Here is a 144,179-nt window from a genome sequence, read left to right as displayed (position 1 = left end):
GATTTTTTAACCAAAATGCCGGCCCATACTGAGAATTTTCAGAGCAAGTTTTCGAAAGCAAACTGGCTATTTCTTCTTCAATTTCCTTAATGAATTTGTCAAAAAATTGCATGAACGAAGAGTGTGCCCTTTTAAATTTTTCTTCCTCGCTAAACATGACAATGTCATCATTACCTCAACTGGGTGGATCAACATCGCTTTCAGAATTGATGGTGTCTTTAATTTGGTTGTCATTGTCACAGTTGTTTAATGAATTAATTCTCCTTGTTATTCCTTGTTTTGCCTCGGTAACAAGATTGGTCTCTACAGGGGGATTTAGCACAATGATGATTTCACGTAGTACTGTCAGAAAACTATCCCACATTCTAGCATTTAACAGTATGAAAAGATGAACATACCACTTTGTTTGTGCTTTGAGTAGACATCTAGACAATGTTTCTTGATGTCTTTCATTATATGTGCTGTACATGAATGTACAACAGTGTTACATAAGTCACCCGGACTAGCCTTACCAGTTACAATCCCTAAAACACCTATTCAAATATTGGGTGTAGTCTTCCATTCATGGAAGCTAAGATGAATGCCCATGCCCTGTCCGAGTTGATTTGTTTGGGGATACAAAGCTTTTTGGAACCGCTTACCTTGATAAAATCGTAACTGATTAAAAAAGTTAAGAATGGTCGGTAAACATTGATCTCCGGAAATCATGGAAGCAATGGGTAATGGTGATTTTCCAGAGATAGGGTTTCTTATCGTTAGTTCATATTAAATTATTCTCTTCTGTGTAAGAGTTGATCGGGTGACGGATCCAGTTGCGTCAACAAATAAAGTGTGTTTTGGACTGAGATCATGAAAAACGCGAACAGCACCTCGTGTGAAGGTTATCGCATAAAATGGATAAATTGAAACCTGTCGAATGAACCATATACCCCTGAATTTTCACTGCTGTCCCCATAATCCGGTCAGTTGCTAAGCTTCGTTAGGCTGTCTAATTCTTTTCTAGCTTTCCTGTTTTGGAGATAAGATTCACTAGATATTTTTTGGAGCACGCTGGGGAAGGCTCCCACACCGGTTCCGTTTCCTGAAATAAAAGTTACGTCATTCTGCTCTCGCAAGAGTTGTCCATACTTTTTAGTGGTTTTATACCTAAGGAGAATTCTGAACACAATTGTTCCCTCAGGGACCCAGTAATCTTCCTTGCTCTCCTCTCTTTGATATTATGTTTAATACTGCCAAAACATCTTACCGAACAAGTATAACACTGGGGCATTTTAACGTCAAACGAAAATGCACAATCCGTGAATGTGCATTCTCCCCTGCATGTAAAATAACTTGTAGATGTGGATACATAATGATCGTTTAACTTCAAGACACGGTATTTATTGTGTTGGACAATTTCACTCATAACATAGTCTCGCCATTCAGGATTAGTAAATCTTTTCCCCCTTTGTGAAGCTTTGAATTTGTTCCACTTTCTAATGTCAAAATCAAAGTTAAAAGAGCTCGGTCCCTCCATTTCAAAAAAGTGACCTTGAAGGTGTTGAGTGACACAACTTCCCACCAAATCATCTATTCTTTCATCTGACAACAAAAATCTTCATTCTCTGTACCTGCATTGTTCATAATTGTGTGTGGAACCACAGAAACCTGTCGTTTGTTTTGCCAGCACTTCCTCCTGTGATATATCCAATAATGAAGAGTTTGATTGATGAGTTAGATTTTGACTTAGAGTAGGTGTAGGAAATAGGTGAGAGGCAGTGTTAGGAGAATGGTAGGAACAGGGGGAGGGGCAGTGTGAGGGACAATGGTAGAAGTGGGAGGGGCAATGTGAGTCACAATGGTAGGAAAAGGGGGAGGGGCAGTGTGAGGGACAATGGTAGAAGTGGGAGGGGCAATGTGAGTCACAATGGTAGGAAAAGGGGGAGGGGCAGTGTGAGGGACAGTGGTAGAAGAATTGGGAGGGGCAGCGTGAGGGATAGTGGTAGAAGAAGCGGGAGGGGCAGTGTGAGGGACAGTGGATGAAGAAGTGGGAGGGGCAGTGTGAGGAACAATGGTAGAAGAAGTGGGAGGGGCAGTGTGAGTGACAATGGTACTTCTACCATTGTCACTCACACTGTAGGGGTTAGGTTATTGCTTACATTGTGCTTTTGCTCTTTTTTCGTGTTAATTTTTTTTTCCTCATTGCAGTTTCTTTCTCACAGTGTTTCTTTGCCCCTTTTGTCACTGTTCTCCGCTCTTTTTCATTTCTGCTTTTTGAATTCGACATTCTTTCCTGTCTTTTAAGTTTTGGGAATACCTACACAATGATAGTGATACCATTTTTTTGCACATCATGCATTCGATATACTGAAATGAGGAATCGTACGGTGTTCTGCATGCACAATGCAGTGGACTGTCAGTTTTGTCGCTGCGTTTTGCTGCATTAATTTGGGTATGTTCATACTCTGCGAACTTGTCTTTAATTTTTCTGCGATTATCATTCTAAACTGTTTTCAAAACTTTGGAACGTTTTCCAACTGTCCTACGAGAATACATGTACTTCATTTTTTTGGCAACAAGTATCCAAAAATCGCTAATATTGAAGTATTCTTTGCTCTTCCCGCCCATGGCACTGTGCATTGCTTTCACCATATTGTTGATATCAAACGTTTGTTTTTTCGTTTTTTGTTACGTTTTTGTTACTTTCCTCAAAGCTCTTTGTCCCTCCCTTCAAACAAGCACCGCTGTGGCTGTCCTTTGTGGGATTGATGTCCATGGTCCCGGTCTCTTGTTTGGTTCCATCTTGCTCATCAGGTAGTGAAGTCATCTTACCAAATTTAAGAAGATGATAGAATATTAAACACGATCTTGCATACGGTGTATACATCAATCGTAAAACACACACCTACAAGTAATCGTACAAAGTTTGTGATCTCACATTATGATTTCGTTTTGACAAGGTTTATGTATGCAGGAAGATCTGTATCATTTAGATATCAAAGGGCACATTCAGAAATTACTGAGTTATGCTCGAAGAATTTAAGCATAAAGAATTGAATCTCATTTTTTGCAGACACTCCTAATAAATAAAGATTTTGTCTATTGGGGAATTTACTACGTCCTTTTTTCACTTGTGTGACATCTACATGTGATATAAAATTCACCACCCTAAAAATGTATGAATTACTAAGGGCAATATAAAGAAACGATTAAGTTGTTATGCATTTCTGACAAAAACAAAACAACTCATGAAATGTGGATTTATGCAAAAAGGAGCAGCTCTGGAATCCTCTTACACGTTCTTGAGATCTAGGAGCCCGGGGAGGTGTACCTCCCTGAACAGCCTGACCATACTAACGAGGTGGGAAAAACTCCTGCAAGTGCAGCACCGCCAAGTTTGGGGGTGGGGTGATATGCACACTTGCAACTATCAAGAAACGAATAAAAAAAGCATGCACTTACTTTGACATGCAGTTCTGACTTCATTGAAGGCGTATAGGGCACGCATTGCGACCACTTTGATCCTTGTGGTTTGTATTCTTTCTCTGTCTTGTCTTTCTTTTTGTTTCATTACATAGCTTTGTCTGAGGGAACTTGTCAAAACATAGAGATATAAATATGAATGTTACATAAAATATGTATATAAGTATATGCTGCAACTTTATATGGCATGTATAGACATGCAAGATTCTGTGAAAAAGAATTTCATTTTGATTTTAAAAGTGTTATTTTAGACGTAATTTCTTGCCCTTATAAGCAGTGGAAAAGGCTGATTATATATCTGAATAGTTTGATTATGATGCAATGCGAAGCTGGTATTCAAAACATTCCCTTTTCATTGATAACTTTTTCCTCTAGTCATTCCTTATGGTCCAAAATGAAGTGTGTTCTATCATGTGGAGACAAGTGGAAGTGTTTTACAAGGGGACATTCAAAATGTTTTTAATCCCTCCTCTTTTTCACTTACTCGTCTTCGTCGCAACGGCGTAAATCCGTACTGAGGAGTGGGGGGGGGGGGGGATGATCGGCGATAGTCACCATCACCACGATTACAAGCCCAATACTGGACCGGCGCAGCCTTGGGAGGGGTGGGGTGGAGAAGCTTGGTGCCCCCACACCCCCCCCCCCCAACACGCACACACACACACACACACACACGCACACACACACGCACACACACAGTGGCGTACCATGGGTCAAGACATTAGGGGGGCACATCGTGGAAAAGTAATTTTGAGGGTGTGTATGCTTATGCGTGCTTGCGTGTGTATGTGTGTGTGTGCGTGCGCTGTCATCGTCTGCAAACTTAACTTAATGGGGACTACAGTACATATCGATATGTCATACATTCCACAGCGCAGTCACTAAGCAACATTTGTAAGTTTTTTAGAATGTCGGCGTGAAACAACAAATTACTTGGAACAACATCAGGAGAATTGCATAAAAATTGAATGCGAGCGAGCGTTGAAAATTTTGACATTTCACAGTAGAAAAACTGCCGTTTGTAGCTATATTTTTTCGCTTTCGAAAGGGGTTGCGCACCGGGCTCAACTGCTGGCAATTACCGGCAGCAACATCAGGAGATTGGCATAACGATTAAATGCGAGCGAGCAAAGCAATTAAGGGGGGCGCAACGAGCGTAACTGCTGCCAGTTACTGGCAGCAACATCAGGAGAATAGCATAACGATTAAATGCGAGCGAAGCGAACGAGCTTGAAAATTTGGACATTCTAAAACCACAAAACTGCCGTTTGTAGCTATACTTATTCGCTTTGGAAAGTAAAGGGGGCGCACCGGTCCCAACTGCTGGCGATTACTGGCAGCAACATCAGGAGAATAGCATAGCGATTAAATGAGAGCGAGCTTGAAAATTTTGACATTTTACAGTCCCAAAACTGCCGTTTGCAGCTATATTTTTTATCGCTTTGGATATTAAGGGGGGGGGCGCACCGGGCGCAACTGCTGGCAATTACTGGCATCAACATCAGGAGAATAGCATAACGATTAAATGCGAGCGAGCGAAGCGAGCGATCTTGAAAATTTTGACATTTTACAGTCGCAAAACTACCGTTTGTAGCTTTATTTTTTCGCCTTGGAAATTAAAGGGGGGCGCACCGGGCGCAACTGCTGGCAGTTACTGGCAGCAACATCAGGAGAATGGCATAACGATTAAATGCGAGCGAGCAAAGCGAGCGAGCTTGAAAATTATTAGACAAAAGTCCAAAAACTACCGTTTGTAGCTATACATTTTCGCTTTGGAAATCAAGGGGGCGCACCGGGTGCAACTGTGGGCAAAAACTTTCAGCAACATCGGGAGAATAGCATTGCGATTAAATGCGAGCGAGCGAGCTTGGAAATTTTGACATTTTACGGTCCAAAAACACCTTTTGTAGCTATTTTTCGCTTTGGAAATTAAGAGGGGCGCAACGGGCGCAACTGCTGGCATTTACTGGCAGCAACATCAGGTTTTGTTTGTTTTTTTTTGGGGGGGGGGGGGAACACCCTCCGTTGGTATCTATAGATCCATGATATCTCCACCCACGGAACTTTTGCATTTTTTTCTAAACTGAAGTAACAGACCTGGTACACACTTTAGATGAAACATTTTAAAATATGTTAATCTAAAGTGTATTAAGTAGAAAGGACTGAACAGGGAGGGTGTAGGAGGCATGGGGTAGGCCTAACCCCTCTTACACGAGGGAGATTTTGTATTATTTTGTAGAATTGAAATTCAGCCATCTTTTGATGAAATATTTAGACAGTTTCTATCAAAAAAGTAAGAACATTTTCACATCTCGGGAGTTACGAGGAACAAAATGATATGTTTGTCCCCAATACTTTTATGGGGTACCATTCCCCCCCCCCCCCCATCGACGCCTCTGCATATGAGGGAGCTTTTGTAAGTGAAAGATCTGCTGCACGCTCTTTGATAAAATACTAGGAAATACGTCAATCTCAAAAGTGTTCAAAATCTATCGAAAGGGATCCAGTAGCGGAGCTTTTGCATGCTTATGATTGCAATTCAACGAAATCTGGTGCATAGTTCTGGCGGTATTTGGACAATTTTCCACAAAGAAAGTTCGAGATTTGTCCTTATCTCGGGAATTGCTTGGGGGACAAATGACTTTTCTGCCCCAACACTTCCGCAGGGGTGGGGCAAATGCCTCTTTGCCTCCCCCCTCCCCGAGATAGATTCGACGCCCCTGATCATCCCTGGGTATGTCCATAGATGTATCAGAGTCGTCATCGTTTCAGGAATAATTCAGGAAATGGAGGGGGTTCAATTATGGCGGTATGGTTTTAGTTATTGTTTGTTTGTTTGTTTTCGTACATAATTTGCAGATGGTCCCGAGTTGCTCGCGTCATAGCATGTTTACATGTAAGCCTGTGCTATTTGACGTTGTCAACGTCTGGACCATAAAATGTCGATAATACATTCTTCGCGAGCGAGCGAAGCGAGCGAGCGCTTGAGAAAATTATGAATACATTATCCTACAAGATGGAATACTGTTCAGCTCTGTTACCTCTCTGAAGGCGGGCCTTTCAATAAAAAACATGTCAATATTGATAAAAGCACATTTCTGCTTCCTCCATTTTTTCCTCAAATTTCAGGGGGGATGATTGTACAGGCCACCCCCCTCCTCCATTTCAGGGGGGGATATATCCCCCCATCCCCCCCCCCCCCCCCCCCCGGGATTTACGCCCATGTGTGTAGGCCTATGTGAGGAGTTCACATGGCCTGTGGTGTGTGTGCATGTTTGGTAGAGTCTCTGTGTTGGTGGTGGTGGCTGGTGGTGGTTCTCTCTCTTTATCCCTCTCTCTCTCTCTCTCTGCATGTCTATGCGCGTGTATATTTACGTATGTATGTATGTTAATATGTAGGCCTATCTGTATGTGTATATGCATGCATGTATGTATGTGTGTATATGTATGTTTGTGCGTCTTTTTGTTTGTGTCTGTTTGGTGTTTTTGTGTTTGTTTTTTTTTTTTTAGCCCACCGGACATGAGGGGAGAGAAAGGGATCACTTGCGACGTCAGTGTCTGTCCTACAAAACTTGAATATCTCTGTACCCAGGGCTTCAATCTCAATCAAACTTGGAGGGAAGGGCGGTTATACAAAGTTTCTCATTTTACCAAACATTGAGGTCACCTCAAGGTCAAAGGTCACAGCCAGGGGTCAATGTTAAGTTTCTTATGGCCCATTTCTATTATGATTCATAACACCATACACACACAGACTTACACACATTCACATACAGACATCCCTCACGCACACACATGCACGCGAGCTCCCCCCACACACACCCATTTCTCTTACACTCACCCATCATCCACCCACTCCACACCCACACACACACACATTCACACCCATCCCCCAAACCTATATTCCAGCAAGAGTTGCTATATCAACTTTTTATGAAATGGGGCCTTGATGGAACATAATACCACAGGATAACCAATGGGGTTATAACCCTTCGATAAAAGACAACTTAATTAACATTGTTGATGTTGCAGTGCTCCACTTTTTGGTAAACAAAATCACTAATGACTGAAAAAGTGGAGTGAATATTTGTAACGCCAGAAATAGGGAGATCTACAAGAGTGACTGTGTTGTGTACACTAGGATGAAAAGTCTAGCCTATTGAAGTGAAGTACAAATGTATGTATTTTGACATGAGCTTCAATGTTCATCCCACAATGTCAGCAGAGCACTCGCACAGGAGACCCGTTCGAGCACATGACATTGTATCCCTCGAACCCGTATGTAATGGTGTCTAGTATACAAATAATGACTGCTATGAGGGGCACAGTTAAAATTATGGGCCCAAAAAGGTGATGTGAAAACCATAACTATGCCCGAAGCGAAGCTGAGGGCATAGTTATGGCAGGGCTCCACACTAACTTTTATTTTTGGTGGCCCAAAGGCAAACATCTGACCTTTTTTGGTGGCCCGATCAGGCCACCAAATTCCTCATTTCTGAAATTTTGGTGGCCCGACGTGCGTTTTTGGTGGCCCCGGGCCACCGGGCCACCGTTAGTGTCGAGCCCTGGTTATGGTTTTCACATCACCGAGGGCCTACATAATTTTGACTGTGCCCCGAATATCAAGCTGTCATTTGTTTTATATACCGAAAATATAGATTCCGAAATACAGATGCCGTAGCATTCGTAATCAACGCTGATCGACAGCGCGGCGGTCGTATCATTGTTGGTGCGTATGAGTGATCTATGTGTACGGGGTTAAACGGTTGCGACTGTCTCCAAACGCACAGTTAATCAACTGTGCCCCGGGCACAGTAAATAATGACGTCATTTTGATCAACAATGGGGCACAGGTATTTTCATGACTCCCCTTTTAACCAATCAGGGCCCCGTTGCTAGAAACTTTGCGTTTAAACGCAACTTGCAACTGATTGTCACTGGCCAATCAAAATCATTGTTGCATGCATGTCTTCTTAATAGGGCAGACCCTGAGCCAATCAGAATGGTCAGTGACAATCAGTTGCAAGTTGCGTTTAAACGCAAAGTTTCTAGCAACGGGGCCCAGATGAGAGGATTCTATATATGAGGTATGTTGCGACAAGGATTGTCGCACCGTCAAAGATTGTCGTCTGGCGACAATCTGTGACGCTTGTGCAGTTTCCAATTTTTGACCTTGATGGCGACAATCTATGATGGTAAAAAAAATTGTTGCGACAAAGATTGTCGCCCCCGGCTCGGGGTGGTTGCTCCGGTGTTATGCTTTGGTGGGATGGGTACGACTGGAAAGTTATGCGTATGTGTGTGTGTGTGTGTGTGTGTGTGTGTGTGTTTGTTGGGAGCCGCATGGTATGTGCTGTGTATGATTTGTAGGTGCATACAATAAGTGACTTGTGTATGAGTTTCCGTATAGGTGTGCGTGTGTGTATGTGTGTGTGTGTGTGTTTAGAGTATAATAATACAATATGTAGAAACTGTGCATGTGTGGTGATTGTATAGTGGTAGTGGTTTGTTTGTCTGTGTGTATGTGTGTGCCTGTATGCGTACGTGTGTCTGTTTGTGTTTTGATGTTTGTGCGAACAAACTTTTTTGAGCAGCAGGCACTACTGTGGCAATGAAAATGCCTTCAACGTGTATGAGCACGTATTTATAGAGTTCACAGCAGCGTTGATTTCAAAATAGTATGGGTGTGTCAATTTCATCGGTGAGGCGGGCTAGGAGAGAGAGACCGAGAGAAAAGGCATACGAGGGAGGTACCCTCCCTAAATGTAAATATCTGTCTTTGTTCATATTTCACTGTAGTCATATTCTTCCATCAGTCTTAACTATAACTTCCATATCACTATTCTTTGTCATAATATGCACACCGCCAATACATACGTATTGTAAACAAACACCAACAAACACTCAAATCCTCATAATGCAAATAAGCCACCTCAACATTTTTTTCCTTGATATTAATTAATTTCATTCAAATCATTCATAAATCGACCCATTCTGGGTGTAACATGAACAAAAACGTTACAAATGGCAATTCGAATCACAAACAAATCCATTTGTCAATTATACTACAAATAATCTCACTTCAACATAGATAACTCGATTATATAGACTAACCCTACTAACAATTTCTTCACAAGAAAGTTCTGACATGTAGGGCCCTACCAAACCTATATCCCTTGAATATTTTGGTTTGGATCATGTAACACCTTCTTACTTACAAGGGCATATACATAAAAGAACACAAATACCTTATGCAAATCTAAAATGAAATCAGTCATAAAAAACCCCGACCACCCCCTCCCCCAACCGAAACAAATCTACAGGTACATCTATCCTAAATATTAAATCCTACCGAAATCTGTCATACCATTTATAACTATCCTTCTTCAAATCAAATCCCCAACCCACCAACCCCCGATTAACCAAAACCTAGATCATCCCACACCCACATTCACCAACCCACATACATACACACACCTACACACACACACACACGGGTGCTATTCGTTATTCCGAAGGTTCGTTTTTCCAATGGTTCATTATATATCCGAAACACACAATTCCCTATACTAAGACGTTCAATAATCCGAAAATGAAAAGGGGTTCGTTAATCCGAACATTTGTGGCGTTATTCCGAAGGTTCGTTTATCCGAAAATGAAATTCGGAATAACGAACCTTCGGAATAACGAACCTTTGGACTAAAGAACCTTCAGAATTACGAACCTTCGCAATAACGAAATGTAACCCCCCCCCCCCCCGACACACAAACCCGAACCGATACCACCTTCCTTCCTGATGAAACGACTTCCCAATGTTGATACGTAAGACATAATGGACCGTATGCATAAAAGCAGCATCCGCCCTAGTCTAGCGGGCGACGTATTTTTAGCCTAAATCAGTGATTGGCAGTCAATAGAGGGCGCGACGATGTGGAAGTCAAGTTGACTAAAAATACGTCTAGTAAGAAACCTCCGAATAGAGGCGTGGAACCGGGTGTGGCATGACAGTTGTCAGTCGTCAACTCTCGAAGTTTTATTGGCTGAGCATCGGATGTCAATCAAAACACGTCGCAGAGCCCGAAGAAATGCTAGTCTACTCTCCTAGGTATACTACAGATAATCTTTCAATAAAAATACAGTTTGCCTGTCTCTTTCAGCTTACTACAGTATTTTTTCACTCTTCTCCATTCTTTTTATGGTGTATTACATTTTACCTTACTTCAAATAGAAAAGAATGATGGTAATCAGTGCAACTGACTTCAGTTGTAAATCTATGAGGGTTTTGCACGTGGAAACTACGCCCAAATTACTGCCGAATGCAAACCTTCAATTATTGGAGTAAAGTCTACTTGATATATACTTTAATTGTACGTTTCGGAAATATATCTGATATCATTACTCCCCTCTATCACTTTTAACCTTGAGTTACCATATATTTTTGTATCAAACTTTGTAAGATATTTGCTTAACATCAATAAAGCTGCCGTCAAGACATCAATCTCTATATCGGAGCACCGTAGACTTTAAACAGGCATTTTCTGTCGTGTTCACGCGTGATCACACTGTCACGGAAGAACTCGTCCGCGGTACATGGGCGTCCATGGGGAAAACAAAGAGGAGCTGCGACACAAAAAGATTCCTGCAAAGCCAAAGGCACAGGTGAACTATGGTGCATCCTTTGCAATCATAAAATTACGAGATGCCTTCTACGTGGTGCTGGCAATAAGTAAGGAGGAACCGATTCAATCTTATTCACATTTCTTTACAAATGCAAATTAGGACATCTTTCTGACCATTCCGAATGCATGCCAATGCAGAAAATTAAGCTCACCAATGTGGCTGATGCATACACACACACGCAAAGGAGAAAAAAAAAACACGACCTACTTACGAAACTGAAGCATAACACGCACGATATGTGACCATGGCCAAAGCGCCGGAAAAGACAAGTGATGGCCATTTTTTATCCAATTTCCCTGTTGTCAAATCAAACATCGACGAATGTATACATGCTTATATAGTTGGTAGCTCATGGTAATTCCTATACCTCATTTTCCTGGTTTTCATATCTTAGAAATTGCTTCGAGGGACGTTATACATTGGTTGAAAAGTTAAAGTTATATTTCCAGGTGTACAGCAGGTCAACGTGGCATCATAAAATATAGACATTAGGCAAATGTTTGGAAATGCGCGAGCACCAGCAGTATTTTTTATATTTTTCTCGAAAGTGTGAAATATTACTAGGAAGTATAGGCGTAAATGGGTAAAGCATACTCTTTGAATATGGATGCACCTCGAGTGAGCATGAGGACATCTGAATTGGAATTTACAAAATTGTTGCTCTGAATGCAGTGACGAACGATTTCAGATAGAAGCTTCGCTTGCATGTGGAGATTCACCATTCTCACTCCGTAGAAGATGTTAAACACGATACCGCTTTTCCGCTTCGTGAAAGACCCTGTTTTCTCTTTTATCAGCACACTATTATAGTTTTCTTATCAAGCTTTATCAACCATGATTTTCTGCATCTATTTAACCAAATATCTGTATAAATAACTTGCGTTAGTGGTCAGCGCACGAAAGCCAGAATTTTCATTGCTTTGATATACGTTTGCCTGAAAAAAGACACTTATTTTCACAATGTCCAATTCAGCTGACAAATAAAGTGACTCTGTTCGAATGGCGAAACATGGAAACATGGAAACATGGAAATGCGATCTTCTATAAAGCTGTAGATTCTGTCCAGCGGCACATACATCACCAGTCATGATGGAAGTGCCTAAATAGAGTAATAATTTATCGAGTAATAGATATGAAGTGAAACCTTGCATTCTATATGTGTGCAAATAGGCCGACAAATTACTTATCTCAACAACTACTGTAAAACATGCTATCATAAAACGCCAAGAGTCGTTTAATAACTATGGAGATATAGCATGGACGATTTATAATTATGATCATGGTGAAAATGACCTAAATCTATGATGATTATTATAACATATCAATTTGGGAGATAAATATATTTGTAATTTATGGATAAATGATGGAAATTTGTGACAGATGCGCTGAAACGCTTTCTGTATTGCCCTTCTTTTGAGAAAATAAGGTTGCCTGGCTTTTCCACCATAACGTGCAAGACGAACGGGTCAGCATAATAATAATAATATGACTACAGTTTAATCATCCATACAACACATATTTTATCTCAAATGGCCATTATATAGTCGAGATAGCATTTATATTAGAAAGCAAAGGGGATTAAAGTTATGTTGGCTTTGAGAAAAGCAATAAGATTGTTCAATCTTGCTATTTTTGCCCATATTTTCTAAACTGGAAATTTTACAAGAAGACCAATTAAACACGGTTTTTATTATAGATGCGAGCGAACCCTGACGATAAGAGCAGATCATTTAAAAGGAATCCTAGAAACTATAAAAAAAAATGTTATTGAAATGCTGTGTAGGCCTATCCAACACAAAGAGATGGATACTATTTATTAGTAGCAGTAAAAAACATGTAACTAGGCAATGCAGATCATTAAAGGCATTGTTTACCATTGGGAGTAGTGATTTAAAAATGTTCGAATTATCATGTCAATTTTGATGCATTTGTGTAGGTCAGTTGTATAAAAAAGCCCCAACCAATAAAGCCTTACTCGATAAACTAAAACTTAATATGGTTTAGTCTAGCTACATGTTTTATTATAACTATTGTACCCAATTTGTAAATCAACAATACATAGTACTTAATTTTTACATTTGTCGTTTCTATCCCTAATCCAAATTTTAGAAATATTTTGAAACACTTAAGCTGGACTTTTGTTTCATCTGGACTTGGTAGATAATGCATTTAATTCAGTAAAGTATCTTGAACTTGATCTACTCCCGTATCTAATCATTATCACTGTCACTATTCCCTTCTTGTGCATCAGCATACTCGTTCATAGGCCAAACATATCTGAGCCATCTTCAGACGTGAGATCATCAAGTTCAATGTTCTCTCTTTATGAAAGCTCAGTTTCACTTCTTCCCAGACAAGTGTAATAAAGTGTCCTTGTATACTTCAGTATATCAGCACATGAAAAGTAATACCTCCTGAGAAATCCATTCTTGGTCATAATTATGTACATTGCATTCAGTGATAATTTTGTTTATGGTGGCCTGGGGCAAGTATGAGGATTTGTCGTCAGTACTCATACTTGGCATTTGTCACCATTGAGCCTCATTCCCCTGTCGGATGCCCATTTTTTTTTTTTTTTTTCAGTTGAAATAAATCTTGCAACTTGAGATAATCACGCTAAGACTTGACTTATTATTATTTTTTTTTTCAATTGGCAGTCATCTACCAAAAGGCGTAATGAGTCGGGACTTGAGAGTATTTGGTAGGTCGTTTATTCAGAACAAAAATAGTAACCGCCTGAGAACCGTTCGGTAACGTATCGAAAGCTTTGGAGACATACAAAAAGATGGTGTCAGTCTGGACCTTCTTGCCATGGGCAAGAAAAAGATCATACATTGTTCTGAGGAGCTGGGCAATTGTTCAATCAGTAGTCTAAAATCGTGATTAAAGGGCGACGGGATGTTGTGATTCTCCAAATGTTGCAAGAAGGCTTACATATCATCTGCTCATGTTTTTAACACATCACGGATGTCAGGGAGACAGGTCTGTAATTGCCTGGTTGATGTGTATCATGCGTGTCCTCCAAATCCAAAGCATTTGTAATTTTGAGAAAACTTTTTAATATACATAGCGATTTAATGTATTATTCAAGCATATTGTTGGTTGAATCGATCTTGTCACTGTTGCCTCTCATTTTCGTCACCCTATATGTACAACTGTCTCATGTATTTAAAGGACAAGTTCACCTTCATAGACATGTGTGTTAAGTGAATGCAGCAATATTAGCAGAACACATTAGTGATAATTTAATGGAAATCGGACAATCCGTTCAAAGGTTATAAATTTTTGAAGTTTCTGCTTAGTCATGGCTAGATGACAAGACTACTATGGCTTGTGATGTCACATGTGTACAACAATATAAAAAAGTACATTTTATAAAGACAATCAAACATGTTTCCACTTTTCTCGCATAAAAAAAGAGCAATCGACTTCTCTATTTCAGAAGGCGAGGAGGGGGGGGGGTAATGTTTCTTTAAATATAACGTAGGTCAGTAACAAGTCCAGGAAATATGCACTTTCTTCAAAAAGCGAAGTTTTTCTCTTATCATTTTCCTCATATGGTCTATGCATATGACATCATAGTCTTCTCATAAAGCAGTGATTGTGCATATAATTTACAAATTCATAACTTTTAAACGGATTGTCAAGTTTTCCTCAAACTTTCACTGATGTGTTCTACTAAACATTGTTGCATTCACTTAACCCTCATGTCTATGAAGGTGAACTTGTCCTTTAAGTACATGAGACAGTTGTACATGTTGTACATATAGGGTGACGAAAATGAGAGAGTCAACATGACAAAAACGATTCAGCCAACAATATGCATTCACTCAATCCACGTGTCTAGTCAGGTGAACTTGTCCTTGAAGAACTCGAATGCAAAGCATATATCTCTGCGACAAAAAATATTTTGAAATAGATCATTGAGAAGCCTGTACGTCTAAACAAATTGGTTTAACGATTTGATGTAATATTTTAGCATATTGTTGGTTTAATCCATTTCGTCACCGCTGTTGCCCTTTTTCATCACCCTTTATTCACTTTGTCATCATTTATTTGAGCCTATAATCTAGAACACTTGTCTCTGGGAGAAAACATATTGACGTAGAGCATTTGGAAGCCTGCAACTCTCAGCAAAGTGGTATTACGAGTTGACGCATTACCTAAACACATCGGGGCTTGATTAAATTTCGTCACCGTTAGTGCCGTTTTTTGGTCATCCTTCCTGGTTCTGGATGTAGTACGGTGCAGGACCTTGCGGTATAAGGCACCGGGTGAGAGAGGGCACATTGGGAGCGTTGGTAGTCAAAGTGAAGAAGACTTTGCTCAATCTTTGCTTTGAAAACCTCCTTAATATACTGTTAACGACTTCAGCTGGAAGTTAATTCCAAACCAGGATCGGTTTCACAAAAAAGAGGGAAACTCGGTCGGTATACTGATGTGTTACAGTGCCTTAGTGTGTAACATTTGGTTTGATTTGTAACGTAATTTCAACATTTTTTTTTTTTGTTACGTTACATTCTTTATATTTCTTTGCTGTAATATTTCGCTTGGGTCTTACTTTAGTGAAAACAATTCCAGAATGTAGGGCTGGGACCAACCCCTCTACCTCTTTGAAGAATGATTTTAATCTCCGGACCTGGCATCCCAAGGTAAGAGTTGGCAAGTTCAGTTTCTCCCTCATGCACGTGGTACAGTCTGGATCGCGGATAATGTAGTAACTGCATATGAACCGTACAGCTCTTCGTTGTGGGGTTTTCCCCTGTTTGTCAACTCTTTGATGTACTTGAGCCATATACTATTCCAAAACATTTTTTCTCTTTGATATAACGTCATGATATAGCACGTTGAGAAGTAAACAAGTCTCAGTTAAGCGATATAACGAGTTGATGTACTAGTAATAAAGAATATTGTTGGCTGATTCGATTCCGTCACCGCTGCTGCCTGTTTTCGTCACCCGTCATTTACGACTATCTGATGCGTTTGAGCCCTCTAATCCAAGCCCACATAAAATGTCTTCATAAAGCACAATAAGAAGCACACAGCTCTTAGTAAAGTGATATGACGAGTTGATTTATTACTTGAGCAAAATGTGGGCTGATTCGATTCCGTCACCACTGTTGCCTGTTTTTGTCATCCTTTATCTACAAATGACTGATGCATTTGAGCCCTCTAATCTAAAGGACACATCTCTTGGATATAACACCTTGACAAAGCACATTGAAAAGCATGCATATCTCAGTAAAGTGATATGACGAATTGATTTATTGCTTAAGCAACATGTTGGCTGATTCGATTTCGTCACTGTTGCTGCCTGTTTTTGTCACTATTTATTTACAACTGTCTGATGCATTTAAGCCCTCTAATCTAAAGCATACGTCTCTTGGATAAAACGTATTGATTTAGCAAACTCAGAACCATGCAACTCCCAAAAAAGTGGCGTGACGAGTTGATATATCACGTAACAACATTTTGATCTGATTTGATTTCGTCATAGCTGGTGAATTTTTCGTCAACCTTTACGTACAACTTTCTGATGCATTTTAGTTGTCTAATCCAAAGCTCATGCCACTTGAAAAAAATACTGATAAGGTACATTGTGATATACGACTGTAAAACTTGTATAACAATTTGATGTATTAGCTAATCATATCCTGGACTAAATCGATTTCGTCACCGTTGTCGCCTTTTTCGTCACCCTTCGTGTAAGACGGCATCATGTATTTAAGACCTCGAATGCAAAGAGCATGTCTCTGGGAGAAAATGTCTTGATGTAACACATTGAGAAGCATGGAACACTAACTAATTTGATATAACAATTTGAAGCATAATTTAGACACATTGTTTGCTTCCGTCACCCTGATTGCCTTTTTCGTCACCCTTTATTTACAACCTCATCATGTATTTTCGACCCCTCTAATATAAACACATGTCTCTTTTATAAATTTCTTGATATAGCACATTGAGAAGCATGCAGCCCTCAAATCCAAAGTACACGCTTCTTGGATAAAAACGCCTTGATAAAGCACAATGCGAACCATTCGGCTCTCTGTAGAAAGGTATAAAGAGTGGAGTAGTACTTGAATAAATTTTAGTCCAAATCGATTTCGTCACCGTTGCTGTCTGTTTTCGTCACTCTTTATTTACCTCTCCCTGATACAAGTGAGCCCTTTAATCTAAAGCACAATATGCCCCTTGGAGAAAACGTCTTGCTGTAGCACAATGAGAACCATGCAACTCTCAGCAAAGTGGTATGACGAGTTGATATATTGCCTAACCACATTTAGGATTAGTAAAATTTCCTCACAGTTGCTGACAATCAGCTGCATTTATCTTCATCCTTTATGTACGACTTTCTTATGTATTTGAGTCCCCATAGCAAAAGCTCATTGGGATACATGCAACTCTGAACAAAATGAACAATTCGACGTGTTAGCTAATCATATCGTGGACTGAATCGATTTAGACACCGTTGCTGCCTTATTTCACCACCCTTCATGTACAATTAGTTTCATGTATTTGAGCCCTAGAATGCAAAGCACACGTCACAGGGGGAAAATCTATTGATGCACTGTAAAGCACACTGAGAAGCATGCAACTCCGATCATAGTAGTCAAACGATTTGATGTATTATTCAAGCGTTTTGTTGCCTGAATCGATTTCGTCAGCGTTCTCCTTTCTTCTTTTATTCGCCCTTTATTTACATCTCATCATGTATATTAGCCCTCTAATCTAAATCACATGTGTCCTGGAAAAAAAGAAACTTTTTGATATAGTACATTGAGAGGCATGTAACCCTTAGCAAAGTGGTATGATGTTGCTTTACCATAGCACATTGTAAGTTGATTCGATTTTGTCACCGTTGCTGCCTTTTTTCGTCACACTTTCTGTACATTGGTCTGATGCATTTCAGCCCTCTCATTCAAAGCTCATGCCACTTGGAGAGAAATTATTGATATAGCATATTGAGAAGCATGCAATTCTAATCAAAGCGGCAGAATGATTTTATGTCTTCGCTAAGCATATTTTTGGCTGAATCGATTTTGTCACCCTGCTGCCTTATTTCGTCATCCTGTATTTACAACGTCATCAAGTATTTGAGCCTCTAATCCAAAGGGCACGTCTCTTGGATAAGATGTCTTGATTTGGCTCGTTGAGAAGCATGCAACTCTCAGCAATGTTGAATTACGAGTTGATGGATTATTTAAGAATATTGTGGCTGAATCGATTTCGATACGGTTGCCGCCTTCTTTCGTCACCCCTTATTTACAACTGTCTGAGGTATTTGACTCCTGCAATCCAAAGCAAGTGTGTCTTGGACAAACCGTCTTGATAAAGCACATTCAGAAGCTTGCTACTCTAAGCAAAGTGGAAAATAAGTTGAGGCATTAGATAAGCACATTGTGGGCTGATTTAATTTCGTCACCGTTGCTGCCTTTTTCTGTCATCCTTGGTTTACATCTGCATGTCTGATGCATTTGAGTTATGAGAGTTGGAAGGGGCTGATCTATGATTTGGGCCGTATTTCAAAGGGGATTATCAGCACATACACGAGTGCTTTATCTTTGACCTTTTCAGTTTGTGTATGTTTGTCATTATACTTGTCTTTGTGTGTGTCAATGCGTGTGTGTGCACGTGTGTAGGCATGAATACGTGTGCGTGTTTTCGTTCAATTTTTAATGCATAATATTCAACCTTTTATCATTGGTGTCACATCAACGTATTTTGTAACTAAAGGAAGAATATTTCGTTTTCGGAATAACGAACCTGATTTTATTATCAGATTAACGATCCTTGAAATGATGCATCCCAGAAAGGACACGAAGGAACACAATCATTTCTGAAATCTTGTCAGAAAATACGAGTATAATTTATTTCTGACAGGTCAAATCATGTTAATGTTATGTTAACAACCACGCCTTACCTCTAAACGAGATCTTCCAGGCGAAAATCGTACAAGACTCTTTAGCAGGGCCATACGTGTCACTTCTAGCGATTTTGACATGGACACAAATTTTGCGTGTTGTGCCTCAGTTGCGTAATACGTCTTGTGCGTGCGTGTGTGTGTGTGTGTGTGTGTGTGTGTGTGTGTGTGTGTGTGTGTGTGTGTGCGTGCGTGTTTGTATGTGTATTTTACCACAGTTGTTAGCTTGTTGATGATACTCAATTTAGCAATACATAATATGCATACAGAATGGCCACAAAGATGTCCTCATATGCATTGTAATAAAATGTGAATCAGATTGAATCGGTTTATCATTACTTGTTGCCAGCACCACGTAGATGGCATCTCGTAATTTTATGATTGCAAAGGATGCACCATAGTTCACCTGTGCCTTTGGCTTTGCAGGAATCTTTTTGTGTCGCAGCTCCTCTTTGTTTTCCCCTTGGACGCCCATGTACCGCGGACGTGTTCTTCCGTGACAGTATGATCACGCGTGAACACGACAGAAAATGCCTGTTTAAAGTCTACGGTGCTCCGATATAGAGATTGATGTCTTGACGGCAGCTTTATTGATGTTAAGCAAATATCTTACAAAGTTTGATACAAAAATATATGGTAACTCAAGGTTAAAAGTGATAGAGGGGAGTAATGATATCAGATACATTTCCGAAACGTACAATTAAAGTATATATCAAGTAGACTTTACTCCAATAATTGAAGGTTTGCATTCGGCAGTAATTTGGGCGTAGTTTCCACGTGCGAAACCCTCATAGATTTACAACTGAAGTCAGTTGCACTGATTACCACCATTCTTTTCTATTTGAAGTAAGGTAAAATGTAATACACCTTAAAAAGAATGGAGAAGAGTGAAAAAATACTGTAGTAAGCTGAAAGAGACAGGCAAACTGTATTTTTATTGAAAGATTATCTGTAGTATACCTAGGAGAGTAGACTAGCATTTCTTCGGGCTCTGCGACGTGTTTTGATTGACATCCGATGCTCAGCCAATAAAACTTCGAGAGTTGACGACTGACAACTGTCTTGCCACACCCGGTTGCGCGGTTCCACGCCTCTATTCGAAGGTTTCTTACTAGACGTATTTTTAGTCAACTTGACTTCCACATCGTCGCGCCCTCTATTGACTGCCAATCACTGATTTAGGCTAAAAATACGTCGCCCGCTAGACTACATCCGCCCGCACGCAAGCACCACTCCGAATTCATATACAAATCCGTCAAACAAACTCATCAAAGTCAAAGCTGCTATTTTAATCAATATAACGTTTATGCCAGCAACAGCTTACTAGGTATCCCTCCCCACGCACAGCCAAAACACATACGCTGACATAACAAAAACATTCTTCCATCATACACTAACACACACACACACAAACGGACACTAAATTATCATGTGCGCACACATACACACTTCCTTGAAACCTCACCATGATTTTTTACATGGCATGTTGGCATGAATGTAGCCATGTAATGTGTTGGTATTTCAATGACTATGTCAAGAACGACATCGTTCCGCTACAACAAAAGGATCCAAAAGTCGGACGAGGACAATTTTCTGAAAATGGCATGACATTATTACCTTCCTCTTTTACTATAATTTCATATATAGCACAACTCATAAAAGCATTCGGTTGCGGAGATATCGATGATTTTATTAGCGCATGTCAAGTGGTTGGCGAAATTAGAATTTCGAGAAAAACGCCTTCAAAGTTTTCCTTCCGACGCTATCATGGGTCAAGGGGAGGCGAGGCAGTTTCCACCGCTTGACAATAGGCATGCCCCGAGCGACCTCCGCGATGTTCATTCAAGCTTAGCCGCCAGCGGGCTACGCATGACCAATCAGTAATCAGGATGCCACGCCCTGACCAATAAGATCACTCCCTCGTTGCTAAGGGCGGAGTGTAGCTGTGGCGCTAAATCCAAATCTTCGGACACCTTTCAGTTACGTTGAAAGTTTGAAAATCATGGCCCAGAAAAACACTGATTTCTTGCCTTTCCTTTCATCATTTAGCTTCGAAATTTCGGCAGATGATAGACAAAACATTAGACTACAAAATGCCAAAAACAGAAATCCGACTGTTTTGACCAATTTTGATGATGTGACTTCAAACTCGATTTTCTCGGCTCATCCGTCAGCGATTTTAGGATCCTTTTGTTGCAGCGGGTCACAATATTACCCAGCAAAATGTGCTTCGAGGGCGGGCGACAATCCTTGCCGCCAGCCCTCGTCACAGATTGTCGCCGACAATCTTTGACGGGGCGACAATCCTTGACGCCAACTCCGTCAAGGATTGTTGCCCCCGAGCCGGGGGCGACAATCCTTGTCGGGGGACAATCCTTGTCGCAACAGAGGTATATAAACTATAATATGTTTACATACCAAATTTGGAGAAAAAAAAAATCATTCAAGAAACACAGCCAGGAACATACACACAAGCAGACCCTGAAATATTCACCGCTTTGTGTATAAAGACGGAACAAGCGAGGGCGCCACCAACGAAAACAACAGGCATCTTCATTTCACTATAATTCACCTTTTTGCCTAATTTAAAGAAAATCTGATAAGAAATGTGGCTGATACAATGCACACAAGAAATGTGACATGGCATTCAAGTCGGAACACTGAGGGCGCCCGTCATAAACTGTTGTGTCCTTCATGTAGAATGACCACCCATACACCCCCTTAGCAACAAGGAAAAGTAGAAATTACGCGGTGCGTAATATATGTCCCCGCCGGAAGTAGCATTTTGTAGCAAAATGTACAATATAGGTAAAAAATCAAGGTCAAAGGTCAAAGAAGTCAAAGGTCAAAATTCTGTGTAGCAGTTTTGAAGCGCTCACCTAGTGCCATCACATAAAGCAAACGGAATCGAAATCGGGTTAGAAATGGCGAAGGAGTAGCATTTTGTAGCAAAATGTACAACAAAATGTAGGTCAAAAATTAAGGTCAAAGGTCAAAGAAGTCAAAGGTCAAAATTCTGTGTAGAAGTTTTGAAGCCCTCACCTAGTGCCATCACATAAATCAAACAGAATCGAAATCGGGTAAGAAATGGCGAAGGAGTAGCATTTTGTAACCAATGTACAATATGGGTCAAAAATCAAGGTCAAAGGTCAGAGGTCAAAATTCTGTGTAGAAGTTTTGAAGCCCTCACCTAGTGCCATCACATAAAGCAAACGGAATCGAAATCAGGTTAGAAATGGCGGAGTAGCATTTTGTAGCAAAATGTACAATACAGGTCAAAAATCAAGGTCAAAGGTCAAAGAAGTCAAAGGTCAAAATTCTGTGTAGAAGTTTTGAAGCCCTCACCTAGTGCCATCACATAAAGCAAACAGAATCGAAATCGGGTTAGAAATGGCGAAGGAGTAGCATTTTGTAGCCAATGTACAATATGGGTCAAAAATCAAGGTCAAAGGTCAAAGAAGTCAAAGGTCAAAATTCTGTGTAGAAGTTTTGAAGCCCTACCTAGTGCCATCATATAAAGCAAACGGAATCGAAATCGGGTAAGAAATGGCGAAGGAGTAGCATTTTGTAGCAAAATGTACAATACAGGTCAAAAATCAAGGTCAAAGGTCAAAGAAGTCAAAGGTCAAAATTCTGTGTACAAGTTTTGAAGCCCTCACCTAGTGCCATCACATAAAGCAAACGGAATCGAAATCGGGTTAGAAATGGTGAAGGAGTAGCATTTTGTAGCAAAATGTACAATATAGGTCAAAGGTCAAGGTCAAAGGTCACGACTGAAATTCTGTGTAGAAGTTTGAAAGCTCCCATGTAGTGCTATCATATAAAGCAAACAGAATCAAAATTGGCTCATAAATGACAGAGAAGTAGCAAATTGAAGATTTTGATCACACACGGACGCACACACGTACGGAGCCCGTTTCATAGTCCCCTGCTCGAACTCGTTCGGCGGGGACAATTATGAGTAAAATCCAGTGAGTAACAATCAAGTTATTGCATAAGTAAGCATTTTTGCAAATTTTGTCCTGATCAGGGTGACCTTTGACGCTGTAAAAGGTGGAACAGTGGGGGCAGCAGTATCAATATGTAAAGGTGTCTAGACTATAATATGTTCACATACCAAATTTGAAAAAAAAAAAAAAAAAAAAGTCAAGAAACACAGCCAGGATCGTACACACAAGCAGACCCTGAAATATTTACCACTTTGTGTATAAAGACGGAACAAGCAAGGGCGCCACCACCAAAAACAAAAGGCATCTTCATTTCACTATAATGCACCTTTTTGCCTAATTTAAAGAAAATCTGACAAAAAATGTGGCTGATACCTAATTAACTGTCAGTGCAGCACCTGCATAATAAGTATGTACTAAGTTTCATGATGATACCTTATGCCACTTCCAAGATATGGAGGAAGAAGTTAAATTTAGCCATTTCACTTGACCTTTGACCTTAATGGTCCAAAACTTTCTCTGGAGAATCTTTATGGGTAATACATGTCTACAGTAAGTTTCAAGAAAATTCCTTCAGGCATTGCATAGATATGGGGGAAATAGTAAAATTTTGAGCATTTGACCATGACCTTTGACCTTAGGCATGTGCATCCAAAAGTTGACGGGCCCAACTTCGTCTATTTACACATACACATGCCAAGTTTCATTTGAATACCTCAAATGGTTCTTAGTTCCGTTGTCCACAAAACAGATGACGGATTGAAGGACGAACGGGAAGACAACCCACAAACATAATGCCTCAGGCGACACTTCATGGTGGAGGCATAAAAAGCAATTCATATCAGTCACATATAAATCACACCGCTGACAGGAGTACAATTGCAAACATCTTCACAGAGGTTTTATACATCTAAAGTAGTTCTACAAAACAAAACAGGCAGAGTCCAATCTTTTGAAAAATCAGATTTTTATTAGAAATTGCAGTAATTTGCAACGGTAATGAAGTGAAAGTTACAATTTGTTTGAAAGAGTCTGCAATCCTTTATCAGCTTGCAAAGGGAATATACATTTCTTGTGCTCTGGAAAGCATTTGAGCGTAGATATTACATATACAAAATGTGAAGTAAAGTTATATGTTAAGGTTTATTGAGAAAATAGTGATATATCCATATATCTTAGGCTTTATTGGTAAATTTTAACACTGTATATGGCAGGATGTTTTGTGATACAAGTGACCTACACATATACATCAACTGTGATAACTCGAGCATACAGGATTATCATGAAGAATTGCCATTAAGGTGTTTTGCACATCTCCCTTTGATTAATTAGCAGGCAGACATGCCAATCTTGAGTCAATTGCTCAAAAACTTGAGGGAGTACACAAGTTTCTGCAATGGAGTGATCGATGGACCGTCATGGCCGTCCGACCTCAGAGTGACTCCTATACTCCAAAGCACTCACAATATGAGTGGGTGGGGGTATAATTACAACTCGAGTAGAAGTAACAGCCTTGACTAGTTGTGACCTTACCTTTGACTTTGACCCTTCTTCAATATAAAATCATGTACATAATTTTGTGCATAAATTTGTCTTTTGAAATTCTAGTCAGTCAGTCTATACCTCACGTTGTACACTTGGCCAGATACCATGGAACATGATACTATCAATCATCCTTTTTTTTTAACAATCATGAGAGCATCATCTAGGATGGACAGACATGGACAACCTGAAACATAATGCCTCCAGCTTTAGGTTGGTGGCATATAAATCTGATACCCTAAAGAAGTCTAACATTCTTTGAAATATGGCCATTATTACAATTTGTTCTGAAGTTGGTAAAAATCTGAGTTATCACACCATCACTATATGTAAGCCACTATTATGAGAATACAGTTTATGAAACATGGCGTCTAGTTTGAAGGCAATGTAATTCCTGAAGTATATACAATGAAAACAAAGTCTACACACAATATACTCTAAAAACTGACACTGAAATATAAATGACTACTTTTCTATGGAGCTTTATGATACACTTCCAACACGGCAAAGGAATGTAATTACACTGGAGTTGGCCTTTAGAAGCACTATGAAAATAACTTCATCCAAAAAAGTCATTTGATAATTTGAATAATTTGAATTGATCCTCTAAAAATTTACGTTATCTCTCAGAATCAGATACAGCCAAACTGAGATATGGAATAAAATTCCCCTTGTATATGTTTTGCCATTGCTAACTCTCTTTTTCTTCCACCTTATTTTCAGGTGCAAGCATTAACCTTGAATTTAATATCTCATTACAAATGAGGCCAAGACATGTACATAACTATTTTCCCTACAGAAATATGAATACATGTCACTAAGATACAGTGTATAATTTCTTCTGTGAACTGTAAAAGTGGACATTTTCACAGGGGTTGAAATTTTTGTGCATTTCGCGCAACCAGAAGCTAGTGTGAAAAAAACAAACAGACATGTGAATAGTTATGCTTGGCATATATTCTCGTTGTTGATGTCTTGATTCCGCGGAATCTTACTGGGCATAGCGTGAAAAATTACTGTTTTAAAAATGTCACTTTTACAGTACTCCTCAGTACATAATCATATTTTATTTCTGTGCTCCCTGTTGATTATTTTTGACAGTTGACTTTTGCTGCATATTGACAAAAATGAGAGCAGCAGTTGCAGTTTAGCTTCATTGAATTAACAGTCAAATAATTTTTTTTTCTTTTACAAGAAAAATGATAGTGAAGAATGGACTGAATGAGAAAAAGTGGCAGTGTTTTCATGAATCACATGTCTTTTCTGGTTTACCAACATTTTTTTACATTAAATAAATGAGGTAATTGAAACTCAAGAAGTGTATTTCTTTGGTCCAGAAACTTACATGAATAATCAAAATGGTACACATTACTGTATATGGCATATACATGTAGTTCAATAAGAAGTTTACCTGGTAGTTCAATAAGAAGTTTAGCTGGTGTAAATGTCTTCTTCAATCAGTAATTGGTATGCATCCTTCACTTAATATCCGGCTGCTACCAGCAGCATGCAATATTACCATGTACAGGAAACACAAACATGATTTCACTACATTAATTCTTATTCATAGCAAACTCTTAGATGTGTGCCCCACACAACAGTCGAATATATCTTGTACGTCTTTTGCGTAAATTCTACATCCCCTACACTTAAGGATGAATCCTGATAAATCAGATTACAATGTAGCTTGAAAAAGTAATGCCTATAAAGGCTTTACTTCAACATCAACTGGACTATCCATGGGACTGCATTGAAACCATTTCCCCATACATATATATCTATGGACAGTACCACAAGAGTGTGTTACTTCAGCTAAAGAAAAGTCTACCACAAACATATTTATCCTGTGTAATATTCAAGCAAATTTGTTTTTGAAAACACCTATGAATGATCCTTTTAAGTCTGATATTCTCTACTGGGAAGATCATCTACATGTGACACCATTTGTGACCCTGGAAAAAAAAAATACCAGACATTGACTGTTAGTTATGAACATATTTTGAAAGAGCACAAACTAAGCTTTGAAATAATGTCTTGCTTAACAGAAAATGGGCTTTCCTAACCTATCTAAATAATGGAAGGAAAGTGCACATCCTGGAAAAGTGTCTACTGAAAAAAAGGAGCTTTAAAGTTCAGGGTTCAGGGTCCATTCAAGTGCTTATCTCACCAAGCTGTAATCCTGTGCAATTAATGGGACAAAAACATGATGTTAAACTCCATAGCAACTGCAATGAAGGGATTACCAGATCTTACTAATATTTTGTACACTCTATAAACACATCATATTTATGACTAATGCAAACTTTCAAAGCAGTAGAATCATCCTATTGACAGTAATTAGAGTTGAAATTCGAGTGTGTATAGGGTTTTTCAGAAATGAAAAGAGTTCTCTACGACATACTTGATCACACTATTTTACAAAATAAGGCATTCTAGACAAAACTGCACAATCAGAATTTTCCATTCACTGTATGACCCCAAACTTCAGAATTATGAAGATTTGCTCTGCCACAAAATATGAAAAAAGTAAATATTGACTTGAAAATACTAGGTTCATCCCTTGGGGTCCCAACAAAGTAGTGTAGCTAAGGTGCCTAATCAGGCTACTATTGCCACTGTCATGAAAAATTTACCTAAAAAATTATCGAAATGCAATTCCACTTTGTTGAAATACTTCTTATCTGGACGAGACCTTCACTAAAATAGCAAAAAAAAAAAAAAAGAAAAAAGAAACAAACAAACAAACAAAACAAAGGGTGGTATTCTGAAAATCTTTCTTAGTTTCTTCCTAAGTCAGAAACTTAGAAAGTGCCTAAGAAAGAAAAAATTGGTATTCTGAAATTTCTTCCTAGAACTTCTTAATGCAAATCAGGCCATCCTTATCCCCGCCCACGTCCTTTCTTCAGCCTATACGAAATGCAGTATCATAAGGAACCAACCCACGAAAATCACACATTTCTGATGACGTAGGGGTAAATACATGTGCACGCGGCATACTCCCTTTCTCATGCCCAATTCGCGCATCAAAGTACATGTTGCGCGCAGTGAATGACATGCGCCTATCACGATGTTTGCAGCTTGCTATATCTTAACAACATACTTAGGGCAGTGGTTGAGCTTTCCTAAATATCTTCCTACAATTCTTCCCTTTTTAGAATACTAACTTCTTCCTAAGTCAGAAATTTGCATACTCCCGCCCCCTTCTTATAAAGTTTCTTCGTTTCGTAAGTTTAGGAAAAAACTTCGGAACAGACTTAAAAAGATTTTCAGAATACCACTTAGGAAAACACCCTGACTTAGAAAGACATTTCTTCCTACGACGGATTTCAGAATACCACCCCAAAACAGCAACTTTGGCCCACACCCTGGACCTCGATAAAGGCCATCTGAAATACTTGAACAACTTTGCAAGGTACACAGCTTTGAAATAAAACTGATAATAAAGACAACAAATTTTGCCTTCTTCACAAAAGCGACACATTAGTCCTGTACTCTTCAGTGAAGATGTGACATGCCGTTATTGCATAGTTCACAGATCATGTGATGCAGATTATGAATATTGACTAGTATAATTGTAGTCATATCCTCATAAAGGATAGCTCTTTCATGCAGCACCATACCTTTCAGAGGCACATGTTCTCAGTTTCAAAACACACAACCCTAGTGTTTTGGAGGCTATGTATAGTGATTGCTTTCACAATAACTGCATTTTCCATTTCATAACAAAAAACTTGAGTTCATCCTGATGCTTCTTTGTATACACATGTATACATAGAAAATGATCTGATGAAATAGCTATTACTCTGTGTGATCAAAAATACAATTGTGTGACAATGTGGTTGCATTTAAAAAACCTATTATCATTATTCCTAAGAGAAAAGCCATGAGGTAGTGTCATAATGACATTGCATATTTTCCATAAATATTTTTACATTCATAATTCATTTCTTTGAATGCTATTTTTTTTTACTTCACTACTTTTGTCAATACCTGATTGCCGCTATTAAATTTGATACAAAGTACAACACTGAGAAGATGAATGTCACAATAACACTCTCATTTATATATCTGCCAATGCAGATATATAATAAACACCACAATCTCATGCTGAGCAAGCTATTGAAATAAATTGGAACTTGATTATCACTTTTTGAAACTACTCATAACAACAAAGGTAGGTGAATATCAAATAGAAGGATATTTTCTAAATCAGCTTTGGTTGTGTCTTGAGTAGTATCGTGGTGTGGCATAACCTGGAGAAAAGTGATTTCATAAAAACATTAAAACACGCACACATACACACAGACAAAATAGACCTTTAACTTTCATTTACTTACTCTGCATACAGATGTGCTGAATATGATTGTAACTGTGTCTAATTGTTCTCATACATTGTATAGCAGGTAACTGACTAAATGGTCTCAAAATACTTCACATTGAGAAACAAGAAACCTGGGGGTCACACGCTCATCTAAGTATCGCAAGTTTATCTTCCATGCATTCTTGCAGACTAATACCACAAAACATTGCAAACTTAGGAGTGGGGGCAGCTTTGAGGGCTTCTATTGGGGCATGGTACCATTTGCATTTTCCATCGCACTGCTAAAAATAGCTGCCAAGTACACTGTACATATAAAGGTTATACATATACTTTTGATATTTTCAAATTTACATCAGAAAAAGCATAAAGAATGTACTTTCCCCATGATTTTTGACCTGGGCATGTACATTGTGACAAATTAGTGACAAGGCAAGTGCCATAATGTGTCTCGCCCGTTCGCGTACAAGAAATTGTACGCGAATGGGATATAACAGATAAAAAAAGAGATATGACAGACAAAAAGAGATATAAAAGGGTAAAAATTTATGGCAAAAAAGAAATGTGCCATAAAAACTTAACATTGGGCCCTTAAAGTTCGTTGACCCCTGCTTGTGACCTTTGACCTTGTGGTGACCATCCACTCCCCAAGGGACATCTACCATCCAAGTTTGTTCACAAACGGACCTATGGATCAAAAGTTATGACCAATAATAGAAACACGCCATAAAAACTTAACATTGGGCTCTAAAAGTTTGTTGACCCATGCTTGTGACCATTGACCTTGTGGTGACCATCCACTCTTCAAGGGGCATCTATCATCCAAGTTTAGTCACAAATGGAGTTATGGATCAAAAGTTATGACCCATAATAGAAACGCGCCATAAAAACTGAACATTGGGCTCTACGGATGGACGGACGGACGGACGACGGACGGACAGACGCCGTAGGCAATCCCTTAGTCTCCTCGCACCTCCGGTGGGCTCAACAAAAACTGTGAACATCCAAGTACAGCAGTTTCCATATAATCAGGTTGTAGTGGCAAAGCATTTCTTTCCCAAATAAGTGGTGTACTTGAATAAATAGAGAGCGTGATTCATACATACACAGATACCACACACTTAAGAACTTGTATGTAATTTAGGAACTAAGCTGTACAAACAAAAATGGACAGGGTACTTCTCTTGCAGAAAAGAGCGATACGTTTGATATGCAATACCGGTTATAGATCACACACTGATGTCTTGTTTAAAGAAAACCGTATTCTTAAGATTACTGATTTATATCGTCTTCAGCTGGGTTGTTTTATGTACAATGTAGAAATTAACGCTACCCCTGCTGTATTTAAGGAAATGTTTCGAAAAAAATAATGTCATACATAATTACTCAACAAGGTATGCGAATGATTATCATCTTCCTAAAAATAGAACTAGTTTTGGTAACAAAAATTTCATGTTTACTGGTCCTAAGCTTTGGAATTCCTTTGATCGTTCACTAAAACAAGCTCAGAGCTTGAATAGCTTTAAGTATAAGCTCAAAAATTTGTTTCTTAATAAGTATTAATAAACAGTTTTATGGTAATAAAACGTATGTATATTTCAATCAATGTTTTCTAGAAGTACTTTCATTAAGTATACTCGGAAGGTTATCTTCTGTTTCATTCATTATTCAAATGGTATATAATGTACACTGTAAACACTTTATACATAAACCTGTGCTTTATAACATATACATGACTTGTTGTATCCATAGTACGATTCATAATTGTGCCCTTGTAAATAGTGTATATAATGGTGTTTTTGTTATTCCACTCAGCCTTATCTTTGATATTATTTTGTCTATAATCTGTAGGGGGACTACATTTAACAAGCAGTGCTTCTAAGTAGTCCCCTCCACATTTGTACATGGTGTAATTTTATCTCAGAATATCACGATATTTTGTATGTACATGTAATATACTCTGTATAGTTTTGATATAATGTCCTCTATGTGTTATACCCTGTATATTTTATCATATAATGTTCACTATGTGGAATATGAATAAATTTCATTTAATTTCATTTCATTTCATTTCAACTTGTGTATTTGGTTAATATAAACATTAATTGTGACCGCCTTGAGCACCTTTGAATGGATAAGTCCCCACCTTAAAAATGTCTGTATTATTATCATTATTATTATTTACACTAATTATGTCCCTATCTGTATCAGAAGCACAGCACAGGTATGCCATTTACAGACACAGCCCATCTAAGTCATTTAACAGTTTTCACAGAAACCTTCATTTTTCAAATAATGCTTTCAAAGGTAAATGACATATAAACCGAATGAACTTTTATGTTTTGATAGTCTGCCCTGCTGATGACTAATTGTACAGGATCACTTTAAAACCATGTTCAGGTCCTGCTAGCATGATTCAAGCTCGCTGTTTATGAATGTACAATGTACTTTAGGCAAGTCACATGACCATGAAATAACCATGGCATTGCAAACCACAATATATCAGTATGACATTCACAATGGGGGTGCATTTACCAAATGTCCCACAGAAAAAATAAACAACAACCAAAACCAAAAAGGAACTGAATTGATTTTCATTTCCTTTGACTTGTACCTGATTGTAACTGCCATGCAGCAGGGACATAATACTGTAGTCATATGACTAGTCAAACCTGACTTCTCTATAAAATCTTTTGCTATCCCGTCTTTTTCTCTTTAATGTTCCATGTGTAAGAGGAATTGTATGCACCATATATTTAACAAGATTTATATTTTTGCAAATTTTGCAAGTCTGGTGATAGTCGTGAATATAAAAACACACAAAAAACATCAACTTTGATCCTGACATGAAAACGATGTGCATGCAAAGATTTTTCCCTTCATTACTACACTCCAAGATCATGAATATAACCACTTGCGAAATTGTGGAGAAGTCTCAATTTGTGAAAAATTAGACTCACTAAATAAACTTTATCTGGCTTAGGTATATGTTTCCTCAGCATAACTTTGCCAATAATCTGCATGTAGCTCCAACATCATGTAAACAAAGCCCTAATCAAGCTCCACATGTGCACTACTAAACATAGGTCATTTGCTCCTATGCTCGGCATGCAGCCATGTGCTGCAGCAAGTTCTGCAGCTGTCCCCATAGCTTCAATGGCAACCATTAATGACATCCTGCTTACTGCCATTACAATGCACAAACACATATTACACAATTTCATTAGAATATAAGTGGTGTATTGAACACAGTGTTTCTCACTGCAGTGTTCCCCTACTCCCCTATGTTCTCTATTGAGTCTGTCTCACTTATTTGAATATCACTGTGGTTGATAAGGGCGGTAAGCATACGTTCCATGCGGTCATTCTGAGACATAACCTGCTTCAGGCGGTACTTGAGGTTTATGACCGTGTCTGACATAGTCTCCTGATTGGCTCGAATCTCTGCCAGCTCTCCCTGGATAGGCAAAGATGGGAAAGAAAAATGTATCAAACATTATCTAAAGCTAAACTGCAGGAGGCAAGCTCTAATTTGCACACTGATACACTCCTTATGAGCTAACAAGAGACCCGGGGGTCACACGCTCACCGGAGTATCGTAAGTTCACCTTCCATGCATTCTTGCAGTCTCTTACATGAGAACATTGGAAAATTGTGGTGGGGGTAGCTTTGAGAGCTGGGGACTTGGTGTCCATTTGCGTATTCTATCACACTGGTAAAAATACCTGCTAAGGACACTGTAATTCATAGAATGTTGGACTATGCAGTTTGGCTTTAAAAAAAAAAAAAAAAGATTTAAAGGACAAGTTCACCTTCATTAACATAAGGATTGAGAGAATGTAGCAATATTAGTAGAACACATCATTGAAAGTTTGAGGAAAATCAGACAATCCGTTCAAAAGTTATGAATTTTTGAAGTTTTTGTGCAGTCACTGCTGGATGAGAAGACTACTGCAGTGTGTATGATGTCACATGCGTACAACAATATGAGGAAAATATAAAGAAAATTTCACAAAATTTCATCTTTTGAAAAAAGTACACATTCCCTTGACTGTTACTGACATATGTTATGGGTAATATTATTCCCATTGCCTTTAGAAAGAGGCAAGTCAAGTGCTCTTTTATCATGCGAAAAAAGTGAAAATATGTAAATAATGAAAATAATTTTCTTTACATTTTCTTTATACTGTTGTACTCATATGACATCACGAGCCTTAGTAGTCTCCTCATCCAGCGGTTCCAACACAAAAGTTTTAAAAATTCATAACTTTTGCATCGATTGTCCAATTTTCCTCAAATTTTCACTATTAAATGTGTTCTACTAATATTGCTGCATTCTCTTAATCCTTATGTTAATGAAGGTGAGCCTTTGGCTAAGGTGAGCTAAAAAGAGGAGTAAAGTGGTGTGCAAGAAAACCGTCTGGCTATAAGTAATCATCAAAGTGAACCTCAAAGGATGACTGAGACTTCAAACCTGTGAAATGAGAATCTGAATAAGATCCCCTTAACTTAACTACTCTTAAAAAGGGGTTGTTATTCATCACTGTATGGCTTTATTACATTTAACATGTAAAAGAAAAAAAGAAAAAGAAAGACACATTTACTTACTTGTGAGCCAGGGTCTTCGACTCTACAATGTGAATTTTTAACTGATTGTACAAACAATGTTACTCTTTATGGCTTTTAACTGAAAGTAAACTTTAAATCTTGATAGGGGCCACTTTGGCTTTTGCCATAATAGCTGTCTGGATAGCTTTTCTAGGCAACATCCTTCTTGATGCCCATTAAATATAAAAACAGTATAGTTTGGCTACATGTGTGCCAAATTTGGTAGTCTTGTAAGAATTTGAACCAAACAGTCCCTTGCCTTCTACTTTGTTGGCTGGCAGCATTTAAAGATATGGGGCTGGGGGTTCTGGGTGGCCATAGACAAGTCAGAAAAGCTTTCATCCCTTTCTCGATGGAGGGCAGCATTAAAACAATTTTTTTTTTTTCTTTCACAAGAGAGCTGCCTCGTGGTTGGGTGACAATTTGCCTAGTTTTGTTTCATGTAGTTATTAGTTATCTTTTTATGAAAGACCACTATTACAACAATTCAATTTGGTATTTGTCTTAAAAGTCACAATATAATATTATTACTGTATTTCAATTTACAGCATTTTCCATAATTAGAATGTTGCACCAGGGAGGTGCTAGAGAAGGAGAGACAACTACTGCTCTCCTTTGAAGTCATGCGCGGCACCGCCGAGAAGTTATGCGTTCAACTACAGGTATTACCCATGTGCTTTGACAAAAGAGAGCATCAATAATCAGGACTAGCGCTCTCACATCTAGAAATACTTGCCCCTACTGCAATTCGCTCTCTCTTTCAATGTGATGGCAACAATGAATTTGTGTAACTTGAATTGAAGCAGCGAACCAAAATGCAGTGTAAAACTAACAATTTTAACAGCAAATAGTTTAAAAGCACGCTGGAATACGCTTTAGCAGAGTACTGTATTTGAAAGATCAAAATATCCCAGATTAAAGGATAAAAAAAATAACATGCACAATTATGCGCATTATAGAAAAATATTAGGTTTTTAAGAGGGCCTAATTTTCATTTCATTTTGATTTGCGCATTACGAAGAAACTAGAAATACATGTTTATAATATTGAATTCTTTCCTAAACTATTCTAAATCAATTCGAGTATTTCATTCAGAATCTTACGGTGAAATAAAACTTGCAATTCAACAAAAGGTGAAATGCGTTCTTCGTCTCCGAACTTCGTCTTGCAAACCAGAGCGGCGCCGAGCATGACTTCAAAGCGTAATGGAACGCTAGACATCCCATTGTAACGCCTTGAACCCAAACATGTGTTTGCATGAATTACGAAGAGTTGCCACTCCATCTCTGTAACACCTCCCTGGTTGCACTGATTTTGTGTAACCAAAGAGGTTCAAGAGAATGAGGTCACAACCGTCTTATTTCCTTTGCTAGATGTTCGATGCCGCCGCTCAAAAATATTTGAAGCATATGCCAAACGGAATCTGCCATGCAGATAGGAAGACAATTGACTCGTGTCTGATTACATAATCACCTGCCACTTTCGAAGGAAGATATGTTTTTGTGATGGTTATTACTTTTCGCTACCCCTTCATATAAAAGGTAGGTGGTACAGACACAAGGATGTGCGAAAAGAATTTGCGCAAAGAAATGCTGAAATAAAGATGAAGATTACTTGACTGGGCATACCCGAGCACTAATCTGATATATCTGTCAATAAAGAATTATTCTTGAAGATTATTCCATATCAGTTTTATTTGTTGGAATTAGGTGGCAAAGTGATAAAACCGGCTTTCCAGGATGGAACAGTTTTAAACATTTTCACATGATACAGCTCTGATTAACACTTTTGCACAAATATCTGCACAGGATTGACTTTTGTTTTACATGCTTTATCATTGAGTGAAATTTCATTTCATTTAATAAATAAGTAAGCAAAATATGGCCAATATTATGTTAACATTCAAAACGAATCTTCAGATTGCTCAGAAAGACGGCGGCGTCGAACATCGATCATCAAAGGCACAAATGCACCTGTGAAATTCTTTGGTACATCAATAGAAATCCAACAACTGTTTGAATAATTACAGCCAGTTGGAACTCCAACTCTTAAACCTCCTTGGTGTAACTATGTGTATACAACTGTCTACTTGCAATATTGCATTTTTGTCGGAACAGAATAAAAGCCAGCTGCTATGATAAATGGCAGCCAGGTGCTGACTCAAGAGCAGAATACTTACCATTTTTTCTCTTACCATCCCTTGAGCAATAGATAGCCCCAGGTCAGGCAATATTTTGCTAGTATCTTACTCAATGCCATTTAACATGACCACTGTCCCATCATTATACCAGAGAGGTGTCACAGAGATGGAGTGGCAACTCTTCATAATTCATGCAAACACACGTTTGGGTTCAAGGCATTACAATGGGATGTCTAGCATTCCACTCTACCCTATTAAGTCATGATCGGCACCGCTCCAGTTGCAAGACGAAGTTCGGAGACGAAGAGCGCATATTTCACCTTTAGGTGAATTACAAGCTTTATTTCACCGTAAAAATTTAAAATGAAATACTCAAATTGAATTAGAATAGTTTAGGAAAGAATTCAATATTATAAACATGTGTTTCTAGTTTCTTCGTAATGCACAAATCAAAATGAAATGAAAATTAGGCCCTCTTAAAAACTTGATATTTTTCTATAATGCGCACATTTCCGCATGTTAGTTTTCTATCTTTTAATCTGGTATATTTTGATATTTCAAGTAAAGTACTCCACTAAAGCTGTTCCAGCGTGCTTCTAAACCATTCGCTGGTAAAATTGTCAGTTTTACACTGCATTTTCATTCACTGCTCCAATTCAAGGTACACAAATTCATTGTTGCCATCACATTGAAAGAGAGAGCGAATTGCAGTAGGGGCAAGTATTTCTAGATGTGAGAGCCCCAGTCCCGATTATTGATGCTCTCTTTTGTCAAAGCACATGGGTAACACCTGTAGTTGAACGCATAACTTCTCGGCGGTGCCGCGCATGACTTCAAAGGAGAGCAGTAGTTGTCTCTCCTTCTCTAGTACCTCCCTGATTATACTGAGAAATGTGTTTGAAGAACAAAATGATTAAAGATTCTTCATTCTCCTTGGTGGAGAAAGAAATAACTGGAGGAAATAAATTATGCACCTTTTCTGGGTTTAGTGTTGATGTGATGGTCTCTGCAAAGCCGTGGTCATAGTTGCCCATCAAAGAAGCATAAGCACGAGTGAACATATTGGCATTGTAGCGGTTGGGGTAGATTCTCTTAGTCTTGACAATGAATTTCCGCCATATGAATGACGGCAGCGCTTCCTGGACCTCCATAGCTAGGTCAACCTGGAAACAGCATAGAACAAAGTTGACAGAGCTCAACCATTCTACTAGTGAAGATCAGAAGACAGTCTTCAGTGGGTCAGAGAGGTTTTTTTTTTTATATTCTCCATTAGCATTTTGGAAAAATAACACAAGTGTACCCATTAAAGGAAACATTTGTTGTGATGACCATGGGCTTAAAATATCAAATATATATACAACTGGTACTGTATAAGCCATATATTTCGCAAGTCTAAATTTTCTGCAAATCAGGAATTCCTGGCCATTTCGCGATTGGTTAAATTCGCTATCGTGGTGTCCTGTACTGAACGGAGAAATGTACACGTGTACATGACATTCACATTGGGATCAGAGTTAATGTTTTTGCGTATCTTTAATTTTGCAAATAGCATCGGTCTTGGGAAATTCGTGAAAATAAAAACATCACAAAATATTCGGCGTATACAGTATACAAAAGATTCTGAGAAAAAGTCAAAATATGTTTTGTTATAACGTGAGAATACACTGTATACAGTGACCTAAGACCATCAACTTTTCACAAATGTATACAAATACACAAAAAAAAAACTTTTCACAAATGTTTCAGGACTAACCAGTGATTTGTCTCGTTGTGGTGTAAGAATTGTATAAACTGAATTGTAACATTTTCCTGAACATTAATAACTTGACCTAGTCGCGGAAAATGTTAAATTATTTGCCACATGTGCAATATGCAAAAGTTGCAGCAAGGCGGAGGACATGCCAGAGATTAAAGTAAGCATAAAATATGAGGGAAACATAGCTTACTTTACATCCCTTGAGCACTTCCTTGGTAGTTGGAATCTTCTTAGTACCATGTTGAGATGACAGAAATGTACAATGTTCATGTGCGAACTTGTACTATCACATATGCACTCAAGGATTGAACACATGCACTCTCACATACACACACAATGCCTATGAATTATGAGGAAGGTGAAATGCAACATTCTTTGGTAACCTGCACTGAGCTATTCATTCCATATACCATAATCACAAATACAAGTACCTCAAACATTTTTATCCTTTTTTAGGTTTACAAAAAGGAAATGTGACTATTCAGATAAATTCTAGTCAGTAGATCCCTGTGGAGGTTTTTGTCTTTTTTTAAGATTAACACGGCAAATGTGAAATTGTGAAGAAAAGAAGCTTCACCTGCATAGCCAGTCTCTGGAGCTTTGCCTGCTCCTGAACCTCTTTGATGTCATCTACAGCAAGACCAACCTGTCAGAGAAAACCATTAGAATAACCAAGATGGGTGATTGTGTATGAATTTCAATATGGTAATTCCTTACCTGGCGCAAAAAGTAGGAAACTTGACACTTTGATTACTTACATTTTTTGTAATACTACAATAATATGTCTGGTATCATCATAACCTCATAAACAATTTTCTTTCCCACACTACTTTTTTTGACATGCTTTGTTCAGTGGGGCACGTGCACATAACTGACTGTGAAGTTGTTGTTTTTTTTCCTCCCCCCCAAAATAAAACCATGCTGGGGAGTATTCTATTACAAAAGTAGTGCATTATTTCCTTTGTTTACTTATGAAAGAATGCTTTACTTCCATGTTTGAATGATGTATGGGAAAAAACTTTGACTTGTCCGATTGTCCGATGGAATTAACATTACACAAATCTGGACTTGACATTACTTTCAACATAGCCGAAATACAACTTATAAATTGTCAAAGATTATTATATAGAAATCAGTAAAGAGAAAATTGGGACTTTTCTGGAGCTTCGACTTGGCTGAGTTTTCGACTTGTGCGAGGTCGACTTAGGCGAGGTTGACTGTACATGATGACGGCAAGCTGACAGAGGCCCACCATTACAACGTCACTCTTCAGTGTGAATTCAAGACTTTGATTTTTAGATGCTTTCATTGTACCCTCCCTCTACAGAACGCTCCTCATGATCCAAATTTGTACTGCAGCTTGTTGAGAGTATCACATTTCTTATCTCATATTGCATTAGGATGTGTGTGATTGGACAAATGGTGCAGAACAGAAGTATATAAGAGAAGAAAACAGACAATAACAAACCTAGACCAATCCCTCGAATATGAAGAAAGTTAAAGTGATAATCCTGATATACAACTGAATGAAATAGTAGGAAACGTCATCACTGACGTAACATATAATTATTTTTGCAATATACCCGATGATCTGCTACAATTAGAGCAATGATAAAATGTCAATCTTGTCTCTGTTTTAAGCTTCATTACCATTGCAAACCTGTGGTACAGTCTGCCAATGACATTTTGAGATGATTGTCCTGTCAGAGAATCCATATCAGCAAAGGTAAATTCCCTTTATGTATATTGAAATTCTACCTGGGAGAAGTAGCAAATCTATTAAAGTAACACATTTTGATGAAACATTAAAGATAATATTTGATTAGTAGAAATTTGAACTCACCAGCAAATTCATGATGATGATGGACATGATCACCACAAAGACAATGAAGATGACATATGTGATGCCTTCATAGAAGACAGATCCCAAGAAGGCATCATTCTCCGTGGGAACCACAGGCTCCAGGTAGTTTTGGGTATGGAAGATGGAATCAAACTCAAATTCGCCTATCATCATGACGAATGTCTTCACCAGCGAATATTCCACCCTATAAAATGGGGCCTAGTTTGGAGGGAAGACAGTTGAGAAAATTTAGTTTTCATCAATTTACTATTTTTCACTTCGTCAAAAAGGACTTTGACAGAAAAGAATTTAAGATGACATAAAAATAAACTTGTTTATCTTATCATTTTGATTAATACATGTATATTGGCTCTGTTGCAAAATCTTGTGCTTGAATCCAAATGTAATAACTTCAAAGAAAGCCCACTTTCAACTAATCAGAATATGGCATTCAGGAATTTTTGAACATTTCCGTTCATTCATGGTCCAATGTTATCTGTAATTCTTGCCTTTGTTTTCTTCATGAGATATCATTGAAGAAGAGGGAACCTTCCATAACGAAGGTGCTATTCTGTAATTTGAATTTACAGAAACTCAAGTTATGCTCACACAGAAGCATATCATTGATGGTAGCTGATAAAGCGATGATAAGATATTGTCTCCTTAACTATGACGTGTATCCAAACAAAGCTAATCATTGATGATAAGCTCTAGACCCATTAACTGTCAGGGAGTCCTAATCGATGATTAAACTACAGAACTGGGAGAAATATATATACACACACCACTAGTGATATTAAAACCTAATGATGTGAAATAGTGGTCACTCTCACTTTTGAGTCCACTGATTATCATGTCCATATGATGCTAACTCCAAGTGAGGACCTCCCATGGCTTGTGGATAGAGCATAAACCCTGAGAAATGTGTAATTCTTATGTTATCTTTAAAATAGCTAACTTTCAAGTGCATCTACACTGTACTAAACTATGAGTTTATCATCAAAGTTAAACTTGCAGCTTAACTTGAAGTTAAGTAATATTGTGTGTATGTAACTAATATTCCAGATAAGACAGCTTCATAAGTTTAATGTATGTTGCATTAAAGTCAGTCGAGTTAAGCAATTTTTCATTTTAACATGCAGTGAAGTATTACATTCACATATGTATGATTATTTATTTTCACCCATGTCAAAATTTTATACACAGCGATTATTTGTAGATGCAGTATCAGCTGGAATGGATAAATTTTTAAGTGGCCTCTAACATGGATATTAACCTGTGAAATGTACAAGAAATAACTGTCTATTCATTTCAACCCTGTTCATCACATAATATTACTACCACAGATTCATAACTGAAGTAATTGTTTAGAAATCAATTTTCTTGTTCATTTTTTTTAAAGAGTTAAATGACCTCTGACCATGACTTTCCACCCTACCTTCCACCTCTAACCCTCTAACAAATTATAATAACACTGAAAATTCTATGTCCATTTGCAAAGATTTAACATAGTGGTTTTGCCACAGGATGTAATTTAAGGAAATCTTGCTCACTTGAACAATAAAAAAGCTGTTGACACAATTATCTTGGACTACTGATTACATCCAGATGCACAATAGGAAATTTGTTGCACAAAAAGTCTGTCATTCTTTCTTTTTGTACCTAGAGAATCAGAACTCTCCAAGTCTGATAGGTCAATATGTTCATGTTTTGAGTTCATTGTTCACATTGTCAAACTGAATTTGACCAGCAAAACCTTTGAGATAATGCATGAACTGGAGATTAACAGAACATGAGACATGCTAGACTACCCATGACATGCTAGACTACCAATAGGGAAAGAATCGCTTAAAACATGTATTGGTGCCAGCAATATGCATGATTCTTAACCCTAACTAGGCGGGGGGCCCCCCGACATTCCGCGCAATGTATCCCTATCGCGAAAAGCTATCGCTGTGACTTTTTATGACTTTTTTCTTTCGAGTCTCCCGCATCTTTTGACACCAAATTTGCAATGCCTGGGCCAACGGCGTAAATCCATACTGAGGAGTGGGGGGATGGTCACCATCACCACGATTACAAGCCCATAACCGGACCGGAGCAGCCTTTTTTTTTTTTTTGGGTGGGGGGGGGGGGGGGGGGGTGGGGGGTGGTGGGGAGACGCTTTGTGCCCCCTCCCCCCCCCCCCCACACACACACACACACTTTACAGGGATCGGATGCCCCACTCTTTTGCATGAAATATAAAGTGGGAGAAAAGTGGCAGCAAAAACATAAAGACTTTTTGTTCTTGTTGCTTTTTTTTTGCTTGTCAGACGACTTTCGGCGGAAAATCAGACCTTAAAAGTATGAAAACATTTTTTTTTTTTTTTTTTTTTTTTGGGGGGGGGGGGGGGGAAATATCTGTGAGAGGGAGCGGAACGACCGAACGGGGGAAGGGTGTGTATGGGGGGGGGGGGGTATCCCTCTCCCACACGAGGAAGATTTTGCATTTTCAGACCTGAAATTCAGCGATCTGGTGCTCACTTGTGGTGAAAATTTTGTTTTCTTTTCTTTAAAAAAATCAATAAGAAAATGAAATATTCACAATATATTATTGAATGACAAAATCGTGGTATTTCAGCTCTTGCTGTGTGACATCACTGTGAAGGCCTACTAAATAATGGGGCCTATCATCGGCATAGACAGGATTTGATCTTAGGAGGAGCGGTTATGTGAGGGAACGAATCAAGCGAGGGGGGAGGGTATGGTAGAGGGGTTTCCCCCTCCTACGGTGAAATCTCTTTGCGTTGAAAATTTTGACATTTTTCAGTCCAAAAAACTGCCATTTGTAGCTATATTCTTCGCTTTGGAAATTAAGGGGGGCACACCAGGCGCAACTGCTGTCAATCACTGGCAGCAACATCAGGAGAATGGCATAGCGATTAAATGCGAGCGAGCGGAGCGAGTGAGCATGAAAATTTTAACATTTTACAGTCTAAAAACTGCCGTTTGTAGCTATATTTTTTCGCTTCGGAAATTATGGGGGGCCGCATCAGGCGCAACTGCTGGCAATTACTGGCAGCAACATCAGGAGAATGGCATAGCAGTTAAATGCGAGCGAGCGGGGCGAGCGAGCTTGAAAATTTTGACATTTTACAGTCCAAAGACTGCCGTTTGTGGCTGTATTTTTTCGCTTTGGAAATTATGGGGGCACACCGGGCGCAACTGCCGGCAATCGGGCAGCAACATCAGAATGGCATAACGATTAAATGCGAGCGAGCGAAGCGAGTGAGCTTGAAAATTTTGATATTTTACAGTCCCACATGTCCTTTGTGGCTGTACTAGTATTTTTTCGCTTTGGAAATTAAGGGGGGGGCGCACCGGGCGAAAACTGCTGGCAATTACTGGCAGCAACATCAGGAGAATGGCATAATGATTAAATGCGAGCGAGCGAAGCGAATGAGCTTGAAAATTTTGACATTTTCCAGTCAAAAAAACTGTCATTTGTGGCTGTATTTTTTCGCTTTGGAAATTAAGGGGGCGCACCGGGCAAAAACTGTTGGCAATTACTGGCAGCAACATCAGGAGAATGGCATAATGATTAAATGCGAGCGAGCGAAGCGAGCGAGCTTCAAAATTTTGACATTTGACAGTCCAAAAACTGCCGTTTGTAGCTATATTTTTCGCTTTGGAAATTAAGGGGGCGCACCGGGCGAAAACTGCTGGCAATTACTGGCAGCAACATCAGGAGAATGGAATAATAATAATTAAATGCGAGCGAGCGAAGCGAGCGAGCTTCAAAAATTTGACATTTTACAGTCCCCAAACTGCCGTTTGTAGCTATATTTTTCGCTTTGGAAATTAAGGGGGGCGCACCTGCTCACAATCACTGGCAGCAACATAGGAGAATGGCATAGCGATTAATGCGAGCGAGCGGAGCGAGCGAGCTTGAAAATTTTGACATTTTACAGTCTAAAAACTGCCGTTTGCAGCTATACTTTTTCGCTTTGGAAATTTAGGGGGCACACCGAGTGCAACTGCCGGCAATTACTGGCAGCAACATCAGGAGAATGGCATAGCGGTTAAATGCGAGCGAGCGGAGCGAGCGAGCTTGAAAATTTTGACATTTTACAGTCCAAAGACTGCCGTTTGTGGCTGTATTTTTTCGCTTTGGAAATTAAGGGGGCACACCGGGCGCAACTGGCGGCAATTACTGGCAGCAACATCAGGAGAATGGCATACTGATTAAATGCTAGCGAGCGAAGTGAGTGAGCTTGAAAATTTTGACATTTTCCAGTCCTAAAAACTGTCGTTTGTAGCTATATTTTCGCTTTGGAAATTAAGGGGGGCGTACCAGGTGCACCTGCTGTCAATTACTGGCAGCAACATCAGGAGAATGGCATAGCGGTTAAATGCGAGCGAGCGGAGCGAGCGAGCTTTAAAATTGTAACATTTTACACTCCAAAAACTGCCGTTTGTAGCTATATTTTTCGCTTTTGTTTGTCCCACTTTTATTTGAGAACCATCCCCCCCCCCCCCCATCGACGCCTCTATACATATTAGGTTGCTTTTGTTAAGTGAAAGATCTGCTGCACACTCTTTGATAAATAAGGAATATACGTCTATGTCAAAAGTGTACAAAGTTTATCCCTTATCCTGTATAGCGGACCTTTTGCATGTTCATGATTGCAATACAACGATCTGGTGCATAGTTCTCGTGATATTTGGACAATTTTCCATTAAGAAAGTTCGAGATTTGTCCTCATCTCGGGAATTGCTTGGGGGATAAATGATTTGTCTGTCTAAACACTTCCTTTGGGGCGGGGCAAATGCCCCTTTGCCCCCCATAGATTCGACGTCCCTGATCTTCCCTTGGTAAATGCCCATAGATGTATCCTGACTGAGTCATCAGTCACTGTCGTTTCTCAGGAATGATTCAGGAAATGGAGGGGATTCAATTATGGCGATAAAGTTGTTGTTATTGTTCGTTTGTATGTTTTCGTACATATTTTGAAGATGGTCCCCAGTTACTCGCGTCTGTATAGCATGTTTATATGTAGACCTATACTATTTGACGTTGTCAACGCCTGAGCCATACCTTACAGTGTATGTCGATGTTACTTTCTTCGCGAGCGAGCGAAGCGAGCGAGCGCTTGAGAAAATTATACATTTTCCTACAAGATAGAATACTGTTCAGCTCTGTTACCTGTCTGAAGGCCGGCGTACAAACGTCATGCAATATGCCAAAATTGATACAATCACATTTCTGCTTCCTCCATTTTTTCCCCTCAAAATTCAGGGGGGGATGATTGTACAGGCCATCCCCCCCTCCTCCATTTCAGGGGGGGATATATCCCCCCCATCCCCCCCGGGATTTACGCCCATGGCCTGGGCGCGCGGTTCCGAATTGTACATGCATGTCAGACCAAAAATTCCTCAAAAACATGAATTCGTGTACAATTTCAATGCAACCTGTGCTTACAGGCAAATTTCATAAAAGCATGATTATTTTGGGGTTTTATCGATTAATAACATATTTTCTTGTTTGGAATAATGTCGCGGACAAGTTTCATTGAAAAAACAATGGAAAACATAAAGTAAAAAAAAACAAAGAAATACACAAGAAATTAAAAAAACAATAACATACTTAAGAAATTTTTTCTGATGGCACAAGTTTTTTCTCTTACATTTGCTCAGGACACTAAAAGGAATATTTACACAAAAAATGTGCCCATTTTGAGCTTTATTTAGTGATTTATACCAAATTGTCTGATTTCATGCATCATTATGCATAAATTAGCATAATTTAGCATAAATGATAATTTATTTTTAAATTTAACTTCGTGGCGCTTTAGATTACATCATAGGCAATGTATGTGCCATTTTCGTCGCGATTGCGCGGTCGACATCCAAGATCTGGGGGAGGGGCCTGGGAGGCTCCCCCGGCTCTATGATCTACCTAAATAGCCCGGCCTAGTTAGGGTTAATAGTGCAAACATAACACGAATATAAGCTATCAGCAGGGCATTGAACAAAAACAAAACATTAACATAGAGTGGATCAATAAGCATCAGACAACATGCATTCATTTTTCTTTATCGCTCGAATCAACCCCTATTACATGATAAAACTTTAACACTTGACATTTAACTAATACACTCTGTGGACTATGTACTACATGTGTATATGCCCTGTACATACAGATCATAAATATCCTTTAACCCTAAAAAGACTGGACTGAGTTTTTTTTTTTTATAATGATGATAATATACATGACTTTTTTACACCAAATTCACTCTGTAGAGTGCTCCAGGCACATACATGCTATCATTACCCCAGTCACTAGATAGGCATACATTATTTCCAACCAACACTGACACTAGTGCTCACTCTCTACTCCCTGGGGAGCATTCCACAGCAGCCAGTCGCCATCTTACATCTTTTAGGTTCCCCCTTCTGCAATCATGTTGTCATGCAAAAAGATTTACGCAGTTTAATGACTTTTTTTTCTCTCACGTTTTGCACAACTTTTGATACTAAACTTGTATACCCTCGATGTTCAGTTTTAGAGAGATACACGACATCGTCACTCATGTCACAAAAAATCAGCTATTTTGCGCCGGTTTGCGTGCAAAGTGTAGGGGTATCAAAAGGAATATTATATATATTGTTTTCAAACTTCTCTTACAATGTAATCTTCTTTGGTTATGTCAATTGTGAGTTTAAGAATCAGTTCTAGGTCATAAAACAGAAAATACATTAGACAAAAACAAAGAATGCATAAGAAATATTAAAAAAAATTGAAATAAAGAAATACATAAGATAAAAAAATTAAACCATTGGGATTCTTTTTCTTGAGTGTGTGATACCTGAATATACTCGTAATGTGAAAACTGTGTTTATGATTTCATTAGCAATATTGAACAAATTCATAACTTCACCACAAAAATGCAATTTCAGATAAAAATTTGCACATTTGCATAATTAATTACACATATCTAAGAAATATATAATCATAATTGACTATGCAATCTTGTAAAGAACATAATGATGAACACACACTATATTTGGTTAGGGGATTGAATGATCAACAGCCAAGATCTTATTGGAGAGGGGGAGCCCTTTAGGACCCCATCCAGTTTTTTTAGCCTCCAAAATAGCCCAGTCTTTTCAGGGTTGAACACACACACACACACATACATGCATTTGCAGATATCACAAACACATAAAACATTACCTGGTTCATGAGCAGCGCATAGAAGGCAAGTGCAAAGGCAACGATGAACAGAATAAAGAGGACAACGAAGTTTGCAAATGTTCGCAGAATATCTGTAATGAAGAAGATTAAAAAATATTGTTTGTAATACTTTTCATGCAGAAGTATTTCAAATGCTGGTCATGTTTAATCAGACCAAATTTCACCTCAAAATACAACAGTACTGGACAGAAGATTGATCAAAGAATTTGACTTTCTTCCTGATGACATGAATAACCAACTGGATTTAGTAGAATCATGACCACTGTCGTTATTAAGCAACATGTTTTATTTTACCAGGAAACAGCTTTTTCATGCTCTTGATAAGTCATCAATAATCTATGAACAGCTTTTTTTTTTCATTTTATCCTTTATTCGTTTGTCAGGTACAGATTGTAGGTCATGTAAGTGAAAGGAAACAGTCATGCACAAAATTTGCTGAACTCATATGCAAGAAAAACTAGTGACAGCAAATATCACTATTAGAACTACACTTACCACTGCAACATTGCATTGTAATAATCACACACCTTTGTTTGCCGCATAAGGTGATACAGCAAAGTACTACTATACATTTCATTCTGTTTTTCTCTTTAGTAGAAATCTGATCAAATAACACTTTTCATATATTCCATTAACTTATTAGTGGAATACTGAGCAAAGAAAATCGGATTCCATCGAGATTCGAGCCCGAGACCTCCGGATGCTAGCCCCGGTGCTCTACCGACTGAGCTATAGAGAGCCCTATAATTCAGTGTTCGTCCCAGAAACCCTAATTTCTCAATGCTCGAATGGTCATAAGCTACAGCAGTGTGTTTGTGTGTGACACACACATACACACTTGAACCTGGCATAAACCCAAAGGAATTTCAACTTGGGGATAAATGGGAGGGATCACCAAAGTGATGCAGCTTTTTGAGTATGTAACAAACGTAAACAGAAAAACTGACCAGAAATGAATAATATCTATTAGTGGAAAACTGAGCAAAGAAAATGGGATTCCATCAGAATTGGAACCCGAGACCTCCGGGTGCTAGCCCGGTGCTCTACCTACTGAGCATTAACTTGAACAAACATTTGACACAAACTGCTTTTTAGAAAATTTCTCCAAATTTGGATGATTCTACCTGGTATCATATTTTTTCTGTTGGTAAATGGTAAATGAACTTTTGCATATACTCAACTACTATAGAAAAGGAAAGAGTTACAAGGCTGATCACTTTACCTGTGAACATAACAACGTAGATACCAAGCTGTGGAAACTTTCTGATGAATAGAATGAGATTGATCCACGCCAAGAAGACTGCTGCTGCCCCACACTGCCACTGCCATTCCTATCAATTGAATCAAAACATTTTGCACTTACTGTACATTCAAATTTTTTGACATTTCTGTCTGGAATCTAATTGCCACCATGACTGATAATTCACAATTAAATTGAGATCATTTACTGTACATCTACATTTCACTTCTGAATATATCAATTGGGAAGGCAGTTCCTACATAAACCTTACTGTTAACCTTGGGCATTAAGATATATGAAGATAGGAAGTGTCAAATTAGGTACCTTTTACTGTCCCTCTTGAGTATTCCATCATTCAAAAATTCATTCTACACAAAGCAGTAATGGACAAGTAAACAAAACAAAGCAAAAAATCAACATCTATTTAGAGAACCAATGGCACGTATCAAAGAACTACTTTCCTGAAAAACTCCCAGTAAAATTCGATGACAATCTGCCCCTCTTCACTTCTGTTTTCTTCACAATACCTTTCACAAAACCACAGATAGGATATCCTACGTAGTGCTAGGGTAAAGATGCATTGGTGATGCCAAGTTTGGTCATTGTGCTGGCATTGGTGTTATCTCACAAACAACTGCCTGACACTGAGCTCTATCACCCAGTGATACGACTAAAGCAAATGATACCAAACATAATTTTTTTATTCCTAACATGAATGTTAGCTTTTCGCAACTGTAAGAGTCTGATCACAGAGGAATTTCTATATGTAAAGGTGATGGTGCATGGTTCAAATCAAGTATGAAAAAATGCAGTCGTGACTGATGAATTAAAAGGCCACAACATCCATCACTACACCAGTGACCTCAATTTTATATGATCATGTCTAGAATATTTGTACACATTTCATGGGGGACTATTGCATTAAGCATAGGCTACACGTGTATATACTTTATGACAAGTGAGGACGATGTTTTATATACATGTACATACAGCGATGATACTAATACCAATGTCAAAAATTTTTGTAAACTGGCAACAAGTATAGTGCAGCCTGGTTCAGTTGATTACATTCAACATCTGGCCCTGCACTAGCTACATCCTAGATTTTAAGTTAACCTGTCACAACTGCCTGAGTGCTGATTATTGTCGGTTGTAGTGTTGAGATACATCTGTAGCACTCACACCAGCACCAGCACCAAACTTGAAATCACCCAAAATATTTGAAATATTTAGTTATCATCATCTGCTATGTCATGCCTTCACCCACCAATCTGACCATGATCTGTCCAGCTTCATTGTGGTAACTGTAGAACTTATTACTGATTGGGGCAACAAACAGGATAGACAGGCCATACACACACCACTCCAACAGGTTCTCAAAGTTGATGTAGGAGAGCATCTGGTGGTATATCTGGACAAACTGTTTACACAGATTATATGAAATCCATTAATCAGGTACTGGTAGCAGTCACAGCTACCACATACCAATAATTCATCATGCAAGTTCATACAGTGCACTGCAGTACTTAATGGTTGCTCATCAAAGGAGCAAATAACAACACTGACAATAAAAAACAAACAAACTACAACTAAGACGTATCTGGAGTGGAACAAAAGAGTGAAATTAATCTAGAGGGATATATTAAAAACTAATTTACATGTCAAAACCCTATTTATGCTGGTAATCAGTCTTGTACAATGTACTTCAGGTTCCCATAAGCATAGCAAGTCACATAGTAGCAGCGCAGAAAGAAAAGTATATTCGAAATCATTCAAAATGTCACAATTACAGGTTAATGGATAATTTCAAAAAATACTGAATCAACTACAGTGCACCCCTTTTATAACGAACATTGTTACAATAAAATTCTTGTTACAACAAAGTGAAAACTCAGGTCTCAAAATCGTCATTTATACATCTTTATATTCTTTACTGTTCAGCTACAATGCATTTTGACATAATCAAAGAAAACTGCCAGTCCCGAGGACTTCGTTATAATGGGAGTCACCTGTACATGGAGTTTGAGATACTGTCTTCATTATGTAAAAAGCATCACTAACAAAGTTAAGTTGTCAGTTATGAATACAGACTAGTGATCACTACAAAAGTGTTACCACGTGTGTTGACCATATTTTCAAATACAGTCGACCTTGCCTAAGTTGACATAATTGTGAACATGCAAAACAGGTTGAACTTTACACAAATGTCAACTTTCGCATAAATTGACAAAACTTCAGCATTCTACAAGAAGTAAATCAGGTGATTAAAAAGTAATCATCCCCTTTATGGACAACTATACAAAAACAAAATCATGTTAGTATGCAACATGTTAATATTAGCATACATTAAAAAAAAAAAAAAGTCAAAAAGTTTACATGGAGCTGCTTGAAAATCAGAGATGTACTTTATTGAAATCATAATCACTCTCAAAACTTTTCTCCCCCATAATAAGTATCACATGACCTATTGTGAACATACTTCACGCAGTAAATTGAAGCCTGCTAAGATGATGATCAACCAATGTCCAATCTCTCCAAAGAGGAAGAAAGTGACCCTGCTGTAGGACTCTGTCCAGCGTACTGTGCCATCAAACAGGAATGTGACACCAGTGTCATTGACTGAGAAGTAGAATGGTGGTGGGTTAACAACCACATATCCAGTGAGGACAGTCAAGAAGAGTAGGTAGAAGACGAGGGATGAATAGTAGAAATGGCGGCCATAGCTGCTCCACTTGTGATTCAGAAGGCTGGTAACAAGTGGGTGCCCCAGCAGCTGCTCACGTTTTGACCGCACCTATGAAAGCAGCAAATAGTATGAAAGGATAACAAGATTAATGCTGAAGGTCAGTTAGGCATATTTACTAAATACCACTGAAAGTATTTACTGCTGGTATTCCAATTTTATCATAATTACAATCTTACTATACCCTGTGCTTGCAGAGTTGATGGAGCCTACAAGCAAAGCTTGTAACCTTGGCCTTCTGGGTATTGATAACTGCTGCACAAATTGTCATGGACTGAAATGCACAGTTTTGTATGATACCAATGTCTCTAATATACAGTCAAAACGCACATTCAAAGATTTGTGGTTGAAATGTATGTGTTAAGCACTGCACTACTTAAAGGTCCTGTCACACTTTTCCGGGCAAGCCTTGCGTGTGACTTGCAAGGAACAATTTTTGCTAGCCAGAGGTCCCTGCAGATGGCCCACACCTGACAGTACCTAGCACATATCTTGCCTGCAGTTGCCCGAAGGAAAATATGCAAGCAAGTCTGATTTGCCTGCAGTCACGTTTTGAGCATGCTCAAAACTTGTTCAAGGTGAGTCGCGGGGGCTTGCCCACAGAGGTTCACTGTGAACACCAGTGGGAGGCAAGTCACATGCAGTTAACCCGCTTGAAGTACATAGGTTGCCTGTGGATCTCTGGTTAAGTGCCAGAAATGGGAGTCATCTGCGGACATTCTACGGGCATAATACCGGTGTTTTACTGGCAAGGAATGGTGTCGAAACTGCCAACATCTGTGTAACTGGTCAGTTCGGCGGGCATGGAGCGAGGAAATTGCATGCATGTTGAGGGTCAGTTACTTCCTTTCTGCTGGTTAGTTGAGGTTCAGCTGCCACCAAGATAATGACATTTGCACCTCGCAGGAAACTCCCTCACAGGTAACATGCAGTTTGTGACACAAGTACTTTGCAGTGCCCATATGTCACCCGTAACTAACAAGGATCAATTTTGTAGCTCTCATGCGCCATCTATGTGCCCGATATGCAGGTCACATGGTATACACGAAGTAGAATGTAAGTAGCATGCGTCCAGCAAGTGAGATGCACGCACACTCGCGAAAAATCCTTCTCTATCTGTCGGAAAATCCCTACACGCAATAAGCCACGCAGCTTAACCGGAAAGGTGTGACAGGGCCTAAAGATCTACTCATAAGTATCTTGATGGTTGAGAGCATACTTCTCAAACTTTTCTACCATTGCTTTTTCACCCATTTGAAAAACTGATGGAGCTCAGTGAGCAAAGAAAGAGACCCTTAAATTGAGCCACTGCAATATCAAGTGGTCTCTACAGTCACAGTTTGCAAGTGGGAAAGTTTTCATCAATGCTCTGAAGCAATGTGCATAAAAACAGCATATAACCTGACTTTACACATGGTCTCAAAATGTTGACATTTTGGTGACTGCTAATCCCATAGCATTTTGTTTCTGTATGCACCCATTTCTGGTTTGGTGACACTCATATCATCCATGTGCATTCCCATACATAGTTGGAAGATGGCAGAATTATCAGTGAGATGTGAAAGTCAAACTGCGGCTATAGTAGAGTATACAGCATACCAATTTCATAGCACTGAAATGTTTATTGTTATCCAAATTACCTCTTGATTATATATGGACAGATCTGTAGCAACAATTATCTTCTTCTGGCTTCCATGGAAAATTGTAATCAATAAATGCTGTATCATTTTGGTCCATACAATATTACAATTCTGCTATTAAAATGACTATTGATGAGATACAAAATAAACTTGAAAACTGAGCCTTCAAGACTGTGAATGGAGAGAAGATGTTTAGGCGTCTCCTAACCAAAAGAAAATGCAGTATTGTGAAGTCCTCCGCCAAAAGGAGATGATACATTTCAAAGGAATGGGGGTATTACCATGATGACGAGGGGGTGATTGGTCTTGATGACGCCGGAATCCTTGGTGTAGGGTTTTGCATCATCCTTCAGCTTACCATTGTCCTTGAAAGGTGACTCAGAACTGTCCGAGGAAGAGTCACTAACGATTTCATCTGCATTTCAAGCATGTATTCAAAAGACATTAAAGGTAAGATTTAGTTTTTAGAAGGGCTAAAAATCTTCAACCATTTGAAATTCTCTAACTGCCATAATGAGTTGTTTAGGATTATAGTGAGATCAAAAGTTAAAAATACCTTTGACTGTAGTTCATGACTTTTAAGCCGGAAGTGCCCTCCCTGTTCAGTAGTGCATAGGTTGAATGTTATGAAATGATTGACACTCTAATTACATAGAGATCAGTGGATAATCAATCTTGTCCTAGCAGGACAGTATTTGTTAACAAGCTGCACACAGTTCACTCATGTGCGTAAAATCAAAAGGACACTGCTATGGCTTGATTTGCAATCAAATGAAAAACATTGTGTAGCGACCACAATCAGATATCTTCTCAGATTGCAATACTGTCGGCCTACCTTTTTGGCTAGTATTTCACAATTTCATTGTAAGCAACCTGAAATTGTAATATCCTATCATTATTTCACACATTTTTTATAAATATGTGACCCGCTGCAACAAAAGGATCCAAAAGTCGGGGGTGGACAATTCTCTGAAAATGACATGACATTATTCCATTACTCTTCCAGTTTAATACCATATATAACATGACTTATAAAAGTACTCGGTTGTGGAGATATGGATGATTTTATTAGCGCATGTCGAGTGGTTTAAGAAATCAGCGTTTCGAGAAAACTGCCTTCAGAGTTTTCCTTCCGACGCTATCATGATCAAGGGGAAGCAAGACAGTTTTCACCGTTTGACAATAGAAGGTACGCTCCTAGCAACCTCTGCGATGTTCATTCAAGCTTAGCGCCAGTGGTCTACGCACGACCAATCAGTAACCAGGATACCACGCACTGACCAATGAGATCACTCCCTCGTTGCTAGGGGCAGAGTCCAGCTGCGGCGTTAAATCCAAATTTTCCGACACCTTTCTGTTCTGTTGAAAGTCGGAAAATCATGGCCCAGAAAAATACTATTTTCTTGCCTTTCCTTCGATCATTTAGCTTCGAAATTTCGACAGATGATAGAAGATACATTAGACTACAAAGTTATGTCAAAAACAGAAATCCAAATGTTTTGACGGATTTTGATGATCTGACTTCAAACTCAATTTTGTCAGCTCACCCGTCAGCGACTTTAGGATCCTTTTGTTGTAGCGGGTCACATATGCATCCATTATAAAGAAAAAAAAATCCACAATTTCTTTTGTCACATGAAAACTATTTTTTATTTTCAAATCTATTCTTCATTCTGCTTCTTCTGTCAAAGATTTACTGAATTTTGAAGACTTCCTGGTAGGCACTGAATGACAAAGCAACAAATGCTAAAAATCTGCCACCTCAGCAAAGAGCAATGAGCCATTTTCATACTACTGTAAAGGAGGATATTTTCAAGTAATTTTTCGCGCTCGGCCGGGTAAAATGAATTTCCTGTGTTTTTAATTCCGCGGAATAAGGACATTAAAAACTGGGACATGTGGCATGTCTTCTTCTCCTTGAGTGCCGTCTTCAGTCCGAAGGTTGGTGACTATGGACCTCCATTCCGTTCTGTTCATGGCCGCCTTACTACATGCGGTCACACTCTTTCTTGTCCATTCCTTTATGTTGTCACACCACACACTGCGCAGACGTCCTCTGCATCTCCTGCCTTCTATAATCCCTTCCAGTACATTTTTGAAATATGTTTTGATGTCTTTTGACATGGCCAAAATATTTGAGTTTTCTTGTCTACAAAGAATGATAAGGAAATGACATTTAGTTATGAAGATACGATCACTCATCTGACATTATCTGAAAAACACAAAATGGTGCCTAGATGACGTCACAGATATGTTATCGTCATGAAAAGTTTCATGTCATTAGATATTGATATTAGATATGTTGACTGAAAATTTCATGTTAATTGGTCATGTCATTGTTGAGATATTTTGTTCATAAAATTCGTCAGAAAGAAAGAAAAATAAAACCAGGAGACCCCGGGGTCTTGCGCTCACCCGAGTATCACAAGTTCACAATCCATGCAGTCATTACTCAAATTATACATAACTGTAGCACTACTGTAGCTTATCGCTTACAATTTGAGAAAAGACGATTTTCAAAGATTCCTCAATTTGATGGTTTTGACGGTCTTCCCCCCCCCCCCCCCCCCCTTCGGGCATCATGTTCCAGTCCATGGGGTTTTCATAAGATGAAAATGTACAATTTAGGTTCCACTTAGGACCCCTCCCACTCCCTCCCTTGGGTTCCAAGGGGGGCACCCCTGATTCTGTCATGAACAAACTTGAAACTATAGTCATCAATGTGTACTAACTCATAGTATTAACTTAGCTTTATCACTTCTGGTTCTAGAGGAGAAGTTTTTTTTTCTTCTTTTTTTTTAAACAATTCCTTTTTCTTAGGGGGGGGGGGGGGCTGGGCCCCCCTGGGGCCCCCAGGTAGGGCATGGTGCCCATTTAAACAAATTAAGATCTTATCCCCCTAGGGATGCTATCTACTAAGTTTGGTAGAAATCTGTCTTGGGGGTTATCAAGAAGAAGATGAAAATGTACAATTTAGGCCCCCATTGGACCCCTCCCTTGGGTCCCAAGGGGGGCAACCCTGATTGAGGCACGAACAAACTTGAAACTAAAGTCATCAATGTACTAAATCATGGTATTAACTTAGCTCTATCACTTTTGGTTCTGGAGAAGAAGACTTTTTAAGATTCCCCGTGTGTTTACACCTTTCTTTTTTGGAAGTGCGATCACAGTACCTTGCACATCTTGCATTTAATAGCTGTTATCATACACTAAATGCACACAGACACAGGAACAAGCAATAGACAGCATCTAACATCACTGAATAATGAAGGCAAGACAAAATATTATGTGTGTCAACTACTCTAACACTCTACCCAGTAGCAACGGTGACCAAATCCACATGCAATACTAGTATACAGTTGTAATAAATAATACATTTGATTTGCAAACAGTAGAGATTACAAGGGAAAAGAGACAACTGCTGAAAAGCTTTCAGCAAAAGAAGAAAAGCTTTCAGCAAATGAAAAATATGCACGACAAAAGCACAAATCTCAGCACTACTAGTGCTTTAATAACTACTACATTCTGTGAAAGGACATGACTTGAAGAGAGCTGGAAAGTGACACCACATCATCATCTGATGTATTTCCACATCTCTGTCAGCTCTGTGAGGTGTGTAAAACATTACAATCTAGTCAACAAAATGTGATGAATCAATATTATATAACACATCTTACAAGCTTGAGTATCAATGTTCTATATTGTGATTCAAACAAATGTTTTTCACAATAAATTCTTTCTTTCTATAATTCATAGAAATGGTGACATACAAAAATCCACAAACAGAAGCATCACACATTGTGAAGTTGTGTAATGTTACACAAGTCAATGGAAGGGACAGTAGGATTATTTGGGGAATTTCTGTTTACAGTACACATAATACTGTATACGCTGTTATTTTCGAATACAGATATTTTCTCGAATGAGGAGGTCAGACATTTTCGCGAACTCATGCCGACGCTAATGTAAATGTGCTATTACCCTAGCGCGTGGAGATATTTTCGTGTTGTTAAAATTCACGATCCCACTGATATTCGCGAAAATTAAACCCTCAGAAAAATAACAGCTTATACAGTACCTGTTTTACAGAATATACACAGTATGTGTACTTGTCGTATGGACCAATGTGATGCTTGTGTTCATCTCTCCTAGCTCTTATTATCTTTCATTCCTAGCATTAAGCTAGCAGGGTTACTGGAAAGACATTTTTTATATCAAGCTGTTGAATACTGTCTCTCAACTATTAAATATTGTTACTCCTGATCCACATTTTCAATTTTCCTATTGTTCAATAAAAGTGGAAAAACTTAAAACTTATTTCATCTATAGCAGTTCTAGATATCAGGGAGATGTTGGAAAGAGCCAATCACAATCAACTGCTGGTATTTTTTTTTTTTTTTTTTTTTTTGCATATTATCAGCTCAGCGAGTGAATGCCTCACACTTTTTGTGGCTCATCAACTCCAAGTGACCAGAGAGAGATAGGAAAGACACTTCATGACTGTTGAATGATCACATTACCAGCACTTTGGGGTTTTTCCCTAATTTTCACCTGTTTTTAATAGCTTTTTATTGACAAGAAATATAGTGCACATTTAAAGAGATCACAGAAATGCTATGAGCTCTCTTTCAATTAATTTTTGCATCATTTCAAATTCTCTAGACATACGACAGGTCAATGCGATGAAAAATAATGTTTGGGATGGAAATGAATAATTACTCCTATTTTATAGCCCACATAAAATTTCACAACATTTCCATTCTTATCTTTTGATGACATCTTTTTTTCTTTTCTTTTTTCAGTACATGATATAGGTTATAGTGAAATTATGTCAGTTGCTTACTTAAAGTGAAAACACTATTTATATGGAATTACTTACATATAGGAATTTCAGATTTTGGTGGCAATTTTGAATATCTCAAAACCTTCAGGGATGTAAGATGCATCATCCAGATCCAGATTCAGCATCCTTAAAACAGGGTAAAACTATCATAGAACATTGGGTGGACAGTTAAACAGGGTTCATCCTCTGGCACCCACACTAAAGCTACGGTCACAACTCAGTCCAGCAACCAACTGATTTCTAGCCTGCTTGGTTGACGCTAAATTTTTGGCACCGCCAGCAGTTGTTTTGTTTTTTTTTGAGATGTCGAGCAGGCTGCAAAACTCTAGTAATGCCTGAGCGATGCCCTGTCGATTTCCTGTCGGTCATCCGTCAATTTTAGGTTAAATTTTTGTGAATTATTGGAATCTTCTTTGTGCAGAGTCCCAGCAGTCACCAGGCAATGCCCCATCAGCAACTGGATGATCTCCCATCAGCCACTGGCCGATTTTCACGAAATCGCTTGGAGACTGTCTGGTGATCAATGGGTCATCTACAGGTGTCCCATAGGCATACCGCGGTGGCCCACCAGTCTCTGCTGGAAAGCTCTCACGAGCTACCTGGGTATATAGCTATGTAACTTTCCATCTGAAAGGGCAACAAGGTCTACAATACTCCTAATTCTACCTCAACAACCACGACAGTGAGGCTCTTAAACACAGTTCTTTTATGAAGACATGAATACATGGAATTCTGAATGCAAATCAACAAAAAAACTTTTTCCTTCAACCTTATTCTTTTCAAACTAGAATTTAATTTGCCAAAAAGATTTATTTGAAAAGTAAAGATATTTTATATGTCACATAATGTTAATGCATACAATTTATGTTGAGTGTTGTGTGTTGTGTGATTATATTCATTATTTTATTGCTATTTTGAATGTCATTTGCCAAATATGCTTTTGTGATAATATTGTTAGATTGTAACAGATATTGTAAAGGGCATAGGGGTCATTAATTTGTTATATGGGCTATGGAATCTAAATCATTATCAATTAATAAAGATAAAATTCAAAGATTTAATTAAGAACTACCAACCTCAGCTATGTGAAGGCACAGATAACATGAAATTAGGATATCAAATTAAAGGGAGGAAAATTATAAATGAAAAAAAAACCTCTAATTACTCCCAGATAATAATTTTCCAAAATATCTTTTGTTGCTTCTATAATTATTCTAACTTTATTTTTCTATTTCTATTTCATTTCATATTTTTATGCTCCCCAAATACTATCATTCATTGCCTCTTCCAGATATGCCCTGGCTCCACTTCCCCATCTAGTCTCTTGGTTTTCTTCTGTGCTTTTGTTATTTTTACCTACCATTTTAGTGCCCTAAATTGCTCAACAGCGACTGCTCGATTAGGTTGGTGCCCTGGCGGTTGCTGCTCGGACATCAAGCATATTTTTGGTGAGTGAAAACTGGTCTGTTGCTGCTGAAATTTTAACACCGCATTAAAACTTAAGTGGCCACCGACCGATGCCCCAAAAATCAGTGGTGCCTGGTTAATCACCAGTCAGTCACTGGTCAGCATCTGACTGAAATTGACTAAAAACTCACCAACCGGTTGCCAAGCAGGCTGCTTTTGGGGTTGTGACCATAGCCTAAGTAGAGTCACCATCCGTTACTCTTCCACCTATGTATTACTGTATGACATGAGGTATGTGGATGCATGTGTGTGTGTGTGTGTGTGTGTGTGTGTGAGTGTGTGTGTGTGTGTGTGTGACAGGGTGTGAGATCAAGCAGGGGGGTGGAACCACCTCCCCAGCAAGAGAAAGAGTGATGATCAGACACATGTTGTGATTCGTGGCATTGATGTATAACGCGTATGTGATACATGTATGTTTGCCATGCATGAATTGATGCACGCAATGTTGTAAAATGTATTCTTTCATTTGTGTGCATGTTGTTTATGATCACTCAAATGATGTAACAAAAACACATTTAAGTTTAACAGCATTGCCTATATCTTAACATCGGCAGGGTCATAGGCAATTGTGTCTTAATATAGACTAGAAATGTCGCTATGGTGACTGGTATGCCTCCGCCATAATGTATGATTCTCCTAATAGGTCTATAGTGTGTCTTGACAATGTGTGATGATAGTTTCATCTAAATGGCAAAATATTATGTTGACATGTTATAATGTGTTGAATGTCCACTTTCCTTTAACAAGGCTTAATTGGATGAATGGCTACATTTTCTAAGAGAGCATGTATTTGGGGGATTCAGGGACTTTTACTTGACTTTTGACCCTTTTGTAAGTCTCTATGCATGGAGTAATTTTCATGGTACAGAGAAAAAGCGTAATTTCTGTATTATATAGTAAATTGTTAGCATCTTGACTTGGCCTTTGACCCTTGACCTTTGACCCTATGACCTTAAAATTCCCAAGAGAATCACTGTCAGGCACAACATGCATATATATTAGTTTCATGATGATACCTCGAGCCACTTCCGAGATATGGAGGAAGATTGCAAAATATTTATGTGGTAGGATGTTTTGTGATACAACTGACCTACAAATATGCACCCTATTCTAACTGGGCTATTTGAGACCAAGTTTTTACTGGGGGGGGGGGGGTCAATTTGACCCCCCCTTCAGATCTCGGCCGCCGATCGCGCGAACGCCGCAAAATTTTGCCTGAACATAGAGCCGGATGTCAACTACAAGATTACATGATCATACAATAAAAAAATTTTGATTTCATATTTTTTAATAAATTAATTATGCAAATTAACGCATGAAATCATATTTTCACCTATAACTCCATCAAAAAGACTGAAGGATTATTGAATTTTTGTGTCAGAGTTCCTCAAGACACATCAAACAATTTTCTTGTAAAAAAATAGCGCAATCAAAATCATTTTCTTTTGTTTTTTATTGTTTTGTTAATTTCTTATGTATTTTATTGTTTTTTCGATCTTTTGTTTTCTATTGTTTTTTTGCCAAAATTTGTTGGAGACACTTTTTCAAGCTTATCTACATTAGAATTGATTTATTTCAATGGTTAAAAGTTGAAATAATCTAATTTATATCAATTAAACAAAAAACCACAGTTTGCATTGGATTTGCACATGAAATCATGAATTTGAGCGGTTTTCGGGTTGACATGCATATGCAAAACATTGCATAACTTCAGAACGGTGTACCTGGACGTCGCAAATTTGGTCTCAAAATATGCGGGAGACTCAAATGAAAAAAGTCATGAAACGACGCGGCAAAATCTTTGCACGTTGCGGAATCGTGGCGCGAAACGTCGAGGGGGGGTCAATTTGACCCCCCCCCCCCAGTTAGAATAGGGTTAAATGTGATATCTCGAACACTTTAAAAATCACTGCTCCCAATGGTAAGCAATACCTTTAAGCAGCCACTGAAAAATCCTCCAGAGAGAAAAGCCCTGTTAAAGACCCTGTGTATAGCGACCACCTGTCTAACGCGGCCAGCGGCCACAAATTTTGTTTCCCGCGGTAGATTTTAACCTGTCTATAGCGGCTAAAACCCCAATGGAGCCGTAGCCGAGCTGATAATTCAGCATGTTTTTCTGCTTTGTAGCCGTGCTGGCAACGTTCAGTGATCGCCACCGCTGCATTCATCCCTCATTCAGTAATAATAATGCACCAGTGTTGAGCTTTCTTCACGACAATACACATACTACTATGGAGCAATTTCATATACACCGGCATGGTTAAATGCATGAAACACATGGTGTGTGCAGTACTTACACACCAGGGTATACATGTACATGTAAGGATATAATGATGATACATGTACATGTAAGCAATGCACACAAAGTTGGATTACCTGTCTATAGCGGCCACCTGTCTATAACGGCCACTTTTTCCATCTCCCTTGGGTGGCCACTATAGACAGGTTTCACTGTATTACAATGGCAATGGATTGAAAAATAGTTGCTCATAGTCACAAAGTGTTATTCATAATCGCCAACTGTCTTTAACACTTTGGCAATTTTTTCATTTGACTAATGCTCGTTCCTAAGCATTAGTCAAGTCACTAAAATGTCATTAATGACAGAGACAAGTCCTGATTTTTCAATTGGCAACTCCAAAACTGCAGTGGTACCAGGCATTCATCATTCAGTGAGATACAGTGTACCTCCTTGACCAATTATGTTGTGATACTGTATAGACCGATTCAGGTTCGTTGAGGGCAGCAGACAAGTTGCGGTTACAGGGCGCAGCCATTAGCTCTAGCTGCGGTGTCCCCGCCTACCCCACCCCCCGGGCAACAGACACAGCTCAGCAGAGAGCTATGTGTTCATGCTGAGTCACAGTGGTAAACATGTTTATCGCGCACTTGTAGCAGGAGTACGCACACTTGTAACAAAGGTTCGCGCATTAAGCAAGCGTTCGCGCACTCAGTACGTGACGCCTATTGGCTAAAACAACCATGCATCAGTGTTTCATTCAGTGCGCGTGCATCATTTGCTAATGTAGGGAGGGGGTGGGAGAGTGGGGGGGTAGGCATGAACACCGCATTAATGGCGCTGCCCATGCCGATAGAGGGCCATAATACACAAATCGCCTCTTAGAATCGGTCTATACAAGCAGAAGTGCCCAAACACTCAGAGGCCATTGATGTGGACCTGGGGAATGTGAGTCTATAGTTAAAATCAGAGATTAGTCTTGAACACTTCAAACACATACATATTAGTAGAACAGATATCCCTGTAATGCAGGCTGTGTCCTATTCTCACAGAGTTCAGCCTTTTTGATTAAATTTGCTTGCCCTCTACAATATTTATTGTTGTTAAACATGATCGAAACATAATCAAAACCTTAGAAGTACACATGTATCTTCTACAAGCAACTAGAGAGGAGGACAAGCATAACAGTGCAGGCAGACTCAAGATATGTGACACCTCTAGAGGCTATTTTCATGATTGTAATGGTAATCAATGGAACACAGGTGACCATCACAAAATATACACAAATGTACATGGCAATACATGACGAGGCATCACAAGTGTCACAATTTTGAAGTTTGTTTTTTGTTTTTGTTTTTGTTTTGTTTTTTAGTGAATACTAGAACATGCTTTTATCCACAATATCCACAAGAATGTCTGTGAGCAGAGGGTTATGTGTCCAAGAACCACTGGTTAGTGTATTCTTGCCATTGGTTAGTGTATCCATGGACCTACCACACATGGACTTTCATCGCTCGTTAATCAATTCATGCACCTGTTTCTGTCAAAAGTGGCACAAAAGCATTCTAAACATGCTTTCCTGCTTTGATCTTATCATCACCGCCGACAGCCAGCCTGGATAAAAACATGACGACGCTTTGAGAAATCTAAAAGCTACATGCTCAGAAGATAATAGTAGTAATTCTCTTAAATCAAGAAAAATGCCTGTGCAGTTGTAGTGTACATTGGGAAATTATCACTCAAGTAATTTCATTTGTGAAATGCGCATAATTTACCAGAGAAAGCAATTATTTGCAGGTTGGTTGTGATTTGTAATTTAATTTTTTCCATTTTTCGCACATTGTTCCAGAGTAAATATGGACAGTAACCGTAGATGACATGTATGTTCTATCATAAAGCCATGTTTCATGCTTGTCCACAAGTGTCCACTTCAGTAATTCTCAATTTTGTGACAGGAAAACTTTCGTGTTTTGGGTTTGCTGCTCCCTTTCATTTGGTGTTTATACAAAGGCAGTTGAGTCTGAAAAGGCACCTCAGCAAAATAAGACCGCAATGGGGGAAATGGTTCTTTTGTCAGTGACGATGCACGATTGCACAATCTTCATTATCCAAGTACCTGAATGTACTCATTAAGATGCACATAATCAGATGGCGGTGGTGGGATGGGATCAAAGAAAAACCTTTGTTTCTCGTCCATGTGTAGTAGGTCCCTGGTGTATTCTTGCAATCTGAGAGGTCAGTTGTCATGTATTCATTTTTCACAGACTGCATCCACATTTTCCTTTCAAGAAGAATAAATCCCAATTTATATGTGGATTGAGTGACTACTGTAATATTAGTAGAACACATTAGTGAAGTTTGAGGAAATTTGGACAATCTGTTTTAAAGTACAGTCCCCCACCTCTCCTATGTGGATATGTCGGGACCGGTGCTTATCCGGATTAAGGATTTGGCCTGATAAGGAAAACTCAATGTTTAATACATGCAGCTGCTTACCCAGTGGTAGCTACATGTACATGTATCAATTTTGCATGAACATATGTCATGTCCGAACATACGTGTATGTCATGTCCTTGTCAGCTGGTCTACGTTCAGAATTCTCTGACAATTTGCTCAACAAACGATTGCCTGTACCATGCCCTGATTTAATGAAAGATTTTCTGTCCATGTTCCTGCGGTAATTTGGGGATAGTGAATGTCTGAATGCATACTATTTAGGTGAAAATTAGATGTGAATTTATGTTTATTATGCTGGCAATAATATGTAATTTATGTGAGTTTGTGTAGGAATTCTGTTTGAGTATGAAATCCCTCTTTTCTCCATAATCATTAGATTTGAAAAAACAAATCACACTGAGATCGCATCCAGATAATAGAGAGATCTGGATAAAGGGAAGCCAGATAGGAGAGGTTGGACAATACATGATTTTTTTAAAGTTTTGGTCGTGTCATTGCTGGATGAGAAAGGCTCCTGGTTCCATGACATTGTGCTCCCCTGACAATTGCTCTGAAAATTGTGACAAATGCTCACCGACAAATGCTCTGATTAGACATTTGCTTTGGCGACACTTGTTCCACCAACATTTGCTCTGAAAAAATACATTTGCTCTGCCAATATTTGCTCTGAAAAAATACATTTGCTCTGCCAATATTTGCTCTGAAAAATACATTTGCTCTGCCAATATTTGTTCCAAAGATACAACTTATGCTCCACCAACAATAATAATAATAATACACTCAGCTCATAAAATGCATGATACATTCAAGTCTCTTTGCGCTGTATAATGACTATTTCAATGATAACAATAAAGTTACAAAATGCATGTACTACAAAATTATATAGAAACACTACAATAAATTACAAAAGTATTGATTGAATAGATGTGTTTTGATGAAAAAAAAAATCTTTGATAGGTAAATTGGAACATAGGAACAGCAATGAACAAGTCTAGAAGTGTAGTCTGTGAGTCAAGACCTTTTGGAATATTGAAGACGTCACAATTTCATTTTTCTTTGTTTTGGGCTAAAACAAAATCATTCACAAGTGGATTGATGTATAAAAAAGGATAAATCTATCACTTCATGGCAAAAATCAAGTCACAAAAAAAAAAAATACAAAGAGATTGTATGCCAATACAAATATCGCTAAAGCGATGCTACTGCAACAGCGCAGCCACTATGTTGCAGTTATGTGAGAGCTACCCAGCTTGACAGCACAATCATGACAATTTAAGACTTCTTGCAGTCTCATGCTCTGCAAAACTAAATGTTTACTTGTCAAATTTTGAAGGAACTTTAAAGGGATAATACAGTTTCAGTTGAGATGAAGCTTTAAGTTTCCAATGTTTTTTATGGCTTTTTTTTTTTTAGATAATCAGAACCTTTTGATAAAATTTATGAAAGAGCACATAATTCTATGAGGAATTCAAAGTTTACGTGTATTTAATGAAAACTGGTTTTGAAAGGGCTGACCTAATAAAAGGTAGGATCCACCTTTTACTAGAATCACTGTTTTACTTTGTTTTTGGATTTCTCAGCCATTTCAAAACCAATTTTCACCAAATAAACTTTGAATTCCTCTTAGAATTGTATGCTCTTGAACATTTCATATACTGTAAGTGGCTACTATGTAACTTGCACAATGCTCACCAATTAATCGGGAACCGCTTTAGCGGGATCCCCGCTTAAGTGCAACAAAACTTGATGTAACAAATTTTTCGCGTGTTATTTCCACCGCTTAATCAGAACCATGAACTGCTCCATTGGGACAAATCTGGCTGAAACACTTCCATGTCCATCATTAATGTCAACAAATAATAAGTAAATCCTTAGAAATAATTGCAGGGATAATTTCCTTTTCAGAAAGATTGTTTTTCTAACCAGTTCTCAATAGATAATATATGCCGATGGCAATCTCAAAAATATGCCATTAGCTGGGAAGTGGGATGCAGTGCAGAGGAGGTCTTCTTATTGAGCGTCGTCAGCTTCTACTCATGACAAGCACTTACACTGCACCACCCCTCAGTGCAATACGGAGAGTCACTTTCCCTGCCTGTGGCTCATACTATACCCTGTTCGTGCATAGTATGCATGCAGTGTGTGTGTCTGTGTGTGACAGCATAATAAGGGGGCATAGGGATGATGAGAAAAATGTGTTTGTATGATCGTCGCAATCAGTGTCGTCATAATGTGCATGTTGTTACCATGTTATAACAACATGTGGAAGTTACGATGTAGAATAATTTAACCCCTTCTTATTTAAAAGATGAATTTGAAATTGTAACTCATTCTTATCCCTCCCGTTTTGGACAAAAATTAAGACTTCCAAACCTAGAACTGAATATTTGAAGAAATCATTTAAACATAAATATGCTAAGGAATATAATAACCTTCCCATGGATATTAAAATTTCCCCCAGTGTTTATATATTTAAATCTAAAATAAGTATGTTTAAGGTCACTGCCCCGTTGATTTAATTTTCTTTCTTTTTGTTGATGAAAACGAGTTATTACAGAATCATTTGAATTAGTACAGGTAATTGTAAGTTATGATTAATTATTTTTCCCCCTTCCCTTTCCTTTGTATCATTTTCTTTTGCTATTTGCTATTCGATGTTGTTGTTGTTGTTTTTCTTTCTCTCAACTTATGTATTTCAAATATCTCCATTTTTACAAGTTATGTATTTTATGATTTCACATTGTATTTGTATAACTTCCATGTTCTGGACCCCATGGAAGACCAGCGATGCCAACATGGCATCGCTGAATATGGGCCATCCAGCCGTTGTTTTTTTTATACGGAAAATAAAATCAATAAATCAAGCAATCAATCAGCATAGCTGCCTCTACCATAAATAGGGTAGGCATTGTAACTTCATGTACTTTGAAATCTTAAAAAAGGGTTATTTTGTGGATCAAATGAATGAAGGTTTGTTCCAATGATGCATTTGCCAAAATGATGAGACTGCTGTGTCTTTGTATACCTGTTGCTGTAGTTATCAGTGGGTTTGATAACTGGTTACATGGTTTAGTGTAATGCCCACATACTGGGCTTCAATGTTGTGTTGTTTGCACGGGCCAATATCAGCCACCGCTCAGTAAAGCAAGAGCACTGCTTAGACAGGAGAAAAACATGTTTTTCGACCCCTCCCGATAAAGCGGTGAGCACTGTATATCGCAAAAACTTAAAAGCTAAATCCTCACCTAAACCAATACTATACCATCCCTTTGACTCTGAAGTGGAACTTTGTCCAAATACTTCAAAGGATTGGATGATCAACAGTAATTTGTTTTCTGCTCGTAAAAGACATACATGTAAACTAGAGATTGGTGCTCGGCACGTCGCGCAGCCGGGCACATGTATCCCCCGAACCCACAGCATCATACATCATCGCAATATATAGAGCTCACACAGAAATTCCATAAATAAAACCAGTTATCATGGCAACAATGACCCTGTCCACATTTTGCCTCTGGGTACCAAATTTGATGACAATAATATGATGCAGCGGTGTAACTCCGCAGAATCTAAAGTATCCTCTGGTAGTACCTGTGAGGGAATACAATTATAGAGTAATCTGGATGCATTGTAAACCTAACCTTCATGCCAAATTTGAAGATGATTGGAGAAGAAACGCAGCCGGTAGAGCGCTCACAAGGAAATCTCTGCTATTTCCACAAAAATTCTTGTTACCATGGCAACGATGTCTCCACCCACACCAAAAACAATAGGCGTCTTCGTCTTACCATAATACACCTTCATGCCAAATTTGAAGATGATTGAAAAAGACCTGCAGCCAGTAGAGCGCTCACAAGCAGACCCTATTGGATTTACCTTTTCATGAATAAAGATGGAACAAGCGAGGGCGCCATCACCAAAAACCATAGGCATCTTTGTCTTATCATAATACACCTTCATGTCAAATTTGAAGATGATCGAAGAACTGCAGCCAGTAGAGCGCTCACAAGCAGACCCTATTGGATTTACCTTTTCATGTATAAAGACAGAACAAGCGAGGGCGCCATCACCAAAAACAATAGGCCTCTTCATCTTACCATAATACACCTTCATGTCAAATTTGAAGATGATTGAAGAAGAACTGCAGCCAGTAGAGCGCTCACAAGCAGACCCTATTGAATTTACCTTTTCATGTATAAAGACGGAACAAGCGAGGGCACCATCACCAAAAACAATAGGCGTCTTCGTCTAACCATAATACACCTTCATGCCAAATTTGAAGATGATCGGAAAAGAAATGCAGCTGGTAGAGTGCTCACAAGGAAATCTCTGAGGCGGCGGCGGCGGTGGACGCGGCGCGACGAGGCCAAATCCATAGTATCCTCCGAACTCTGTTCGGGGGATACAATGATGATTTCTTTATCAAGTGTGAACTGTTCACTATAACCAAGTCAGAAGCACATGCACTTTATGTTAAACTTGAAACTGCAACCCAGCAATCAATTAGCACATCCGCACATGTACGGTCGGCATGTATCGAATACCATTGTGGCAGATTTACTGATTTTGGTACAGGGGAAGGAAAAATGAAATATTCACAAAATGTTTATGCACCCATGGAAAATGAAAAACCGCTAAACATAATCCATGACTTTAAGTCACATAAGCTAGATGAATTTGATTTTAAAAAAGTCTCCATGCAACATATTTACACTGGCTATGTCATCATACCACTAGAATTTTTCATCTATTTCAACGCACTGATTAAAAACAGAAAGAATTAACTGTGCAAAATAATTTCATAATGTCTCTGGACGATCACAGAGTATACAAAATGAAAATCATTACATCAAAAGCACTTGAGAATTAAATTGAGAGGTTGGTGGAGCAAGTGCTGGCAGAGCAACTGTTGTTATTTTTTAAGAATATGTCAGCAGAGCAATTATCAGTGGAGCAAATATTGGCAGAGCATATGTCGTGTCACCAAAAAGACCATATCTTGTGACCGCATGCATGGATGATATAAACAAAATATAGAGAGAATTCCACTTATTTTGATTTTCTAGCATATTAATAAAAAAGAAATTGACTTCTTTCAGAAAACAGGGGGAATCTATTACCTTATATGTCAGTATCAAGAGGATGAAATGTGTACTTTTTTCCATACATCCTGTAAAACTACAGTCAGTACACTATTTAGCTACATTATTAGGAGTCTTTGACCCATTTTATAAAACAGATGAATCAGATTTTTTTTTTGTGGGTTGGTGGGAAATGTGTACATGCAGTTCCTCTGAAATATCTGAACTCTCTTGGCTTTACTTCATGGATTAAAACAGTTACAATGATATTTTTGAGTTGTGTACACAATTCCTATTGACCCCTTCAAACCTGTGAGTCATTTTGATACAAACTGAAGAGAATTTGCATGACAGCATATAAAGAGAATTCAACATATTTCCCTTTTCTAGCATAATGAAAGAGCACTTGACTTTACCTCTTTCATAAAGCAGGGTAAATAATACTATCCTTAACATAAACAGTAATTGTACGTCACAAAGAGTCAGCAACCAGTCAAGGTAATGTGTATTTTATGGAATACTCTTTATATTCTCTATTCTGCAGTGATGTCACAAGCTGTTGTGGTCTTCTCATTCAGTGACAGCAGCAAAAAAAGTTTTAAAAATGTTTTTAAAATGTATTAACTTTTGAACGGATTGTCCTGGATTGTCTGATTTCCCAGAGTTCTTGCCAGGTGCAACCTGAAGGTGACTGTATCTAAGTGAAGAGTTTATAATCCTCTTACCTGATGGGAAGGCCAATTCCTTAAAAGATCAAACTCTCTTCACAAAAAGATGATTTAACATGTCTCATAAACACTGATGTAAACAGGATTAATAATGTCAAATTTGACCCATCACATGAAAAGCAGCCACAAGTCGGATTCTTCAAATTTTCTGTTGACAAGATATTTAGTTAGTCCAGTCCCTAAACTTTGATTTGATGTACAATCCATTAAAAGATGCACTTTTCATCCAGAGATATTTCAAATTGAATGCGGTGAACACTGGAATTTTGTGACAACAAAATACGGAGGAAATCGCTGCTAAAGTTCACTTTTGGTTTCGGTTTTGTTCCAAGATTGTCTGCCACACAGGACGGAAAATATCACATACATAAACTCCTAGGCAACAATAAGTTTCATTGAACCATTATTTATGAAAATTCACACAATGCATCATCATATGTATGACTTCATACTCAGAACATTTCGGAAAGATTGAAAGAGGACTTTTGTCTTAATAAGCATTAGAAAAAGGGGCTTCTCAAGCAGCTATGGCACATGATATTTTGTTTGTGAGTACTTGACTTGGTCTCCGGTGCAATGGTACAATGCGGGGTATAACAGAGGCTGTGCTCGTTTGAAAAGCCCAAAAGCTGTGCCATTCAGAACTATTGGCCAAGCAAGTGGAGCGCACCTGTCAATCAACAATGTAAGGACCCCAATCGATTACAGGATTACATCCAGCCAGCTAAGGGTGGGATTTCACGGAGCACGCGAACGATTTGCGTAGGACGTGAATGGCAAAATCCAACATTCGGAAAAGTTTTTCTCCGAATGCATTCCGACAATGAAGCCGAAAACTATTCTTGCGCAATTTGTGCGAAGTTTCCACGACGTATGTGCGAATGTTGTGTGTATCGTTGCTAAAGTACAGCATGTTACGTACACGAAGAACACGTGACGGAAATGCGAACAACGAAAAATTTTCAATAATCATGGGATAAAATGTATCCAAGGAGAGGTGGAAGCTGTCTTGAGTTGATTTTTTTTTCTTTCCTCTATTTCTCCTTTCTTTTTCTCTCATTTTTCTATCGTGTGCTTGCCTACATTTTTTTTCCTAGGACCTATCTCCACTAGTAAAGCATTTTATTTTTTTTTTGCAGTTCCTCCAACAAATAATCTCCATAGTTCAAATGAAATTTTGCATACTTTAGATTAATATTAAGTGTATTCTATTTTTTTTTGTATATCAAACATTTCTTTCTCTTTGCTAGTCTTTAATTTCTTTTGTTACTGTAGTTGTTAATAATTGTTTGATGTTTAGATGTATGCTACGATTTTTATTTGTAGAAAACGTATATGTCATACATCCACATGATCGGAAAAACTTCGCAGATTTCGCGTAACATACGTGAGACATTCTCCAAAGTTTTGGAGTCTGTTTGGGGTTTCACGAACATTTTGCGAACATCGCGCGTGTCTTGCGAAGGTCTTGCGCATATGACGAGGCTTTGAAGACACTTTCAAGAACAAATCACGAGCAAATCATGACCAAGTGTGCGGAAAAGGTTCGCAAAAAATTTCAAACTTTTTTGAAATTCTCGCCAAAGTAAAAACGACATTCGCGAACAATTGACGACGCTTCCGAACTCTCACGTTCGTTTGGCGATCTTTTGCAGACTAAAATACGAATGCTGGATTTTGCCATTCGCGTCCTTCCAAATCGTTCACGTGCTCCGTGAAATCCCACCCTACCATGGCGCATGCTGTCTATTGTTTGCTTCAACTACACTTAAGTCGTCGCTTCGATAGAATTAATAACACTCCGAGTTTATGATCGCTCGTGCTTTGTAACTTCCACTTGGGCAATGAACGACTTCAGTGAATATGTCATCACCAGCCAATCAGCTTCCAGCAGTCGCTAGGGGTCGGAGTTTATGAAATCGCCACGACAAGCTGTGCAGCAAAAGTTGACAAGCTGAAAAAAATGCCTAAAAATAATCAAATATTTCACACTTTTTTGGTAAGCGTGACACATTGAAATTTGAGCTAGTGGTAGATAAAACCCTACAGTTTCATATCAGCCAAAAGTCAAAATTTCGATTTTATATAGGTACCTGAACTAAAATCTGATTTTTCTCGGTTGTGGTGTCAACGACTTGTGCTGCTTTTGATGTGACAGGTCACAAAGGTGATTGGAATAATTTGTGTGCAAGAAGGCATTATGGTAGTTTGTGACAGATACTGCAAACTGAATATCAGTAAATTTGAGCAAACACTATGTAATTCTGAAGACATTAATGATCACAAATTGACCAGAAAGGACATCTTACCTATTGACCAGGACCCTTTGCATTTTACAGTGCATGTAATTCAAACAAAATGACACTTACACATTAGTACAAAGTAAATCAATAATAATAATAACAATAATAATAGTGGCTACTTGTATAGCACACAGGTCCACCTTTCAGTGCTCATGGCACTTCAAAAAATGAAAGGATAGATATGTTCAAACATGACTACAGAGAAGACAAGGCAAGTGCCAAAATGTGTCTCGCCCATTTGTGTAGAAGAAATTAATGTTTTTCTAACTCCCAGAAGTTCATTGATCCTGCCTAAGACCTTTGACCTTGTGGTGACCTTCAACTCCCCAAGGGACATTTACCAGCCAAGTTTGGTCACAAATGGACATAGGGATCAAAAGCTATGAGCCATAATGGAAATGCACAGTAAAAACTTAACATTGGGCCCTTAAAGTTTGTTTACCCCTGTCTGTGACCTTTGACCTTGTGGTGGCCTTCAACTCCCCAAGGGACATCTACCATTCAAATTTGGTCACAAACAGACATATGGATCAAAAAGTTATGAGCCATAATCGAAATGCGCAGTAAAAATTTAACATTGGGCCCTAAAAGTTTGTTTACCCCTGTCTGTGACCTTTTACCTTGTGATGAACTTAACTCCCCAAAGGACATCTACTATTCAAGTTTGGTCACAAACGGACAGGAGGTTATGAGCCATAATTGAAACGCGCTGTAAAAACTTTAAGTTTGTTGACCCCTGTCTGTGACCTTTGACATTGTGATGAACTTTAACTCCACAAAGGACATCTACCATTTAAGTTTGGTCGCAAATGGACATAGCGATCAAAAGTTTTGAGCCATAATCAAAACGCGCCGTAAAAACTTAATGTTGGTCCCTAAAAGTTTGTAGACCCGTTTATGACCTTTGACCTTGTGGTGACCTTCAACTCCCCAAGGAACATCTACCGTCCAAGTTTAATCACAAATGGACATATACATCAAAAGTTATGAGCGATAATGGAAATGTGCAGTAAAAACTGAACATTTGGCCCTAAAGTTCATTGACTCCTGCCTGTGACCTTTGACCTTGAGGTGACCTTCATGCTTGGTAAAATGTGTAACTTTGTATAACCACTCTTCCCTCCAAGTCTGATTGAAATTTAAGTCCTTAGTAGAGAGTTATTTAAGTTTTTGTAGCGTTACAGACGGACGACGGACGGACATATGCCGCAGGCGATCCCTTGGTCTCCCCTCACCTCCGCTGGGCTTGACAAAAATGGCAAACAACAAACAAACATACACCAGGTAAAGAATACAATTCTATACACAAAAAACACTGTTTGTACAGCTTCACTATGAAGCCATGTGGTTGGTTATCTGGAAACATGCCTTAACCATACTGTATTATTTTCCCACTCGGTCTACAGTTTCACGTGATTGGCAAATACTCATTATCTGGTAATTACATATATACGCCAATTTTCATGGCAATACTTTGAGCCACTCTCAAAATATGGGAAACAGGTGAAATTTGAATAGTATTTTCACTTGACCTTTGACCCCATGGCCAAAAACTTTCTCCACATAATCACTGTGTGGTAATGCACACACAAACTTGCATGTAGTGAGTTTGATTATACTACTATACGTACAATGTAAGTAATATATAAATTCCATCATTTCACGGGTATGGAAAAATATACATAACCCTTTAGCCATTGGATATTCCGTACATAATGGCCTATGGCTCCCTGGAAGGAACAGCAATATTGCTCTCATTTTGACAACATTCTAAATGATAAAAAATAGCTCACTGCATGTTTATTCTTGTCTATTATAAGTTATGTTTATAAAAGCCTAAGTCTTTACCAAGAGAATGGTATATCACAAAGGTAATTCTGAAATACATTTGTTGACCTTTAACCTTCATCAAATTACATAATTATGTATTCTGTATGTAAAAAAAAAAAAATCATAAAGCATAATACTAAAAAGAATCAACCAAAAACGGACGGGCAATTTCAGGCACATCAGTGACAAAAGAATTAATTTAATAATCATATACCAGGTAGCATAATTTTACAATGGATCTTAACATGACCTTTGGCCTTTGACTGCTGACAGAAAATTTCCAAAGAGAATCGATATCTGGCAATACATGTATAATTTTGTGAATCTTGGCTCTTCCAAATTTTGGGAAATTAAAATGCGTGTGAAAATCAATGGTTTTACATTTCATTAAAAATAAGGAATTAAGAACAAAGTTTTTCCCCTTATCTAATGCTCACCGTCAACATCTTGAGTCCAACGTGAAAACATGTCATCAAGGAGTTCGTAGTCAAACTCAATGTAGTAATTTCTGTGCTCTCGAGGAAATTCATTCTCTTTGAGACACTGGTTGAAGACCTTTTCTGCAACATCTACAAACAAATTAGCAGATGGTGATTGAAATGAATGAATATGTACTGCAGACACCTTGTACGCATTGGACTAAATCAAAGTCTCCCTCCCCTCTGATGACTAAGTACAGTCCTCTGAGATACATGGGATAGGAAGTCAAGTACATGTCCTTCTGAAATAAAAACTTCACAAATGACTCACAACTACTGCATGTATCCTGTAAATAATCCTAGATTTTAGATTTCGTGTATTGGTGTTTTGCATTTTTCCCATACTTAAATGGTGGAATCTGAGTCTTGTTATCAATGCTCAAGGATGCTGATCACAGTGTTGGTCACATGAATTTCAGAATGAATTTGGTTTGAAATAATCAAGTTAGAATGCAGAACAAGATTAAACACTCTTTCAGTATTTGGGTATCACACATTTAATCACTGGTATTTCTCTACTGCATATCATACAAATTAAATAATGTATAACTTAGGGTCCAAACAGGTTCATCAGAAAATTACATAATTGTGCCTGTATTACTGTCTCATTACATTGCTAATGTTGGAGGTTCAGTTCTTGCACATATTTAGAATTTTATCATATTCAATTTTGTATTTGTGGCCATGCATCACAAAACCAACAAAAAGTTGCACTACCCAATCTTACACATGGACCTAAAATACTTAGGTGAAATGGGTCAACTTGGTCAATCTTTGTCTTTCTACATTTTATGAAAGAATTTTTCTTCTTCTACATAAACACTTAAGTTTAAGATCATGTCGTGAATGTGAAATTGTGTTTTCTGTGGTTTTTCTAGAACACTTTTTGGTAGAATAGTGTAAAACGTTAGGTCTGAGAAACCCCCTTTTCATTTCTTAAAAATCCTTTTCCCACACTTCACTCTCAACTCTAATAACTTTTTATAGAATGGTGCTCCTGCATCTGCAGTTGGCAGGAGTCATGAACAGAATGTGCTTAATGAATGTGATCAATTCCAGCTTAATCTGATAATCCCTTCATTGTGGTTGCCAGTGAGTTCCATATCCTGTTTTTTGTCCTATTCATTGCATGGAGCACCACTTAGTGGGACTGAGTGCTTGAATAAATCTTTAACTTCAAAGCCTCCTTTCTCAGCAACATTTTTTCAGAGGTTGTACTTTCCTTCCAGAATTTAGATAAGTTAGGAAAGTCAGTTTGTATTGCTTTACATATCTTTTCAAAGCTTAAACTCTGCTCTTTCAGAATCTGTCCAAAACTAAAAAATTTTGTTGATTTTGTGATGCAGGGTCAGATTTTTCATGTACTTTGTATGGTAAAAGGGGTTGCTGCTTGACTCCATATCACAAACCTTTCTTTCATTGGTGACAAGCATGTGACAAACAGATTATTTGATGTCAATGGTCTGACCTACCATGCTCAAGAAATAGAATAAAGATACAGATGTATGCTATGGAATTTCCTATCTGCTCACCAGAATGAAAGCCTCTTTTCCTTCAATACAGCAGCTTTTGTTCCATTTGACTCACCTGTGTATTTGTGATTAGCAGACAGGCAATTTCACCCACAATAATGCTCCCATGGTCTATCCTGGCTTTACAAAATGATACACTCAAATCTCCATTCTATGGTTGTACCTCGTTTTGTCTTGTCCATGGCAACATAACATGTTTGTGATTGTCCAGTTGTACCGTTTAGTTCCATAAATGCCCTACATTGCATTTTTCAATGAAGTAAATAAACTTCAGCTAGAATTTCAACTCTGACTTTCCTTTTCATATAGAGTACACACTATCTGATTTTTTCTGTCTCCAGTGTACGTACATGCATGTGTACTGTAGAGATGTACACATAAACACCTATTCGCAAAACCTCAAACAATTTCATTGCCTATTTGAAGAAAGAGATAGCAGAAAATGGGAAAATAAAATCACTCAAGTCATCAGTGAGTGTTATCTTGGATTTCTCTCTTTATCAAGTTTATAGGTTTTGCTCTTTAAGTTTGTGATGGCAATACTGTGTACTGCAGTGCAAGCTTTATTCTTATTGTTATCCTTATAATGCCCAAATCAAAGCATTGTAGATATTTGCAGTGTCTTCTTATGGACAGGCATACTTTCAGCATTATCTGACATGAGTTTTCTTCATTAACATTGAAACTCAATTCTTTAAAAACATTTCTACTGCAATTACTTTGGTGGTAAATCATCATTGTATTTCTATTAAATGTTATTCCCTTAATTAATGCATATATTTTCCACAGATTGTGATCAATTCATTTTATAAGAGTTTATTTGTTTTATTTTATTGTAATAAATGGAAAAACACAGCATGGGTATCTCTCTGTAATTAGGAAGTTAGTGCTGTTGGCCATTTTTTTCCCCCCTGTAATGGTAGGTAAGGCTCCCCAACTTTGTTTTTTGTTTTTTCCCCCGAGACCTGTCTGAGCAGCTGATCTCTGTGGGAGGTCTCTGAATACAGTGCAATCCCACTGTAACGAACACAATTACAACGAAATTCCGGTTATAATGAAGTTTGAATTCACGCTGCAATATTATCCACTCTATGTAATTTTATTGTTTATTTGTTCGGTTATAACAAAATTTCGATATAACGAAAGGAAACTGCCGGCCCTGAGAACTTCATTATAACGGGAGTCCACTGTATCTCATTGGCCTATTCATGCTGTACATGTACAAACAAGTGAAGTCGCCACACCACCATCTTATACCAGGCACACTCTATTGGGATTTAATTTGCACACATTTTCTAACAGAGTCTGTCACCAAGATCATGTGACGTTGTGAGCTCTGTACACAGTGTACAGGCGATGTGCATGGTAAAATGGCAGCGCAGTGGCTTTTAAGCGACTGGCCTACAAGATATCCAGATACCTTCGATAGAAAATCATTGGTCTGAGCCTAGAGAGCAGCCTCCCTCTGGCTATCTTTCTCTCTTGCCCTTCTTGTACCTGGCATTCTCTTTATCAGCTTCCTCATTGGAGTGGTCCGCTGACCAGTGACTGCATCAGTACTCTCTGAACACAAGGCATCCCTCCACTTTGGGTGTGACACAATGGCCATAGCGACATCTCTGTTCAGAAGATATAAAGAATGTACAGACATTTCATCTTAGAGTTTCTATGTAAAACCACAAGTTTGCACCATCCTTCTTTCTTTCTGAAACAGGTCCATAACTATAAAAAAGAGTGTAGCCTCTGACTGCTTACAGCTACACCATCATATTGAATTACCAGAGACTCCAACTCTCCCGCTTTCGACGGGAGATCTCCCGCCGAAAGCCCATTTTTGCAAAATGTCCCATTCTCCCGCTTGAGATTTAATTTCTCCCGCCCTGGCCCTGTGTCTCCCGCTTCTCTAGAACCCTAGAGCTTCCAGGGCTCTGGACCCCGTCCGCAAGGAACTTCGCGCTTCACGCTCGTGATGTGAGCTTCGCGCACATCAAGTTGGTGCCTCCCGTTTGCTAGGGGTTTCAGGCGGGAGAATCTCCAGATCAGAAGGTGCTTGGGGTTAGAGTCTCTGAATTACCAATGACAAATGCAGGTGCTTGAAATCTTTGGAACATATAATTATTATGGAATGGCATCTCAGATGCTGAGTGCCTTAGGCGCACTAATTAAAAGTTATTCTTGGGAAATCAAAAGATGTCTTAACAGGCCACAAAACCAGGGTAGCCTTGAGGTAGCCTCCGGCAAAGATTGTTCTCCAGAGAAGATTGTGTCTGTTATGACGCAGCATGGTGGACAGCCTCTGGAGAGCCTCCTGAGAGTCTTCGGAAAAGGTGTCTGTTAAGACGCTCGTGAGGTGAATCTTACCCGGAGGCATCAGGTGATAAGCGCTGCATCATACACAAATTATGTGAACTCTCCCTATGTATTAGCCTGACCAGACACCATGTGAAGCACAGCGACTTCTGTACAGCATGTACAGGGCTGTGTGTTGTTACATAATACAGTCGTCACACTCATCGAGTTCTGAGGGTCGAACGGTATCGTAACAGGCGTGCTCTGATTGTAAAACATGTGGCTGATTTCATGACTTACACTTTATTTCTTTTTGAAAGATCCTTAAGAAACGAGAAATGATATGCATTTGCATGGTAAACATATTTTAAGGAAAAACAGTAGGCCTAATTCAAATGTCTCTGAGTCGGTAGATAATAGGGCCTACATGCTTGTATCGGTACACAGTCATGCATGTTAGTACGCAATCACATGCTACTGCAATGGTAACTAGAATTATCACTGAAGGTGATTAATACCCCCGCCCCTGGTGTTGCTTTATAGTATGTGATGTCATGAGGGCAATGACGTTAATACCAAGTTTGTGCACTTGTCGAATTGGAAACAGAATAATTTTAGTTTACTGTACAATTACAGAGTTGACACTGAGTATAAAACTTACAGCAAATGGAAACATGCTTTCCCCCAGCATCACTACACTTAAAGACCATCATACACACCAAATTTGACCTTCATAGCTTGAATGGTTTATTTAGATACAAAAATGAGTGGTTACCATGGCAACACATTTTCCTTAAACTAACACATTGGTGTCTTGCAAAACTACACTTCTAGATCATGATACATACTAAATTTGACTTTAATTGCTTGAATGATGGAAAAGTTATTCGATCTGCAAGGTTTTGGTAAAATTGTGGTTACCATGGCAATGGTTTGTGTGACAAACACAAAAATTATGGGTTCCACATCTATACCTCAGGGCCATAATGCCTACCAAATTTGGTTTCAATTGCTTGAAAACTGTGGAAGAAGTACACTCCACAGGATTTTTTTTTAATGTGGCTACCATGGCAACGCACTGTCCGATACAAATACAAAGGACATTTTGCAAAACTACACTTAAAGAGCATCATACACACCAAATTTCACCTTCATAGATTAAATGGTTCAATTTGATACAAAAATGAGTGGTTACTATGGCAACACATTTTTCTTATATTAACACATTGGTGTCTTGCATAACTACACCTCCCGATCATCATACATACTAAATTTGAATGATGTGGAAGTTATTCAATCCACAAGGTTTTGGTAAAATTATGGTTACCATGGTCCAACAAACACAAAAATTATGTGTTGCACATCTATGCCTCAAGGCCATACTGCCTACCAAATTTGATTTCAATTGCTTCAAAACTGTGGAAGTTGTTCACTCCACAAGATTTCTAAGAAAACATGTGGTTACCATGGCAACGATTTGTCAAGTACAAACACAAAGAGTGTCTTGCATAACTACACCTACATGTATAGATCATCATAGCTACCAATTTTGAAATTGATTGCTTAAATACTAGGGAAGTTATTCAATCCACAAGGTTTTGGTAAAATAATGGTTACCATGGCAACGCATTGTCCAACAAACACAAAAAACTTGTCTTGCACATCTATACCTCAATATCATCATTTACCCTACGTTTCATTTAAATTGCTTCAAAACTGTAGGAGTTCGCGACGCAAGATTTTGCAATAGACGGACCAACCGCACGACCATGTTAAATGGACAGTGTTCAATAACTATGATTCATTGTGTAACTGGTATAAGTAGACACATTTTTTTTTTCATGCCATGTACAAACCCTTGCACCAGCACTAAACACACTATCCAACACACTCACACACACACACACACACACACACACACACACGCGCGCGCACACACAGTGACTCACTAATCACTACCATGCCTATTAGCTATGGCTAGCTCTCAAGAAAAACAAAGAATAACCTACCTCCATTGAGACCCTAACCTTTCTTCAGACTGTTACTTGAAACGAGAACTGTTGCTATGGCGACTGGTATGCCTCTGTCATAATGCATGGTTCTCCTAATAGGTATATGACATGTCTTGACAATGTGTGATGACAGTTTCACATAATTCGCAAAATATTAAAATGACATGTTTGTCACAATGTGTTGAATGTTCACCTTCCTTGAACTAGGTTTCATTGGATAAATGGCTATATTGTCTATTAAAGAGAGCACGTATTTGTGGATTTAAGGATTTTTACTGGACTTTTGACCCTTTAATAAGTTTATGCATTGAGTAATTTCCAACGTATGGACAAAAAGTGTAAATTCAGGATCAAATAGTAAAATTTTAGCATCTTAACCTGGCTTTCGACCCTTTACCTTTGACCCTATGACCCTAAAATTCCCAAGAGAATCAGTGTCAGGCAGAACATGCATACAGTGTTTAAATATGTACTAAGTTTCATGATGGAACCTCGAGCCACACCCCAAAGTCACTAAATAATCACTCCCTGTCAGTACATGCATTTATGTACTAAGTTCCATGAAGATATACAAGTGTATATGAAGCATTTCCAAGATATGGAGAAAAAAGTGAAATTTTAACATTACACTTGACCTTTGACCTCATGGCCCAAAACTCTCTAGAGAACCGTTATTGGGTAGTTCATATATACACTTTCAAGAAAATACCTTCAGGCATTGCATAGCTATGGGGGGATAGTGAAATTTGACCTTGACCTTTGACCTTGAGCATGTGCATCCAAAAGTTGATAGGCACAACTTCGCCCACTCATACATATACATGCCAAGTTTCATTAGTATACCTCAAATGGGTTTTTAGTTACACTGTCCACAAAATTGGTTACGGACGCAAGGACGGACTGAAGGATGACTGGACAATGGACAACCTGAAAACATAATGCCTCGGGCGACATTTCGTGGTGGAGGCATTAAAAACAAAACACAAACTCACGGTCCCCAAGAAACACACAGGGACGCAGCAGAATTATTGAAGCATTAGACTGCATAGGCACAATAGGAATCTACATGTAGTTTCAAAATACAGATCTTTGGAAGTGTGTATTTGGCTTGATGAGGACTAGGGGTGGTATTCTGAAATCCTTCCTAGGAAGAAATTTCTTCCTATGTCAGGATTTTTTCCTAAGTGGTATTCTGAAAATCTTCCTAAGTTTCTTCCTAAGTCTGTTCCTAAGTTTTTTCCTAGACTTAGGAAGAAACTTAGGAAAGGGGCGGGAGTATGCAAATTTCTGACATAGGAAGAAGTTGGTATTCTACAATGCACTTAGGAAAGAATTTTAAGAAATTATTTACGAAAGCTCCACCCCTGTCCTAAGTACGTTGTTGAGAATAGCAAACTGCGAGCATCGTGATAGGTGCGCTTGTCAGTCAGTGCACGCACATGTACTTTGATACATGAAATGAGCGTGAGAAAGGGGACATGCCGCGCACACGTGTATTTGACCCTACGTCATAGTAATATGCGATTGTCATTGGTTGGTTCCTTATGATACGGCATTTCGTATTGGCTTAATAAAGGACGTGGGCGGGAATAAGGATGGCCTAATTTGCATTAAGAAGTGCCTAGGAAGAAATTTAAGAATACCAACTCTGTCTTTCCTAGGCACTTCCTAAGTTTCTGACTTAGGAAGATTTTCAGAATACCACCCTCGGGGCTGCAAGCAGATTGCTTGCAAAAGTATGCTGCAGACACTTAAACTAAGGCTATTGTGCAACATTAGATGAGCTATGGCTGCAAGTGACATACCATGCTGTGTGTCTGATGCAGAGAGGTGTGTGATTACAATGTGGTATCTGTGTTGTGAATGAATTAACATGCTTTCCAGTTAATCGGATTGGGTATTCTGCTTAATTGGGTAAATAATGCTCTGCTAGACACTACCCAATTAAGTGGAGAGTACTGTACAACTGTTGCAGACTCTGTAAAGTGCATATTTTCACGCAGTAATTTTTCATGCTCTGCCTAAGAAGATGAATTTAGCATGTATTTAATTCTGTGAAATCAAGACATTGGTACATACAACAGGCAAAAATATCTGCGGCAGTTTCTAGTTGTGCGAAATGCATGAAAATTTCCACACTGTGAAAATTTCTAGTTTTACAGCATTAGAGAGATTACTCAACGTTATTTGTTGAGACCTGGATTTACAATATCTTCGCCAATATGTAATGAAGTAAACATGGCACACAGAGGGTTAAGCACAGTTAGATTTATGAGAAAATCACATGAGTAACCCTTAAATTATTATTTTTTTCTTACCCTTGTCTGTGGGTATTGATTTCTGTGACATATTCAATCAAGCCTTTGATATACATTGTACTACAGGTGTTTGTGTGTGTGTGTGTGTGTGTGTGTGTGTGTGTGCATTTATCTTTTCTTTTCAAACATTCAAGAGACCATGATATACTATCAGTCTGGACTTTTTAAATAGAATGCTGAACAGCCAAAACTAACCGATGGTTGTTCTCAATTGCCATGTCCAGACAATTTCTGTTGTTGGCATCCTTGAGGGAGATGTCTGCCTTCCATTCGAGAAGAAGCTTGACCAGGTCAACATGGCCACTGGTAGCTGCAAGATGGAGAGGTGTAACCTGCATTTTTTTTTTTTAAGATATGATGGCAGTGAATTAATTCAAGAAGATAAATACTTGCATAACACTACAGTAAATCAATATTGAAATCATTTTCCTAATTCATTATTTAAAGACTTCATATATCTAAGCAATGCAGAACAACTTACCAAATTCATAATAGGAGTGTCTCCCTTAAACAACAAAAAAACAATAAAAACAAAAAACAAAAAACACACACAAATATGTAGACATTCATGATCTGTGCTCAAATGTCCTCTGGAGGAGAATTTGGGATCACTTAAAATCAGTTTCAAACTAGAAATGTCGCTTTGGCGACTGGTATGCCTCCGCCATAATGCATGATTTTCCCAATAGGTCTAGATAGTACATGTGGACACTGTGTGATTACATTTTCACAAAATTGGCAAAATATTGGAATGACAAGTTTGTCACAAATGTGTTGAATTTTCACCTTCCTTGACGTAGGTTTAATTGGATGAATAAGAGAGCATGTATCTAGGGATTTAAGGACTTTAACTTGACTTTGACCCATTCATACATTTAGGCATTGAGTAATTTTCAAGGTACAGGTATGGAGAAAAAGTGAAATTTCTGAATTGAATAGTAAATTGTTACCATTTTCATCTGGCCCTTGACCCTAAAATTCATAAGATAATTACTTTCAGGTAGAACATGCATAATATGTACTAAGTTTCAAGGTAACTTGAGCCACTTCCGAGATATGGAGGAAAAAGTTAGTTCAGCACTTTCACTTGATCTTTGACCTTTTGACCTTTGAGGCAAAAAGAGGGAAAAAAAAAACTTTCCAGAGAATTTCTATTAGGTTACACACTCATACACCAAGTGTAAAAAAAATAACCCTGCTGGCATTGCATAAATATGAGGGTAATAGTAAAATTTTGAAGTCTTGCACTTGACCTTTGACCTCTGACCTTTGACCCCATGAACCCTACATTCTCTAGATAATCACTTCCAGTCAGTACATGTATATGCTATGTTCCATGAAGATACCTTGAACAATTTTCCAAGGTACGGAGAAAAAAAAGAAGTTTTAATATTTTTACTTGACCTTTTGACCTTTGACCTTTGACCTCATGACCCAAACTTTCACCAGAGAATCTTAATTGGGTAATACATGTATACACTAAGTTTCAAGAAAATCTCTTCAGGCATTCAATAGATATGGTCGAAATAGTGAAATTTTATGTATTTGACCCTGACCTTTTGACCTTTGACCTTTGACCTCATGACCCAAACTTTCACCAGAGAATCTTAATTGGGTAATACATGTATACACTAAGTTTCAAGAAAATCTCTTCAGGCATTCAATAGATATGGTGGAAATAGTGAAATTTTATGTATTTGACCTTGACCTTTTGACCTTTGACCTTGAGCATGTGCACCCAAAAGTTGATAGGCACAACTTCATCCCCTAATACACATACATGCCAAGTTTCATTAGGATACCTCAACAGGTTTCGATAGTTACCTTGTCCACAAAATTCATTACGGACGGACGGAAGGACGGACGGACGGACGGACGGACGGACGGACAACCCGAAAACATAATGCCTCCGGCACCACTTCATGGCGGAGGCATAAAAAGAGTTAAATTCTACAGGCACAATAGTGAAAATAAGATAAAAGAAGAATTGAATGAGAGCTTCGACATTTTAAAGATTTGCCAAGTTATGCAAAGCTGTGCTCAAATAGTTGATATGGATATGCAAATGAGTGAGCTGATGATCTCATGACCTAATGATTTTCCATTGATCACATACAAAAAACACACAACAGAAAATTCAATTCTTCTGTAATACAGAGTAAAACATGTTTAAATACGTACTTCAAAATAATGATCAGTCTGGAATTTTAGAATTTGAGACTGGGGCATACAAGAAGATGTAACTGGATTTGACCCCCCCCCCCCCCCAAAAAAAAAAAAAAAGAACTTTCATGCTTTTGTACAAACTGTATAGTAAGTTGTCAGGCAATGACATGATCAACTCACTACAATTGCACATACATATTGACTGTTCAAGAACTGTTTTGTGAAAACTAAAAAAAAAAACTTCACAGAATCATATGTCTTTATCCAATTTTGATAAATTTTCACTGTTGTGCTACTTAAATGGCCTGAATTCCCCTCTAAGCTACAAGAGTGAAATGATGCCACTTTGCGATGAAAATATGTGCATTACAAACATTCTTATAGGAATAACAATCCAAAATTCAGGACCCTACCTTGGCTTTGTCTGTTGGGTCCACAGGACTGTCATTGTCAAGGAGTGCATACGCTGTCTTGACCCATCCCCTGTGAGCTGCACAGTCTAGTGGGGTCCACAGTTGCTGATTTCTGATGGATAAGAATACAAAATATTACAGAAAACTGGAATAGAAGTAGGATCATTTTAACGTCTTATCCAACACGTCAGTCTAGTTCACAAATGCTTATGTACACAGCCTTTGTATACCGAGATAAAAACAGTACTAACAAACCTGCAACTTTGAATGATTTCATCAACTGTGACACAGAGATTAAGCTTCTGCAATCTCTTTATTTTTCTTTCTCTCTCTTTTACTATGTCTGCCTAACAGCAACTTTACACCTAAGTTCAGTGAAAAAAATTTGGATGAAACTACAAGGCAAGATCAGCAATGGTCCATGGAAAAAAACATCTAGCTCTTGGTAGTGATCTGGCTCATCATCAAAATTTGGAACATTTTTCAAGGATTCTTTATCACATCTTTTTTTTTATCATGTATTTTTTTGTAACTCTGACAATGTACACTTAAGGAAAAAATTGAAGGTCAGATTCTATTTCTTGGGCCCCAACAGACTTGTAACCTCCTTACTGCAGGGGCCCACGTGAGTCCCTAATGCCACTGCCGAGATCATATAATAATCTTTACCTCCTAGACTACTTACATGCAATATCATTTCTTGTCTTCGTTTTAAATCTGGAAAGATGATTTAAATTCTTTTATGCATGTGGGGCAGCATCATGTGAGAATTGACCAATTTTGTATCCCTTGACCTTATTGAAAGAAGGATTCATGCCATTAAATCATATCAAGGACAGGTTGCAAGAAGGCAATATAAAAAAAAATACCCACAAGGGATTATAAAACAACTACAAAAGCTCTTGAAAGTAGATAATAGATTTTGTGGATATACGCAATGTGGAATGCAAACTGTGTATTGCATCATACAGCTATAAGCAGCAGTGAGCTATAGCGAGGTAATAGGCAATCAAATGCAACCGAACGCAGTCATTATATGGATGGCATACAAGCTACCTATGAACTAAATACATAAAAGTGTGACGGCAACCTTCAAAATTGCTGCATATCACTGGCTATGGCTGCATATTGACCTACCCCACAGAGCATAGCAATGTGCAGCGATATACGCAAAGGCATGACCGAGGCATTAGGAAGAAAGCTGCAACATTTGGCAATGTAACATAGAAATATACCATACCTTGACTCTATATCTGCCCCTGCTTCAATAAGTGCTCTGACAGTCTTGGCATGGCCTTCCATGGCTGCCTTGTGGAGTGGGGTGTCGGAGTTCTCATCCTCATCATGTATCAGTGATTCATTATGCTTCACAAACTCCATCACAGTTCTGAATAAATGAGAAGGATATATAACATGACATGGTATTTACCGGTATGCTTAATATTGTTTCATAACGTGCTGTCTTCCTTTCATATTTCATTTAAATCTTGCTTAGTTCAACGTTTGCTGCATTCTTTCAGACATGCAAGTAACTGTCAGTCTGTTTAACTTTTTTTTTTTAAGCAATGAAGAATTCCTGACAAATGGCTCATCTAAACAGCTGAATCACTTATTTTCTTCATTCAGAGGAACATAAAAACCCTGGTGATTGCAAGAGGATGGTATATAAACAAAACAAAATATGAATACCATGAGCTCATGAAGGAAATATGGACAAGCTTTTTCTTTGTATGGCACGGTGTGCCTGGTTGATAATGTTTGATGACTACTGCTAGCCACCTGGGACCAACCACAAGCGGTCCACATCATTTGACCATTTTCTTGTGTGGGGAGGTAGGTGGACCACTTCATCCACTTGGCACCCTACTCTTTGAGATGTATTAACCCGTTGAGGACGGACTAATTTTGCTACAACACGCATTTCCCATAGGCACCTGCCCGAGTATACTCGGGACTCGTCCTCAACGGGTTAATGAATTTGGATCTGTTACATGCGTAAATAAAGTTATGATTTCCTCATACATGGGGTCTCATTTTATCATATCCTATCCTACGAACAGAGTGCTTTGCCTCTTTCTAGAAGCGATGGTATGATTACATGTACATCAGCCATATTCAGGAATTGAACCAGCGTCATTTGGATTGGGAGGCAGAAGTGCTACTGACTAAGCCAAAATCGCCACACACACATGGGCAATCGTAAATATATTACATGTATTTTGAAGAAATTTATTTGGATCTTTCATATGCCCGAGTTGTAATTTATTCACACAGTCCCATGGGGCCTCAATTTAAAGTCCCATCCCAGGAGCAGAGTGTTTTGCCTCTATCTAGGGGGGACATGGGAGGCAAAAGTGCTACCAATTGAGCCAAATCGCTGCCCATACATGGGCAATAGTAAATTTTTAAAAACAAACTCGGGTGCAAAAATCTTTTGAAGTACAATCAATCTCACCTGAGTTGTAGGATTTTCTCTGGTCCCTTTGGATACGACTTAAAGTAAGGTTGTATGTAACATTGTATCAGTAATAGTGTTATCATTTTCAGACAAATTGCCACAAAAAAAAAGATTTATTGTTAATAACGGCTCTGATAATTGTATACATTCAAATGCAGACACTGCAGATGAGGAATGTCCCTCCTCAGTTTTGATGTTGAATCACTCTTTATCATTTAACTGAGAAGGAAGTTTGTAGTGATTCACACTATTTCACCAGAAATCTGGCCCCACTCTAGACTTATCATCCTGGTTTGCGGCAGGGTGTCTTTTTGCGACGGGGCAGCTTCATTCATTGATGAAATTGCCCAATCAGGTGAGAAAGTACTCTCACTTCCTAATAATGCATGCGCGCAACTCCTATTTCTGTTCTATGTAAGTGGAACCAAGCACATTCAATGCCTTTTAGCTGAAAAAAAAACAACAACAACTGGAAATCCCAAAGGAAGCCTCTCAAGCTGGTAGGTTCGCAAGATACTAATCAGTATATTTAAGGCTGTATAGAAATGCCTAGATCAATTTAAAACACATGTATTGTGCTTTAGAGGTCAATTTGAGTTGATGTGAGAGAGTAACAGTGACTTTCTACCCCTGATTGCTGCAAATACATACAATAAATGAATGATCAAACAAGGTTTTTAGGATAGGCCGCAAACAGGGCAATGATAGAGGGCATGTGTTCTGGTATGCGTCATGCATACTGGTCCCCTTGAAAGGGTACAAAGATGTTTAATATGCTTGACTGCTTTCATACTGGCGGATTACCAACCTGTTTGTTCTTTGTCGATGGGCAAAAAGAATCTCATTTAGAGGCACTGAAGGTCCTGGGAGGATTGTGGGAGGAATGGGTCAAGTAAAATTGTCTTGTTCATGTGGAGTTACTGGCACACTTTATTGATCTGTGGTCCGTACACAAAAGGGCCAAAGGAAAAATAGCACAAATCACTTGAAGGATGGCCCTGTGTAAAGAATACACCATAATGGTGATTGGATAATGAAGATTTTAAAAAAAAAAATAGCAGCCATCAGTATCATCGTCATAAACAATAAACATCTATCATTAATACTCACAAAGTGTGTCCATTTTTGGCTGCTAAGTGTATAGGTGCTTCCTCTTCCTCATTTTTCCATTCACTGTCTGCTCCATTCTCCAGCAAAATCTGTTTGGGAGGACATGAGAAGCATAACCATCACAGGGGGCCCATAACTTTTAGAATATATGTCTGTTGGTGCACTGGGGTGGTATTCTGAAATCCTTCCGAGGAAGAAATTTCCTCCTAAGTCAGGATTTCTTCCTAAGTGGTATTCTGAAAAAGTTTCTTCCTTACTCTTTTTCCCTAAACTAAGGAAGAAACTTCGGAAGATTTTCAGAATACCACCCATGGCTTCTCGCAATGTTGCCTTACAAATAGCAAAGTTAAGTATTAAACCAGAGAAATTGAGTGTTCCTCTTCTAATGCAGTCACTATAGAACTATACAGCAGTACATAGAAAACAAGTGTGGCATTCTACATAGTGTGACTGTACTTTGTCCTTCAGAATTACAGACCAGAAAGAAAACAAGAGACCCGGGGTTTTTGCGCATGCTCACCCGAGTATCGCAACTTCTACGCAGTAATCATAGCACTACCATAGCTTTGCTTTTAGTTTACAATTTTAGAAAGGATTTTAAAAGATTCTTTAATTTGGGGGTTTTGTCTGTGTTTTTTCCCGCTATTGTAAAGATATTTGGGAACTGAAATTTTACGCAATGAAGTCAGCTATACTAGTCACGCAGAACTTTAAGCATCATAGCTGTGCATAGAGAAGTCAAACAAATAGTGGATCACTTTTTTCATGTATTTTCAAACTATTAACCTGCCCAAAAGATTATGTATTTGCCAGCATTGGTTTGTCTGTTTGCAAAATGGCTCAAAAAGTTATGAACGGATTTGCATTAAATATTTGAAAATTAGAAATGTCGCTATGGTAACTGATACGCCTCCGCCATGATGCATGGTTCTCCTACTAGGTGTAGAGTCTAGCCTTGAACTAGGTTTCATTTGGATAGATGGATAATTTGCATAAGAGAGCAGGTATTTAAGGGTTTAAAGGACAAGTTCACCTTCATTAACATAAGGATTAAGAGAATGTAGCAATATTAGTAGAACAAATCAGTGAAAGTTTGAGGAAAATCGGACAATCCGTTCAAAAGTTATGAATTTTTGAAGTTTTTGTGCAGTCACCACTGGATGAGAAGACTACTGCAGTGTATGATGTCACATGCGTACAACAATATAAGGAAAATATAAAGAGAATTTCATAAAATTTCATCTTTTGAAAAAAATACACATTCTCTTGACTCGTTACTGACATATGTTATGGGTAATATCATTCCCATTGCCTTTAGAAAGAGGCAAGTCAAGTGCTCTTTTATTATGCGAAAAAAGTGAAAATATGTTGAATTTTCTTTACATTTTCTTTATACTGTTGTACTCATATGACATCACGAGCCTTAGTAGTCTCCTCATCCAGCGGTTCCAACACAAAAGTTTTAAAAATTCATAACTTTTGCATCGATTGTCCAATTTTCCTCAAACTTTCACTGATGTGTTCTACTAATATTGCTGCATTCTCTCAATCCTTATGTTAATGAAGGTGAACTTGTCCTTTAAGTATTTTCACTTGACCTTTGACTCAATGGCCAACATTCTTCTAATAATCATTAACTGGTAATATCCATTTTCATGACAATACTTTGAGCTATTTTCAGAATATGGGAAAAATTATGACATTTGAACATTTTCCATTGAACTCCGACCCCATGGCCAAAATATCTCCCTACAAAATCACTGCATAGCAATGCATGTAATACCTATTTTTATTAAGTTTATGCATTGAGTAATGTTAACAGTATGGAGAAAAGGTGTAATTTCAGCATTGAACAGTATAATTTTAGCATTTTGACCTGACCTTTGACCCTTGACCTTCGACCCCATGACCCAAAATTATGACATTTGAACATTTTCCATTGACCTTTGACACATGTTATTAACTTTATGCATTGAGTAATGTTAACAGTATGGAGAAAAAGTGTAAATTCAGCACTGAACGGTAGAATTTTAGCATTTTAACCTGACCTTTGACCCCAAAATTATGACATTTGAACATTTTCCATTGACCTTTGACCCATGTTATTAACTTTATGCATTGAGTAATGTTAACAGTATGGAGAAAAAGTGTAAATTCAGCACTGAACGGTAGAATTTTAGCATTTTAACCTGACCTTTGACCCCAAAATTATGACATTTGAACATTTTCCATTGACCTTTGACCCCATGACCAAAATATCTCCCTACAAAATCACTGCATAGCAATGCATGTAATACCTATTTTATTTAGTTTATGCATCGAGTAATGTTAACAGTATGGAAAAAAGTGTAATTTCAGCACTGAACAGTAGAATGTTAGCATTTTAACCTGACCTTTGACCCTTGACCTTTGACCCCCAGAGTTCTTTTTATAGTTGTGGAATTGTGATCACAAACTTCAAGTCTGGAAACAATGCAGATATTAGCAGATAATAGCATGCAGTGTCAGAAGAACACAGATTACCTGGTCCAGCTCCAAATTTACAACAGAGCAATTCAGTGTATGAAAGGGGTGTCAAATTGAAGCCTCTTGGAGCCCTTGGCAAACTTGAGTAATTTTGTGATTCTGAAGGCTCGTTAATTCGAAAATGAAATCATGTTCATTATTCCAAAGATTTGTAAATTCAAAAACAAAACAAGGCTCATTTATAAGGTTCATTAATCAGATAAAGAACTAAACCCAAGTTTTTATTCTAAGGGTTCGTTAATATGAAAATGAAATAAAGGCAAGTACTGACAAACATTTGGAGTTAAGAACCTTATTTCATATTAAGATCAACAACTTTTGGAATAACAATCCCATATGACAAAATGAAAGAACGCATACACAATAATGATATTCTAAAAACCTGATTTCAAATGTTAATATTCCAAAAATCAGAAAGTTGCATTTTCATAGTCTCAAAACCTCACAAATCGGAACAGCTGGCAAGTATGCATTACCATTACAAGGCTTCAACTTGTTTGGCATTGTCAATTATCTGGACAGTTATAAGCATCGCACACTGCATGATTAAGCTACACTCACCTTCACAATCCTAAGGTAACCATGCTCCGCGGCTACGTGAAGAGGTGTGTTGTCATAGCGATCACTTACTTCAAGCATTTTTTTTGCCATGCGATGGCTTAGAAGAGCCTATGTAATGAAAAGTAATAAATTACAGCTGAGATATACATTGTAGACATTTTGAAAATTGTGAAGTATATGTTGACATGCATAGCATAGATACAGTTGAACCTCTCGTATCCGGACAAGTCGGGACCGGGGCTCATCCGGATAAGGGATTTGGCCGGATATGGGAGACTCAGTGCTTTATACATGTACATATACATACACATGTACTATGTAGCCCATTGTAGTACCACATGTAGTAATGTGTATACTGCAACCTTTTCATTGTTACACTCAGTAACAGACCCCAAAATAGAGGTTTGTGTTTGCAAGAATGAAATCATTTTCTTTTATAAATTCTTGGGATGATTTACCTAAATAATCATTAAGAAATGTATCAAGTATATGTAATTCATGTGTGTTTGTGTAGGAGTTCTCATGGAGTTGGGAATCCCCCTTTCCTCCCGTAATTATAATATAAAAAAAAAAATCACGGCGAGATTGCGTCCGTATAATAGAGAGATCCGGATAAAGGGAGGCCGGATAATAGAGGTTCAACTGTATGTTATGTACAGATGCATCTCTTACAGGTTGTCTGTCCTAAGCCCTGTTATTGACTAGAATTTGTGCAAAATTTTGACTGTGATTTGCTTGACATACACCATCCACATACACAGTCTAACAAAGTATTGATCACTAATATTTAAGTTGTCACACAGAATAATGAAGAACAACTTGCTCCACCAACTAAACAAATAATGCATCCAAACCCCCCACAAAGCATAGTCAGCATGCAAAACACATGATTTTTTTTATGAGTCGTTTCCTACACAGCAAGAAAGAAATGAAGCAAAAATACATTATGCTGCAAAACATCACTCTAGTGTTTATATAGATGTGTATGTTACCATGCATCATAAAGCCCCCCCCCCCCCCAAAAAAAAAAAAAAAAAGTCACATGCCCTGGTTTTATGTGAGGACTCTAGTGGCAGATCCAGAGGGGGCGCACCAGGGCATGCGCCCTCTTCATTTTTTGTTCAAACAAAAGAAATAAAAAGAAAAAAAATAGGTGAAACAGGTCAACCTAGTTAACCTTGACTTTTTATATTTTCTGAAAGAGCACGTCTTAATCTACATTATTTCAAAGTTGGGATCATAAAAAGTCATGTTTTAGCAGTTTTTCTAGAGCACTTTTTTTTTTGTAGAATAGTGTAGCCAGGCAGGTCTTTGAGGCCCCTTTTTACTTCTTAAAAATCATTTACACACTTTTCACTTTCAACTGTAGTAACTCTTGAAAAGATGGTGCTACTGCTTTGAAAGTAGGTATTAGTCAAGGACAGAATGTGTTAAAAGCATACTTAGTTTCAGCTTTATCTTGTAATCCCTTCATTTTTGTTGCTATGGTGTTTTACATCCGGTTTTTGTCTTAATGGTATTCATAGCACAGCTAGCACAGCTTGGTAAGATTAAGAGCTTGAATACAATGTATACTTTGGCACCTCTTTTCTCAGTACACACTTTTCTTGAGTGTGTGCCTTCTTTCCAATACTTAGATAGGTTATGAGAGTCCACTTGATTTGAGTCATACATCATTTTAAAGTCAAGGTTCCAGGTTAGTTATTTCAAATAGCTTCATTATCATTGATATTTCATTTTAAACATTAAACAATCCAGTACCAGTTTGCGTCTCTTCCGCCCACTCTTAGTTATGGATCATAGCACCCCTCCCCATTCATTTGCATTGGCCTATTCTCTTATTATCATTACTTCAGTGTAATATTGTTATTGTTATTATTATTTTTATTATTACAAACATTATTATTATTATTATTATTTAGGGGAGAGAAGAGAGTAGAGTCATAATATGGAGATGATCAACATAGGGAGGCGGAAATGTTAAATTTTGTTAAGAATTGTAAAAATCTGTTTCCCCCATTTTTCTGCTCTTGATAAAAAGCTTTTCTGAAGACAGTCCTGCGCACTGTCCAAAACTGCTTCACTGCACTAACCTACGTAATCTTGTGCTGAGCAGGACTACCCCAGTTGTGTTTTTGTTGCTATTGTGCAGAGAGAAATAAAATATTTTCGTCTTCATTTGCTCTCTTCTTTTTGTTTTTATCACCAAACCTTGGTTTGATAGATCATAGAGCCACCCGCTTATCTGCTTCAGACACAGGTACATTTTATCATCATTATCATTATTGTTATTATTATTATTATTATTATTATTATTATTATTATCAATATTATTATCATCATTATTATTAATATCACCATTATTATTATTATTATTAATATCACCATTATTAATATTATTTCATTATTATTACCAGTATCATTATTATTATTATTATCATCATTATTATTATTAATATTATTATTATATCATTATTATTATTATTATTATCATTATTATTATTATTATTATTATTATTATTATTATTATATTACCACTATAATCTCCATTATTATTTGTGGAGGGGGAGATAGTCATTAGGTTTAATAAGTACATGTAGGCACCTGTTGGAATCTATGGATCTCAGGGCCTCGTATTTTTCCTTTAACTCTTTTCCCACGTTGTGGGAGAAAGAATAATATTTTTGTCTTCATTTGCTCCCTCTTTTTTATATTTATCACCAAAACTTGGTGTGATGGACCATAGAACTACCCATTTTATTTCCACTTGGAAATTAAAAAAAAAAGAGCGGTCGGCAAAGCGAGGGTTTCCCCTACGTCCGCTCATCTTATGAATATTCATGTTTACAGCAGCTCTGCAGTAAACGAATGGACAGCGGCGCGTGTAATCTGATATGGAAGGATACAATCGGCAAGGACAAAATTTAAGTGGATATTTAGCCGTCCTAAACAGTCTGAGTACAATGACATCCGACTTGAGAGTAAACTAAATGACGTACCTTAGCTGCATAGTATCCTGCAGTTGTGCAAAATACAATAAAATAACAGCATTCATTGTTTTCATAAGGACACGCCAATGCCAATGGCGAACGTCACTATACGTAAATGCTCTTGTATGACCACGCCGTGTATTAATGAGAGTCCATATCACGCGCAAGCAGATAGTGTTTCGTATAACCATCGTCAATACATACACAGGCGCAGGCCACACAGTGGCATACCGTACCCACCCGAGAGTACATTGTGTCCGTGCGTGCGTGTCCGCCGGAAGATGTCAGAGATTTCACTGCACCCATCATCTTTAGTATCCCACTGTCTCTGCAAGCTAAAAGATGCACTATCGAGAAAGTAGGAGTCCAGTGCAGGATTGGTGAATATTAAAACGTTAGGCTCTTTCGTCACGCACAAAAATGCATTATGCATCTATCTAATTAATTTTTCTTTTTCGTCCTCGACGTCGACACGGAGGCGGAGCAGGGACGAAACCCGCGCCATTCGATGCAGGATACTCTCCTGCGGCCGACGGCACCAGTCGCAGCTGCCCAGAGCCAACGGCTCTGGAGGAGATAGACAATCCAGCAGCGCCAGAATAAAACAGGAAATACATAAGGCCGCGACAACAACAACAACTTCGCGTATTATATATATAGATGATCAGGGAAATGTGTGAGACAGAAAGTGATGCCATACCTGCAGGGCTTCTGGCTGGTTCTCCTCTGCTGCCCAGAAAATAGCCGTTTTTTCATATTTATCAACTGCTTGGATGTTGGCCTTATTTTTGAGGAGGACCTGTATGGTGGCACTATGACCATTACTTGCAGCGATGAGCAAGGGGGTGAAGTTGTCTTTGTCTCTGCTCTCAATCTTTGCACCTCTGTCATGCAAACCCACAAACACACAAACATATAGTCAGCCATGACATAGAAAGGCCGCACAAGTCCTGCCTCTATTGACATTTATCAGAATATATGCATCAGCTTCTGAGAATCTACACTCTACAAGCAATTCTTCTAAAATTCTTCATATTTATGTTTTTATTCTCTTATTTGTTGTATTCAATAATTCACTCATTCAATTCTTTATATGTTAAGATATGGAATAAGGAACAATAAAAACAACAATAAAAAAACAAACAAACAAATGTATACAAGGTATTCACAAACTGCAATCCTATGAAAGAGTGGCATGACAATGCAGGGAAAAATGACTTGCGCGGCAATTCAAGTATTCATCCAAGGGCTTACAATGATTGTACACACATCAGTGCACATATAAGAGGGCAGTTAAGTATGTGTACTATGGGGCAGATTAGGTACTGCAGGGATGAAAGCAATTCTTGAATTTATCTCTCTTCCTCCCTCCCCCCCCCCACCCCATTTCAACCAGTCAGAATCAAGGATTCCTCAAATGAGATATATTATGACAGCTATTTCTAGTGTAGGCTTGGGTGTACTTGCAGCTTTCAAGTGTGAAAAGAAGAACAAAAATGTTTAACCAGTAGAAGAATTCAGACATGAAGAGCCAAAACACAAAAATCACAAATGCCACTACTGTCATAATTTACATGCTCTTATGGATCTTTATTAGCATAGTATATCACCAGAAAAACAGATATTCCCTAAACACCATACCAGGGAATAGACAGATGACTAGGGAATGTCAGAGAACACTGATGTTCATTGTTATCCAGGAGCCCTAAATGATGTCATGAACAACATTGAATGGGAAAGCCCATCACATTGCAAATTAGCAAATGTGACCGGCGACAACGGTTTCAGGCAAAAGTCGCGAATTTTGAAAATTCATTTTTTCACTGAATCACATTGCCCATTTCGTAAGCTTTGCATTGATATAAAACACTTGTATTCTTCGGCACCATAAGTGGGCATAGAAAGAGAAATAAAATACACTTTTTAAGTTGTTAGCCTGACAAAATTGCGAGAAAACAGGCTTTGAAGATTCACCTCTTTCTCAAAGACAATGTCCGAGCGGCGATGCGAGGGGAGAATCACCCATCCGTACGATGGTGCCAATTGATGTTAAGCTCCGCCTCTAGCAACCACATCGCCTTCTGATTGGCTCACTGAGAGAGTCAAATTTCCCGGGCACCTTCCTCAGAGCTCAGCGTATGGAGCCGAAAAACAATGCGTTTCGCTCGGGTTTCTTTACCAGTACGTCTTTCAAGATGGCGAATACGATAATTACACGTATGGTGTACATGTACATGTGTATGGTGCACGCATTACGCAATGGCATCCACACGCCATGTCCGTGTGCATGTAACAGGAGCGGTGGCGAATCCACACATTTACAAATCGCGTTTTCATTGTGGTTGATGTGTCTTTATCATTGGCGACCCTTTTGAAGGCAGAAAATTGCTAGTGCTGACAAGGGTCATGCTTCCTGTTTGTTTTGCTTTTACAAGACATGCATATAATGTTGCTTTGATCGATGGTGCTAATTGAATTAAAACAAACAAACAAACAAACAAACACGACTCGTAAGTTTGGTGCGAACTTGACGTGTAGTATTTGAATATAATTGGTCACATGTGACCGCTCCTTTCCTCTCATCTATCTTCCATTGAGTCAGTCTGCTGTCATAATTTATACTACATGTACAAGTAGACAAATTTGAGAATATTTACACTGTAGTTTTCTTTTCACACGATTATGTTATGCTACATGATTTTTGTTTCACTTCCATTGTCGAACATTGCGGTAGAATAGTTTGGATAGAAAGCCAAACGAAGAGCACGCACTATACAGAGCGAGCGTATAAACCACTATACCAAGAACAATGGAGCATGTAATCGTGCACGCGTGGACAAAGCATTCGCTGCAACTGGTGTCTCTGAAAGCCGAATTATGTAAATGTGTGCGACGCACCAGCCAATCGCGTGCGAGACCCTGCGCCGTAGCAACGCTGGGGATATTGGCGCAGCGTTCGAAAGAAGCTCGAAACTGACGAGTGCGATCCAACATAGGGTGCTTGAAATTCCATTTTCGATAGGAAAAACTTAGTCTTATGCAATGAAATTTAGTGAAGATGTAGAAAACATATCAAAGATTCGATTTCTGCAAAAAACCTAAATCGACAAAAATAATGGTCAAAATCTTTGTACCCCGCCTGGGAGGGAATTTTCTCTTGCGACTTTTGCCTGAAACCGTTGTCGCGGGTCACAAATTATCTTGTTGTGGCTGAGAAACCGTGAAAAGACACTCACTTTTCCAGGAGGTATTCAACAACCTTAAACCGGTTAAAAGAACATGCCCTGAACAGGGGCGTAGCCCTATCAGCATTGAAGGCATTGATGTGGGCTCCCTTGTCCAGGAGAAGTTTGACAATTTCAAGATGGCCTGCAATGCAAGCCGCGTGAAGTGGTGTACTCCGGTTGTCACGATGGCAGTTCACATTGGCCCCTGACAAGGAGAAAACAGCAAGAAAACTTTATTACAATAACAACTTAGGTTTATCTTGTGTCATTTGTGATAACAAAAAAATAATTATCAAAATAGCCTCAAAAATAATTCATAATCGTAAAGAGTGTACTACAGTCAACCTCACGTAAGTGGATATCGCGGAACTGAGTAAAATACGTTGACTTATGCAAAAGTCGAATTACGTGTAGGTCAACATTTTGTCGATTAACAAATGAAAACTAATTTACCCCTGTACTGAGTAAGATTTGGATTGTGATGCGGATCGCTATCCAAATCTAACTCCTTGTGGTGTCGAAACACGCCTACTCTATCTTAGCAACGATCCTATTTTAGTTCATGCATAAATCTCGCGCGGATCCAATAGCAATGACGACGCACAATTGCCCAATTTCTAGAGAGATTTTGAGAGAGCGGGATTGGAAACCTGGGCCTGTTTTTAGAAACTTTACATTTTAAACTTAATTTGAAAAATCAATAATGCAAATTTTCCCAAATTGCCTGCAACTTTGCGGTTAAAATTCAAGTGTGTTGGTGAAAAGATATGCGTAAGATTTCGTATGATTCTGTCAACATCATTTTCAAGCGCCGACTGAGTTGAAATATGTCTGATTTTCCTTCCCTAAGTCGCAATATTTGTTTTGCTTAAATTTTTATTGCCATACTTTGAGAAAGAATTGTTTTCGCGCTCTGATTCGCAACATTACTGCTCTGTACGGCGCGGGCCCGTCTGAAAAAAAGAAGAAGAAAAGTTTGTTAATTCAACAACAACATCTTATTTTCAGATTAACTAACCTTCGGTAGTTTGAAATGTGTAGATGTTGTGATGTCTTTCCCCTGCTACTAAGTTCATTCGGTCACGGCGAAAGTTTCGCTTGCTATTTTAATTTTGCATACAAAATAAAAATAATGCAAGCCTTTTCAACAACAATACACTTGCGCTGATTCTAAGAGATGCGTTTAAATGCAGTTCCTAGTTTCGTACAAAAACCGCATGTCTTTTCTGCAACTCTCTTGCATTAGATACAGCATTGTGTGTGATTTGATGGACTTGCATTTGGTTTTTAGAGATGCGTTTAAACGTAAATGAGTTTTCCTTTCATATGATTATCAAACACAAGTATATTCAGCATCATGTGTGATTTGATGAACTTGCATTTGATTTCCAGAGTTGCGTTCACACGCAATTGAGTTTCAGTTTTGTACAATTTTCTAGTTTCATAATATGATTATCAAACAGAACGGTCTTTTCAGCAACGCACTCGCGTTTATAAATGCGAAGTTGCGTGTGATTTGATACACCTGCATTTGATTCTTTTAGTTGCATTTAATTAAACGTGAAGTTTCTACAAACAGGCCCAGATTTCTAATCCTGCTTCAGAATAATTAACGTTAGAATATTAGGATTAACGAAAAGGCCTATTTCAAGTTCGGATAACAAATATCTATAAGGACCTAGGTGTAAAAAATTTGTGTGTTTTGAGAATAACGATCGAACCTCATTGCATTTTTGGAGAAACAAAATCACCTGTAATAAACATATTCCTGCAAGCTGCATGAACAATCATTTATAATAATGAGCATGCAGAGAGGAGGTGTGATATAAGTAGCCTATATTTGACAAAATTGTGCATGTTACTGACTGTAATCACACAAAATATCATTTTGACTTAGCTCACAAGACAATTGTACATCCCTCAGTACAATGCATGTAATTTTAAACGAAACAAAAAGCAAAAAAAAAATTGTTCAAGAACAATTTCCCGTTGCACCCTCATTGGACCATGCAGCTTTAATAGCTCCACGTTTGCATCATAAGTTGCATCGTGCTGACCTACACCAAACAATACACACAGACACAAACACTCAGAAAGAGAGAGGGAGAAAAAGAAGTGAACTACCTTGGGTACTACGTGTAGTATATACTCGAGTGTAAATGAGTGTATGCCCTTTCTATTCCGGCATACAGACAACGGATGCGTGGCACGAACGGTACCGCGCCATACACTAGCGAATCAGCGAGTAGTATTGCTGCGAATTGGAGCGGGAAAACAATTCTTTTTCAGAGAATGGCGATATGAATTTGAGTGAAAAATTATGTTGACTTGGATGAGGGAATTAACACATATTTCAGCTCAGTCGGCATGTAAGGACAAATGTCATTCATATAGTGAAGCGATAAACAAATACAAGTGCCATATACTCTAGCACAAAAACAAGTGATTAGAAGCAATATTACAATTTACAGAACTGAAACATAAATGACTATGTTTCACTCAAATTGCGAGTTGGTATTTTTTTATAACATAAAATGTACACTTTAGAGAAAAAGAAAGCTGAATACATAATCAATGACATCTGTATACAAGTTCAACCAGACATGTAACATGAATTGTAATTTCGTAACTTACTGTAAACACTTTTACACACAATGGACATTAATTACAAAAGTGCATCTCCGCATTGTTAAGAGCTGGTTACTTTCAACTATTTGAACTCACACATACACACATGCATGACACAAACAAGGGAATTAAAGAAATAAAAATGTACTTCGGATATGATGAAAAATTACCTTTTTCCACACACAATGAAACAATTTCCAAATAGCCATTGTCTACAGCCAGATGGAGGGGGGTGCTGCGATCGGTGTTGGTATCGGTCAGCATCTGTTTTAATGTCAAACCATGTAAAGGAATAAAGAACACTTGGTTGTCAGTACACATCTGTATTTGCTGGAAAAGCCTTTTTCCATTAACCTGTTATGGACAAGTCCCCGAATATACTCGGGCAGATGTCTATGGAAAATGCATGTTGCAGCAAAATCAGGCCATCCTCAACAGGTTAAAAGATATGTTGGAAAGGGGGTGCAGCTTATACACAAGTACAAGGAAAATCAGTCTAAATCACGAGCATGTCATGAAATCATGCAATATTTATGTGGCAATATCTCTATTTACAATTCTTGCTATTACAACAAAGCAAAATAAACTATGTGAATATTTTTTTTTCAAAGTAATTTGCCCTTATAACATCAAGTAGATCCAGTGAACACACATTGAGAATGTTGAGTGGTCTGCATTTGTTCAGTTGTTAGAATGATTTCTCTGGTATGGTATTGCCATTTATCATTCACAGACATGGTAATTGTCTGCAACAAAGAGTAATTGTAATGTGATGAAACATTAAAAGAGACAGCTACACCTTGCTCATTTGAATGCACAAGGTGTGTACACATTTCGCATGGTACAGCGTAATACCTGTTGAACAATAACTTGCTGTAACTGATGTAAAGGCACAGACTTACAATGTATTCACGAAAAGCATACCAGCCCAAGAAGCAAAGAGCAAAAAACTCTCACTTCACCACTCTTTTCTTTCTTTGTCTGTGGGCCACAGTCTATCCACTATCTTCTTAGCATTTTTTCATGTTCTTGGCTTCCTTAATTCAATGGCTTGGCTTCTCCTTGTAATTCTTTTTCTGTCATCCCCATTTGGACTTATACCATCTCTATTGTATCGGGTATAATGAATTTGAATGGTTTTACTGGTGACCATCCCTTTCCATCCCTCATCAACAAGAAACGAGAAGGAGTACACATACTTTGGGCTACCACGACCCTGTTACATTGCATGAACAGCCAGTATTCCTCATCCACCAAGGCATTTACTTACATCCAAAATATGACTTCATCTGTTTGAGTTGAGAAAAACTATGACTTATTTGTACTATGTATTGTCTGCATCTTGAACTACCTTTCATGACAGTCATTACACGCTTAAAAGGAATTGTTTTCATTGGCAACGCCAAATGTATCTAAATTTGCATTCTTTGAAGCTATACCAGAACAACTAATGTGGCCTGGTACACATGTTTTAGCTCAGATATTTTTTTTTCATTGCACACATACAATATATTTTCAAAAAGAAACTTCCCTTTAATAAACGCCAATGTTCTGCCATGTTCAGTAGCAAACCATGCATTTACCTCCACTCCCTTCTTCAACTGAGACAAAATTGTAATGGTACGTGATCACTGCCTCATGTCATGACAATGAAGAAATATCACATCGCTATGCCACTTGCTACGGGTCTGTAATTTATTTGACGCATGCATTCTTTAACCCGTTGAGGACGAGTCCCGAGTATACTCGGGCAGGGGTCTATGGGAAATGCATGTTGTAGCAAAATCAGTCCGTCCTCAACGGGTTAAAAGAGATTAATAAGAAATGGATTCATATTTTCCTTATTACCTGACCAACAAGTCCTTGCTTGTCACCAGCTGCAAATAGAAGCTTGACAATTTCCTCATGACCTTCTTGGCAAGCTGCATGGAGAGGGGTACCATTCTCCTCATCAGTCGATGTCAGCGCTGCACCCTTCTCCACCAACATGGAAGCAATGGTGTCACTACCATGAGTACATGCCATGTGGAGCGGGGTCATCATCTGACAATCACAGACCTGACACATTGAAACAGAAAATATTTTGTTATCTCAATGATCTTTTCAGGTTGCAAATTTTGTTTAAGATGCCATGTCCGTAACACTCGAAATGCCCATAACAAAAGAAAAGCAGGGATAGGGTTTCACCAGTGTCATCCAATGGTTCTAGTTTTGTGTGTTCACTATCATGTGTAAATACCATGATATAAAGATTTGAGGTTCTAGATACAACCAACATGCACATATGCTACACATATCAGTAAAATATCCTTTCCATATTGGTCCTTTTTTTTTTTAAATCATATCAAAAATCTATCTAAGGATGGACCAGGATGACAACGCCAGATCTCCTCAGAACAGCTGCCAACCGGACGGCCTGGAGAATTCAAACTGCTGCATCTGCCTCATGCCCCCCTGCCCGCCCCCGACTGTAATAGTTTTGAGAGTGAGTGATAGACATTCAAATCAACCGACAGGTACGTATAATCTCTTTGAAACCATGGCAATAATACACTTTCATGTTTAGATTTTATCAAGTCTGTGATTTCATACACCTGTAAGTAGGCCGATAACAAAATTGATTCCTACAGAATAATATCAAATCTACACCACTTTTCTGCCAATCAAATATTGTGCTGAATGAAGAATAAACTAGTTGATATCACAGAGCATCTATTAGGTTCTACCCGTGAGTCTCTTTCTAAATTCCAATATATTTGTGTAGGCCAGCAAACTTTATGAATAAAGTCAATGGGGGCTGTGGCTGTTGTGAAAGTTCATGAAAAATATGTAACATGCAATCCATACATGCATGACTTTTTTTCACACTTCTGAAAATGCAATAATTCATCAATGATTCAATCCATTTGCTGGAGTACAAAGCAACATAGATAACACACTCACATCAACTTGAATGGAATTAATACTCAGCAACTCGCTGGCAGCAACCTCATTGTCTCTGATGGCAGCTAGGTGGAGTGGGGTGATGCCATATGTATCCTTGGCATTCACATCAGCCCCCTTGGATTCCAGGAAAAGGATCACACTCTCTATCTCCTCTGAACTGGTGCCATTGGGCTGTCAAGCAAGTCAACAGAACGATGGGAGAAAAGAGAATGTTAACTATTGCTTTTAATTCCCTTGTATTCTTTGCCCTCCACCGGGAAAGATGAATTTCACATGATTTCAATTCCCACAGATACAGAATCACATAGTTGTACATGTACTGTAACAAGCTACTTGTACAATATACTCGCTTGTTTTTATTTTTGTGCTAATTTCCAGTCGTACAAAATGCATAAAAATGTTCACATCATAGAAATTTCCACTTTTATAGTACCCGGTAGTGTACATTGCCCAAAACATTGTACTGTAGAATACCTTTGGGTTTTTTCTCTGTATATTTCTAATAATTTGCATTTCTACACTAATTGCTAAGATTACTAATTGCTTCTAATGATAATAAATGGTGGCCATTTTGATAAATGGCTACTTGGCTTTCCTTGGCAAATTCCACGAGACTTCGATATCGCAATTTGTTTAGAATAGTTTAAAGGCCACTGTACACAAGAAAATCACTCCATTTCTCAATAGAGTCTTTTGATGTTCATTTTGCAAATTAAACACCATTCGTACGAAGGCCATAACAAGTTATGCCCTATCTACACATCTCTACAAACCCCTAAATTTGTATGAACAGGGAAATTCATATGAACGTATTGTTCGTATGAACCTTTGTCATCAGTTTTAAAGACCTTGCTACCTTTATCCTGATGTTTTTACAATGCAATGATGTTTTTCCCACTTGCCTTTTGATCCAAAGTACAGAAATTTTGATCAGGATGGATCAGCAAAAAACTCTGAATACATATGGTCAGTTCTACGGTAAAGGGTGTAACTTTCAATTTTTAGCCTTTTGGCCCACCCTGAACACATAGATTTACAGATCTCAAAGATTTTTTCACATGTGAGTCACCTCATGAGTAGCCACCTTGGGTAGCATAGTCAGGTCCAGGTACATGTATTGATGCGTTTTGTTTTGACAGTCACATATGTACCCTAAAAATGACCATTTGTTGCATTGAAATTTATGTAACATTTTTTAAATGTTAATAATTTTCTACAGCAACTGCAGGGATCTAATTTTTTATGTTAAAAGCATAGTTGTATGGTCAATTGAAATGACCAAATTAGTTTGGTTGGTAGCTGGCCCTGTATTTTGGAATACTATGTCTTCAAATTTGAGGTTTCGGAGGCTTCTTTTTCCGTTAACAATTGTTAGCAAACTTTGATGGACAGTAATGATTAGAGGATGTGTTTTGGTTACTTTCTTTTATGCTGAAAATAGTAAGGTATAGCTAAACTTTAGACTTTTATCAAAGTTTACTTGATTCTACGGCTATTTGAAATTTTGTGATGATTTTACTTCGAGTGAAATTTCCGTTAGCAGTTTTGAAGCCTCCGAAACAAAATGTTTAGTCAAATAATATGAATATAGATAAGTGACCCAATCTACGTCAAAAAGTAGGATATGGGGCCCTAACCAAATAAACCAAAAATAGTTAGGATCCGCCAAACTCTCTGAAAATAGGAAACAATACAAATTTTCGGTTAACACATGAAGCCTCCGAAACACATTGAAGCCTCCGAAACGGCAAAAACATCTAATTTGACATTTCTGATAAATTCTTTTAGTGTCTGCCCTAAATTATGCCATGAAATCATCAACAGACATGGACAGACAACAAAAATAAAAAGAAAATATGATATTGCAATAATTTTTTGAGCCAATACACTTTGTAGAGAAAAAGTGGTTTCAGAGGCTTCAAAAGGATGTTAACACTGCATTTTTGTGATTTTCTCTGGATAAAATCAAATTAGATTTATTGTTCACCCACCCAATGATCATTTATGACATATCCAATGATATTTCATAACATTCAATTTTCTGGCTGCTTTGTTGACTCACCAATATAGATTTACTATACGATTTACCTATTTTTCCTAAACAGTGCAGACGTGTCATACTGTAACTCACCTCTTCATTCGGCAATGAAATATTGGCAGATGAGGATGTTGGTCCACAAATATGTTTAAACAGTGTATATCAACCAAAAAAGACACAATTTACCCATCACTTTCCACATAACATACATAATTTTCAAAAAAACATAAGGCATACCGAATTAATTTTCCAGATGTTTCGGAGGCTTCATTTTATGTTAACAGCATGTAAATGGAATGTTTTCATTACAATTTTGTAATTCTAAGTCTATTAAATAACTGTTTGGACTGAATGAGACTTGATGGTTCATCAAGCAAGGTGTAGATAATTGTTTAAGTGTGTGAAAAGCATTTATTTTGTAAGTTTCCTTTTGAAACAATAGAACAGGCTAGATATTGTGAGTAATGAAAGTGACTTCCAGCTTGCGTACATGCCCACATCATGCAACAGCAGTGCAACAAAGCAAGTAGTTGTGGACACATCAGTGTTCTTAAGTTGTATTTTATAACTCATTTTGTACTCTTGAGAGAAGTTGAAGTGTTGTATACCATTTTCGTATCACTCTTTCGACTGGTCAGACTTAAAAAATGAAGACCAAATAATTACTTGATTATTTAGTGTTAAATACACTATTTCCTTTTCTCTCTCTCTTTTTTTTTTTTTTTTTTTTTTTTTTTTTTTTGAACTGAACACTATTCCTGGGCTGAAGATTTAAGGACTTTAAAGGGATCGTATAGTTTTGATTGAGACCTAATTTCAAGTTTCTAACATTTTTTGGTGAGATATTGAGAAACCTCTTTTGAAATATGAAAGAGCATGTAATTCTATGAGGAATTCAACGTTTATTTGATGAAAATTGGTTTTGAAATGGCTGAGATATCAAAAAAGAGCGATTCTAATAAAGTGTGGGACCCACACTTTATTATGATTGCTTTGTTTTACTTTGTTTTTGGATGTTTCAGTCATTCCAAACCCGATTTTCATCAAATAAACTTTGAATTCCTCTCAAAATGGTATGCTCTGTACTATATCATAAGTGTTTTCTTGGTATCTTGCAAAAAGTGAAAAGCCCAATTCTCATCTCCACCAATACTGTACCATCCCTTTAATAGATGGATATTCAAGAGGGAAACATAATACACAAAACTAAGAAATATATTACTTTTGAATTTAAGGTTGCACTTTACTGCATGATCAAAAGCAAATGGTGGAAAATAAGTTACTTTTTGGATTTTTACACTTTTGACTCACTACCATAGATCTGAGTGAATAGGTTCGAAACACTATCTTTTACACGTTCACTTATAACCCATTGACAAATCCATTCCATTCTTACTCACATGGCATTTGTTTTTGCCATACAAAAATCTGACTTTTTCAGCTTTCCATTTCCTAACAAGTTCTTTGGCTTTCATCTCCAATACTTATTTGGAGGAAAGTAATCAATAAATTTGTGATTGGATAGAAAATAGCTAACATCTTGCAGATTATCATTTTTGTGGTGTGACTTGCATCACAGAGTACTGTTTTGGAATTTTGACATTTGATTTCTTCTCTCAGACAGGTTTTTATGTCAGTCTGTATGTCATATCAGATGCATGCTAGGTGCAACACAATCTTGATACTATCACTGTACTTTTCCGTATTTTGTCATGCTGGCAGAACCACTTGACTACTTTTGAGCAAACAAAATGTAGCTTATGTTACAAAACATCTTTTCTCATACAAGTGTGAGACTCTATGACATGTTTGTGAATGTAGTTCCCAGTGAAGTAAACAGTGTATGGATAGTAATGGTTGTGATAGGATTGTTAATAAATGACATATAGACCTCTACTCATACAATGCAAATAGCCTGTTGCCGTGGGTACATGTAGTTTACATGGGTGGGGTGACTGGAGAAGTTACAAGCATGTATGTTCATGAAGAACAATATTGAAATGATTGAAATCTTTATAATCTGTTTAGTCCTGGCTTTTCTGGAAAAAAAGTTACAACCCTCTACTGTATTTTGAAATGCAAAGGGTTTAAACTGTAGTCTGTGGGTTTATATTCTAAAACAAACTTAGATATTTAAACGCAATTGCTGCTTTTTAATCTGCTTTTCCTAAAAGGTTGTCATTTTTAGAAACAGTAAAAGTTCTGTTAGTAATTTCTCAATGTGTTACTTTAAAAAACGGGCCTCCTAGCTGTCACAGGAGTCACACAAACTGGAATTTTATATAATAACTACCAAAAAAAAAAGCCTTTGAAGCATAAAAAAAAATAAAAGAGAAAATGATATGAAGCAGAGGTGACTTGTATACGACAGAAAAAGATAGCAAAATTCTAGGTATCACATATTATAGGGAAATATACATTTGGTCAACATTTTTTTAATTCAAAATTCATACACAATCATAGGTAGGGTATGTATCTTTTCAACAGGCGATTCAAAAAGACGAATAGGATCTTGACCATTTTATTTTCTATCTCCATGATAATATAACCCATATATTGATTATTCCGACTCCATTTTTTCAGTTTGACGATAACCCTTGCATGGAATGGCTGATCGGTGTTTAAGATTGCTGTTCTATAACCATGATCATTGCATTTGATAGAGCTCTATGAGGATATCAGCCATAGTCCATATGCAAAAGAATATCAGCCATAGTCCATAATATGCAAAAGAATGTTTAAAAGCCTTTTTTCCCCTTTTTATATTTTACAACGCTATGTTGTAATCTAACCATCATGCCATCACATAGTCTATTTTCTATCCCATTCTCATCAACAGCTGAAATTGATTTCACATACTCTACAATTATGATGGGTGGTTTACATGTTTGTCAATATACATCCCACAAACTGTCCTTACAAAATACAAATAAAGCAAGCAAACATTATCTTTGCATTAAGTCTGAACTGTAGTTGAACTCCTTGAAAGTAATCCTTTCTGCATTATGGTGAAAAGTTTGACAAATGCAGACAGCTATACATCAGTGTACCTTTATTGCTACTGTTGCAGTTTCCTTTAGGATCATAATGCCACATGTAATGTCATAAATTCGAACTGAGCATCGCTCAAAGTGTGTACAGTTTGTTATTCACTTTTGTGGAAGCCAATTTCCTAATAATAATAGGTATGAAGAGTAAACATCATGCACTGCCATAAAATGTACATCTGTATACTGTTATTCACATCTTATTGATGCCCTGTTGTTATTCTAGCATGTTGTGATAGTTGCTTACTGTAGTTTTCTTATTCTAAGTGAATACAGGACTAGAACTTTGTGTTAACAGTTTTGAAGCCTCCGAAACACACTAGTTTGTTAACTGAAGCCTCCGAAACACACAAGTCTGAAAATTTCAACTTTGTTAAAAATAATCGAATTTCTTTGGGATTTTGGATTGATAAATCTTTGTTACCAAGAGATAATTTGGGGCTATGTTTATAATCTCATTTTTAAGGAGGTGGTATGCTTTACTAAGTATTTATCCATATATATCTTTCTTTTTGATAAACCGAAAGTCACTTAACTTCGTGGGTGCGTTCGACATAAATGTATTTCTTCTGTTTCCACGACAACAGGGTGTGCTATATATATATATGTATGTATATGTAATATATATGTGCTTACATGTAGGGCCTACATAGTAGGGTACCTAAGGGGGGGGGGGGGGGTCACCGTGCACCCCCCCCCCCAGGACTCCTCAAAATTTACTTGCCTTTGTTTTGTTCAAGTTCGAGACCAAATTTGCAACTTCCCCGCATACTTGTGCGAAGTCACGCCCATTTTTGTAACGGAATGTCGTCCCAAAACGGGCACAATTTTGTGCTTTTGTGTACATTTCCTATGGAAAACAGGTGCTCTGTCATGAAAGTCATGAAAACCTGATTATTTTTACAATCAATCACTTTCATTGATTAGTTTTGTGCTAATTATGGTAGAAAAGTGGTCAGTGACAATTTCCAATAGAAAAACAAAGAAAAAACAAAAGTTGAAAAAGTTGAAAAACAAAGAAATACATAAGAAATTATGAAAAACAATAGAATACATTAAATTTCACCTAGAACAGCCACGTTTCGTTCCTGTTAACATCTTGATTATGTTTTGGTATGTCATGAGGATCCTGAAAATGTAAGTTTCGAGGAGTCCTGGGGGGGTGCACGGTGACCCCCCCTTAGGTACCCTACTACATGTATATAGAGGTATCTTGTGCCACATGTGTGGAAGGCATCACTGTTTATTAGGTGATCCGAGTATCCTCTCGGATCACCTTCTGTTTTTGTACGGATTCTTTCTTCTTCTTCTTCTTTTTCTTCTTCTTTCTCCCCAAAAGTTGTGCATCGATTAGCTCAGAAAGTCCTCTTCCTATCAATTTCAAACTTATACCATATATGTATCGTGTCCCAAAGACGACAGCGCAAGTAAAATCATAGTGATCAGTCGACCGTGACGTCACTATGACGTCATTATATGAAAACACATTTTCATGCATATCTCATTAATAGAATGGAATTCTTCAATGAAATTTACGTCACATATATTTTAAGTCATGCGGATTCTACTCATATTCTCAGAATTCATATTTATTTTAAAACGCGCGCGTACGCGCGCGTTGAAATATTTGTATGCTCAGATCGAGCTCAAATTTTTTTTGCACACGTTTCAGACCATTTGGAGCATTTTTTGAAAATGTGAAAAAATTTTACGGACGCGTACGCGCGCGCGCATATACGCACGCACAGCTCATATGCAATAGAAATTTCCCGTTTTTTCACACTTATCGCCTGCCTGAAATGTCAGGGAATATGTCTACCAAGTTTCAAGTCAATCCGACTCAATATGACGTCATACGGGCCCGTCAAAGTTGAAATTCCGCGCGCGCGTCAATGGCGATATACAGTGCAACAATGCCAAAAAACCGCCAATTTTAAATCCGATTTTACTCGTCAGGATGGACGGTGACCCCCAATTTTCTTTACATATTCTGAAAGCTGATGAGTTGTACATGTCATTTCATGGGTTGGCGATGCTGGAAAAATGATTAAAAGATATCAAATTTCTTAATAAAATAAAAAGAGCAAATTTTCAAAATGACGTCATCAAATTACAAGTTCACTCGAGCGTATCTCACTTATCCTTGGCCAATTTTCACCCAGATTTCAGTATGTTGCAGCTTACTAAATGCTCTTTCATTAACATAATAACAACATTTTGATTAGATGACGGCATCACCTCGTAATATTGGATTGAAAATAATCTTGTCAAATTTGACCAGTTTACGTGTTATCTTAATGGGAGTGCAGTTTTTCTGGAAATGAAAATTGACATGACTTTCTTTTTCGAGCACTAGCTCACCTATGCTTCGGTGAATTTCTCTAAGATTTAAATATGTTGTAGCTGAGACTTTGGGCTATTGTAATATGCCCTTCATTTTGTCATACAGTATCGGGATCACGTCAAAAAACTTGGTTGAAATCAAAGCCTATCTTCGATATATTTTCATATTTCTTTCTTTTTCCAACTTTCTTTGCAATAACTCAAGAAAAACATACTCTATCACCACCATATTTTGCACATGTTTAGTTCATGTCACGTACATTATTTCATAAAATAACAACTACTTCATCAGACGCCATCTTGGGTATGTAAATTAGGGTCAAAGGTCATAAATGTTTCATCCTGTATCTTGGTGAATACGTGTTCTATCTTCCCCATATTTTGCACACGTAAAGACCGTGTTACAAGGATCATTTCACAAAATAACCACTTTTTCCTCAGATGCCATCTTGTCTGTGCAGATCGGGGTCAAAGGTCATAATATTATGTACTTCTTTATCTTCGTTATGACGTGTTATCTCTATGGGAGGGAATTTTGCTAGATGTGAAAATTGACATGATTGTCTTTATCGAGCACTAGCTCACTTACCCTTCGGTGAATTTCTCCCAGATTTTAATATGTTGTAGCTGAGACTTTGCGCTATCGTACGTGTCCCCATTGTTTTTTATATAATGTCGGGATCACGTCCAAAAAAGTGGTTGAAATTAAAGATTATCTTCGATGTATTTTCATATTTCTTTCTTTTTCCAATTTTCTTTGCAATAACTCAAGAAAAATAGCCCCTATCAACCCCATATTTTGCACATGTTTAGTTAATGTTACGTACATTATTTCATAAAATAACAACTACTTGATCAGACACCATCTTGGTTATGTAAATTAGGGTCAAAGGTCATAAATGTTTCATCCTGTATCTTGGTGAATACATGTCTTATCTTTCCCATATGTTGCACACGCAAAGACCATGTTACAAGAATCATTTCACAAAATAACCACTTTTTGCTCAGATACCATCTTGGGGGTGCAAAGTGGGGTCAAAGGTCAAATATACTTCATTCTGCATCTTTGATAGTGTATACGGAATTCGGTACCCAAGATGGCAGGTCTGACTCCCTTTTCAGAATGAGAATCCAAACATCACACGACCAATGTCCCTAATCTTAGGTGAAAACTCGAATCATTGATTTAAAGAAAAAAAAAAATCGGATCACCTAATTTGTCAGTCTTGACAAATTCCGAGTCTAGTTGGGTTTTGTTGTTGTTGGTTTTTTTTTAGAGTCGTTCAAACACGACTCAGTGAAAAGATCGGAAACCAGTCCCTTCAAAGCGACCACGCCCAAGGAATATGGCGTTTCTTCCGTCTTGTACAATTAACAGGCATTGTAGTTGTAAATGGATCAGCTGTTTTGATCAGTGTTTTGTTGATTTGTGTGTTAGACCATCAGAACTATACAGGTTGATGAATTGTCTCCTCGCAATATTTCTTATTAGGTGATCCGAGTATCCTCTCGGATCACCTGTATCTGTACGGATTCTTTCTTCTTCTTTCTTTCTTTCTGGACAAAAGTTGTGTTTCGATTAGCTCAGAAAGTGTTCCTCCTATCAATTTCAAAATTATACCATATATGTATCGTGTCCCAAAGTCGACAAATTTTATAAAATCATAGTGATCAGTCAACCGTGACGTCACTATGACGTCATTATATGAAAACACATTTTCATGCATATCTCATTAATGGAAAGGAATTTTTCAATGAAATTTGCGTCACATATATTTCAAGTCAAGCGCATTCTACTCATATTATCAAAATTCACATTTATTATTAAAAAGTGCGCGTACGCGCGCGTTGAAATATTTGTATGCTCAAATCGAGCTCAATTTTTTTTTGCACACGTTTCAGACCATTTGGAGCATTTTTTGAAAAATTGAAAAAATTGGACGGACGCGTACGCGCGCGCACATATACGCACGCACAGCTCATATGCAATAGAAATTTCCCATTTTTTCACACGGATCGAATGTCTGAAATGTCAAGGAATGTTTCTACCAAGTTTCAAGTCAATCCGACTCAATATGACGTCATACGGGCCCGTCAAAGTTGAAATTCCGCGCGCGCGTCAATGGCGATATACAGTGCAACAATGCCAAAAAACCGCCAATTTTAAATCCGATTTTACTTGTCAGGATGGACGGTGACCCCCCATTTTCTTTACATATTTTGAAAGCTGATGAGTTGTACATATCATTTCATGGGTTGGCGATACTGAAAAAATGATTAAAAGATATCAAATTTCTTAATAAAGTAAAAAAAGTAAATTTTCAAAATGACGTCATCAAATTTCAAGTTCACTCGAGCGTATCTCACTTATCCTTTGCCAATTTTCACACAAATTTCAGTATGTTGTAGCTTATTAAATGCTTTTTCATTAATATAATAACAGCATTTTGATTGGATGACGGCATCACCTCGTAAAAATGGATTCAAAGTAATCTTGTCAAATTTGACCAGTTTACGTGTTATCTCTATGGGAGTGCAGTTTTTCTGGAAATGAAAATTGACATGACTATATTTCTCGAGCACTATCTCACTTATGCTTCGGTGAATTTCTCCCAAATTTTAGTATGTTGTAGCTGAGACTTTGGGCTATCGTGAATGTGCTCTTTATTTTTTCATACGACGTCGGCATCACGTCAAAAAACTTGGTTGAAATTAAAGCTTATCTTCGATGTATTGAGATATTTCTTCCTTTCTGCAACTTTCTTTGCAATAACTCAAGAAAGACAGCCCCTATCACCCCCATTTTTTGCACATGTTTAGTTCATGTTACGTACATTATTTCATAAAATAACAACTACTTGATCGGACACCATCTTGGGTATGTAAATTAGGGTCAAAGGTCATAAATATTTCATCCTGTATCTTAGTAAATACATGTCCTATCTTTCCCATATTTTGCACACGTAAAGACTATGTTACAAGGATCATTTCACAAAATAACCACTTTTTGCTCAGATGCCATCTTGTCTGTGCAAAGTGGGGTCAAAGGTCATATGTACTTTTTTCTGTATCTTCGTTATGACGTGTTATCTCTATGGGAGGGAATTTTTCTAGATGTGAAAGTTGACATGATTGTCTTTATCGAGCACTAGCTCACTTACCCTTCGTTGAATTTCTCCCAGATTTTAATATAATGTAGCTGAGACTTTGCGCTATCAGAAAAATGCCTTTTGTTTTTCATACGATGTCTGGATCATGCCAAAAAACTTGGTTGAAATTAAAGCTTATCTTCGATGTATTGAGCTATTTCTTTCTTTCTGCAACTTTCTCTGCAATAACTCAAGAAAAACAGCCTCTATCACCCCCATATTTTGCATATGTTTAGTTCATGTCACGTACATTATTTCATAAAATAACAACTACTTGATCGGACACCATCTTGGGTATGTAAATTAGGGTCAAAGGTCATAAATGTTTCATCCTGTATCTTGGTGAATACTTGTCCTATCTTTCCCATATTTTGCACACGCAAGGACCATTTTACAAGAATCATTTCACAAAATAACTACTTTTTGCTCAGATGCCATCTTTGGTGTGCAAAATAGGGTCAAAGGTAAAATATACTTCATTCTGTATCTTCGTTAGTGCATACGGAATTCGGTACCAAAGATGGCAGGTCTGACTCCCTTTTCTAAATGAGACTCCAAACATCACATGGCCAATGTCCTCTCAACATAGATGAAACCTGTATGGTCATGCCTATTGGGATCAGGACTCAAATCATTGATTTCCCAATAGATCGGATCACCTAATTTGTCAGTGTTGACAAATTCCGAGTCTAGTTAGTAAGGAGCTTTTTCAAGTCCCTCCCTGCCAATTATAGTGTGTTTGAAGGGGTTGTGTGTCGTTCTGCCAAAGAAAAGGCAAAACTTTTATTTTCGTCATGGCTGTTTCTCTACTCTACATAGCCGTAGTTGATTAGTGTTGTTGGTATCTGGGCAGTGAAGAACAGAGTATCAGGCTATAATCCCCCCGAGTTATACGTGCTAAGCGTTCAATTTAATATATCTTTCTTTATGTAGTCAATCACTGCTAATGGAGTTACACATACAGAATTATGTTACGACATGTTTCACTGAAAGTTTGTAAAGCAAAGTTTATGGACAATGCCAGCAATGGTGCATGAATAATACCATTGATTTCAGAGGCGAAATCAAGGTACACTTCTATGCCTAAATGTAAGGGTGTCATTGCTTTGGGATTGCTGAGACAATATGCTTAGCACTCCTTCCAATTCTAATTGTTCCCTTTAAAGATGTGTCCGTCACGGGTGATCGTCATGATTCATCTTTCACGTAGAAGCTTACGTTCCACACTCTTGGTTCGAGGAGACTTACCGTTGAGTTATGTGGTTTAGAAGCGATGTCTCTTTCTTTATTTTAACTGAGGTAATGCCGCTTTCGTCCAGGTACAAATCATATTGTCATGTAAACAAACACACACTCTCTCTATTTGCCTTTGTTTTGTATTGGATGCTTCATTGCTTTTACTGCTGGAAAATTTCACAGGCTTAATTGTAGCTTAAGAGCTTTCTTTATTTTTCTTTTTTCTTAGGCAGTTCAACTTCACTCTGATGTCATTTATTTTACTATTTCATCAAGTATACGCATCCCCACGAACACAAACACGCAATTTCCCTTGTTTTGTATCGGAGGTAAGAGTGATTCTATTCCTCATGGGAATTTTTGGTTATCGCCAAATTACAATTCATTTAGCTGAACATGGATACTCAAGCAGCAGAGCCCTTAAAATGGGCCAGTAAGTAGTTCCAATATAGCACCATATTTTGTCCAGGTATAAATCCTATTGTCATGTAAAGACACTCGCTGTATTTTCCTATGTTTTAAGTATTGGAGGCTTCATTGCTTTACTGCTGGAAAATATTACAGGCTTAGCTGTAAGAGCTCTCACAACTGATCATATTATATAATGACAGGATTAGGCCAAGTAAAAAAAGAAAGTAGTTTCTCGTCCGGGTTTTTTGAGCAAGGCGATGAGGGAGGTCCTTACTATTTGATATTTTACTACAGTCAACTTCGGATACCTCGAATTCGTCGGGACTGAAGAAAATGGTTCGAGGTACGTGAAATTCGAGGTACGCGAAATTCGAGGTACGCGTACGTACGTCGAATTTTCTTCGACTTATCCGACGTTTATCGATGTTCAACATGGTATCTGTTATAGCGCCTACCGATTGTTTGCATGCTTGTCAATTGGAATTGAATCGACTTTTATGTGAATGAATTGAATGAAAATCGGAATTGAAATCAAAATGTCAGAAACGAAGATTTTGGTGGCCCTATCGCGCCACCAAAAAAAGTCGGATGTTTGCCTTTACTTTTGAAAATGAACAGCGGTAACAATCGGCTCCGTAAGATACTAAAATAAATGTCGGATGTTTGCTCATACTTTTGGAAATGAAAAACGATACGACTCAGCTCCGTATGGTGCTAAAACTAACGTCAGATATTTGTTTTTGCGTTCGGAAATGATTAAGGACAACATTCGGCTCCGGAAGACGCTGAAATAAATGTCGAATATTTGCTTTGACGTTCGGAAATGAAAATCAATATTCAACTCCGTACGATGGTTAGATTTAGTGTCGGATGTTTCCTTATACTTTCGAAAGGAAATAACAATAACATTCGGCTCCAGAAGATGCTGAAATAAATGTCAGATGATCGCTTTTATGTTCGGAAGATCCAGTAACATTCTGCTCCATACGATGCTAAAATAGCTGTCTGATGTTTGCTTTTAAATTTCGAAATGAATAACAGTAACATTCAGCTGCGTTCAATGGTAAAATTAATGTTTGATGTTTGCTTTGACGTTCGGAAATGAGTAACAATAACATTCAACTCCTTACGATGATAAAATAAATGCTGGATGTTTGCTTTTACGATCGAAAGTAAATGGCAATAACATTCAGCTCCGGAAGATGCTAAAATACATATTGCTTTTACGTTTGGCATGTTTGAAAGTGAATAGCAGTAACATTCTGCCCCATATGATACTAAAAAAAGTATTGGATATTTGCTATTACATTTCGAAATGAAAAACGGTAATATTCAGCTACGTTTGATGGTAAAATAAACGTCTGATGTCAGCTTCGACGTTCAAAAATGAAAAACAGTAACATTCGGCTCCGTACGATGATAAAATAATATTGTCAGAATGATTCATTTAACTTTCGGAAGTGGACAGCAGTGAAATTCGGCTCCGTACGATGATAAAATAAATGTCGTATGTTTGAAATGAATAACGGTAATATTCTGCTTCGTACGATGCAAAAATAAATGACAGATTGTTGCTTTTACATTTGGAAATGATTAACGGTATTAATCCGCTCAGTTAGATGCTGAAACAAGTAGCGGATGTTTGCTTTCACGTTTGGAAATGGATAAGGATAGCATTCAGCTCCGTAAGATGCTAAAATGAATGTCGGTTGTTTGCTTTTACATTTAAAAATGATTAACGGTAATATTCGGCTCCGTAAGGTGCTAACAGACTAATAAATGTTGGATGATTGTTTTTACAATAAGAAATGAATAACGGTAACTTTCGGCTCTTTACAATGCTAAAACAAATGTCGGATGCTAACAGATGTCGGCAAATGCTCCCACTTTTTCATTTCAAACGTAAGTTTTGACCTCCTAAATTTTTAGGCATCAACTTTTATAATAATCTATACGCCTATTTGCTCAATCTTAAAACACAAAATAAGATGATTGGATTTTCTAATTTTAATTTCGAGTAAATTCGACCACCAAAAAATAAAAATCAGTGATACTGGTGGCCCGATAAAAGTTAGTGTGGAGCCCTGTCTATTATTCTATTCTTTATTATGCTCGGCCTATACTTCCACATCATATTCCACAATATTTTCATAATCGCATTGCTGGAAAAAAAAAAAAAAATCAGTGATTGCGTTCTCGGGGAAGAATAAATGAAACATACTTCGTGAAAGGCAAAAAAAAAAAAAAGTTAAAAAAGGGCACTACGCAGGAGATCGATGTTTGGACAGTGGACCGTGATTAATGCCAAAGATATAACTGTCAACATCCAACACCTACGCAGGTGCGCCACGACGGTTTAGAAATCTACGCGCGCGGTATGACTATCATGATCACAAGAATTAAAACACAGTGGTTAAAGAAAAGAAGATGATGCTATCGTAAGCACTCCATTTGCAAGGGTGCTATGTGCATACCGTATACGTATGCAGGTAGGTGTTGGGGATTTTTCTTGTCAGCTGTGTACCAGGTATTTCTTTGGGCGCGCGATTGTTCTGGTCGGGAATATTTACAGTCGAGTGTGAAAAGATTTGTGACGTCTTCTTCGCTGTCCATGCGCGCTTAATCGGAGATGCTGAGTGATGTTGCAATTCGATTCGAGCTACATGCTGGGAAAAACAATAAGTTAATTAAGATCGGGACAGTAGATTTCACTTCGAGGTAACCGAACTTCGAGTTATTTCTTCGAGCTACGCGAATTTTAATACACGGAAACTCCATAGGAACAATCGGGACTTTCATTTTGCCCCCGAGGTAAGTGATATTCGGCTTATCCGACGTCGAGGTATCCGAAGTTGACTGTATTTTTTCGAGAATTGTCAAAATGAAAGTAATATGTGTTTCTCGTCCGGTAATTCTGAGAAAGGTAACGAGAGAGGGCTTTACTATTTTCTATATCCAATTTATGAAATGAAATATCACTCTGGTAGCTGTGTTATGCGAGACCAGGTCCCAAGTGTATGTCTTGCCTGCACTCTGTGCATTTTCAAACAAATACATTATATATGTACCATAATTGAAATGAAACTTCATGCATGCAGAAATACATTTGCTTTTTCTTTCCACTACAGATGTCAAGGGAAAATGACCATCTTAAAACTGGTATTTAGTGTTGTAATGGCATTTCTGATACCAGTGTACTTGCAATTCTGATGTACATTTGTATTGTGCTATTAATTGAAACAGGTATAAAACATGTCTTTCAACAAATGTACGACTGAAATAAATTCCATGATATTCAAAACACTGCTTTATTTATCATTGGTGTTTGTGACTTTTTGTGTCCACACAGCTGGTATGTATCTGCATTTCTTCACAGTACAATTGTAGCACATTCAACTGGAAACTGGCTTGTACAATTGCAGATGGATGTCAAAATGATATTGATATGGCATTATAGCATTAAACATTTAAAGATGTTTCTTCATGTTCTAAAAAGACATTTGATAATCACTCATCATTTGGATGATGAATGATTGTATCTAGGTAACACTGCAGATGATACGACTCACGGCCGTGTCCGTGAATTTACATCGTAAAGAAAAGTATCCCGCAGAAATACGAGACAAACCAGAATCCGTGGAAAAGTTATTTCTTTTGTAAATACACCCATTTAATAATTCTACATTTGCTGGAAAAGCGCATTCATTTTATCTTCAAAATATAACAATACATCGCCGTCAGATGCAACGTTTACAGAGCAGAGTGTACGGGCCTCTACACAGCTACAGACACGCACACTTTGCCAATAAACGGTGCGGCACGGCCACTGCATTACCGTACCTTCCGACACTGCACGCACATGCACATAGTCACAATGACAGGAAAATGTATACAAACTCCATACAATCCTCACAAGCATTTGTACAGTACAATTCATCCGCTTAAAATATGAGAAACGGGGAAAAATACGAACAATGCGCGAAATACGCGTGGAATATCAGCGATTGTTCGCAAAAATGTTGCTGCTATCGCGTTCACGACATACCGAGTGCGCTGTACATCACATACACAGCCCAGGCCCGCCCGCGGCCCGCCCATCCAACTACAGTTCGACTGCTTTGTGGAGCAGTGTGAAATGCATGCGTTTTTACATACGCACTTTATACAGAAGCTACAGCTGTACTACAGCTAAGTAGAGGACGCAAGGCGTAATTAGAAATGAGACATGATGCAATATTTGATACCCTGGGGTACCAAGTGAAAATTCGCCATTTTGTTGAATTAACTATTTTTTTTTTTCAGCGCTGTACCCTGGCTTACCAAAAAATGTGTCAAAATATTTTTTAGTATTATTATGCACAAAAATGTTTTCTTATTTGTGATTATGCATCAATTAATGCATGCAAGTGTACTTCGAAAAACACCTATATGGTGCTAGTTCATTGCGACGACTTTGCCGTATCAGAATTCAGAATAGGCGTATCTAAATTCGGATACGCATTATAAATAATGGGCATGAGATGGCGCTATACAACGTGGTACCCCGGGTTACAACGGTATCCCGGTGTACGGCGTGCCGAATCACATCACCATTGGTAGGTGAATATTATTGTCAAATTCTTTTTTCGGCGGCCGAAAAAATAGTAAATATAAAAAAAGTCGATTCGGCAACTGAAAATCGATGTGGGCGGGAAGCGGGCTGGGACGAGATTTATGAATTTCTTGGTATTTTCAGCGCCATTTTGAAAATAGTAAATAGTAAAAAAATCGATGCGGCGGCCAAAATCGATGCGCGCGAGGACGAGAAACTGGTTTCTTTTTTTACTTGGCCTTAGATATAGCAGTTTTGGTTATGCAAATAAGGGTCAAGTTCATATTTGAAAAGACCAATATTAATTAAGTCAAGATGATCTTTGAAACACTTTATTGTCGTGTTTCAATTTGTTCGTGTGAAGGACGACATGGTACAGATACACTGTACTAAGTAAACCTGTTCTACTTAGACCTACATGTACTTGCACACGCAGACACACGTACGGGACTTTCCATGTGGTTTGCCATTGTGATAAACAATTTGATCTGAATTATAAAGGTACAAAAAATTTGACTTTACTAACATACAATATTATTGCAGAAATATAACTTAAAGTCGCTATATTTCATTCTTTTTGTTGTCGATCACAGGTGACTGATATCTGATGACTCCCAGCATATCACCTAACTTGTCTTTTACAGTGACGAGTTTCATGTCTCATTTAAATGTATTATCGATCCTGTGAGCGTATAGTGCATGCTCATTGCAAAATCAGTCGCCCACTCTATGGAGTCGTTTTGCTACTGATCAATCCTATTCCGGTTTTGTGGTGATCGAGTACTATACCATGAACCCCCTTTTCCTGCTTTGTGTACTTTATTTACTGCTAATCTGGAAACACAGAGCACACCTAGCTCCACAGACATGACACACACAAATGCTGTACAGTTAGCACCAACAGAGGTGTGCAACATGTCTGTTCAACCAGCAAGCACTGACAAATCACAGAAGAGTTGGGCATGCTTACACAAGCTATTGTCAACGCACACAGTGCATTAGCCACACCCTTGTGATTATTTTCATTAGTAAGGTCTATATACAGCATTGATGTCACACTGTATTAGAGGGCAGCGGCTCAATGTGCAGTCCTGATAGCCAATGAATCAACTCAAATATTGTGTACCACAGTATGGATATTACACTGTATATACAGTTGAATTTACTCAAACTATAAAATATGACCAGGGAGTCCATGTATTGAGTGGATCAAGGCAAAAGGAACTGAGATATATCACAATTACTTCTGAACAAATTGAATGATCAACTTTGCAAACACTGTAGGCTACAGTTCAAACACTGCAAACACAATAATAACAAGAAAAATGATAATATGATTCCTGGATTGCTATTGATATACACAGTTAAGACAATTATGAGTAAAGATTGTCACCCAACGAGTATTGCCACATTTCAATGTACAATAAAGCCTTCTTTTCCTAATCCCTGCAGTTGTACTGTATTAGTGGTTGCTTCAATCAGATCAAATAAATTTCTGGTGACTGTGCAAACTTGTACTACACACTACAGAACTTATACAACACACTACTGAGTTAAACCACATAATGCACTTTTACATACATAGCAAATACTGAGTTTAGTGGAAAACACAAAATGATATCCTGACATGTCAACATCAACATGCTTTATCTTGTACAAACAATTTGCTAAAATAAACCAGAACATTAAAGTGAGTCAAATGACTGTACAAGCCTTCATTAGGATTCAATGCACACGATACTGACAAGTTTGACTTGAATCAGACTGGCAAGAATTTACAAGAATATCATCCACAGAGTGAACTAAAGGAGGCAACTAAAGAGTACCTACAATAGGCATGGTATACGTACAACTTGGTGACATACCTGATTGTCATCGGATGCACTAGACTCGGCATACCTTGAGGCTTTGTATTTGCATGCAAAGTGGAGAGGTACAAGGTCCCCTTCACCCTTTCTATTGACATCTGCAGGAGGAAAATTGTGCAGACAAGACAGAATGAAGCACTGGAGACTTATTTTCTCATTGCTCTCTTTCTCTTTGAGTTTCTAATGGAAAACCGTATTTAAACATCCTGGTATCATATATCTAAATGTATAATGGAACCCAACATATATGCGGACTGAGAAAGAGCAGAAATATTTAGTAGAAGACAACAGAGATGATGATGAAGGTTGGAAATTCTATTCAAGATTTATGAACTTTCAAAGTTTTGGTACTGCCATAGGTAGAAGAAGACTACAACAATGCATGATATCATATCACAACAGGACAACAATATGAGGGAAAATATACAATGTTTGCCATTGTATTAACCACAAATATTTTCTGTCTCAAAAATCTATAAAAAAAAGAAAGAAAAATGGTGCAATTTCTACCAGAGCTGACAACTTGCAATCAGTGTGAGAATCATGCAATTCACCCAGTTCTGTCTCACTCTGATAAAAACACTCATCCTAAATCTTCAAATAGAAAGTATACACCATATTGTATCATCTGAAAAGTAAAATTGTCATAGTTCCTAAGCTTTGAAAGGGGAAAACCCCCTTACAATTGTAGTTCCACATCACCCCTTTCCCACTTTGCTCTCATCACAGTGTCTCAATCCAAACTCTCACTCAAGACTGGCTGCCCCAGTGGTAAACTATACAACAGGTATACATACTAACATGTAGAAAAGTCTGTTTCAAGGCCCATCACACTAGAGCAGGTCAGGTCAACAAATGGCCAAACAAATTCAAAAATTTGGAGATACAATGTACGCTCATGTTTGCTGCTTGTCATTCCTAACCCGTTTTATGTTCACTATATCTGTTTAACTGTCTGGAAAGGATCGCAGAGATTTGCTAGGGTCAAATTTTGTTTTTGGACATGTATGTCCAAAATCTTGAGCAGATGACAAAGGGTATGACAATACACTTTGGCCGAATCCACGAAGGTGGTACAATCTTGTCCATGATTATTACCATGGACAAAGACCGTAGTGTTTTTATGGGATGCCAAGTGTAGCTTGGCCTATTTCGTTAAGGAAATGGTCATATTGTCTACGAGACGGCCAAACAAATTCAAAAATTTGGAGATACAATGTACGCTCACGTTTGCTGCTTGTCATTCCTAACCCGTTTAATGTTCATTGTATCTGGTTAGCTGTCTGGAAAGGATCGCAGAGATTTGCTAGGGCCAAATTTTGTTTTTGGACATGTATGTCCAAAATCTTGAGCAGATGACAGAGGGTATGACAATACACTTTGGCCGAATCCACGAAGGTGGTACAATCTTGTCCATGATTATTACCATGGACAAAGACCGTAGTGTTTTTATGGGATGCCAAGTGTAGCTTGGCCTATTTCGTTAAGGAAATAATCATATTGTCTACGAGACGGCCAAACAAATTCAAAAATTTGGAGATACAATGTACGCTCACGTTTGCTGCTTGTCATTCCTAACCCGTTTAATGTTCACTGTATCTGGTTAGCTGTCTGGAAAGGATCGCAGAGATTTGCTAAGGCCAAATTTTGTTTTTGGACATGTATGTCCAAAATCTTGAGCAGATGACATAAGGTATGACAATACACTTCGGCCCGAATTCACGAAGGCAGTACAATCTTGTCCATGATTTAAAGAAGAAATTTATAGGAAATAATATCATATAAAATGACTGTTTTCCATCATTTAATGTTATTTTGATTAATTTCTGACATAAATCATGCAATAAAGTTGTCTCTGCTTTGAATATAAGAATCTTTATTTCTACCAAATTTGAGCACTGGAAAAAGTTCGATGCAGCTACGAAAAGTGCCAAATCTGTGACGTCACCACGTGTGTATGCAACCCAGTGGGATTTACGTATCTATAGGCAAACTGTGTGCACTTTTCAGGAAATTGGTGTGTAATTTGTTGTCAATTTAGAATAAATCGTCCGCCAAAACTATATATTCATGTTGTGAAATCGTTTGTTTGTTTGTGTTCATTGGAATCATATTTTACACTCATAAATTTACGGAAAAACAAAGTTTTAAAAGCACAAAACCTATCGTCAGCTCAAGATTCATGATTGCCGTGATCAGCCATTCCTTCGTACAGCCACAATTTGCTGTTATTATTGACACAACAAATCGATCATTGTGGGGGAATTGCGTATAGCTGAGGTAATCTTACATGCTCATGAAGGATGATAACTAAGTCAAAGAGCTGTAATTGATTGGAAATCATTTTTACACTCATAAATTTACGGAAATACCACAACGTTTGACAAGCACAAAACCTACCGTAATCAGCTCGAGATTCGCGATTGCCGTGATCACTCGGTGTACACACAACAGAACCAGCAGAATCGGCAGTGAAGAGGTATTCCTTGATGCCGTGATTTCAGCTTGATTCTTCTTTGTAATGGCATGATGAAGGTTTGTTAGATAAATGTGACCTTCTTGTTCTCTTGTGTGTTGGTTTAAATTCTAATTTCTACCTCCACTTGCTAAAAAAACAGTCTAACAAAGCGGGAAACTGCAACATTTCCGTGCTGAGCAGCAGTCACGATACACGTGTTGCATGCAAGCATGCACCGCTGCTGCACCGATCCCCATAGTATAACACGTAGGTTGCTTGTAAATTTGTTTTGTTAAAGTTCAGCAATTAGCTATCATTTATTGTTTAAGAAGGGACTGCATACTCCAAGCTCTGCTTTTCTGCTCTTCAGCTGTCCAATTATTTCCAATCAATTTTGCTATTGTATTTCCATTAATATCATTTCCTTGATAATAATGTTGTATTGATTTTGTGTAATTATGTTGTAAATGAAGTAATTGAAAGGAATGTGGACCAGAGCCTGGATCTGGAGAGGATGGCAGTTCAGATTGTATTATCAGCTTCTCATTGAGCTCTATTGTGGAGACCCCATATCATTCGTGAACTTCATGCAAATCTCACCAGATATGTACTATATTATCTCCAATGACAAAAAAAAAAAAAAAAAGTTAATGCAACATGCCACTGAACATGGTAAAAGAAGGTAGCAGTATTTTATGTAGGGCCTACCCATTACTGTATCCTAGTTCATCAGACTTTTCTTGTCTAATTCATCCAATAATCAGACTGTTTAGAATACCAAAAGTACTTGTGCTCTCTCAACCACTGGACCAGGGCATCCTCCTGTGCCTTCAGGATGTGAACTTCCCTGTGTTTGCTTCAATTTTTTTTTTTCTCTCTCACTGAAGGACCAGGCAAGCTGGGACAAGACAGAGGCATCAGATGCCAGGAAAGATGTTGGCCTACCAGCATGATCATGACAAGAAAGTGGAGGGGTTGGAGTTTCAGGGGAATCTTACAGAAGTAATGTGGGTAGTGACATCAGGGGTACTTGGTGGTGATTGTGTGATTTCTTGTGCCCACTTGGAAGGTTGCTTCCTTTCCTTCGGGGCCACATTAATAGCGTGTTTTCGCTCAGCGACGTACGGGGGTTTCAACGACGTGGGAGCGATCTCCTGCTATGTCCGCCGTGCTCAAAGAACACTCCCTACGAAGTGGATCGCTGATTCGCTGAACGCGGACGTACGTAGACTGCCTGACGTCAGAACCATACTTGTAGTACTTGTACACACTGTGTAGTTTGTATCATGGTATTGAACTTGTGATTAATCACAACTCTCTATATGAAACGGGGCCAGGACACAATTTCACAGAAAATAGCAAGTTAGAAAATACCAAGGTCAAGGACTAAGATCTAAGTAGTTAACACAAATTTGCATGCATGCAGCTGCAGCTGCAGCTTGCAGGTCTATGCAAACGATTCACAATGCACATCTCACGACTCACGAGCAGCGAGCCTTGTTCTTTGATGTTGTTAAGCTCCTAATAGTTACTTCAAAGTTTAACAATTACTCATTCACATTTATAAAAACGGTATAACATTTTCATTTTAATTATACCCATATTTATAGTTTTAAAAACTCACCAAAGAGCTCCGAAAATTGGTCGAATCCATTGTGATTATAAGGCCAAACCATCCAGTTAGACACGACCGAACCTGGATCTGAATATAGATGCTTGCAATGCACGTGTGATTCAATCATGCGTGCAGTGGTGTCTACACTGCTACAAGCACGCTGATTGGTTGTTGGTTCTGTGTCCAGCCTCGTTGCGACCGACATAAATCTGGGCAAGACCTGTTCCAGATTTCTACGCTACAGCAGGCTGCCTGCTGTTACTATAGTAACGTGTCGATTTTTGCGCATGGACCGCAAATTCTATGTCCATGCTGAGGATGCAAAAACCGCCTATTAGCAAAAGCATTTACTGAGACTTTCACTGCTTCATGCACTTGGTAAAATGTGAGGCAGCTGAGATGCATCAAGTGATTGTCCCAGTAATAGTCCATGGGCCAAGAGCCGAAAAATGGGTTGTTGGTACCACCCGAGGTGGCAAAACCTTTTTGGTGTCATTTTGTTTGTCGGACATAGATACGCTTATCAAGCTATGATAGCATTTCCAAATGAGTAGCTTAGTCATAATAAATGAATTTTTAACCAATTTGGTCTCGTTTTTATATCCCTATACTTCTGAATCGAAACTAACCGCTATACAAATACGAGCACTGCCTTCTGTATGTCCACAGGTGTTCTGTTGTAAACGCGGTGCGCTTAGTCTTTATTCAAGGCAGCGAAGGGAATATCCAAAGGGTTATGATGTCCACAGCTGTCACGCGGTGCACTTAGTCTTTATCTAGAACAATGTACCGTTATCATATCTAAAGTTCCTTAATAAAAGGGATTATCTATACTGTTTTTATACCACCCTCTGAACAAATACATCAGTTTTAAACAAAAATCACTCTTTTCATTTACAACATTATTAACTATAATGTATTGTAGTGTACCGGTACATTGTTTTTGCATAATCTTTCATTGTTGGATGGAAATAAAGCGACATTGGCGTGGTATTAGCGTTTTCAACGTAGCGTTTTCACCGGAAAATGATAAATAATTGAAAAAGACGCAAAAATTCATGAGAAATTGCTTTGTTGTTGTTGTTGTTTTTATATAAAGGGATATACACTGTATCATAAGCTTTGGATATTCCCTTCGCCGTCTTGAGTATTAGACTAAGCGCTGTGGACATCATAACCCTTGGATATTCCCTTCGCTGCCTTGAATAAAGACTAAGCGCACCGTGTTTACAACAGAACACCTGTGAACATACAGAAGACAGTGCTCTTCTTTGTATAGCGGTTGGTCTAGATTCAGAAGAACAGGGATATAACAATGAAACCTAATTGGTTTAAAATTCATTTACTATGACCAAGCTACTCATTTGGAAATGCTATCATAGCTTGATAAGCATATCTATGCCCGACAAACAAAATGACACCAAAAAGGTATTGCCACCTCAGATGGTACCAATATCTGGCCTGGCCCATGGACTATAATGTGTTGCATTATGTTGGGCATCTGCTGGTCATTTGTTTCTTCCGTTCAGCATCCGTTAGATGGATGCATGCGCTAGAAATGCGGTTAGCACGCTTTGATCATTCATTTAGCGAATGCCTGAAAGCGAAATTTTGCCCAAGAATTTGAGCGTATCCGAGCATATCGGGACTTTGCCAAATCGCGCCCCTAAAAATGGTATCCGCCAGGTATTCGCTAGCTTAATGTGCTATAGTATGTGGGGCCTTGAAACAAGAGACTTGGGCATCTTGCACTCACTTGAGTAGCGCATGTTTATCTTCCATGCACTGTTGCAGACTACTTCCTGAGAACATTGCAAACTTGAGGGGCAGGGGCAGCTTTGGGGGTTTCCACTGGGGATGACATCCATGTATCTATCACATACCTAGTAAAAATTCCTGCTCTGTAGCACTAAATTTAGAACATTTGACTATGAAGTTCCTTTAAAAAAAAAAAAGAAGAAAGTTCAAAATGTAGAGATTATCCAATTCAATACCTGCCCAAACCCCTGGACCATTAATACCATCTACCATTAATAATCTTGCTATTTATATTCACTCATGAAATTACTCTTAGCAATTATAGCAATGTAAAATAGCTTTTTTAAGCAGAGTTATGTGAACAAGACACGATGAAAACCACAAAAATTCACTTGCAGAAATGATACAGATTTACAGGAAGCTTTCCTCACCTGCACCATGCTCAACAAGTAACTTGATAACCTCAAGATGGTTGTATCGGGCTGCATAATGCAATGGGCTAACGCCATTCTCATCCAGAGCATTCACTGTCTTTTTGCGCTGCTTGGCAATTTGTGACAGAAGCCGCTTCATCACAATGACATCTCCATCTCGAGCAGTCTGAGGAAAGTAGAATCGTGGTAGAAACAAAGAAAACAGCAAGGTATAACGTTACTTTATTTGTTTCGACTGCAAACTTCAAGTTGATTTATTTCATTTCCAACAAACAAATAATTAGAAATACAATGAAACACTCGTACACACAGATGTCAGGAAATCAGTACCACAATGCAATGAACAGAATAACATTGTAAAAGGGATACAGGTAAATTATCAACAGAGAAGAAATAACTTAATTTGTACATGCAGATGGAAAAAAAACTAGAAATGTCGCTGTGGCGACTGGTATGCCTCCGCCATAGTGCATGTTTCTCCTCATAGGTCTATAGTACAATGTCTTGACAATGTGTGATGACAGTTCAACATTAATTGACAAAATATTAATTGACAAATTGACAAAATGTCACAAATGTGTTGGATGTTAACTTTCCTTGAATTAATTTTCACTGGATGAATGGCTACATTGTCTGAAAGAGTGTGGATATTTGGGGATTTGAGGATTTTTTTACTTGACTTTTGACCCTTTTATAAGTTCATGCATTGAGTAATTTCCAAGGTATGGAGAAAAAGTGCAATTTCTGTGATAAATAGTGAATATTATCATTTTAACCTGCCTTTTACCCTAGACCTCTGACCCTATGACCCTAAAATTCCCAAGAGAATCACTGTCAGGTAAAACATGCATAAATATGTTCCAAGTTTCATGATACAATTTTATCTCGAGTTACTTTCGAGATATGGAGGAAGAAGTGAAATTTAGCACTTTCACTTGACCTTTAACAATTTGACTGTTTGGCAAGAAACTTCCCACAGAATCTCTAAATTGTATAAAACATATGTATTTCAAGAAAAATCCTGCAGGCATTGCATAACATATTATGAGGGAAATAGTTAATTTTTTTAAAGGAGCTGACCTTGACCTTTGACCCCTGACTTTTGACCACTGACCTCTCATTCCCTAGATTATCACTGTCAGTTAGTACATGCATATCATGCACAAGTCTCCATGAAGGTACCTTGAACCATTTGCAAGATATGGAGAAAAAAGTGAAATGTTAACCTTTTCACTTGACCTTTGACCTACCTTGAACCATTTGCAAGATACGAAGAAAAAGTGAAATGTTAACATTTTCACTTGACCTTTGATCTTGACCTCATGACCCCCAAACTCTCTCTGGAGCATCTTTACTTGGTAATACATACATACACTAAGTTTCAATGAAATACCTTTAGGCATTGCATAGATGTGGGGACTTTGTCAACAATTAACTGCTATACCTTGTAATAAAAAAAAATCTGTTTGCTTAAATAAAGTGGACAAAACTGCCATGTCCATTACACTCAAAGTGTCTTGTCCGTTACGCAATATTTTAAACTATCAAAAAAGAATGAACAGTAAAACTATTATAAAATAGGACTTTATGAGTAAAGCGTGACCTAAAAGTTTAATCAAGATCAAAACCAGCTGCTTCTTTAATATCAAAAAAATTCACAGGAATTTTCATAATGGTAAGTAGATCAAAATGCCTTGTCCATTTAGTGTCATGTCCGTTACGCTCGCAAAAAATGCAATTTCTCGACAACCACTTGATAAATTTCCATGAAATTTTCTGTGTATGCTATTTTATACTTAAATGTGCCTGATAAACTCAAGTAGAATCTTTTAGAGACTGCCAGTGTCACTGTGTGATGGTTTGAATTCCAAAAAAGTTGTCTGAATGTCATGTCCATTACGCCGGAATTGACCATAGTTGTCCAAGTCTACATCTAGAATGATCTACAGTGCGTATCACAACTAGAAATGTCACTGTGGTGACTGGTAGCCTCCGCCATAATGCATTGCTCTTCCAATAGGGCATAGTACATATTGACAATGTGTGACGACAGTTTCACATACTGTAATTGGCAAAATATTAAAATGACATGTTTGTCACAAATGTGTTGATTGTTCACTTTCCTTGAACTACGACTGTAGGTTAATTTATTGGATGAATGGCTATTTAAATGTCTAAGAGAGAAGGTACAATGTATTTGGGGATTTGAGGATCTTTACTTAACTTTTGACCCTTTTATAAGTTAAATGCATTGAGTAATTTCCAACTTAAGAGAAAAGTGTAATTTCAGTATAAGATAGTAAAATCTTAACATTTTACCCTAGCCTTTGACCCTAAAATTCCCAACAGAATCACTGTCAGGCAGTACATGCATACTAAGCTTCATGATGACACCTTGGCTACTTCCGAGATATGGAGGAAGAACTGAAATTTAGCATTCTAACTTGACCTTTGACCTTTTGGAAAAACCTTTCCCAGTGAATCTTTATCCTGGGAAATACAATGCACATCATACACTAAAAAGTTTCAAGAAAAATTCTGCAGGAATTGCATAAATATGAGGGAAATAGTGAAACTTTGAAGAGTTGACCTTGACCTTTCACCCATGACACCCCCCCCCCCCGAATTCCCTAATCACTGCCAGGATGCATACAAATGTACCAAGTTCCACAAAGATACCCTGAAGCATTTCAGAGACATGGAGTAAAAAAAAGTGAAATTTTAACATATTCACTTGACCTTTGACCTTTAAATTTATAGCCCGAAACTCTCTCAAAGAGAATCTTTATTGGATAGTACTTTAGTGTCATGAAAATACCTTCAAGCATTGCATAGATATGGGCATTTGACCTTGACCATGCGCACCCAAAAGTTGATAGGCACAACTTTGCCCACTCATATACATGCCAACTTTCTTTAGGACGTACAATGTACCTCAAACAGTTTTTTAGTTACGCTATCCACAAAATTGATTACGGATAGACGGAAGTACTGAAGGACGAACAACCCAAGGACATATACAGTGCCTCTGGCGTCACTTCATGGTGGAGGCATAAAAAGGTAATCCTACTTTGGATGGCTACTTACCTATTTCATAATTGTCAGCTATGTGTATGGAGGGCACAATCCTGCTTGTGAGGAAAGTGTTCTCTTCCTCCTGTTATTGAGCACCTAATCATGTTGAAAAATGTAATGCATGACTGAACACATGAACTTTAAACACAATAATGACAAATTGCACTTTTTCCAAGTTTGAGTGTCACACGAAGGGACAATGAATGACTCACAGAATGGATGAGATCTGTCAATGAAAGTGGCCAAACAAATAGGCCAGCCTGTACAAATGCAGGTTTGTGTTTAGGGTTTGTGTCTCTGGTTTTTCCTAACATTAATGGTTCAAAACCTTTCACATGGCCAACTGTCTGATAACCTGGTCACTCCAATACATTGTAAGGCCAACACACGGAGTCCATTTTTCACTGTTTACATTCAACACAAATAGGAGACATAGCTTGCACTGACAAAACGTATAATATTGAATATGAAGAGAGAAAAATGGCTAATTTTAGGGACCGAAATTATGACGTCACACAAGAAATGAATCGGCCCTGCGCTGATGCACTGTTGCTATGCAGCGCCGTGGTTCAAAGGGTGAATTACGTATGATCTGCAGAGGAGGCGATGTCTCTTCTTCACAAAAGCACGTACAAGTTGGCTATTATTTAAGACACAATATACAGAGGTTGTCTTTTTAGACTTCTCCTTGCGCTTTTGCGCATCAGTCTCGCCTCTCAAATGGCTCGTAGGCCAATAGGTGCTCTACTTGAACTAGAACCAGAAGCTACATGTAACTCTGCAGAACCCTAGCTACTCGTAATCATGAGGGCAATTCCACGGTTAGTAACATTACATTTGAACAAATTTAGATATTTGTTTTTACCACTAAATTACCATTTATTCACTTCAAGTCAAAATTGTGTCAAAAACATGTTCATCCTTCTCAGGTTTATGATACAGAAAAGAATGAACACAATCCAAGAAATATCAGAATTGCTATAGCAACTTAAAGGGCTAGTTAGTAACGTTACGAAAAAAGGACATGACAAAAAAATCAATGTCTTGTAACAAAAAGTGTGCAAAAATTCAAGTTACTTCAAACAAAGTGTTGCATTGATTTCAATTATTGCATCATGACAAATGTTCATGCAAATTTTCTTAGCAGTTTGACCAATAAATTTTTAGCTAGACCCCCAAAAGCATGGTTAGTAACGTTACGGTTAGTAACGTTACATTTGTCCGGAGTAATTCCGCAGGTCATTTCACCCTTTTGTAATTGACAAAATATCACATGACTTCTGGAGTATTTAAATGTATTCATCTTTTACCCTTTAGCAAAACTTTGAGGAAAAAATTTCAAAGGAACCCACTGTAATTTGCATGTAAGTGAATTTCAGTGTCCCCGGTCCCACATGTACATTTTAAATGATGGTTTTAGATCTCACAAAATCAATGAATACGAAAAATAAAATCCACTCAATTTGAAAGACCCTAATGATTGGTGAACATCCATGGCATTAGTTGATACCTAGATTAAAGGGTAAGATAAAGAGGCACATTTCTTTTATCCATGTCATGTCCACCTAACTGCGGAATTGCCCATGAAGGCCTACACGATGTAGATCTAATGCTAACGGTTAGACATGCAAGACCATTACATAACAGTCAGGTACATACATGTAATTATATTATGAACTCTTACATTCATGTGTGCACGGCACTTTTATACAGTAGGCCTACTTAGCTATTCAGCTGGAGTGAAATCAGTAATTCGGTATGAAATCACCCAAAATGTTAATCTTATGTCAAAATCAACATCACTACTTCGAGTTTATTTTTTTCCCACAAAATTATTAGTGGGGAAGTGATATTGTAACAGAACCAGATATGGTTCCTTTTGGTGCACCATAGCAAAACTCATCAACATGGACGCACTAGGTCTTCGTCGCCTCACCCTCGCTTCTTCTACCGCCCCCGACTTTGCCACTGTCACTATCACTGATCAGTGTTATTGTCACTGTCATCACTCCATTCACCCTCGTTATCAAACTCAGTCTTACCGTACAATATAAGGTAAAAATTGGACATTTTAATGGCTCAGCCGAGAAATCCAATGCGAAGAAAGACAGGTCAGATATTACATTGTACATCTGCTCGCCTGGGAATATGTGCTTTATGAATGACAGCCTCATTGTACCGCTGCACTCGTAAAAAAGGGTTTTGAACCTTTCGTGACGTAATGATTTAGGGCTATAAAAAAAACAAAAACAGCTGTTCTGGGGCGAAAATCGGTTAAGTGAATTGATCGGTTTTAACTCGCGATTTCTCAGTGGCGCGAATATCTTATAATAAGTCACAGTAAAAATCTGTTTCAGGAGACATTTCCCTCTGCTTTGATTTTCTTAAGTCAAACCTCGCATTCTTTATCTTTTAACTGGTTACGCCCCTTTATGAATGACAGCCTCATTGTACCGCTGCACTCGTAAAAAAGGGTTTTGAACCTTTCGTGACGTAATGATTTAGGGCTATAAAAAAAACAAAAACAGCTGTTCCGGGGCGAAAATCGGTTAAGTGAATTGATCGGTTTTAACTCGCGATTTCTCAGTGGCGTGAATATCTTATAATAAGTCACAGTAAAAATCTGCTTCAGGAGACATTTCCCTCTGCTTTGATTTTCTTAATTCAAACCTCGCATTCTTTATCTTTTAACTGGTTACGCCCCTGTCACACTTTGCCGGATAGGCCCATCGTATTAGAAACAGGCAATATTTTGCTCATCCATTGTTCAAATTGTCAATCTGGTGGACAATTTGCAAAGTTTCCATTTTAGAGGAGCCGACATTCACGGTCTAGGGGCCGAACGAAATGAAAAAAACTACGCATCTGGGGTGATTATGTACAGAAAAAAACATTAGCTTCATGTTCGGTTCATATACTGTGGATGTGCTGTAGATATCCTGTAGATATGCTGCCATGACATATTTGTTGCAGCACAATGAGTCATGCTTTCATTTTCTAACTGTACTAAAAATTGTTTTCGTCCACTCACTGACCATATCCGCTCGTGGTCACTCTACAACGTAATAAGAGCACATTTTTACAACCACTCTGGCCCACTGTATCACGAGCACTCACATATCTGTCCAAAATGCCTCGCGAACGTAACTTCACCTCCAGTCACTTCTCCAGTCACCATGGCAGCATGAGATAGACATCCTTTTTAACCAATCTCCTTTTCTTCGTTCCACTTCTTGAAGAAGTTTTTAATGCATGTTACAACTTTTCATTCCCAAATTCAGCAATGCACACACTTTACACTCCTTGACCAGCTTTCAACATGAAAGCATGGAAACGACAAGTCGTAAACTCGCCACACTTCATCATCAAACATTCGACTAACAAACTTCTCTCTCTTTCTCTCAATCTATCTTTTTCTCTTTCCATAATTTCACACGGTCTCGTGGAGCATTCAATATTGTGCTATTTCACAATTGTGCTACCTCAACTTATTTACTGGAATTATATTTTGTGTCACGTTATGTTCTTGAGTATGTGCTATAAATAGGAGAAGTGCAATAATTGAACTTTCAATTGGAGGACCAATTTCCTGCAACAGCATCAACTCCAGGCGCAGCTCGGAAGGGCGGGTATACTGTGTGTTATAGAAACAACGAATGGCAAGTAGAAGGATAATTTCTCTAAGCTCTATTAACATCCTACTACAAAACCCCTTCATATTCATGACATAAAGTGTATGGCCATCCTGTCTGTTTGTCATCCATATCTAAACTACTGTACGAGCTGAAATTTTCGCGGTGGTTTTATTTTCGCGAATTTCGCGAATCGCCTTTGAACCGCAAAAATAACAGCATGCGAATAGGATAAGTACAGTTAAACCTCGTAACCGCGAAATTAACAACACGTGAAAATGTCCTCCTAGTAGCAATTCACGAAAATATCTGTACGCGAAAATTTCAGCTCGTACAGTACGCGTTTTGCCCGGTAGTCATCCTGTGGCTATGCCATGCTTATATTAATGCGTTTGATGTGCTGTAGACCATCTATATCCATTCCATCTCTTGCAGCAATGGACTCTACAGGAGGCCTAGTGGATGGAAACATCTGGAAAATGACAAAGTACTGTACAGATAATATATGTATCTCCTGTACAGGAGAAAACGTACAAGTATCTGACAAGGGTCATATCGCGCTAAATATTAATCTGTTTTTGGCGAGAAAAAACTTTGTGCATGCACAAGTTTTCTGACTGCTCTGACAAAAATTACTGGAAGATAAATGTTCATTCAAAGGATAAAAAGGACATGAAATACAAGTGTAATGCGCATTTTAACTGATTATCAATGGATGCCAAAAATCAACATTTGCTTCTCATGTGTTTGCCTTATCCAGCAAGGACCAAGGTGTGTTTTTCGAAACAGCCATCCACTCATCAACAAGAGGTCATAGATACAAGCTCTTCACCAAATGTTCAAGATTAGAACTGAGAAGTACATTTTTCAGCCAGAGAGTAGTTGCCGACTGGAACAGATTGCCTGCTAATGTTGTTGAAGCTTCCTCGATTAATAATTTCAAAGATTTATTAGACAGACATTGGAGGGGGGGGGGGGGAAATTTAAAACCTCTGCTCCTCAACGCACATAAAGCAACAAAGTTGAAGATGATGTTGAGACCGGAATACTACAGGACCAGTCCTCTACTTCCGTATCAGATGTGATGTGATGTGATGTGATGTGAAAGGGGCTGCTTTAGGTATGGAATGGAAAGAGGAAGACAAAGAGTTCACCTTTCCTCACAACTACATGTAACAGTGTGTAACACTGCGTTCTCTATAGCTGACAATCAAAATTATAAAAGTAAATTTATCCCTCCAATGCAAAGTTGGGCAAAAGGGCAATTAGATCTAGTTCTAGAGAATCCTATCTTTCTTTTTTATAAACACATGTGGTCAATGGTGGTCGGATATAGGTTTTGATCAGTGGCGTATCTAGGGGGGGCAAGGGGGGCACGTGCCCCGGGCGCCACTCCTTGGGGGCGCCAAAAACGAAAAAAAAAAAAAACGACAAAAAAGAAGAAGAAAAAAAAAAAAGTCACCCGGATGGGAGGAGGGAGAATGGGGGGGGGGGGGGGGGGGGGCAGAAAGCCAAATCAAACGAGATAAAAAACAAAACATGAATTCCATGTTTTGTAAGCTGAAATGTAAAAATTTTCGGCTCGCTCGCTACGCTCGTTTGCCAAAATTTATCAAATAAAAAAAGATAAGAACAAAACGTAATGATGACGCGGAAATATACAAATTTCGGCTCACAAGCTTGTAAGTTGTACTAATTTAGAATATTTTTTCAAGTCCTCAGTTTGTTGGTATAAATCGTTATCTAGGCTATAAGGCCGTCACTATATCTTGATTAGAATTGTAAGATTTAATAACCAAAAAATGACAAGAATTCCATGTTTTGCAAGCTGAAATACAAAAATATTCGGCTCGCTCGCCAAAATTCGCCATTTGAGGGTGATTTAAATGTAATTTAAATCACCCTCAAAAGACCCATTTTAAGTGCTTGAAAAAGCATATCACGTGGACATTTTTAAAGTCCCTATATCGGGATGGGGTTGGGGTTGAACACTGTTGGTATAAATCGTTATCTATAAGGCCGTCACAATATCTTCATTAGAACTGTAATTTGAAGATTTAATAACCAAAAATGACAAGAATTCAATGCTTTGTAAGCTGAAATACAAAAATTTTCGGCTCGCTCGCTGCGCTCGCTCGCCAAAATTTATCAAAATTTATTACATTTAAATCACCCTCAAAAGAAAAATCTCGGGGTTGGGGCTGAACACTTTTTCAGAAATTAGGGGCGCAATTTTCGCGCTTGCCCCGGACGCCGTTTTCCCTAGATACGCCACTGGTTTTGATACAATCTCGCAAGTGATAGTTTCCGCTCACCTGATGAAGAGTTACGCCAAGATCTTCGGAGCTGTCCCAATGCCGTAATACAGCAGTGGTCTGAAAGGGGTCGGATTCGTTCGTCGCAGCTGGCACGTACTCTGGCATCATCACCGAATCCCGTCCACCTTTCGCACGGTCATCCCCAGTGCGATATCGCAGCTCGAAGCCCGTGTCCGAGCGCTCAAGCCCTCCACCGGTTGGCATGTTTCGCCCCGATTGTGTGGTGCTGTGTCTAGCCGTAACAGAAGGTGAAACTCTGATGGACCGCAAAGGAGGTAGAACACGAGTTTGAGATACACTTGCTGAATTCCTTTCACAAGGTGATGGTGATAAAGGCTCCTGCGCCGAGTTCGACTTCAGAGAAGCTTCTTGACTTTCAAGCCGTGTAGTCGCAGCGTTTTCAGATGCTGTCGAAGTACGGTGAGCATCGAACACTGAGTAGTTCGCTTGTCCAGAGCTCTGGCCCAAAGCTGCACGACCTTCTGTGTGAACAGTGCTTTCCGGACATGAGTTGCCACTCCTCCCGGTCCCCAGAACAAAACTGGAGGTGGAGTGCGTAATTTGTGGCTGCTCTGTGGACTCCACTGTTTCTCCAGGGGCAACGCAGTCCAGATAAAAGGGTTGTTGTTTTTTTTCCAGGGTTACTAATTCTGGTACAGACTCAAAAAGAGATGTAACGTGCTTTTTACGCTCGAATAATCTTGCGGAATGAGGCGGGTGTGTTAACTCAGTACTTCGTAGCTTGTTTGTATTTCGTTATCTGAGCTGCACGCACACACGGCACACACTGCGTATGCGGTATTCGGTCTCAGTCAAAGAGATTATACCACAAGAGGGCGTAGTCCAGTGGGGAGGCACAGTGCCGTATATACTCAGTATTAAAGCCCAAAGAAAGTTCTGGTACGCCTGCAAAAGTTGTCAAATTTTGCTCCAAAACAGGCCCGTAGCCAGGGGGGGTGCGTCGGGTGCGTACGCACCCCCCCCCCCCCAATTCTGAAAGGTCCACTTTTTCATAATAACTATTTTTAGCAATTCTCAAGATAACAATCCAAATAAATATAAAGACACATTATATGCTACGTAAATGTGGAAGAGTACGTTTAACAATGTTAAAAATAATTGTACGAAACCCTTTTGTTGTATGAACCATCGGATCGTCCCCATGCACACAAACACAAATGTTATGATCAATTTGTGCGAGCTATTATTATATTGGCACTGCATGCCATGGCCCTTGGCGCGTGTGACCGGTGTTTTTTTTTTTTTTTCCACTGGCAACCCGAGTACGTGCGATTCGTGGATGACATTGAGGTTGACACTTGCATTTTTTCACAGGAACAGAGGTAAGTGGATGAAAATCTAATAGCTTCAAGTTTACATATATGATGAAAATTAAAGAAATTTCCTCGAAATTACTATAATCGAAAACCTGAGACATTTTATATCTACGTCTCACAAAGATATAGTACATGTATATATAAGTACATGTTGGCATGATAATGCCTGGGGATAGATTATTATGTCAACTATTTTCCATTATGAATGCATGCTCCAATCAAATTGTGAAAAGGTGGTCATGAATTAGCATTTCTTACGAACGATCAGGAGAGACAAAACAAAATGAAAGACCTGTCTTACTCCAGTTCTCTTGTAACACTCATTGGGCCATTATGCATGCCTAACGAATAGCTGCTTTTTCTAGCCCTTTTGCTAGTACCAATATTCGAGAAAAGATCATCTATCAAGTAACTGTACGATCTCCGTGCATAACCTAATGCTTTTAAACACACTTAATTGCCTACTCGCCTTCAGCTGGCATTTGCTTACGGTTCCAACAAATTATTAGTTAAACATTTTCTCATGTTGTGACAGTTCGATTGATTCTCATTTTGAAGTGAGCCAAAACCTAAGAACATTCTCACTTATAATTTCCAAAGAGTATTATGCAGGCACACAAACTAAATTTAGTTGTATTTCATTTAAATGTAATGGGTAAGAGGGTATGAGAGAGAATGCTGAGCTATGAAGTAAAATGGTAAAGTAAAAAGTTTGTCAGATAGTATTACAAAAGCCTGAATATTGCAAGAGCTCCGGAGTAAAAACAGTCAGTGAAAAACCCTATGTATGATAGCATTGTGAGAGCGTTAGACTGCATTGTGACGCATCGTTATTTAATTTACATTCTTTATTGATATATTTTCATAAATATCTCAGGTAATGAGTCGGATTGGATTACAATTCTCACTTACAGCTTTGTAGAAGTCTGAGTCAACAGTATCACACAGTACTTCAAGACGTATTATAGTACAAACGATTTCTTGAGCCTGCACCGTTTCAGGCTCTGTTCTGGATACGGCGGTAGAAACTCATTCTTTTTTGTTGTATATTTTATCATTATTTACTAATCTCTTTTCTAACTTACAGGTAGCGGATTTCTTTGCAGGCCAAATTCGGAAATGTAGTGTTGATTATTACTTATACATTTTCTCATGTTGTGACAGTTCTATTGGTTCTCATTTTAAAGTGAGCCAAAACCTAAGAACATTTTCACTTATAATTTCCAAAGAGTATTATGCAGGCACGCAAACTCATTTTAGTTGTATTTCATTTAAATGTAATGGGTAAGAGGGTATGAGAGAGAATGGAAAGTGCTGAGCTATGAAGTAAAATGGTAAAGTAAAAAGTTTGTCAGATAGTATTACAAAAGAAACTCATTCTTTTTTGTTTGTTTATTTTATCATTATTTACTTATCTCTCTTCTAACTTAAAGGTAGTGGATCTCTTAGCAGCCCAAATTCGAAAATGCCTAGAGACAGCTAGTAATATGCTACTATAATTTAATAAATAAGAAATAACCATTCCAGTATGTATCTTAGTGTGCACAGTAAGACAGATCAAATCAAATAGGAAAACATCTGAGCATTAAGCCCGAGGTCTGAATTTGCACTCAACTTCTTCCAATGGCTAACGGATGTTTAATTTTTGAATTTCACTGACCTCGAAATTTCACAAAGAAAACCTTCTTAGCATGATGGTTAATATGACATTTGACTGATATTGGAGATGTTTGCGAATCGGATCTACTACCTTTAATATTATTAAATCTAAAATGATTATTTGAAAGTTCGGAAATGCTGGAAATATCCTACCACAAGGAGGCAAAATATAAATGGTTCACATTTACAATTCATTTTGTTTTAAAAATTTTCTTATTTATTTTCGTTTTTGACAAACTCGCATACCAGGCTTCAGGCCTGCTAACGCGGGTATACAATAGAAAAAATAAAAGTTAAAACAACACCAGGAAAATCACTATTCTCAATTTTGCGGCGCGCTACGCGCGCAGAGTCTCGAACACAATTAAACTTTGCAACTTCCTGGCAAAATGAGTTTTTACTGTTTCCTAGATGAAATACCGTAACGCGATTGCATGCAACAGACAAAAATACAAATTTCCTCGAGACTTTGAAACGTCATTAAAACAGTCAAATTTCACAATTTGCGGCGCGCTTCGCGCGCAAATTCTTATACAACTTTTGTAGTTCGGTCGTCCAAAGAATATATATATATATATATATATATATATATATATATATATATAATTGTGTGTGTGTGTGTGTGTGTCATCATTAGTATTGGTACCAAAGGTCCGTTTTTTTAGTGACCGCACCCCCCCTTGAAAAATCCTGGCTACGGGCCTGCAAAATGTGAACGTATGCCTAGGAAATGTGCGGAATAACGCTGTAATAACAAGATATTCGATGGGTAACGACGAAAATGGGAAATATTAACCAAAAACGTTCAGTCTCAGAACTTACCCGAACGGGGTCAGGCTAGACTCGGACTCGGGGATAACTCGTCATCGCTTTGCTTGACGGCGGGATGAATTGTATTGGTTGTCCCTCTGGATTGTACAGCGATGTACTATGCATATGGGGGCGGCCTGTATAAACTACATGTATGGTTGAGGGGTCTAGATATCGCGCACGAAAATTTGAAATGCTCTTATAATAGAAGTTATTCCATAATCGTACCTGAATTTCTCAATGAATATCACGAAAATGCAGAAAAATCACCTCCCAGAATCTCCTGATGATACGATGACGGAGTAGTGCGCTGTCGCCGTTTGTATGTCGGACTTTTTTTTATGCGTTCACCTTCTCGGGGTATGTAAAGATCGCGCAGCTGCCCTATGTAGTTTAATGCGTGAAAGTGTCTGCCCCTCTCTGCGGCTGTAGCGTGCTTCGGCTTTCGTAGAATATTATCAACGATCGATCGAACAAATTACGAATTCTATCGGCTACGATCATACGAATGAGACAAGCGAGACGACACGTCTAGGCTACAACATCCTTAAAAAAAAGATTTTAAGCTAAGGTAGGTAAATTATAATGTAAAAAATTGGAAATTTAGTGAAAAATTTGTTCCAAAAAATTGGAAATTTGGTGCAAAATTTGTTTGAAATCAAAATTTCTTACCTGCTTTCTTCTCATGTTTAGCGGTTGTCAGGTATTTTTATTCCATGGGCGTATCGGCAAATTTTGCGCTTAGTCCTACGCGTAATATTGCTTGCTATACGCAGTTACGCTATGCGCGATCATTACGTCCCTGCGCGAGACCTAGTACCCTTACTATACATTGTAGCGTTCTGGCTACGCAGTAATGGTCCGAGTTGTTACAACGCGCGCATCAAAAACCTCTTTGGCGCGCATGTAAAATTAGTGTGCGCCTCATTTTTTTTTCTTTTCATCAATCACATTTCATTTTTATTTTGTTTGTTATAGTTGTTTTGTACACTTTTCAGAGTTATTTGCAATTATTATTTATTGATATTATAATGTGCTATATGTTTTTTATTGGACTCCGATACCCAGAGTTTGGGTTGTGAGTAAATAAACTTTCAACTTTCAACTTTCAACTTTCAACTTTCTCAAGCACCTCTAAAAACAAACAAAGACGCTTGATATAAACAACAACAAAAACTTCAAAGACCGCGCGTCTCAGCAACTGAGGTGATGTGCGTATACTGTATTATATCCCTCACAAATTGCTTCTCGTCCTCTGATTGGTCGAGAGCACTGTAAACAACAAAACATAATTCTACCATACAAATCCGGGAAAGACTATACTCCCTAGGGTGCGTTCGAACGCTCTAAAGCGAACCAAAGCGAACTGAACTAAAGCGTACCGTACCGTACTGTGCTAGTTTGGGAGCGTTCGAATGCTCTGTTGAGAAAGCGTACCTCTCGAGTTATTTTTAGAAAGGTCACGCTTGTTTGTAGCAAGAATGTCATTCACCCCTGGCGCTTGAACTACTTACAGCTGTCCAGAACAAAGAGAATGATGTTTTTGCATTGTGACGTATGCGCATGATACGCGCATGCTTTACAACGAACTTTTGGTACGCTTTGGTACGCTTTTGGAGCACATCGGGAAGTGGTCCACTTTTGGCTCGGTACAGTACGGTACGGTACACTTTAGGAGCGTTCGAACGCTCCCCTGGCGCGGTACGGTACGGTACAGTTCACTTTAGGAGAGCGTTCGAACGCACCCCTAGGGAAAATGGTAAAAACTATACCACGCTGGTGATTTTCGCGCCTTTTTTGCTTCGCGTCGCGACGCGAAATATTTCACGTGTAAATGAATGGGTCGATACCACCTTTGCTTCGCGAGAGATTTCATGTACAAATGAATGGGTATCGCGGCGCCTTAGATCACTGCACTTCGCGAGAACCACAAGGCACGCATACACTCAATGCGACACGGGTTACGTTAGAGAGACTCAGAGAGACTCTTATAAAGCCCTCATTCTACCTAAAAAGAAAAAAATTGTATTACGTTACAACAGAGTAGGCGATATCGTAGATCTATAATTAGACAACAATAAGCAAGCTAGGGTTCTTCGACGTACCGTAGGCCTTTGGGGAGTTCATGCTTCGCCGTTTGAAAGTTGGTCTCGCAGTTCACTAACTCGAGCGACCCACCCAAAAGATGTTGACAAACAAAACTGCAGTAGATAGTAGGCCTGCTTTAACGTCAGCGCTAGTTAAGCCTAACGTTAGTTCTACCTGTCTAACAGTAGGCCCTATTTCACGTAATCTCATTCCTAATAATAATTTTTAGAGTGTCTAACGAGTTAGAGTCTAACGTGTTCACTGTTTACGTTAGAACACCGTACGAATCACACGAATTTACAGTGGCACTCGATGCTTTAATTGCTAGAATTTTTCCAGTGCCTAATCTAACCTTGTACGCTGTTACTGAATGCTACCCAAATTTACAATGTATACTTGCATTTTAACAGGAAATGATAGTCCATAATTATTCATGTACAGACAGCTAGGTAGAAAGACGATTGACAGAAAACACAATCAACTGCAGCTCACAGTCACATCGTTGATCAGCTCGAGCACGCACATCATCGCGCACTGGCAACCGAACGTACCTGTACCAATACTTGTTGACAGATCGGATATAAAAGCGTATTGCATGTATGAAGCGCGTAGTGAGTTTGCAGTTTGCGCATGTTTACCATGTTGTACAGCAATGCACCGAGTACACTTCAGCGGCTGAGCGCGCAGTTGTCTCTTCATAGTACGCGTACGCGCTGCCCTCCTGCTGAGCTGCTTTCCCGAGCGTGAATGACTAGTCAATCTTCTTGAAAAGTAAAGCAAGATGCCCTTAAAAAAGAGGTAAATTACAGAATACCAGTAGTCGAATACTCTTAAATTCATGGGGAGGGATATAAAACAAATATACCAGGCCAATTTTTCGAGGCACCGGTTGAAACTATGTGCCTTCGGTGACTTCAGTAGCACTATTTTCTTCGGGGCTGCGCCCCTCAGAAAATAGTGCTACTGAAGTCACCTCATGCGCATAGTTTCAACCAGAGCCTCTCAGGCCTGGTATATTTGTATACTATAGGCTTGAGGACCGCGCGCTGTCCATTTGTTTTGTACAGGATTAGCACGCACTTTCCTGTCTGCTCATCAAGGCCTCGTTTGGTACCCGTAGTATAGAGTACTGATGAACATGGCGATCACGAACTGTGTGTAAATTATCTGAAATAGGGTCGAGTTTTCCCTGAGACCGAGTTAGTCTGGAGCCTTCTGGAATAAAAGTCGGTCTACCGACTTTTATTATTTTTCTCAAAATACTCCAAAACGACTCATCATTCCGGCAAACCGCGTCAGCCAGGTAAGTTTCTTTGTAGACTCTTTCGATATATTGCAAGCAAATATGAAATGGTGCCAGACGGGTTCTCAGGCCCTTACCAGAACTTTGTTTTCACTTTAAGATATACGGCACTGGGGAGGCAGCCGCGCGAGGGAGCTGCCATTTCGCGTTGTGCAGTGCCGTATGTGGGAGCTGCCCAAAGAGATTTTTCTCCTCCCGGCCCCACTGGGGAAAATCTCTTTGGAGCTGCCCAGAGCTGCCATTTCGCGTTGTGGGAGCCGCCATTGCACGGATCCTGTACAGTTATTAAAGGGAAGATAAACCCCAAGACCAATGTGGATTGA

At 38.3% G+C, this 144,179-nt stretch overlaps 1 protein-coding gene across 1 annotated transcript; it reads right to left on the bottom strand.

The window, feature by feature from the left end:
* Positions 1–32,119: 32,119 nt before the first annotated feature.
* Positions 32,120–137,145, bottom strand: LOC140242215 (transient receptor potential cation channel subfamily A member 1 homolog). The gene is made up of 24 exons (XM_072321959.1): positions 136,657–137,145; positions 127,632–127,800; positions 121,367–121,467; positions 102,684–102,857; positions 101,589–101,798; positions 99,911–100,004; positions 97,122–97,317; positions 94,586–94,769; positions 90,896–91,003; positions 87,809–87,897; positions 85,481–85,627; positions 84,241–84,352; positions 81,857–81,993; positions 76,540–76,661; positions 73,469–73,600; positions 52,365–52,498; positions 50,180–50,494; positions 48,968–49,120; positions 47,683–47,791; positions 46,440–46,531; positions 39,221–39,439; positions 37,955–38,023; positions 36,596–36,784; positions 32,120–32,330 (listed from the first exon to the last, which is right to left on the bottom strand). The coding sequence occupies exons 1-24, from the start codon at positions 136,861–136,863 to the stop codon at positions 32,148–32,150; spliced, it is 3,645 nt and encodes a 1,214-aa protein (XP_072178060.1). The 5' UTR covers positions 136,864–137,145; the 3' UTR covers positions 32,120–32,147.
* Between the last annotated feature and the right edge of the window lie 7,034 nt (positions 137,146–144,179).

This window comes from Diadema setosum, chromosome 19, assembly GCF_964275005.1.
Source record: "Diadema setosum chromosome 19, eeDiaSeto1, whole genome shotgun sequence".
Lineage (NCBI taxonomy): Eukaryota > Metazoa > Echinodermata > Echinoidea > Diadematoida > Diadematidae > Diadema > Diadema setosum.
The sequence above is the reverse complement of the archived record's forward strand: the minus strand, read 5'-3'. Positions and strand labels throughout refer to the sequence as shown.

Excerpts from the sequence above, each read along its gene's own strand:
- LOC140242215 (XM_072321959.1), bottom strand. The coding sequence starts at position 136,863 with ATGCCAACCGGTGGAGGGCTTGAGCGCTCGGACACGGGCTTCGAGCTG. Across the intron at positions 100,005-101,588 it reads AGCAAGGACTTGTTGGTCAG|ATGCTGACCGATACCAACAC; the intron begins GTAATAAGGAAA and ends ACATTAAAACAG. Across the intron at positions 94,770-97,121 it reads GTTGAATACCTCCTGGAAAA|AGGTGCAAAGATTGAGAGCA; the intron begins GTGAGTGTCTTT and ends TTTGCATGACAG.